The sequence below is a fragment of the Lissotriton helveticus genome, chromosome 7 (genome assembly GCF_964261635.1).
Source record: "Lissotriton helveticus chromosome 7, aLisHel1.1, whole genome shotgun sequence".
Lineage (NCBI taxonomy): Eukaryota > Metazoa > Chordata > Amphibia > Caudata > Salamandridae > Lissotriton > Lissotriton helveticus.
Genome location: NC_136068.1, coordinates 1,134,125,237 through 1,134,269,415, shown reverse-complemented (window position 1 = coordinate 1,134,269,415; position 144,179 = coordinate 1,134,125,237). Strand labels below are relative to the sequence as shown.

At 41.4% G+C, this 144,179-nt stretch overlaps 1 long non-coding RNA gene across 1 annotated transcript; it reads right to left on the bottom strand.

The window, feature by feature from the left end:
* Nucleotides 1–30,313: 30,313 nt before the first annotated feature.
* On the bottom strand, nucleotides 30,314–138,373 carry LOC144767275 (uncharacterized). The gene is made up of 3 exons (XR_013598130.1): nucleotides 138,284–138,373; nucleotides 124,104–124,258; nucleotides 30,314–30,516 (listed from the first exon to the last, which is right to left on the bottom strand). It is a non-coding gene; the product is annotated as an uncharacterized LOC144767275 (long non-coding RNA).
* Between the last annotated feature and the right edge of the window lie 5,806 nt (nucleotides 138,374–144,179).

The window sequence follows — 144,179 nt, the reverse complement described above, 5'->3', positions numbered from 1 at the left end:
TAGCAGGGTTGGTTACAGATACGTCGTTGTGGAGCTCTTTAATAGACCTTCAAGATTTGTTAACTATGACATCCTATTGTAATGCTCAAGCATAAGGCAGTAAATCAATAAATAATAACTTTATTTTGCATACAAAATGCATCAAAGTACCTAAAATTCATTACGAACTATTAATACATTACTAAAACAGTTTTATACAGATATCCACATTATATCAGATCAAACATCATTTTGATAAGTTCCAAGATGAAGACACCAGAGGAGAACTAGCACAAATACATAATAGTATTATTGTCTCTTTAGAACAAGATTTGTTTAAAACCACAGGGAAAAGGAACGCCCACAAGCCGAAAACCTCCTGGTATAATGCCACGTGTAGGGAGGCTAAGGCCCACTTGTTAGCTGCTATCAAGGGACACCTTAGCAAGGAAGAAATCCGCGCTAGGAGGAAAAGGTACAAATCCCTTCTAGTGAACGCGAGGGCGGAATGGGACTCCGATTACTGGGAGAATCTCATGAAAGCATTAGCATTTAGAGACTCCCGAAAATTTTGGTGCATAGTGGCGAATGGCACGGAGGACCTATCGTCTGCAATTGAGCCCAATATTGCCCCCTCTGTATGGCAGGCCCACTTTGAAGCACTGTACGCGGAGGGCAGTTGGGAATTAAACAGTGTCAGAGCTGCAACCATGTCATGCCCCCCGGATATTCCCATTACTGAGAAGGAGAAGGAGGTGAGGGATGCCATTAAAGGGCTAGCTCCAGGAAAAGCACCGGGCCTGGACGGGGTCCCAGGGGACCTGTTTAAACAGGAACCAGGGATATGGGCTCCGTACCTGACCTTAATATTCAATGCCATTTGGGGGGGGATGATGGTGCCTGATACTTGGAGGGGAGCAGAGGTGGTCCCAATTTATAAAAAGGGATCCCCCCTGCTCCCTTCCAACTATCGGCCCATCAGCCTGATTGACACATTACAGAAACTCTTTGGCAGACTGATCCTGAATCGTCTGCAGGCGTGGACTGAAGAGATGAACATCCTATCTCAGTATCAGGCAGGATTCAGGGAGGGAGTATCTACCATAGACCAAATCTTTAGGCTGCACCTTCTCTATTGGAGAACAGCGGTAATCGAGGGCGGAAGTTTATATACCATCTTTGTAGACTTACGTGCCGCCTTCGATTTAGTTCCCAGAGCAAGGTTGTGGAAAGTCTTGGAAGAACTGAAGGTCCCTGCGGATATATTGGCAATCCTGATCAGACTTCATTCCAACAATTATGCCCGCGTAAGATGTGGCAAAGGTGGCCAACTAACCGAAAGGTTCCCCGTTCGCAGGGGTGTGAGACAGGGGTGCGTGCTCGCACCTACCCTGTTTTGCATCTTTGTGAACGGGGTTGTTGCCCACCTTAATGGGATTGCCAATTCCGATGCTCCAAAGTTGACCGGCAACAGGGTGCCTGCTATTATGTTTGCAGACGACACCCTGTTGCTGTCTAAATCCCCGATGGGGATCCAACGCATCTTGGATGGTTTCCTGGATTTTTGCTCTGACCGGGGATTGGAAATAAACCCACAAAAAACAAAGTTTATGATTTTAAATCCCAAATCCCGAAAACGAACACCACCTATGCTAGGCACTGCCCAATTAGAAAGAGTGCATAATATTGAATACTTGGGGATCACTATAAATGAACATCTAACTTGGACGCCGCATCAGGCCCGAGTGACCATCAAACTGGCACAGTTGGCGGGTGGCACTCTGCGCCTGGCAAACAAATCATGTTATCGTCCATTTACCCCAATTATTCATATATACAAAACACAAGCACGAGCGGGGGTTACATATGGGGGTGAGCTGTGGGGTCATATCCGATATCCAAAGCTACAGACAACTGAAAATAAATTTCTGAGACAGGTAGCTGCCCTCCCCCAGAGCACTCCTTTGCTGCCCCTTAGATTAGATCTGGGAATAAAACCTATTACAGAGGAGCTAGGACTCAAACCCCTAATTTTTTGGAGGCGATTGTGGAGCAGCCCAGATCTCGTTCACTATAGGGAGGAATTACAGGATTTCCTCGAACTACGGAATACAAGGAAGATTCCGTGGTTAATGTATGTGAAAGGGAGGCTCGATGAATTGGGCTACCCGGAATTGTGGACAGACCCCTTAAACTCATGTACCAGGATTCCAAAAAAGGTCATTGCGAGTGCTTATTATGCTTTGATGTTGACTAGAACAATTAATGACACTCGAGAAGGGTCCTTGACAAACTTATTTTTGAAAGTGAAAGACTCATATTCCCTCGAAAAAACTTTAGACGAGATAGCTCCTCCATTAACGAGGAAACTGTTCCTACAGTGGCGTTATGGATGCCTCCCACTAGCTTCATTTACAGCATCCTGGAAATCATGCTCCACTGTAGTATCCTGCCCAATGTGTGCACATCCAAAGGAGGATGATATGCATGCTGTTTTCTTCTGTAAGGGTTACGAGCGGAGCAGGAAATACTGGCTAGTACCATTGCTCAGGAACATGGGATTTAGATCACACCAAACCGCCTATAGAGTTTTTAAAACAGATCTTTCTGCTGCTGTGGTTTTTGCAATTTCAAAATTTTTAACATCACTCTGGTTTATCCGCAGCCGAGCTATGAAAAGACTGGTATAATGCTCCCTATCACTTGATTTGTATCTACTGTCTCATATGTATTTTAATTCAATCATTTTTAACTGTTGGATCACTCTGGTTTAATAAGTTTTTAACTGTATATATTGATATGTATCTTTTATGATCAGTGATCGAAATAAAGATTTTTGAAATGAAATGAAATGATAAGTTATTTGAAAATATTACACATGGCTTTATAAAATATAAAATACTATAAAATAGTGAGATTATGTAATAATAGTGTGCACGTGTGTAAAATAAAACCCCTTACTCGAGTGCTATTTAGCTTGTATTCTACACAGTTTATTCATTTAATATTTCATAGGAGCAGGGTATAGATTAACTTATCTCACCTTTTTGGACACGCACAATTAAGTGCATCTTTATCTAATGTCGATTAAATCAGGGTAACATTATGTTAGCAGTCTTCTTAATTTTTAAGGCAGCTTATAAAAAAGACGCCATTATAAAGCATACAAATGGTTGTGAGGGGGCAGGGTCGGTGACCACAGGGGATGGCGATTCAGAAACACTAGGACCAGTATCAAATGAGGCAGAGTCAGGAAATAGTGCACGAAGCGAAGGCTTTATTTTTAGATAGGCTTTTCCCCTCTTAGTAGTCACTCTCAGTCTTGCGAATTCAGAGGTCTCCGTTCTGACTCCTCTTGTGAAACCGGGGCTAGCCAGAGTGAAGCAGGGCTGTAGACCAGTCGATCCGCTCGCTCCGGTCGTAAGGTGAGTGGAAGTTGGTCTGCTGACTGTCTCGTGACTCCGTCCGGAGGAATCCCCAAAAGCAAAGGAAAGAAAGGAAACAGTCACTGGGGTGTCCGACTTGGACTTGCAGGGGCCCGGGGAGTGAGGGAAACCAAGTGCACAATTACAAACAGCCGTCCGTGGTGCTCGTGAGGGTAAGGGAACTCGGCTATACAATATTTACACTGGGTCTCGAGGTTTCAACGGCTCACTCCGTCCCACCCAGCCCGCAACTGCACCCCGTACCTTGTCCAGCCACGCTCCTCCCGTGGGACCGTGGCAGGGCGAAGCGCCAAACCGGTGGCCTCCTGGCTTGTCGACCGCTGGGCTCTCTCCGTAATCTTCTCCTCCGCTCTCCGACTGCACCGCTCTCCGTCTCCACTCCAGTACACCATCCGCCTCCAGGGAAACGCCGTCCGCCTTCTCCTTCGCTCTTCCGGCTTTTGGCTCTTCCACGCTGTTGGTGGGCGTGGCCTCGCCGACCCGTAGTCCTGGGTTAAAGGGACCGTGCTCTATATTCGTAGGAAAGTCCCACACACCGGTTTCCTCCGTCGCACACCAGTCCCCTAGTCCTGTGGCATCAGTGTGTACAGGGACGACAGAAAGGGGGGTCAGCGGCATTGCGGACCACCAGTCCGAGGGCATAACAGCATCGTCATCCCCAGAGCCCGCCACCCCGTCACAATGGTGTTTCTAACTGTAACAGAACTAAAGTAGCTGAGGAATAATTACACAGAGTAAATTTACGCAAAAGCGGGACAATAACACTTTTCCTCTCCATCACATATAAGGCAAAGAAAAACAAATGGTGGGAAGTAGTTTGTTTAGATAAAGCATAGCAAGGACATACTGATAAATGGCTTAGTGAATATGTGTTTTCCGGGAAGCCCAACATCAGAGGGACACGATTTAATCGTAATCTTATCAACAAATAACGGTGCTGGGGATTCACAACAAAAGAAAGATAAGAAGAGTGTCCTCATAGCACTGGGGGTATAGCCAATTAAGTAATTACTGTGCTTTTTGATTCGTTCCTCCCCCATCTTATTTGTTCACTTTTCGCCATGAAGAGCTCTTTCAGTCTTGATTTGGGGTAATACTCACTACTAGGATTTTTATACAGCTCCTCCAGGCCCATAGAGATAAGGGTCAGTCTGACATAAGTTACCAGGGGATAGTTGCAGCGCGATTAAGTTTCATGATATCACTTATGATGTGCTGGTTAAGATGGACCGTATCTCTTTTCCAGATTGATAGCCACAGCAGTTGCGGGCCATTTTGATCGTACCGCTAATATAAGGCAGTCCCAGTTCCTTATGATATATAGTTGCTGCAAGTACCTGGGATTGACAGTATCCTTTTTGCGAACTTATCCTCGATGACTTGTAGTTCTTCCATATGCGCGGTTCCCCATATTGCAGCCCCATATGTGGCTTCAGTAATTGTTTTTGCTGAGCACACCTTGATCAATTCTTCAATTGGTTTACTACCCACATTTTTAGCAAATTTAAATAAGGCACCTACGCTTTTTGTCATGACAGTTGCCCTATTTGACATCAACTCAGTCCACTTTAATTTTGAATCAAATCGAATTCCAAAATAAGCAAATTTACCACTCGTTCTATGCCTTTGCCCTCCATATAACGCTTTCTCAATTATCTTGTGTCCCTGCCAACTGTCAGAACCAAGGTCTTTGTTTGTTTACTACTACATCCAATTCTGCCATAAAAGTTAAATATGTTGTGATGCTATTTTGTAGGGCCATCAATGTTCTAGCAATCAATACCGCCTCATCTGCATATAGCAAAATTGGAAGCATTGTATAGGTGTATCGGGTACGTCTTTACTTTTCTCAACCATCACCTCATTTAATATATTTGTATACAGCGAGAAGAGAAATGGGTCTAAGACACACCCCTGCCTTACTCCTTGCTGAATTTTAAAAGGATGGGTGCACTCCTGTGGTTTCCAAAGCATACCATTGCTACTGCCTGAGCATATAATTGTCTAATGAATACAATTATCCCTGGGTCAACTCCCATGGCCTCCATAATGGACCATAGTTTGTCATGGGCAACACAGTCAAAAGCCGCTGAGAGATCCATTTAAGGACATGTGGAGCTGGCCATTTTTTCCTATTGCATATTTTGAAGCCATTAGAATTAGGTTTAGGCACTGATCAAGTGTCCCCTGCCCTTTCGGAAGCCATATTGAACCTCAGCTAAGATAGTCTGATCCTCCGACCACTCCTATAATTGATTTAACAAGAGACTTCCTAATAATTTTGCTGTGCTATCTATTAGGGAGATAGGGCTGTAAATAGCTGGGTTTGACCCATAGCCCTTCTTGTATATTAGAATGATTACTGATTGCTTCCATGAGGGTAGGGGGCCTGTTTTACGAATAGCATTAAATACAATTGTTGGCAGTGGGGCCCAAAAAGTTCTATTTTCAAGAATGAGATCTAGCGGGACTCCAACCAGTCCAGCCGCCTTTAAGAGAAAGAGAGAGGGACAATTCTATTTCTTTGATTCCAAGAGAGGACTTGGGTATTTCCCCTTGATCTGGATATATTACTCTCTCACTCGGCTTTCCCCTCTTTTGGAAGATTGACTGAAAGTAGGTTACACAGGAATCTTCATCTTTATGTGTGTCTAGTAATGGCCCTCCATCTTCCTGCAGGAAGGGAGAGTTAACTACCTTCCAAAAAGCTTTACTATCCCCGGTAATTGATGCTTGGATTTGATTTTTCCAGACTTCTTCCTTAAGTACAGTGAGTCTTTTTTTCCTGGCTAGCTTATATACCATCCAGCAACCACTAATTAAGTTTCTATTTCTTGGTATGGTTCCTAATGCATTTATATGATTTTCTGCAGCAAGGAAGCAATTATTGTTAAACCACCTATATGCAGTACGGAACTTTTTTGGGGGGTAGACCGTTAAATAGTATTGCGAGCATTCCAAACTCTTTCCGAATGCCTCAGTCACCTGTTGTTCATTTGCTTCAGGATCTAAACATAACAGAACCTCATTATTATTTTTCATTACAATCTCCTTTAGCAAGGTGTTTACCTCCACTTTATCCCATCCTAGGGTGAACACATTTTTACTTTATAGAACTGGTTTTGGAGTGCATTTTACCTTCTTTTTCTTCTGTGGGCCCCATAAGAAACTAAAGCTCAGTAAAGCATGGTCACTGAGACCAGACATCTTAACCTTAGGTTTTTGAGAGGTATGACTAAAAGTGTCAGAGGTGATCATGTAGTCAATAGCGGAATATGATCCGTCCCCATAAAAAGTAGGGTCCAGCTCACCTGTACATACATTAAAATCATTTCTGATTTTAAGCTGCCAAGAGATCAGTACATTTTTTAGGGCATTACTAGAGCCAACATGATTGAAATGGCTGATTGCTCCACCAATGTGGTTTGTTACCCCACATATCTGTGGCTCATCTATAGGGCAACTACCGGCATTGAAATCAACTACCCAAAGAATTAATAAGGGTTTGGGTTGATTATATATCAAATGATCCATAGTTCTACCAAGTTCCTCTACCACAGGAACTGGATTCATGAAGTTATGAATATAGAACATTATTAGCAATAGGTCTCTTTTGTTATGTCACTATGCGATTACTATGTGGAAATAATCGGGGTTATTCCAGAAAGACAATAATTTAAATTCTAAAATATTAGAAATCAAAGTTAAAATGCCTCCCTTTGCTCTACCCCTTGTTGATGGAAATTCTGGTGTATGGAAGGAGTGATAACCATTTAGATGTATAATATCCTCCTCCCATGTTACCTGCAAGCATATTATATGTGAGTTTGTCAGTTCCTCATGCCATTTAATATTTTCCTTTTATTTTTATGTCCAGGTATATTCCACATGAGCAGTGTGAGCTCATTTACATCAATTCTTATCCTCTATTTTATTGGGGTATAAGTCTCTCAGATATAGGGCGGGTCTCATTACTACAGGCTCTGTGTCATTTTGTCTTATGTAGTATGTACTGGAGTGTCTTCTTTTATCATCACCCTGGTTTACCTGATTTGTGTAGGACAAAGCCTGGCCAGGACATACGAGTCGATCACAACTAGTCATACTCTCTAGTATGGAGAATGTTTTCCTAATAGGCACACAAAGTCTATCATTCACTAGCGGCCTAGAGGAATTACCTACAATCCTTCCAGCTGGCCTATACGTTCTCAGCAAATCTGGGTGAGGTGGTTTATGGAAATAACCTAATGGGACAACATATATCTGAGACTTTAAGGAGGGTGCTGATGGGAGTTGGTTTAACAGTTTGCCCACCAAATGAGGGTTATCAAAATTCAGAATCATGCAATCGCTCTCAATTATTTTTAACAATAGCCCTACTAAAGGGATTTTCATGCCCATAATCAGGTGGTCCTGTAGTGTAGTTCCTATCATCCCAATAGGCTCTGCGCATTTGTAATAATATCTTCAATAGTATAGACGTAGGACAGAGGTTAACTAGGTCTTCTACTGTCGATATTAGACTTAAAGTTATGTGTGTGTCAGCTAGCTCAGAGTTCACTAGAAACTTTCTCGAATAGACAAGGAGGAGTTTAACCTCCCTGGATAGACAAGAAGGGATTTAGTTTCTGACAACCATAGAACATGACAACTTTGCTCTCCCCTAATCAAGAGTGTATCTCTAGAGTCGTGTGAAAACAAAAGACAACTTATTTTACTCAGTCAGTTCAGTGCATTCTTAGTTTCACCAGATTGTAGAGAAAAGGAAGAGACGGGCTTGTTCAATAAAAAGATGTTATTTATTGATCAGTCTCTGTTCTCATACAAGAGAAATGAATCGCTATTATTGCAATACTTAGAGTTAAGTAAAGTGCATACAGTAATAACAGAATTATAAAATTATACTGTAAAAGGATTGATATGGTTTCTTAGCCATATGATACTTAAAATGGATAAAATAGATACATACATATATGCATTGACTAATCGTACTCAACTGGTGCTTCTAACTACGCCTACCCCAATGTACCTGACCTAAGCCTAATACGTGGCGGGAGTAGATAAGTAGCAGTTTAAGTTAAGTTTGCTTTGCCAAGAGTCTGCTTCAAGAATTCTCTACAAAGGATGATTCAGTTCAGTACCTGGGAGTTTAGAAGGCTGGAGGGCTGGTATCTCTATCTCAGGTCTTGATATTCCAGCTGCCTGCAAGGGCTGCTTGGAAGCGCCGGAGCTGGATTTCTCAGCAGGAGAAAAGACAGCGTCTCTCTCTCTCAGCGCGTCAAAAAGGAGGGGCAGCGTCTGTGGGCTTCGCTGTCAGCTGGGCTCCTCGGCAAGTCTCGCTGCTCCAATCTTGTCACCACCTCGTGTGTTTGCTTAAGGCAATGTCGGTATTATTTATACCTGAAAGGTGCCGGGATTGACGTAAGGATGGACATAAATACGTCAATAAGGATGTCATACGAACTTGATCGTTCGCACATTCTTTACTGAAGTTCTCGGCCAAATCAAAACAATGGCTGTGGGGATTTCCCAGGTCGTGGCAGGTTTGATTTGTTTTGAGAACACCGTATGCCTATTAGGGGGCTGGAGGAATAGTGCTTGCCTAATGAGATGGCATGCGCTATGACCTAATCAGATAACAGGCTTCTGTGCCGTTGTGTGGCTAATCAGATAACGGGTTTCTGTGCAGTTGAATGGCTGCTAGTTAATTATTAACCAGACAAGGGTCAGAAATAGGGGGATCGATACAGTACCCATAGTAAATACACCACACCCACTCCACGTAGTCTATGTCCATATTTACAAGTCGAGGCATAGTAAACATACTAGTAGTGCATGTGTATACCGAACCACCCCAAAATACAATCAAATGCATTTTGAAATTCGCAAAATGGGAAATACACGAAAAGATGAGTATAGTTACTATATGCACTTCAAGCAGTATAATAAAAGCTAAATCTAAACGCATATTTTGAAATCAGCATAAATGAAATGCGGAAATTACACATGAAATGGCTCTTAATACAGAAGAAAAATTCGAGACCATCTCATCACAAAAATCATAAATACTTGTGAACATGCTAGAGGGTAGCTAATGTCTCTAGAGTAGCTAAATATAGAAATGTTGTTCTCTAAGAATAGTCTTACTTTAAGCAGAAGATAAGTGTCCCAAAAAATTCGTAAATATTGTGGAATGGAAGGGGAAAAAATGTCTCGCTCTCTGTAAAAACTGGTGAGAAAATTTCTTTTTGCTTTATTGTCAAAGTTGAAGGCCAAATACAGGGTGTAGGGAACGCCGTGTGCTAGTTTGTTCAAAGTCATTCTTTCTGCTCTGGTGAAAACATCATATTATTGAGACTGTCGAAAAAACTATCAACTGCTTCTTGCGAAAGTTCCACTAACTCGGAAAAAGTTGTTACCATGCATTCATGAGCATGATTGCCTTCATTGATGTTTCGATCAGCATAGCTGACAGAAGGTTGTACCTGATCGATGCTGCTTTCATCTTGTACTTCACAACTCTTCAATCGTAGTGGTGAAGTCTCCACGAATGCCGTCATCAGGATTGGTAGCCGCTGGGGACAGTACAATGCATGAGCCGTTACCGGACCCAACAAAGTCTCTGCGTCCATTGGCACATCCGATTGTAGTGTCAGACAGGTGTCCAACACGCATTCTTCGCCGCATAGCATGCACCTTAATACAGGCATAACACAACTTTGCCACATCGGTCTGAATGAAAGAAACCAAGTCATGTTCAAATCTCGTAGCCGTGCTAGTCCAAGGACTTTAGTTATGCGGTCCCGGTAGCCAATAGCTCGGATTGTTTCTTCCATTATCGCTGGTGTCTTGTCTGTGACGTGGTTTGCCATAGCGAAGTAACAGGATCAAAAATAGGATGCCTGCCACTAGTCCCAAAAGGAGTGGAAGTCCGCCAAAGATGGAACGGACAAAATCAGGAAAAATACCCAGGATGGCTTTGAAGGGGGTTAAAGCTCCCGAAAACACTGTCTTAAATACACTCGCGATTCCGCTTGTATCAGAAATATTTAAGATTTCGCTCAGTATTTCTGCGAAATGTATGGGGGAATTGGTTGATAACAGTGAATGAATCTCAGCCGTTGTCCTTGCAACTTGGAGATCATATGTTTCTTTTGATGACGATAACATGGTTGGCGTCTGTAGGAGCACTGTCTTCATTCTGCTTAAAGTATCAATTCGAATAGAAGAAATTTTCAAACTGGGCCACAACCTTGCCTCCCTGTTTTGGGCATCGTTCGGGTACAATACTCGTTCACAGCACATGACCTTCGTAGTCACAGTTATGAGATAAGGTTTTCCGGGCAGCAGACTGCAACATCTGCGATCTACAATGAGAATGTAACTCCCGTTCGAGAGTCTCTTAAAGAATGGTTCTATTTGTGTTGCAGGTGTGCCTAGCTGGTGACATGAAAGGTTATTTGAGTTCCCTTCACAAGCTCCATGCAAACTAATACCCTGACACAGAAGTGTACCGCTTAGTGACCTTTCACAATTATTGCCACTAAGGAACACACTTTGTCCTTTATTACTAACACATGCGTGTGTATAGGGCAAGTTCCATGTTGACTTAATGTATCCTTTACCCAACCTTTCATACTGGCCTGCCTGTATATATTTTTGGCAGTATTGAAACTGGAAAGTTGTTATCGGAATATTTATTATCCCATGTATTATCCATTCAATGACAGGTCGTTATGACATTGTCAATGGCAATCTCTCAAGTTTTTCAATGCTCAGAATTGTATAGTCAGCGCCCTTCTGTGCCAAACTGATTTGTTTATCAGTAAGGTTAAAGATATTAAATAGTGACGTTGTGTTGATTAAACGCCAAGGCACATAGCCTGAACGCAGATTTTGTAACGTCCAGCCAAGTTGTACAATAGAGCGCAATTGGGACTGACCGTGTTGTAACATCAGTAAGTCTTGCGATATTATATCGATTGCTGAAGATACAATACTGTCCAGTGAATATATTCTGGAGGACAGAGTCATTAACCCATTGTCCACAACAGAAAGTGATTTTTCCAAATTAATACGGTCAATTTCCCGTATTTTTTCTGCTGTCTCAATTTGAGTTACTTTCCAAACTTCATTGTAAGCTGCATATATAGAGGCCGCTATGAAACGTTTTTGACGCTGTTTGCGTGGTCCCATAATGAAATCCCGCAAGTCAGCACCCTCTTGAAGTAAAGTTAGGTGTTGCTTAATTTCTGCCAGTGTGGATGTTTGTAGCCATTGAAGGCAGAGTTTGCCCACACTGTAAGTAGTTACTATCCCTGGATGTTGTCTTTGGGAATATCTAGGGTCTGGTCTGGTCAATTTTAACCCCTGTATTTTGTTCAGGAATCTGTCTTGACAGTTATTTATGTCTGTGGGCCAGATCAACCATTGTTTCCAATCAGGATGTGTTCTGTTTTTGTTTAAAATATGGTTTACGTCTATCTCAACATCTGTAGAGTTATTACTGTTCGTTGTTGGCTTTGGAATAGACGGTTTGTTTAAGTCTTTGATTTTGGCTAAGCCAAGACAGGTAGTTTGTTGAATAGTGTCATTCAAAAATATAATTTGTTCTGGGATCATGCAGGCTCTGAACAATGATTCTATACCTTGTACTTGCCAATCTTTTGTACCCCAAACAGTTTTTGTTTCAATGTTATTGTTCCAGAAATCAAAACCAAATGTATTCATTTGCTCAAAAAATGAATCTGAATATATCAATTTTGTGTTTGTAAGCATGGTCTTCATACCTGTCTTATTTGACAATTTGAAATAAAATGTTTCTGCATTACTTGTGTTAAACCCTGAAAAGTATGAATATTTATCAAAAAATGTTTTGGAACTACTTTTTGGAGGAGTAGCACAATGTTCCCATTGGTTATAATTTAAAACATTTCTAGGTTGTGCAGATTTATGGAGATAATGGTTACCATAGTGGTTATAGCAGAACATTTGATCATAATTAGATAAACCCTGCAAATAATCATGTTCTGTAAATTTAGCAGACATTACTAGGTCAGACATCATATCATTAATACTTTCAAAGTCCCAATCATCAGCAAATGTGCTTGGTTTTACAAAGTCACTTAACGAGATCTTAAATTGGTGTGGATACTTCAGGATTTCAACCGGGCCATAGATTTCATAATCAGTATTGTCCCATGCTACAGCGCCTGGTATAGGGTTGGCTGTGAAGTTCACTGAAGAAAGTTCTCTTTTCTTGACGTGTGAAGATGTGTGTGGTTTAAGGACCAAGTTGATTTTCGGGCTTGCTGTGTCCATTTTAGCATATTTTCCCTCAATGAAATGTCCCAAGCATAGTACCATGATGAGCCAAAGTATGAGGATGAATGTACCTAATGTCACCCATATTTCAATCCATGGAGAAGTCAGATAGGTTCTCTTTAGTTGATGAAAAAGTTCATTTGCTTTGTCTTTAAAAGTTTTTGTTGATGGCTGTACTTCTGGTTCGCTTTGTCCTTCTGAAGAATCATCAAAGTTGATGAAGTAGCCGGATGCTGTTCTGTCAATTGTTCCAATTGCTTCTGGATTACTTTTTGCTTTTGGCTTTTGCTTTGTTTCATTAGAAAACTCTGTAGTTACATCATCGTAGGTTGTTGTTTCTTGATGAAAAGCTTTGATTTGGGTTTTAAGAGGTTCAAGTTCCATCGCTTTGTTGCATAGCCCTTGTTATTTCACTGTAGATTTTCCAAATGTGATCAGTCTTTCAGATTGAACCTCTGTGGATGTAGCAAACTTTGGTGTTCTGCTACTTCTTGGGAGTCCACTTGGCCTACTATTTGTCATCGGCCACATGATTGTGGTTTAACCAGGTCGATGGATATGACTCGGTTCTCCTTTTTACCAGCAAGGGGCGGTAGTACTACTGATCTTGTCCCGTTGATAGACAAGACAGCAACTGCTTTTCTGTAAGAAGGCCCAAATTCCTTCTTTACCGCGATCTTCTCTCTGACCAGATCCCCGACTCTTGGAATCCAGACAGGCCTTGCTGGGACAGGTGGTTTTTCTTCAGTGGTTGCTGGCTGCTGTTTCAACTTTATGTTGCTCAGGTCTTTTCTTGTTTCATTTAAGTCCTGTAAAATAGCCAAGCGATCTTTGATATCAAAGCATTTTTCTTTAACCACTGAAGTCTGACTATCTAAGTCCTGGATTAACATTCTAGTCCCAAACAATAGTTCGTACGGACTGAGTCCTTTCAGAGAATTTCTTGGCAGGTTATTTAGACTACGTTGGACACTTATTAAATGTTTGACCCACCCAGCTCCCGAACCTAATACCTTTGCTGTTATAGATTGCTTTATGCCTTGTTTTTTTCTTTACACCATCCCGTTTCCCTCAGGAAGGAAGTGAGAAGAGTCCCGCAATGCAATGTTCATTCTGGCCAGGCACCCCCCATAAGCTGTTTTAGAGCTAGAGTGAAGATTTTGGTCAGAACGTAACATGCTTCTAGCGTATATGCCATTATAGACTCGCAAATCTTTGTATAACAGTTCCGACGTCAGCCGAAAGTTGGGGCCTACATTATAAGTAAAAAATAGTCTTTATATGTTAATGTGACGCATTATTCATACCGGTTTTTATTTTGTCGATTTGATACATTCTGGAGTGAAACGCCATTGTATTAAACCGTTTCTCTCGCCACTGCGATCTCTACTGCAGTCTGGGCAGTTTTTTACAAACATGTGATGATGCAGGCTCATGCCTGGCCACCAGTACACTGATTGTAATTCTTCCAGAGAATCTTTTAGCTTAAGGTGTCTGAGACCCTCACCCATATGTGCGTCCGCTATTAACAAGCCTCTCCTGTCCATGTTTGGAATTACTCTATCCCCCACTCCAGGGATTCGAGCAAAAGGGACTGAGTTTGCATCGATTATGTATGTATAATTGAGTGGGTAATTGATCGGTAGCGCTGAGCAGTCGCCTTTTGATGACGTTTTCACTGCCAGCACAGTTTCTCCGTCAATGTATTTTACTGCACGCTTTTTTGTAGCTACGGAAGCCGATTTAGTTGCTACCGCTGTGGCTGTCTCAGCCAATGAATTCCCTGCAACGTGAACGCCATCACGCTGATGACTCAGTGAATGTATCACGTGAGTTTTTGGTAGTTCTTTCTGTAAAAGAACTACTTGTTCCCAAAGTACTTTTTGCATTATTGTTGCACCTGTGTCATCTTTGTAACCGTTTTGAATCCATTTCTGTAAATCGTTATTGTATGATTTGACGCAGTAATACGAATCGCACACAATAAGTGTCGGGAATTCGCGATCGTCATTATTTAGCGCCATTTTTAACGCTATTATTTCAGTCTGTTGTTCTGAATTATTTTCCACTGAGTGTGTTTTTGTAAGTAGAGGTCTTAATTTACCTCCGCGCCACACTTCTTTCACAATTTCGCATGTGGCGTTGTAATCCAGCTCTCCCCAAACTGAGGGTTGAGCATGACCGTCTGTATATATTACACAGGCGTACTGTCGTAAAGGCAGAATGTCGATTGGCAGAGGGTATTCTCTCTCATATTCTAGATATTTTAATTCTTTCATTTCCGGGTCAAAATAGTATTTTACTTTGTCTGTAGCAACAGAATGTACCCATTGTATCCATTCTGGATTCAGTGCCGTTGTCGGTAAATTACATGGTGTTGTTAATGCCTCAAAAGCTGATTCTGCTGTTCTGACTGTAACCTGTCTACCGTCGGCTTGGTATTTTTCCTTTGCTATAGCTGTTTGAACCGCATGAACAATGTTTTCCTTAATGCTGAACCTTTTTTCATTTTCTGTGTACAAATGTGATTTGTATGCTATAGGTACCTTCTTTCCTTCATTAGAGGTCAGGTATGTGAATCCGCATCTTCCTGGGATGACTCGAATCACAAGGTTGCATGTGTTGTCACGTGTTTGTAATTTTGTTTTGACTAACATATCTGTTTGTAAAGATCTCAAAATTTCTGTGTGTTTTTGAGTCCAATTGATTCTTTTAAAATCTGGTTTTATAAGGTCATGGAGAGGTTTAACTCTCTCTGCATAATTTATAATGTAAGTTCTTCCGAAATTTAGGAAACCTAGAATTGATTTTAAGTTTTTTAGTGTTCTAGGTGCTTGGATTACAGCACATTTCTCTAGGAAATTGTCAGCCAGGCTTTTGCCTTCACTTGATAGTTCATATCCTAAAAACAGGACAGTTAGATGGGCAATTCTTGACTTTTTAAAGTTGAATTTGTAACCCTCTGCTGCGAACCCAAGTATTATGGTGTTCACTCTCTTCAAGTGAGTATCCAAGTCATCATCTGTTAGATAGATGTCATCGACATAAGATAATGCCTCATCATCATATATTTGTAGTAACTCTGTTACTCTTGCTGAGAATAATCCTGGGCTGTTCTTGAACCCCTGGGGCAAACGACAGAATTTTTTTTGCGCGCCATTTATTGAGAACGCGGTCAAATATCTGCTCTCTGGTGCTATATTTTGACAGAAGAATCCATTAGAGATGTCTAATGTTGTTTTGTATTTTTTGCGCACTATGTTATTCATTAGTGCAGCACTATGCAAATTTTGTACTGCAAAGGTTTTGCAACACGAGTTAAGGTGTCTGTAGTCCAAAACAAGACGATATGAATTGTCTGGTTTGGAGACAGGAAACAAAGGATTATTCATTTGTGAGGTGCAAGTTTCAATCACCCCCTGGTATTCAAATTGATCTAGGATCTCTTTAACCCGTTTTTTAGCTTCTTGCTTAATTGGATACTGCCTCTGAGCAGTAGGTTGTGATTTTAACTGGATTTTGTGAGGAGGAGAGTCCTCATCCCATCCCGCATGGTTTTTATATAATGCAGGAGCTTGGGCTACTGCCCACTTTCTTGCAAGTGTATATTTTTTATGTATTGGAATATGATTTGAGAAGGCAGGCATAATTATTTCTTCGCCATGAGGGCACTCCCTGACAAACTCTGGTGGCCAGTCTCTTTCAGCTAGAAGGATATCATAGCCCTTGGAGAGATTATCCCAAAAGAGACCCCTTATTTTCCTAGTCTTATCCCCCTCTATACGCAATGTTATTTCATATATTTTATGAGGTTTGCTAACTCTGGTATCTGCAGTTTCCACCTGAATGTATTCATTTGTGTCCACTGTCTCCAGATGATTCATAAGGATCTTGCGAGCTATGCTCACTTCTGCTGCGCTGTCTAGCATTGTCTGAGCCCATTCTCCATTTTTCAGCTGTGTCCTCAGTATTCTCGGCATGGTTGATTACTTTAATACTGGCTACCTTCTTTTTTGGAAACTGTAATTTTTTATTTTGATGAGCAGGTTCCTTGTCTTTGGACTTGACGTGCTCTTCCCTGTGTTCTGACCGTCCTCTCCTTTCCGATTTCTGCGAGGAAGTCTGAAAAGATGAGAGGGATGTGTATCAATATCTTGATATCTATCAGGTTTCTTCAGATTATCCCTATTTCTAAGGTTGTATTTTTTCTCAGAGGGCTCCCTCTGGGGAGACTTGTGTCCTTGGTCCAGAGATCTTTCTCTCCGCCGAGGAGACCTTCCTCTGGACTGGAATCTTTTTTCTTTAGGAGTGGATTGTTTATTTCCATCCCAGCTCTTTTTGTGAGTGTTTAGATTATTTTTAATAAATATTTTTTCAGGTTTTTCAATTAGTTGGGGTTTCACCGGTTTTCCACCCAAACTATCTCTTCCTAATTCTTCATAGGATTTTTCTATGATTCTGGCAATTTCAAATGGTTGGTCTGCTATATCTGTCTCTTTCAACCTCTGGCGGATCGCCACATTTGCTGCTTCTCCCTTTATATTTGCTAATAATATTGCCGAGACCTGCTTGAAGTCTTTTAGTAATTTCATACCAAGAGTTAAAGCAGGTTCTGGACCGTATTCATCTTGAATTTGTTTTAGCACATCTGGTATTACTGACATGGATGGAACACCATGTGTTTTTGTGTAAATGGAAGCAAAGACTGTACCCCAAGTGTCACAGTCCTCCACATGTGGTGCGATTCCCATTGGAAGACAGATAGTCAGAATCCTGTGTTTCTCAACCGGGGTGGTATCTGGAAATACCGCCTCTATTTGAGTGATTTTTTGTGCTAACCAGAATGGAATTTGTTCCCGTTTTGCGGGTACTTTACCTAGACAGGACTGTATGTTCTGTGGTGTACTTTTATTTGTGTTGCCCTGGTGAGGGATCAGCCGTGGAATTTTAATAGCTGGTAGGACTGTTGAAGTCCGCATTACATATTGGACTAATTGTCTGTGTATTTTAATTAGTTGTTTTAGCTGTGCTAAAAGATCTGGTGCAGACAGGATGTGGTGTGTATCCGGATAGGACCGGCCACGTTGCTCCTGGTCTACCTAGTGGACCGAGCCTGGTGATGTGATTGTTATGTTTTAGGGCGCCATTAAACCAGAGCAGGTGCTCTTGGTATTTGAGTGGTATTTCCACCTCCTCGAAAGGAGCGTACTCATTAGGAGGTTCCTCTATTTTGTAATAGTGGAAGTCCTTTGTTACAGCGTTTGCTGCTGGAAAGTTTATCCATGAATAGAATACCTCTGTCTGCCGATATTCGTGTGCCTCAATTACGAATATGACTGTACCACCTCTCGGTGTCAGCCCATTTTCTATAAGTTTTAAAGTTATAGATTTCCTTATGTTGACCGGGATGTGTATTGCATCCGGGTCTTGCTGTAGCAGAGTATGGTCAGCTGCTAGGAGTTCAGCTGCTATTCTAGCTGTCTCCCTTTCTTCTTCAGTTTCTGACATTCTAATGTCAAGAAGGTTATTTTATTTATTTGCAGATCCAGTTTTTATGGAAACAAAGATTAGATGCACAATATTTTGGAACAGTGTATCCTTCAACGTTGAATAAACCAAGAACCATACATAGGAGTCTCCTCCTACTAAGTTTGGCGGATTTAACCTTTCACCCACTCCAGACGTCTTTGGAGTATTATGGGGAAAAGGGGTCTGTGTGAAAAAGCACGACTGAGTTACTCTAATGTCTTACGTTAGATTTATCGCCCATCCAAACACGTTGGGCGCCATGTAGTGTAGTTCCTATCATCCCAATAGGCTCTGCGCATTGGAATAATATCTTCAATAGTATAGACGTAGGACAGAGGTTAACTAGGTCTTCTACTGTCGATATTAGACTTAAAGTTATGTGTGTGTCAGCTAGCTCAGAGTTCACTAGAAACTTTCTCGAATAGACAAGGAGGAGTTTAACCTCCCTGGATAGACAAGAAGGGATTTAGTTTCTGACAACCATAGAACATGACAACTTTGCTCTCCCCTAATCAAGAGTGTATCTCTAGAGTCGTGTGAAAACAAAAGACAACTTATTTTACTCAGTCAGTTCAGTGCATTCTTAGTTTCACCAGATTGTAGAGAAAAGGAAGAGACGGGCGTGTTCAATAAAAAGATGTTATTTATTGATCAGTCTCTGTTCTCATACAAGAGAAATGAATCGCTATTATTGCAATACTTAGAGTTAAGTAAAGTGCATACAGTAATAACAGAATTATAAAATAATACTGTAAAAGCATTGATATGGTTTCTTAGTCATATGATACTTAAAATGGATAAAATAGATACATACATATATACATTGACTAATCGTACTCAACTGGTGCTTCTAACTACGCCTACCCCAATGTACCTGACCTAAGCCTAATACGTGGCGGGAGTAGATAAGTAGCAGTTTAAGTTAAGTTTGCTTTGCCAAGAGTCTGCTTCAAGAATTCTCTACAAAGGATGATTCAGTTCAGTACCTGGGAGTTTAGAAGGCTGGAGGGCTGGTATCTCTATCTCAGGTCTTGATATTCCAGCTGCCTGCAAGGGCTGCTTGGAAGCGCCGGAGCTGGATTTCTCGGCAGGAGAAAAGACAGCGTCTCTCTCTCAGCGCGTCAGAAAGGAGGGGCAGCGTCTGTGGGCTTCGCTGTCAGCTGGGCTCCTCCGCAAGTCTCGCTGCTCCAATCTTGTCACCACCTCGTGTGTTTGCTTAAGGCAATGTCGGTATTATTTATACCTGAAAGGTGCCGGGATTGACGTAAGGATGGACATAAATACGTCACTAAGGATGTCATACTAACTTGATCGTTCGCACATTCTTTACTGAAGTTCTCGGCCAAATCAAAACAATGGCTGTGGGGATTTCCCAGGTCGTGGTAGGTTTGATTTGTTTTGAGAACACCGTATGCCTATTAGGGGGCTGGAGGAATAGTGCTTGCCTAATGAGATGGCATGCGCTATGACCTAATCAGATAACGGGCTTCTGTGCCGTTGTGTGGCTAATCAGATAACGGGTTTCTGTGAAGTTGAATGGCTACTAGTTAATTATTAACCAGACAAGGGTCAGAAATAGGGGGATCGATACAGTACCCATAGTAAATACACCACAGTCCTGTATAAGAGGGCCAGCTCTGGTGAACTTCGTTATCCAGTGTCAAGCTTTATCTATGAGTTGACCTGTGTATTCTTGTTGATTTTCTCTTAGGACCGGGACATTTAGCATTATTGAGAAGTATGGGCATGCAGCAGAGGGCTAATTGATGTGATTAGTTTTACTTTCTCTCCCCATATTATCCATGTGCTGGATCCGCCTCCCATGTCCCTGTAAATTACTTCCAAGAAGGCCATCTCTATTTTCCATACATATATTGGAGCCATGTGGCGCTGCCATGATTAAATCATCAGTTACACTCCCCGTGTCGGTACCTATATTTTGAGTATTAAAAGATCTATGACATGTGTTAATGGTACCGGTGGGAACTAGTGGGTCTGATTCCCTCTGGACCCGGTGGGGTATTATTTGTGCACCAATAACCTGATGGTTTACAGTGGAATTTACAATTGGAAATATATTGGAATGTGTCATAGCACCTTCTCCCTCCATCCTAACTGATTTGTTGTATTCTAGGTCCTGCAACATGCGCTCTACGGAAGCCAAACATAGTATTGATGGTTGCAGTAGCAAGGACAGTTTATTACACAGTTTGTCGCAAACATTGTCCCACTTTTCACCCTCATTCTCAAGCTACATTGCTACATTATTTGGGGGATTTCGAGGATTGACGTTAGGCTTCATTGATAGGCACTGCTGTGGCTTCTTTGCACTATTACAGGGATGTCCTTTTGTAAGGTCTCTTTTCCTTTTCACAGTGTCTTTGGCAATGGGGGTTCCATGGGTTTCCATACTGGGAATGGAATGAGAATTAATGCAGGTTGTTGACTCAGGGAGTGAAGGTTTTGGGGTCGCTACACGAGATATCAGTGGTTGGATGATACAGAAGGAAGGCCCCGCACCCATTGAGAGTCTCTGTTCCATCATAGCAATCTTAGTTGCAATGGCTGTTGTTGCTTTTGCTAGAAAAGAGTCTAAGGTATTAATGGTTACCTATTCTGATGTTGATGGGTTAACCTTCTTCTTTCCCATTTTTACTTATTCCTCCAAAGTCTCCCATCCGAAACCCAGACTACACCGGGCTTTGAGGCACCCCAGCACAACACGGTGGCTCTGGATGTGCCGAGCAATCAGCAGAAAGCAGAAGAATGTCATTCTGATTAGCAGGAAACAGAACACGCCTTTGAAGGTGCAAAGCGGCTCCTCCCACCTCCCTCAGTTCAGTAATGAGCAGTGTACGCTGGGAGAATGAGTCCCACCCCAGAACAAAACGGCGGCTCTGGATGCACTGAGCAAAAAGCAGACAGCAGAACAAAGGCATCTCGTTCTGCGGGAAACAGAGAGCACCTTTGAAGGTGCAAGGCGGCTCCTTCCACCTCTCTCATGTGAGTGATAAGGCAGTCATGCATGACGTCCCTGGAGATTTCAGCCCCTGGTCTGTTCCAAATGTTATGCCAATAAGTAAGCATATTCATGCAGTTTATGTTATGTCTTCAAGGTAGAGCATGTCTAGTTCTCTATGAGTAACATAGGATGCTACAGATCTGGGCACAGCCAGGAGCCTACATGGAAATTGCTTTTCCAGAGTTTGTAAGACTCCAGTCTTGGTCCGGCCCCATATTGCAGCTCCATGTATGTCAGATGGAACACATTTACTCCTGTGGAGCTGAGTTAATTTCCTGATAGAAATGCTGCCAGTTTTGCTAGAGACCCTAAGTAAAGTTTGAATTGATCTGGCAATTTTAAGTTTTGAGGTATTTAAATGAGGGCCCCACGAACCAAGATTAGAGAAAAGCACCCATAAGTAGGAAAACTTTGTAACCTTCTCTAGCTTGTTTACCATCATACAGTGCCCTTTTTTACTAGATTGTACCTCACGCCAAACCATAGGGAAAATTTTCACTAAATTAAGTTCCACGTCTTTTTGCTCCATATATTCTGCAGATTCTTTGATTAATAATTCTAAACAGTTTGCGAGTGGGTCAGGAGCAACTAGCTTCTGTAACACTTCATCCACCCCGTTAATGTATAGCAAAAATAGGAAGGAGGCAAGGACACAGCCTCTTCTAATGCTTCTTGAAACCCTAAAACCTGAGGTGTATTCACTACCCATCCCATATCTAATTTATGCTGTCAATCAGGCATAAATCTGTGATAAGTGTGAGGTTGTGTCGACCGGGGCACCCAACTCAACCATTGATTTCCATAGCATGTAAAAAGTGGTAGTTAGGTAATCAAAACAGTGGCAAATATGTACCCGTCTAGCTTACGTGTATTTGCCTATAATGAAGTTCAGATAAATACACTGCTCAGTGGTGCAGATGTCCGTTCTAAACCCATACTGGATATCTGTTAGCATCTGATAATCCTGTGCCCATACCTCCTGTCTGTCTTTTCAGTATTATTCTGTCCATATTTTTGCTAGCGAGTCCAGGAGGGATATAGGTCGTTAACACTTTACCTCCCACTGTTCCCCTTTTTAAAAATGGACATAATTATGCTCTCTGTCTAGGAGGCCACAATCACTGCTTGTGCAGCTGTGTTAAAGAACTGGGTTAGTATGGGGGTCCACAGATCTATATTGGACTTATAGACATCTACCGGGACCCCGTCATGACCAGGAGGTTTACTATTGGCTGATTTTTAGATTGCACTTGTGACTTCCTCTATATTGACCAATCCTAGGGGCATCACTGGTTGGAGCATTTGATCCACCTGTAAGGTATCTCCTTTTTGGTTATCTGGATTAAAGATGCTCCAGATATGACAAAGCCAATCTGATTGGGAAAAGATAGAATCAACTACCAGGTCATTATCATATGGTAACTGAATATCTGTACCACTACTTTACGTGGGGCCCACTGGATGGAGTCATACAGGTCAGCATCCGAAGCAGTGTTTGCACCAGCCGTTGCTCCATGTATAGAACATACTCAGGTTCTCGGTCTTTTCAGGCAGACCCACCACTCTGATATTATTTTGACGTGATCAGCCTTCCACATCATCTGACTTGCATGGAAGTAGGTGTACCTCTCTCTGCAATGCCTCAATCTGTGCTTGCGTTGTCGACACCGTGGGTTGTATTTCGGCTATGGCTGTCTTATGTGTGGCCACCTTCACTTTCAGTTTATTATGTTCCTCTCGCATGTGACCCATGTCGATGATCAGCATCTCTTTCCAACTCCAGGAGTGCCTTCAAGTTTCGTGCAGCAAAAAGGAGCTCTGTGAATTTAGCATTAGTCTCTTGCAGCATTTCCTCCACTATGAGAGGGACACCAGCCTGGGCATATTCCAAATTAGTCAAGAGGGGGGCTGGTGTTTCTCCCCTGCTTTGGAGCCCTTTTGTTTCGCCATCACAGCGTCCCCATGGTTGTTCAGGTTGTACCCAGGACTCCTCGCCAAATCACTCATTATCTCCTCAGCAAATGAGTATTCCATAGAACTTTCGCCACTCTCTAAACAATGCAAGGGCCCCTCAAGATGTCTAGTATGTAGGAGGTGGAGCAGAGATTATTCTCTCCACTGGGAATTGGCCACAGTCCTCACTTGCGATCCTTACAGTGGGGTCCTCTAACATTCAATGCTCCTCAGGGGCAAGCATCAATGTCCTCCCGGTACTCTGTAGTCTGTCCAGTGATAGTGGCTCCCCTGCATGGAGTGTCAGTGGCTTAGGAGATCTTTTTTGCAGCACCCCCTATGTGAGGCTGGTACCCCCACCCACTATCAGCAGGTGGTCAAGATGGTTTGCAAGCCATAATCTTTCTCCGTCGCACTAATCTGCAAGGGTCAGGATTCGCTGGTAATCTGTTGGCCCTCCTTATATTCTCCAGTTGCCTGGTGCTAATAGGGGGTAAGAGGAGTTTGGGTGCCCCGAGTGCCCTGGTCCTGCCACGACTTTGCCCAGTCAGTGTAGGGGGCCCTATACAGTCACCATTTGTGCCCCCTCTTTCATTGCCTGCTTGCTCTGATGTGCCATACCTCTAGTCCTCCATGGTGAAGAGTTCCTGATCTGACTGCAAATCTGCAGGTGTTTTCCCCCAGGGCCGGCAGGCTTCTCCTAATGCAGGTGATCTCTAACCAGCCTCTTTATGTGATCAAACCTCGTGGTGCAGACAGCGGGGGACGTGCCAACTCACCACTCCCTGAAGGGGTCGCAGCAGCTCCCCCCACAGCACATTTCAGGCTTTTCAATAGCTCCCAGATCGGTACAGCAGCCCTCTTCACTGATTTGCACTTGATTTGTTCCAAACTGGACTGCCTTGGTGAGCAAAAAAAACATGGATTTAACCCAGATATGTGACTGGGGGTGAATGCCTGATTTGGTCAGCATTCTGCCATCATCTGTACTTTGTGAATTTGTTGCCCTGAGTGGGAAGGGTATGCCCAGACGTGGGACCCGTGCTTGCTATGCCACCGGATTCAAGCTAGCCTGGTTGAGGGGTGATACCCCAAAACCGGTCCCAAGATGCTTGTTTTCTGGTCCAGGGAGGACCAGGCCTGGTAATTTAGGCTGGACTTTTCCCATGGGGTGCAGAGTCAAGACTGATTTGCATGTTGCTGCGTTCAAATTCAAATGATGTGGCAAGCAAAAAAACAATGGATTTAATGCAGATCTTTGACGGGGTGAATGTTTGATTTGTTCAGCATTCCGTCCATCATCTTTTCTTTTTGCGTTTGTTGCCCTAAGTAGGAAGGACATGCCTAGAGATGGGTCCCGTGCTTGCTATGCCACCAGATTCCAGCTAGCCTGGCTGATGAGGGATGATACCCCAAAACCGGTCCCAGGATGCTTATTTCCCGGTCCAGGGAGAACCCGGCCTGGCAGTTGGGGCTGGACTGTTCCCATGGGCAGAAGGGTCAAGGCTGATTTGCATATGGCTGGGTCCAAACTGGAATGGCGTGGCAAGCAAAACAATAATGGATTTAACCCTGATTTGTGAGTGGCGGGAAATGTTTGATTTGTTCAGCAATCCGTCCACCATCTGTTCTTTTTGTGCTCTCAATTCACTGGGCTGCAGCTCGCTACACTCCGGCCTCCGACTTAGCCCAGTCACACCGAGGGCAACCAGCAGTGTTATCCGCATTTGGCCTGGTGTGTCAAGGGTGAGTGCACTTGTAGCCCCAGACCCCCCTGAAAACTTGGAAGGCAGGTGGTTCTGTGCTCCGATGTCCGCAGCCAGATGGGACAAAAAATAACTATTACCCCAGGATTACTGGGGCACCAGGATTGAGCTTTTTCTCATGTGACTGCTCCTGCTGCCTCCCCAAGTGTGACCCAACACTTAATAAATTGCCCCAAAGTGTTGCCAAACTTTGGGCACTTCTATCTATCATGCACAGGTACACATGTAGCTGACCATTTTCTGATTTACGAGTGTTTGTGGTGTTACAAATACTGTTCTTAAAATGTGAGGATTTGTGTTATATTTCTCAATCCCCACACATGTATCACTTTGAAAGGCCTTTATGACACAGGTGCTGAAGGTATTGCCAAATTTCTTTTTTGATCTTTCACTACCCTTGAACACTCATATATGGTTGTATTTGGTGTAAACTTCTTTCTCACTGTAAGTTTGCCATCATCCGCCATCACCTCGTGTGGGACAAGAGGACCTCACAACATTCACTAAGACCAGGCTTTCTATGTTGAGGGCTCATTGATAAGCCCCTTGACTGGCGTGCAGTTTCCAGGTGTTACTGGTAATTGAACATACTACATTGTGAGACATTGACATATCTCAATGAATGCTTAAACCCAGCACTGTGCCATGAGACAATAGAGATGTATGTGAACTTTGATGAGCTACATAATTGGATTGAGTCTGTGAAGAATTGTATTATTGACTTAGATAGGTTCATCTACTAAACATCATACTCCTTTGCACTCACCCATAATTCTGGCCGGTTTTTGTGAATTTTGGTCACACTGGTGATGATGTACCTATAAGATGGTATTTCTAAGTTCTAATAACTTGACTTGCTGCCAGACCTAATCTTAAGATGGGTTTGGTTTGTTGTCTGAGTTACCAAGCTTTCTTATCACTCAAAGTATATGTCATACCAGTGTTTGTGTCTAAACAATTTAATTGTAGTGTGAATACCAGTATGCATTAGGAATTGATTGTGAGTTAGTTTGCATGCACAAAAGGATGTAATACTTTGAACTCATACATTTTTGTCTTCACTGATTATTACTCTATTTGAAGGTTACAGCTGATTTTGTCTGTAAAGATGATAAGTGTGCCACCTGTTGTGTTAACATTGCAATTGTTATCATACATTACTGTGGGATCCATTACATTCATGAATGTGTAAGGATAGATCCAAAATCATAAACGTTGGGTGATGAGCCTTCACATCGAGCATCTCTTTGAGAATTGCTGCAGTACACAGCTAAGCATATCACAATCTGAACGAGACATTATATTCTATGAGTGACATATGTTTGATGGAGACTTGATATAGAGGTATGTTACCTTTTGACAAAATTTACATCAATGCACAGTCATTTTGCAGTGTGAAGTTGAATGATAGAAAAAGTCATTGTATGGTCAAGAGTACACAGCTCAACAGTCATTGTGATGTGAAGGAATTCTACTTTTTATCCAATAAGTCGTTGTAAAATGTTATTAATTGAGGATCATATATTTACGTTGCCACCTAAATATGGCTGTTTCATTCAGTATTTGTTGAAAGTGGATTAGATGTCACACATACCTTAAACTGAAGCTACAAATATAGAGCCTGATTCACAATGGTAAAATTAGACTAAGTTTGGACCAAATGTCTAACTTTACTCCTTTCTATTATTCATAAAGGGACTTACGAGTAGTTCTTTATGACTGCTGAGGTTCCACACTCGGAGCAGAGGTTCTACACTCAGGGAGGAGGTTCAGCAGTCAGGGCAGAATCTCCATCCAAGTGCAGAACCTCCACAGTTGGGGCAGAATCTATGCACTCGAGCTGAAAAAGTATAATATAACACACCTGCAAACAATTTATGCAATCTGCAACCCATGCACTACAAACCACATAACAGCAGGCCACATCCAAGGCTCTGTTTTTCCACTCTCACATGTCACCAGCATTCTCTGCGCCTTGCTTGCCTGCTGCAAAGCCTCAGCATGCTAAATGCTAGGAGGAAGAAGAACCTCACCGAGGAGGAGACCGAGATAATAGTTACATTTGTAGTTTAGAGCTACAGAAATGACATGGTCTGCCTCCATACCTCAGCAGGGCAACACAGAAAGCATCCCTATGGCAACAGTTGGCTAAGGCAGTCAGTGGATTGGGGCACTATGTCCGTAACATACCTAACAATAAACAGAAGTAGTGGGATGAGAGGAGGTGGGTGAAGGAAAAGTTCCCCAGGATAGAGGTAACCAGATCACTCCCTGGTGGATAAACTAGACCTTGTTCACACCACTTGAGAAGGATGTCCTTGGCACCATGCACTCCCACCTGTTCTTTGGGCTGCCTGCAAATGTCAACCATAATGTGGTGACAGGTAATGTGTGTGTGTTTGCATGTAGCTAACCATTTCCTGATTTACAAGTGTTTGTGGTGTTACAAATGCTATTCTTGCAAAAGTGTGGGTGTTTGATATATTTCTCAGTCCCCACACAGTTATCACTTTGCAAGGGCTTTGTGACACAGGTACTAAAGGTATTGCCAAATTTGAATTTATTTGATAAATGTGTGCTGTAAACTGTAAAGGTGACTGACTATGGAAGTCACTTCAAGTTTGTGAAAATATTCATGGTGATTTAGGATCTCATGTGTCTCATTTTGTCTATAGTACCTCAATCCCGGAATCTTATTTACTGGAAATGTTAGCTTCCAATTAATATTCACAAACGGTGGCCCATCTCTTCTGGTGATTTCAATTTCCTATGGTATATGGCACATTAAAATGTTTATCAATTAGTAAACATCACAAATGTTTCTTGTAAATTCAATTGAGTGAATATGTGAAAAGTTGTACATATTCATCATGTGTTGGTATTGTCTGTTGTTGCCTACATTTAATTTAATCAAACAGCCAGAGTAGATCCACCCACTGGAGTAGAGGGTCGTGAACTTGAGGGAAGGCAAGGTCATAGGCAGACCAACCAATGCCACCGGCACAAACTAGTGCGTAAATATGGCAGAAGTGGGTCCCATGTACTAAATTGTGATCAGACAACCCACAGATATTTCACATAGAATCCATCAATAGTCTCACACATAGGATATGTTGTTTAAAACGTGTCAACTAGAACGTAGATTAAATTAAGCTCACATAATTGTAGGCCCTGTGCCGCTAGCCAGGAAAACACCTATTGCAACGATCTCTGCTCCATGTCTGCATCTGACATATGGTCAGACAGCACACACTGGGCTGATGGCAGACCCTGGTGAGCACAGTTACAAATTACTATATTTAAGGCTCATGGTCTTTAATATTGGATGATATGTTATCAGTTTGGGGTGTATGTCAAATACCTTTGTTGTCACCCATCTCCATATGCTCAGAAATTTGTCATCGGTGTATACTACTCCGTAACATGTTGGTTAACAGAAGGATGACTCTACATTTAAATTAAAACAATACAGCATGTATCAAATTGCTTATATTGTCTCATCTAAAGAGGAGTAGCCCCGACAGTGTGCAAAGTGTATACATATACAAATGTGCAAAGACATATACATGTAAAATTATTCACATAATCTTTTGTATTGAAAATACAGATATGAATGGTATATTACAGCTGCTGTCAGGAGTTTGCAGAGATTTGCCTCCCAAAAGCAAAAATCCCGGTCGCACAGGAGCAGATTCTGCGAATCTGCCCCTTTGCGACTGGTATTTGGAATGATGCATGTGCCCCCAAAATCCTTATAAAAAAGAAAACACACTTATAGAGATCCACACCACCACAATTACGAAGTTGCAGTATACATCCCCTATGATCACTGTAAAATGTAAATGGTAAAAATAATTGAAAATAAAATTGTTTTTTTAACAATTCAATATTTCAATACTTAGTTGGATAATCGTTGATGATGGTCAAATGGTTACTCTGGTTGTAGGCCATATGGGCAACCATAAATGTGTATAAGACATATACATTTGCAGGATCATCTCTGGAACAAGGTCTCATGTTTGAAGCATAGCTAAACACCAACTGATGTAGACTTCCATATTGTGAATTCAGCATGCATAATGAAAACACAACACGGAGAGATGGCGTAGAAGAAAAATGTATATATTGTTGACATCTTACAAGAAAATAAATTTAAATAAAGTATTTTTTCTTTGGAAATGGAGAAAGGAAATGAAATAAAATCTTCAGGCAAAATGGGCAAGGGAACTTGAAGGGGCTGTGTAAAATAAATAAAACACGTCAGAAGAACCAGCCTATTTACAAGGGTTAAAAGAAATGTCAAAGGTCAAAACATTGTTCAGTCATTGGCCATGCTCACTGTCTTCCTTCACCAAAATGTGCAGATCTTCCTTGGAGTCACTCTGGTTCTCTGATGCAGAAGCTCACACCCCATGGGGGCGGCAAACATGAGGGGTACAAGCGGTGGCAGGGGACACAGAGAGAGAAGACGCACGTGTCACATCAGCGGTGGTTTGGGCGGGTCGTTGGGACAGTATGGCTGCACCCAAGAAAGTGATGGAGGCAGTAAGGTTGTTAAAATGTCTGTTCTGTGACTTTTGAAACATTCCAATCTCATCCAGCAGCTCCTAAATGCCCGAGAGACAAAAGTCCTGATACCTTCAACTGCCACCATCACTTCCTGGGATGCAGCCACGGGAGTTACATCACATGGAGTGGTTTGGGTCAAACATGAGTAGTGTGGGGAGCCTGGGCAGGTGTCTCCCTCAGCTCTACTGAGCAGGCACTTGGAGAGAGAGTAGTAGTGGGGTGCAGCTGGAGGCCCGATTGAATGGGGGCCTCAAGGGTTAGGAAGGGATTGGTGGCAGGCCCACATGGTGTTGGACCTTCCCTGGGGAGACTATTTCCATTTGTTGTGGGACAGGGGGAGACACATTCATCTTCCCTCCGGCTGGTGAGTAATTCTTTATTGTTTAGTTAATTAAAACCATTACAATATAAAAATACCACAGTATTTATTAACAGGATATTGACACTACTGTATAAAAGCTAAAGTCTATAAAATCAGATGTCAATCTAGCTTAACGATATGCTTGTTGAGGGCCATGGCTCTGCCACAATGAAAGGAGTTCTTGTTTCAAGATCGGGATATTTCCCAAGGGCCTCGTTTTTTCTCGAAATGGGTGATGAATTTGACTGTTCTACATGTCAATTGTGGATTCATTGAACATACGATTTGAACAATCGCTGACCGACAGGTGCGTACTCCGTGTTCATTGAACTTAGGCTGGTGTTCTCCCCCTCCATGTCCCTCCTTCACTCTCCTCAGCCTCCACCCAGGCTGCTGATGTAGCTAGTGTTTGGTCGGTCCGGGTGGGCACACTACCCCTGTATGTTGTTTGGTCTCCCTCCTCCTCCGCTTCACTGGCGCAATTCAGAGGACGTGCCTGTTGACAAGCCAAGCATGTCCTGCTCTGCCCCTGGTCCTGTCTCAATATTCCTTGGCTAGCCTGGTCCACTGAAAATGAAGACAAACAATGATGTAGTTGGTGTACAATTTATGATAATGGTCGAGACAACATTAAGCAAGTGCTGACTTTGTACTTCTTCGATCTCACTAACCAATAATATATTGCTTGGAGCCAGAGGTAGATGCACTGCCACTGTAATGTCCATAAATTATTTACACAATAACATCTTTCTCAATTTTGGTCAGTATACTCTTCAGTATTTACTTACTCTCACCTTCAGCATTAGTGCAATGTGAGGTATCTGACATTTAAAAATACTTACAATCCAATGTAATTTTTGTTGCAAAAATGTAAATAGATATATCCTGAGAAGGAAGAGCAGAATCCGTCGGTAAAGTAAGTAGAGCTTTATTTTACATGTGAACTCCAGGAGCGTACAACATTGAATACCGGTAAACCATCAGTCTTCCCCCTAAATACAAACCGCTTCCACTCAAACAACAACATACACACGAGACACCAGATCTACATACACACAGCACGCGAACCACAACACGCGACACTCACACATTCAAATAACAATCAAGCACGCATATTGTTTGTGGATGACGCGCGTGCATACACACGCGTCATTCCAAACAATAACATGATACTACAATTTTATAGGTGAATATTGTACACAGTCTGGATGGATATCTCAACACTTAAAATCTGGATCCAGATTGATCCTGTTATATGCACTCTCAACAGTTGGACACTTACTATCAAGTTTCAGCTGCTGTGTAGTGAAGTGAAATACAACATACAGGCTTAATCTGGTAAATATATGCAAACAAGGTCTTTGATATCAGCTATGTTAAGTTGTGATTCCAATTTCTGGCACTATCCTTGACCACATCAGACACTCTACATGGCAAGGGCCACATTTTGCATGTGTTGTGTGTGCTGTATAATGGCATTCACATGTGCTTACTTTGTAACAATTTGAAAAACAACAATTGATGGACAGAATGCAGAACAATGTCATACATTCACCCAAGTACATAGATCTGGGCCTAAATCCATAGTTTTTTTCCTCACCATGCCATTCCTGTTTGAACCTAATGAGGTTACGTAGTTTTTGACTCTGCTTCGTATCTAGCTGCCATTTTGTGTCTAGCCGCCATTTTGTGTTGCCTCACTCAGGCAGCACGGCGGACACGGTGTTTTTGTATTTTAAGCTGTCCTCGTGTTCTTCGTGTCAAGTAAACCCTCTGCCCTTGTTTACGAAATTGATGTCAGGGTCTGGCCGAGTCCACTAATCCATTTCTAGGCTGATTGATCCCTGTCTCGACTGACTGTTTGGCTCTCAGTATTCTTCCTGACTTTGACTGGCCTTCACTATTCTCTTCGGGTATTCTCTCGTTACATAAACTATCCTTTGAAGCATTCAAACATGTTCTACCACCTGCAAATTGAATTACGGGCACTAGTGTTGATTAACTTGAGGGGAGGGTGTGTTTTGGATATTTGATAGCTTGTTTTCGAACTTTTCCTATTCGTCAGTTTTGTATGTTTGGGAGTGGGCATTGTAAATCTGTGTACTATAATAGATTGTGCGCCACGGAATTAAGTGGCAGTCTCCTGAGAATCTACTTTTTGTAACTTCTAGGACCACTGTGCTTAGCTGCAGCTAATACATCTGGTTTTCTACGCCCAACAGAGTGTCTCGTGTCTCTGTTTGACAAGACAGGTGAACCCGGAGATTTTAGGCGTGCCCTGTGCCGCTTGGCTACAAGGCCCGGTTCTCCAATTGGCGCCCAACGTGTGGGCGACTTCAGTGGTGGTGGTTCAGCCCGAGGGTCGTGAGGAGCTTCGCAAGAAAATTCTGGAGGATTCGCGAACCACGTGAGCGACCCCTGTATGTCGAAGTGGACCGAAAGTATTTTGAAGCGCGGCTACTCCTTTCTGACGGCTGCTGACAACTGCTGCCCTGACTGTCGCCCTGCCTTGGCCCTCTGGTGATGATTGGTATCGCGAGACGTTAGACGGACATCTGTTGGCATGACAAAACATCTAGTTAAGTATTCGTGGGTGGCGCCCACTCTTTGTTTTGGTTTTTGTTATTCGATCAGTTTACTAATCGAAGCCGAGGGGTAAGTACGTTTGTGCTGTGACTATATTGTCTTAAAACCTCTTGATGTTTGAAAAATCCAGTTTGTTACGAAATGCCTGGATTTAGTAAGTTTAGGAAATTCTGTTGCTTTGGTTGTTCTAGAGATTCCCGGCTAGAGGATTCTTGTCCGATTCCTCCGGTTAGAACTCCCACTTATGCTCTATTCGAAACATGGTCTCGGTCCTATTATTTTTAATGAAACATGGATCCGATACACAAAGAAAGATGGTGTCTTACAGTGGCCACAAAATGGTACCTTTGAGCCTGATATATTAAATAATTTGGAAGCGATTTTGTTTAAGAGAAAAGCCCGGCCGGCAATGTTTGACTCTTTCCGCCTTTGGCGTAAGGAAGCCAAACAGAAAGAAATTAAGCAAATGAAGAAAGATAAGAAGGAGCAGAATATGACAATTTAACACGCTGCCCAACAGTTTAAAAATGACAAGACTGATCAGATGATCGAAGTTTCAGAAAGACAGCATCGTATGGCAATCGATAGATGTTCTCCCGTGTTGCCTACTTCCTCAAAGAGTAAGGGTCCTGAAGAAGATCCTTTCATGTCCCATTTACTTACACTACCTCCGCCTTATGTATTAGGTGCTAATGCACCCCCATTACCACCTGCTGCTAATCCAGTTATTCAGGTTCCCGCACATTTGCCTCTTCCAGTGATTCCACTTCCGCCTCCTTTGCCACCGACTTCTGTACCTCAATCATCTGTGCTTCAGTCTCCTTCATCTTCAGTTGCTTTTGCTACTAGTTCTTCTCCTGTTTTACAGAATACGTTGTCCCCTGTTTTAGTGTCAGATTCCCCTACAGCCCGACAACGATTAGTTAACACTGTTTCTGGTCTCTTGTCACCTTTTCTTGGGCCTCTTTCTTTTTCTCCTGCTTCATCTCGAAGGCAATCTCGTAGTCAGATTCCAGGTTCGGAAGAGCGGATTAAGTTAGATTCTCTCGCTCGTAATTGGATCATGAGTGATCTACAGTATAGTGTGCGTGATATTTTAGACACTTTTCTTCAACGGAATGCGCCTACGCACAGGTATGTCTTTGATGTTATGTGTAATACTCTTATCAAAGCATGGGGAGATATGGATTTGGATTTACCTCCTCAGGGTTTGTTTGAGATACAGGATCAATTTGATAAGGGACGAACCCCCACATGCATCAATCTAGGATTTTGCATTTCTTAAATAGCGAAAATTAAGGAATCGCTATTTAGGAAATGCAAAATCCTATGCATCAAGAAATCCTAAAAGTTTTTAGGATTTCTTAATTTTCGGAAATTGCGATTCCTTAATTGCGAATCGCAATTAAGGAATGGCATTACATTGATTCCTATGGGCCTAGAGGCCCATAGGAATCAATGCCGTTTTGCATTTTTTTTTTTTGCACTCGCAGTTTGTTGATGCATTGCAAGGGTGCAGAGGGGGGTCCAAAGGACCCCCCCCCCTGCACCCCTGAAATGTATTTTCAAGTGCATGTTTCACACACACTTGTCCTAAGGACATGTGTGTCTGTAACATGCAAGTTTAAAAAATGCATTTTTTTGCTTTTTTTAAAATTTTCGCAAATTAACACGAGGGTCAACCTCGTGTTAATTTGCACTTCCAATTTCAAAATTCGCAATTTAAAAAAAAATGATGTATTGCATTTAAGGAATCGCACAAATGCGATTCCTTAATTGCATTTGCATTTTTAAGAAATGCAAAAAATAGCGAATTTTTACACTCTGTTTGATGCATCCCAAAAACGTACTTAGGAAGTGCAAACGGCCGAATTTACCGATTCGAACCGTTTGCACTTCCTAAATAGGTTGATGCATGTGGGGGTTATTGTGGGTCCTGATGTAGAGCATGCTGTTCAAAAGCTTGTTACTTTTAAGTCTTCCTTTTTCTCTCAAGTTCCTCTTGAACATTGTCCTACTCAGAACTCCTGGCAGGTTCTTTCATCATCTAGTCGGTCCTCTTAATGATGGACAATATCTCAGCTGTCTGATATATCAATCATTTAGGGGGCATGAGATCCAAAGCCCTCTCAGACTTGGCTGCCACCTTTTGGCAGTACTGCTAGGACCATCAGGTGTCTGTCATGGCAGAGTATTTTCCCGATCAAGAGAACCTGGTAGCAGACTTCCAATCCCACAACTTCAGAGATTCCAGTCTCTGGAAGCTCGATCAGAGGTATTTCAGACCTTGAATGACCATTGGGGTCTTTTTTCAATGGACATTATTGCTTCAAGATTAGACAATCAACATAAATGGCTGTTTCTGTGCCTTATTGGGGTCTAAAGCCCATCTGCGTAATATGCAGATGATTGATATTTTTCAAAAAAGCAGAAAAAATTTAATTGATGTGTTTTTTTGCTTGTTTACTTACTCCTGGCAACAAGGAAATTGGAAGATAGTTTCCCCAATTGTCTGGATCAAGGTTTGGTTTTTTTAGAAGCGATTTGACTCTAGCATGTTTCCATTGCAGAGGCACAATCCCAGTTTGAATTGATGTATTTATACAGTCAAGCATGACTGGTGACACTACTTCCGAAATTTTATGGAGGACTGTGGGGGGGTCAGCATCTAATGGAGAACCCAATTTGAGTTCTTTAAGCAATCTTTGCAGCGTCTTGTGACCAAGAGTATGGAATTCCTCCAGCAAGATGGTAGTAGAAGGATTAATTCCATCACTTGGTGCGAACATTTGTGAGAGAGGAATAGGAGGGAAAGAATTATAAATGATTTGTATCTTTTCTGCAAAGAAATCGGCGATTTCATTGCAGCGCGATTGCACATGATCGGTGCCACTAAGGGAGGTAGGAGGTGTGAGAAGAGTGTTGGCAATTTTAAATATCTTGAGGAATTTGCCGATAGAATCTTTCCTTGATAATAAAGAGCTTGAGTATTTTTAATTTCATTTTTAGAGATTTTAATAGCTGCTCGGTACTTAACTCTACTAGCAACTGAAAGTCCTACCTCCAGATTCTCTCGTGCTTTTTACATGTCTGTTTAAGCTGACGTAGTTTGGGGGAATACCAAGGTTGTTTTTTTGCCCCCACCTTTTCAGAAATTTCTTTTTTGGGGAGAACAGAATTAAGTGCAAGATCGATCCAATTATTAAAATTATCATTGGCAGCAATAGGGTTTGAATAAGATGGGGAACTGTAGCCTTCAGATTGCTGAGAAAGGTGTCTAGTGGGAGTTTCGACCATTTACAAGCAATTTTAGTAGCTCTAACAGTTCGTATGTTAGCGTCAGGTTGCTACCAGTTAAAAGGAACCAGAAAGTGGTCTGACCATGCAATAGTTACAGCGTCCTCTACCAAGAGATGGTTTATATTGGAAAAAATGGGGTCCAACAGATGGCCTTTGGTATGAGTAGTACTGTTCACTTTTAATATGAATTGGAACATTGCCAATTCATCGACCAATTCTTCTGTAGAGACTGAAGAATCGTCATCAAAATGCAGGTTAAAGTTGCCCAGAATTGTAAAGTTAGAGGAGGCGCTGAGTAAATTTGCTGCCATCTCAGGTAAGTCCTTCTTAAAAAGCCCAAGGGGGCCTGTAGGGCGATATACGAAAATACCTGAGAAGGTATAATAGGGAGCTAAATCAATCACAAAAGAAAGACTTTCACAATCAGGGACAGGATTTGCATTCATTCTGCAAACAAAGTTATCCTTATGGATTATGGCCAGGCTGCCCCCGCGCCCTGTATTGCAGTCAAGCCTTTGCATAGCATAGTTTGGGGGGGGTATTGAACAACCTGAAAATCAGTGTCATTACTTAACCACGTTTCAGTTAAAAATAAAGCGTCAGGATTCCTCTCTTCGAGGAGTAGATAGATTTCAGTAGAATGTTTAGGAAGCGAGCGGCAGTTAAGTAGCAGCCATTGTACTGTTTATTACATTTGAAGCGTCCGATAAAGTGAGGGTGGAATTTTGAAAGCGGACTTTACAGTTAGTACATTGTGAGCTAATATCTGGCAGCATAACATTGGCATACTTACTAGCTACCTCTTTCCTCAGGGCATAAAGTTGTGCAGCGTTCAAGGTGATTTTACCCCTCTCAAACCGGCATAGGTTCCTTCCCCTGGCCCCATCTGGGCGCAGATGGGCGCAGACGGGCTTGCCTTAGGCGCGCTTATGGCGCGAGATGCGTGTGTCCGCTGCGCGGTCGCATCATGGATCAATTTATCGAGGCTGGAATGACGTGAGATAGCATCAAAGACTAGACTGCTAACTTGTGCCCCAAAGTCTTTCCCCGAAGCTTCAACACAGCTCTATTAGTGCAAAAAATCAGCAGATTTAAAAACACAATGTTTCCAAATTACACACTCACAATTGTTAAAAAACGAGCGAACAACAAAACAAGGCTGAGTGAGGAAAATTAATCACTCGTAGGAGTTACAAGCAAGCGCCCTGAAACACTGAATATGCTCTTTTCTGACGGGCTAGCAGCTCTGCACAAGCACCAGTTAGATATCACCAGATCCATGACAAGTTGAATATTGTCCACCATAAGCTCTCTCAGGCTACAGGCAATATTACAAATTTCATAGAAAGACGAGGATGTACACACAACCTTCATGTTAAAAAGAGATAAGGGGAAGCTGAGCTTCAGTGGATACACTGCACACAGACCTCCTGCAGGTAGCGAACACTGTGAGATGACAGTCCTTTGCGAGGCACCCTTCCCATTCAGAGGGTTGAACTAGTAGGATAATAACAGACAGGTCGGCATCTGCTACAGGCAGGACTGAAGCAGAGCGGTGGGTGCTGGTAAATTCCACTATGTAGTGGTAGGCAGAGTTTTTGCTGAACTCCACACTCCAATCGGAACGCAGAGTGGCAAAACTCTGTCAATTTTGCCAGCGGAGCGGAGTTTACTACCCACCCCTACTTTAAAACACATTTCCAACTTTTTAAATGCACTGCGCCCTGTCCTGTGTTCTTTATAGGATCTACACTATGGGCGATTTACAAGTATTAAATGGAAAGACTAGTCCTGGTGAAAGGTTTATTTTGCCAGTTCAACATAGCAGTTTAACCGCATGCGCACTAGCGGTTTTCCCCATGCGTGCTGCGTTTTTTAAAATACCGTGCGAGCGGCACAACTCATGATGAGCGCGGAAGGGGTTAAAAAAGCACCAACCTTCAGGACTTAGTGGCAGGTCTGACATATTTGTTACAGTGCTACTTCAGTGGGCTGCAAAATAAAGTGCTGCTGTCCACCATTACCATTAGCATTTAACTTATAGGTCTTGGGTAATTATAGTACCATTTACTAGGGACTTACAAATATATTAAATGTGACAAATAAGTAGGGGTGGGAGGAACTCGCAAAGTTTCACTCCTCAGAATTCTACGGAGTTACATAAAAACTCAGTGAGATTCGGCGCAGTTCCGCAAGTGGTGAAATTGGGCAGCACGTTGCACTGCTCACGCTTATATTTGCCACCAGGAGCTTGTCCTGCACAGTATAATCAGAGCAAATGGCACTGTATGGCATGCCAGAGGTTGCTGCTTCTTTCTGTTGCTCAAGTGTTTTTTCTACTCGAACCGCAGTTGTTTTAACTCAAATTATGGCAACCTGCTGCGACCACCTGGGTAGAGAAATCTCACTCGGTGGCATTCTAGTGCTCGATTTTCTCACTTGCCATCTTAACATTGACAAGCCACACACAAGTAAAAAATCCAGTTTGCGGATGGCAGAGTTTTTACAGAATTCCGTGCTCCATGCTAGAAGGGTGCAGAGGGTGAGAGAAAGAAAGAGAGAGAAGGAAGAGAAAGTCAATTTAAATTGTAACCTAGAGCCCAGATTTATTAAGCTTTTTTGCTAGTGCAGTGTTCCCAAATGAGACGCAAACCAGTACCAAGGGTTAAAAAGGGGGTTACTTTCAAAAAGTTTATGCTTCCTCAAGGCAGGTGTAATATTGGAGAAAAAGTTTATTTTATTTAAACATTTCCATCTAAGCATTTGGGCTGTACTGATACACTGATCAAAAAGGGGAGGGGAGGAACCTTTGCAAATAGTTTGACTGATAATTTCAGCCCGCAATTTTTCATCCACTGTGTCACTCTAGACAGAAGTCCACCGTATACAAATCCTTAACATTTGATTGAAAAAAATTATATGGGATTAAAATAAAACCTCGTAGAAAAAATGTTAAATTAAATGAAATTAAATTATTTAAAAAAGTTAAAATATATATAAATATAATTTAATGTTTAACAATACTACATATTTAATATTTCATTTGAAAATCTATTAATTCATTTCGAATATAAACATTAATGTAAAAATGATTTAGATTAAAATATAACTACATTGTTTTTAAATATTGTTATACATCAGTTTCAATAGTTATTAATGCATAATATTTTTTTCTTTCGATGAAAAGATCTAGTTTAGTTCATACTTCATAATAATAATTGTAGTTTCATTTAATATATTTTAATTTATGAAATGCTTATTTCAAAATTAAGTTAATTGTGCTGTGGCATATATTTTTTTGATTTTGTTCTACATTTAAATAAATATATTAAATTAATTTACATCAATATTTAATATAAAATATTTGTAACAGTTATTTTTTTAGTTAAATGCATTTATTCGAATTGTCCATATTATTTATTTTAGGGATGATCCGTCGGAGCAGAGATCTCTGCATGGTAAAGTATAGGGAATTTTTTTTAAAAACTATCTAACTCAAAAATATTTATTAAAAACATGGTTATGTTTAATATTAATGTAAAATCCTTTCCCCGTCAACTGAGGCTTGCGAACGCATTAGCACCTTCTTCATGGACAAAATTAATAAAATTTACTCCTCCTTCACCCCCCCACACTCCTCAAATTCGCACGATAACCCTGACGAGAGCTCATTAGCATCAGACAATAGCAATCTCCAACAAAACACAGGAAATTTTCCATGTCTAACAAGTTTTCAACCGGTCTCCGAAACCGAGGTACTATCTGTACTACAAACAATTAAATCAGGTTCTCCTGCGGACCCATGCCCCCACTTTGTGTTTTCCACAATCGCACCAACGCTCTGCCCCTTCATTACCAAACTTTTTAACCAATCACTCACCACTGCGTCTTTTCCTGAAACTTGGAAACACGCATCCGTGACTCCCCTTCTGAAAAAAGCTGGATCCGATATCACCAATCCAGAGAATTACAGGCCCATCTCCCAGCTCCCCTACCTCTCCAAGGCTTTGGAGAAACTGGTTAACACACAATTGTCCCGATATCTGGAGGACAACTCACTCCTGGACCCCACCCAGACCGGCTTTAGAGCCAACAATAGCACCGAGGCAACGCTGCTGGCAGTATCGGACAGTGTGAGATGCATCACAGATCAAGGAGGATCTGTGGCTCTGATACTGCTCGACCTGTCAGCGGCGTTTGACACGGTGTCACACGACCGCCTTTTAAACATCCTCCTAAGCAAAGGAGTGCAAGCTACAGCTCTAGGCTGGATTAAATCATTTCTCAGCAATCGCAGCCAAGCAGTTCACATGGGCCAATTCCATTCAAAACCCTACCCCATCAGCTGTGGAGTCCCACAAGGGGCCTCGCTGAGCCCCACTCTCTTCAATGTCTACGTTTCATCTCTGGCGGACATTGGGAGAAAGTGGGGCATCGGCATATGTTCCTATGCCGACGACACACAGCTGATGGTGAAAATGAATGAGGGCTCAGAGACAGCAAAAGAAAAGCTACACGGCTGTCTCTCCGAAATGGCAGACTGGATGCGCAACCATTGCTTAAAGCTAAATGCCGGCAAATCAGAGATACTTCTGTTCGGAGGAGCTAAACTCACATGGAACGCCACATGGTGGCCACCCTCACTGGGATCAGCTCCCACCCCAAAACAGCATGCCAGGAATCTTGGCATCATTATGGACGATGTCGTGTCCATGAAGGACCACATCCGTTCACTTTGGGGCAAAGGATTCGCAATACTTAAACTCCTGGCAAAAAAAAATTCCTGGATACCCTTGGACTGCCGACGTACTGTCACTCAAGCCCTCTTAGTCAGCCGCCTGGATTATGGCAATGCCCTGTTCGAAGGGATGAACGAACAACTGTTCTCCCGCCTACAGGTCCTCCAGAACCAGGCAGCCAAATTGGTATGTAACAAAGGTAGGCGAGACTCGGCATCCGCATGCCTCAAAAGACTTCACTGGCTACCAATGCGTCAGAGGGCCACCTTCAAACTACTCTGTCATGCACACAGAGCTCTTCATAAAACGGGCCCCATCATTCTCCAAGAGAAAATTGAGTTCTACATCCCCAACAGAAACCTAAGATCAAACCACCTGGCGCTGGCTAAATCTAAGCGTATCTACAAGGCACGGACTGGCGGTCGCGCCTTCTCATACCTGGCTGCCAAAAGATGGAATGAGTTACCCGTAGACCTCAGACACACCACAAATTACCTTCAATTCCGCCAAAAATTAAAAACTCACCTTTTCCCCAAGAACTAACTCCCCAATTCAGTCCTCAGCAGTTTCCTTTTGATTTACAGCGCCGTGATGTCCCATGGGACGAGTGTCGCGCTTTACAAAAACCATAAATAAAATAAATTAAATTAAATGAATTGACATATTTATATTTATTTCAAATAAAAATGCTACACATTTTGTGTAAGCAAAAGCAGTAAACTTACTCCAAAGTGTAAATTACATTTGTGAATCAGGCCCTCAGATTGTAGGGAACAGGGGCCCTTGGGCCATTTTTCATGCAAAACTCAGAGATTTTACATCCACTTGCCATTCAGGTCAACTTACTGGGGTTTTGGGGTATTTGCCCAGTCACAGGTGGATCTTTGTAATTACAGTTAATGTTCAGTGGTAGACAGCAGGGTGCAATTATCTATGGTGAGGGCTTGACAGTGATGCTTGAGCTATGGCTGACTGATGCTTGACCTGTGACTGACCGACTACCATATGACAGCCATAGCTGTCTGGTGTGTTACCAGGGCAGTGGCAATCCTGTCCCTATGAACTAAGACATCACCAAACCACATTTCGCAGACCTTCCTCCGTGTTGTAAACTCTGGAAGACCAGTGCTCAGGTAAGATTCAATTTAATTTGACCTCAATACATTTACTATTTGTGGCACTTAGCTTAACGTATGTCACCTGGATTCATTTTCTATAGTTCATCCAGTGGGAAACATATTAAAGGCAAGTAAGTAATCTACAACGGGAACAGTCATGAAACCCAAGTGAGAGATTGAAGAGGTTCAGAAGTAAAGAAAATGAAAACAAACACGGACTTAAGGGTCCAGGCATGCAAACCATTTTTACACATACACAGCAGGATGTTTAACAACATGACTACACTTTGTTACTGAAGTACATTTCTGTTAAATAACAAATCAAAATCAGGTAAATGGTTCGCTTGAGGACAGAGTGTGAAGGAGTTTGGCATCAGTTTTTCTTTAAAAAATGGCAGTCTTTCTGCAGTGGGCAAGATGATCCTCCAAAACGGGTTCTCAACCATGGGGTAAGACAGGCTAACTTCTATATATACTCAATAAGTCCTACTGGCTGCACTATTCGCCAGTATATTGTGCAAGTTTTACATGTGGTTGTGCTCAGGCAATTTATGCTAATCATATAATCCCATATACCTTGGGCTTTGGGCACCAACCTTTCCCAAAAGGCAAAGGGAACCCGAGGCCAAGTACCGAAACGGCTTCATTAGCACGCCGACATGAATGTTTCTAGGGGAGTGCAGTTCACGTACAGCTTACTTAATATGGAGGACAGCAGAGTACATGCACTCAGGGACGATCCTTTTCAAAGGAAGCATTAGAAGGAAAGTGCTCAGACCGCGCGCTAATGATACCAACAGGTTCGGGTTCCAAGAAAAGCCATTAGTATTTTAAATAGAATACTGTGGACAGTTATTTATAAATGGAAACCGATTTCAGGAGCGTGATTTAACCACTGTTCTTAGTGCGTTTCAAGTTTTTCACTGTTAATTCTGCACAGATACTGACATGCGTAGTCTAGCATTGAGGGCACAGGGCTTGCTTTAGAGTTTGCGTACAGGGTAGAGCAGGGCAAGGATAATGCGCTACCCTTTCATGGAAAATCGTGGTTGCACTTCCGGAAGAGGATTACTTTATTGCTTTTGTCTCCCGTAGACTAAAGCAGGAGGAGGGATTTACGAACTCCGAAGTTTTCTATGAAAGATAGTTGAGAGTTCCAGGATGGAGTGCCTCAAATGCAATATAAACGAGTATGAATATACTCCTTGCCTCTCTGACAAGCCAGTCTGGCAGATGAGAATTGGTGTGATGTGATCAGGTCTTGGCAAACCTGTAGATAGCCTGGAAGCAATATGATGAGGCCCAAAGCAGAAAGTGATGACGTGCCCCTGAGTCAGTTCAGTTCAGTAAATCTTTATTTCGACAGTAAAAAACCATCATAAAAGTACAATTTATACAATTAAAAAATTCATTAAAAAATTCATTAAATTACATTTCTGAACTTTTTGACATTAAAAAAGAAAGACCAAAACAAGTAAAGGATACATTTCATATGGGGAGGTAATATTCCTGTTCAAATGTTTGCTAATCCCTTGTATTCCTCAACCTTACTGCCACTTTTAAAAAACTAGTAATACAACATAGAGTATGCATATCGCTAGCTTTCTGTAAAAAGAGTAATGCAGCTTTTGCCTGACGGAATTTCTGTCATATCTCATAGATATTCATTAGATTTGTGCTGAATTTGAGCCCCTCCCTCCGCCGAATGGCTCGGGATCCCTAAAGAGTTGGGGGCACACCTGCAATGGAGGAACTGCAGTGGCCTGTGTTCTGCCGCTGGCAGACATGCACTTCGTGTGTCTCATAGGTACCAATGCCAATCTCCAAAAATATTCCCCCTACATCCTCCCTAAACAGATTTCTTCCAGCTTTCTCCATCTTCCACATGTTATGGTAAAGCCACAATCTGTCAACATCAGTGACATACCTAGATGATATTGGTATGGTTTAATGCTCTTCCCGGTAGAAATTAATAGGACAACACATTTCATGCCCCAAACAATTGATGGACATAATGCAGAAAAATGTCATACTTCATCCCAGTACAAATATCTGGGCCTGCTGATGAAGGGTAATACCCAGAAACCGGACCCAGGATGCTTGTTTCCAGTCCAGGGAGGACCTGGCTTGGCAGTTCGGTCTGGACTGTTTCCATGAGGCACAGGGTCAAGACTGATTTGCATATGGCTGGATCTAAACTGGGGTGGCATGGTGAGCAAAAGAACGGCGGATTTAACCCAGATCTCTTGACTGGGGGTAAATGTATGATTTATACAGCATTATCCTGCTTTTACTACGGATTTTATAGGTAAGCGTCCACTGGAATGGGTACTGTCCCGCCCTATTTAAAAACGTGTGCATTACGGTTATTTTATATCTGCCTCATTTATTCAACAAGAATACATGCCTTACGGCCTCCCCCTCTCTTTTTTATTCCATATTTTTAGTTTAACTATCTGGAGGAGGTTATCTAAAGGATCGGTGCATGATTAATATAAAGCATCGCGTTACATTAGCAAGCTATCGTACAGAGGACTCGGCTTCACCCTTAAAGGTATTCCCTCTTATGTCAAGGCATTTCCGGTTTTAACAAAGGTTTCTATCAGACTCATTTGGTCCTGAACTATTTGTATATTTAATATCCCTGCAGGAATACCAATAAAATATCTATCTGTGGATACTATCACCTCCATGATTTGCCTTTGAGAAGCATTGCCGTTCCTCTGCTTTTATTTTATATCAGGTATGTGGGTGTTTATCGTTATACCAGTCGTTTCCGGGTTACTTATATGGTAGTACAGGTCCATAATACCGACTACGAAATCAGGATGGATTTGATTTTGGCCGTGTTACTAGACAGTTTTTCGAGTATTGAACTATATATAATGCAGGTTAGGTTCAATAACCTTGCGAACTTTTCAGATAAATACCTCATCCATATGGTTGACTTGCATCCTTCTACATGCACTATAATTGTGTACTTATGCGGCACTTATTGTTTAGGTAATCCATACTGTCTCAATATCTGAAAGGTTGCACTGATAGGACTGCAGACTGAATATGGGAATTTTGTATATTGTAGGATTTTATCTGCTGCGGTCATTGTGTGTTTGAAATTATAGGATATCACCACCTGTTTCCTGTTTACAAGTCCTGTAACACGTCACAAACAGTGAGTCTAATCTAATGAATATGATTAAAATGATCAAATGCCTATATAGAAATAAAATGCTCTAATGAAATGACATGATTATCAAAGAATTCTCTAATATATCCCTATACTGTAACAAATGATGTTTCTGTGACAAGTATCATGATGTCCTTGTTTGCTTATTTGTTATCTGGTTTGGTTCTGAGTACTGCACAATCACTTTTCGATTATAGCTACATCAGTTATGCCATGGTAACAAGATAAAAAATGAAATAAATTGACAGCGAAAATGTTTCTCTTTTTTAAATAAAATGGATGTACTTTTTCTATAAAAAATCGTTTTTTTTATAATTTCGATTTATGTTCTGTTTTATTATGTAAGAATAAATTGTAATAGGAAATTTCTTTGATATATATATATTTCAGATATCACTGTGTGTCTCCTGAAGAAGGCGTTGTCCACGCCGAAACGCGCGTCGAGTCTCACTCACCATAGTGTTGTTTTCCTCTTTGATACCAATGATATTGTTTCATAGAAATGTTATTTACATGATTAAGTTATAAATGTATGAATTGTACGCCTTTTTTTCTTATTTTAGCATCATGTGGTAGTGGTTAGCCAGTTACCTGTATGATTTTTAACTGTGTTCATTAAAATCATGATTACTTACATTTTAATTTTCCATGTATAATTTTTCGTTGTCAATTTATATTACTTGTTTGCCCATTTTGGTTGATTGCCTAGGGTTTTGTTCACACAGTATTATCCCTGCCCTAGGAGTTCATTGACACCAGTGTTCAGGGGGTCCTTGCTTTTCTCAATCCTCCTTATTCAGCGTTCTGTCCATCATTTGTATGCCGAGCATAGCCAAGAAGGGCACACCACATTCAGCAGCCTTGTGCAATGTATTAAATTCACTGAAGAGATCTGAGATTGCCCTATTCAGCCTCTCCGAAGCTATGACATTCCACAAGTTTGGGTGACACTAGGGCAAAGAGGGCAGGGCTCTGCTTTACCAGTTAAACCCCTATTTTACCTTAGTTTCCCCAGCCAATTCCATACTAATAGTAATTGATGCTTTAGGATCAGAGAGCATATGCCCAACAGAACAGGCCTCACACCACTAACCCATTGTAGTCTTCATGGCTGCTAGGATTGCTTCCCAGTAGGGCCTCGTATGAACAATTACACCTTTTATGTCTGAAATCACCAATTTAACCACAAGGCCTCCAGCAGAAAGCTGATATCTCCATATAAATGCGATATAGATTAGCTGGGCATCTCTACTACCCATAAGTTGCCTTGTAGTGCAACTTTCTGCTTTATATGCACATATTCCCCATCACTAGGTCCTGCCAGAGTCACCCCAGGTCCGATCATCTATCTTCAAAAGAGCTAATCGGCCTCTCACCCGAAAATGTTGCATATCACAATACAGCCTCCTTCCTTCAAGGAGTCAGCCAGGACTACTGATTGTGCTGGGGCGAAGGCTCAATTGAAGTGAGTGGGGATAAACAGAGATAATTTTGGATTTCGTACCAATAGTAAATTAGCTTTTGGTTGAAAACCATAAAAAGCATACAACCAACAATCATGCTATACAGCATAATACAATGACTAGCGTCAAAATACATTTCTAATTTATCATATATACATTTAAGACATTATAAAAATAAAACTTGTAATAAAATTGATCATGTATCTATCAAAATTTCAAACTCTTTCCCTTACCTACTAGGTTTACAGCAAAAAGATATCTACTAAGACTAAAAACTATAGGCTGAGACATATCTATTTCTAAGATTCTTAATGCTTCCAGATATTTTCTAGTCTCCATATTAGGACGGATAGGTTTCATCCATTGTTTCCTCGAGGTAGCATAAGCTGGAGAGAGAAAAATAGCATATGAGAAACATTTCCTGCAGCATTTTACATCCATGGTGTGCAATGAACTTCCCCTGCATCAGTAGTACCACATACCCATTTAGACGTATTTAACTTAATCTGAAGAACGTTGAAACAGAACTTCATGTACAATGATTTTGCTAGTTGTGGTTGCACTTCGTCCAGGTATGATTCAAGAGCAGGGAGTGGTTTGACACATAAAAGCTGTGCTGTCAGCCTTCCTACTTTAGGGCAATAATGAACCTTTTTATTAGGTACTCCCAGTATGAGTATTTCAGGACCTTCTTTGAATGGATTGTTAACAAATTGGGAGCATCCCAGAAACAGCTTAAACCTAATTTATAAAACCCGGTATGCACATGTCAATTCCAAGGCATGGTCGAGGCTCAGTATTACAATTAAACCCTCTTTATAACATATAAGTTCTTGTGCGACCCATAAGTGTGCCCAGAATAACAAAGGTCTTAATAAGGCATGATGTTCTAGTCTCCTAATATTAATGTCTTAGTATATTGGAATCATAGATGTGCGTACTGGTAGGCGAAGTATCATACTTGGTGACACAGAAACAGCCAACGCGCGTTTCGTCACAACCGTGACTTCCTCAATACACTTCATATTTCCTAATTATGTCGTGAATTAGGAAAGAGAAAAGAGAAAAAGGGAAAGGAAACAGTGCAAGTAAACTAAAATCTTACACCAGAAAAACTGTTTTTTCTGTGGTCTTTTTTGAGTTTTTCTGGTGTAAGATTTTAGTTTACTTGCACTGTTTCCTTTCCCTTTTTCTGTTTTCTCTTTCCTAATTCACGTCATAATTAGGAAATATGAAGTGTATTTGAATTTGTGTACCAACTGCTGTATTTCATGTTTTACTTCTTACAGCCTTGAGGAAGTCACGATTGTGACGAAACGCGCGTTGGCTGTTTCTGTGTCACCAAGTCAAAGAACTGACACCTCAACTATACCAGAAGGAATTGTAAAACTTGTGGCAAATACTAAGACTGTCTAAAATATTCTTTTTGTGCTTTTTGATGTAATAATTTATGACAATCATTCAATTCTATCTGATTTACGTAAATCCTTACTTGGAAAGTCTCTTCTCATTGTCAAAAGGTGCTTTTCTTGCTAGAGTAATTGTATTTATCGATTGTACCGATATTATTCAAGAGTGCCGGGGTTTAGCATTTTTTGTATTTAATTTACCTATCAGTCCTTGTAAAGTGGTAACCAATATACCCAGGGACATAAAATTAAATGCTGCTGGGGGGCTTGCAGTGCTGCTTGCGCTACCCACCAAAGTAGCCTTTCAAAACTGTCTCAGGCCTCTGTCATGGCAGGGCCTAAACGCACAGTTTACTGCTGCTGTGACGTGGCATATAAAGAGGTTGACACATCTGTTACTCCCCTTGCCCTACCTAGCCCTAAGGGCGCTGTAGGTAAAAGATAGGACATGTGCCTTAACTGTGTGGCATGTCCTGGTAGTGACAAACAGCCTATTTGGTTTCTCACTGCTGTGAGGCTGCCCTCTCATAGGAATGCATTGGGGAATCCGTGATACATATTCCAGTGGTAATTCCTGATATGAGAGGGGTGGCGTGATCAAGTTTGGTATGCTTGGAATAGTGGCTGTAAGTGCTGAGTAATGGTGTTTGCAGATTTATTATCAGTATTTTAGAAATGCCACTTTTAGAAGTGGGCATTTCTGTGTGCTCTGTGTCTTTGTGCCTGCCAGTTGTGTATTGCATATTCTGACTCTGGATGACAGGGGCTGGGGAGCCCGTAATCATTACAGGAGGGGGACTGCATGTCCCAGCTGACACTGCGGCTGCTGCTGCCATCATCCTACACCTGGAGGTGCTTAAAAACACCGGCCGGACCCCACAGCGCGGGAGCTCATAATCATTCCAGGAGGAGGATTGCAAGTCCCGGCTGACACTGCGCCCGCTGAGGTGCTTAAAATCACCGGCCGGGCCCCACAATGCGGTAGCCTGTAATCATTCCAGGAGGGGCACTGCAATTACTGGCTGACACTGCGGCAGGTGCCGCCATGATCCCGTGCCTGGAGGCCCTGAAAATCACTTGCTGGGCCCCACAGCATGGGAGCCCTTAATCATTCCAGGAGGGGACTGCAAGTCGCGGCTGACACTGCAGGTCCTGCCATCATCATCCTGCGCCTGGAGGCTCTTAAATTCACCGGCGGGTCTCTGCAGCACGGGAGCTTGTAATCATTCTCGGAGGAGGACTGCAAGTCTCGGCTGACACTGCAGCCACTGCCACCATCATCCCATGCCTAGTGGCACTTAAAATCACCGGCCGGGCCCCAAAGCGCAGGAGCCCGTAATCATTCCAGGAGGGGAACTGACACTGTAGCGCGGCCACCATTATCCCACGCCTGGAGGCACTTAATATAACCAGCCGGGCCCCACAGCGCGGGAGTCCCACAGCCATTCCAGGAGTGGGACTGTAAGCCCCGGCTGACACTTTGGCATTGCCGATATCATGCGAGCAGCACAGTTCCGAATGACCTGGAGCTTATGGATGGTGGCTTGTGGGGCTCCCAAGTAGAGGCAATCCCCATAGTCCAGGTGAGAGAGGATCAGGGCCCGAACCATGATCCTTCTCGCCTGAAAAGGGAGAAGGGGAAGGATCTTGCGAAGCATCCTCAGGAGGCCGTAGCATGTGGCTGAGATTTTGACTGCCTGCTGACTAAAGCTGAGCGAGAGATCAAGCCACACACCAAGGCTCTTGATCTGGGATTTCGGTTCTGGTGCAGGACCGAGGCAGTTAGGTCAAAGCAAAGCTGGATCGAATGAGGGTGAGTTGCCCAGGAGCATATACTCGGTCTTATCCCCGTTCAACTTAAGGCGCAAGAGTTCCATCCACTTGGCAACTTCCTCTAGGCACGGGCGTAGGGTGCTAGATCCCCTCTCGGGGTGGTTGAATGCCACCACGAGCTGCGTGTCATCAGCATATGTGATGATTTTAATGCCAAATGGTTCGACAATCTCTGCAAGGTTCTCATATAGATGTCAAACAGCGTGGGGCTCAGGGAGTAGCCCTGGGGAACCCACAGCTTAGTCCCTCTGTTTAACTTTTGCTATTCTCAGGGGAAGATATTGCCATCGTGGTCTGGTAGTATTTTAGTCCCGTTACATGAAAAGGGCCTTAGATCTTATCTAGGCAAATATAGGCAAATAGCTTTACTAGATGCAGTGGGAAACATATATGCACAAAGTATTCTGGATCATCTCAAGAAATGAGTCACGGAGAATAAGGTCCTCCCTATAGAACAAGCAGGTTTTAGAAAAAATCATTCGACATTGGATAATATCACCATGTTGAAATGAATAGAGGAGATATATACGCTATCTCGCAGATAAAATGTTTACATGGCCTTCATAGATTTTTCTACGGCCTTTGATAAGGTAGATCGGCCGCTACTTTGGAGGAAACTACAAAATATGGGATTGCCTGCTCCCCTGTTGTCCTTAATCATTGCATTACATTCTCAAACCTGGTGTCTGGTTTTAATGGGAGGAAACCAAGGATTAACATCTGTAATTCCAATAGAAAATGGCTTGAAACAAGGTTGTTTATTAGCCCCCCTATTATTTTTATTATATTTAGCAGATCTACCCGACTGTCTCTCTCAGCGAGAGGGCAATGCTCCAAAGATAAGTAATTGGCCTTTCACATTATGCATACGATATAGTTGTGATGGATCTTACTCCTATAGGGCTAAATAAAAAGTTATCATCATTGCAGGATTATACGGCACTTCATTTTTTAAAGATCAATGTTTCCAAAAGTAAAATTCTAATCTTGAAAAGTGACAGAAGCAGAAAATTATGTAAATTTAATTGGCACATTGGTCTTGAAAAATTGGAGGTGGTTGATTCATATGTATATTTAGGGAAAATAATTGCGAGCAATACGAAGAATAAATCCCATATCGAACACAGCACCAGTAAAGCTATGTCTCACGCTAATGGTCTGCGCATGTTTTATAGCACAATGGGAAGAAGGCATTTTTACATCTACTGATGGCGCTGAAATCAAAAATTCCATCAACCTTATTATATGCTATTGAATCAATCCCTGTAAAGGAGTGGAGTTTTTTAGAGAAGATAGAAGGCCAGATTTTACGTAAATTGTGTAATTTTAATACGCTAGTTCCTTCAGCTGCTATTAGATTGGAATTTGGACTAATAAGCACCTATATTCAAGGTATTTTTACGTTGGGGATACCAGTTAAAAAATAGTGAATTCTATTCCCTAAGAGGTTTCATGTGTAATGAAATTTTCGGTGGTATGGGGGGGGGGGTAATACTCTTTAGGTCGAGATTTCTCTTTGGCTTTAAACATTTTCTGTTTTCAGGAAGAATCTGTGATTTCCCTCCCACTATCAGAATTTAAATCCTTCGTAAAAAATTCAAGTGGGAGAGATATTGTGCTATTTAATACCAAGGAGAGATTAAAGATAATAGCAAGGACTACTTCCCCGAAACTGCCTCAGAAATATTTAACCTGGAATCTAGATCATGGAACAAGATGCTGGTTTTCCCTATTTAGATTTAATCTCCTACCTCAAAATGATCTAACAGCATATTGGTCCCAGAATTCAAAAAATGGAAAAAATTGCAATTTTTGTTGACTGAGTATCCACAACTTGAATCATGTTTTGTTTGTTTGTCTGGCACTGGCCTTTCATCGTCGTCATTGGCTTAGGCTGATGTTTTTACAAAATGGTGTTAGGGCGTAGCCTCAGCTCGCAACTTTCTTTTTAATCCCAAAAATAAAGCTGTGTGTGCAAAATTATTTAATTTCTTTAAGGAATTTATGTACATATTTTAACTGTATATTTTCCAGGTGGGATTTAATTTCTGAACAGCTGATCTTCTTTCTAGTCATTTTATCCTCTCTTGATTACGAATGTATTTTGCACTATTTGGTCCTTATTTTATAGGCTGTTGCTTATTAAATTTTTTATCCCAAATTGTAAACTTGCACATGATTAGGCTGTTTTTATTTGTTATGTGCACAGTTCAGGAAATGCTCTGTTCTCTCACTGTTTGTTGCTGATTCCAAACTTTGCTTCTTGAAAGTGCTTTACGTTGTCTCGGTTGCTTTCTAATTGTTATTTGCACAACTCTGGATATGCCCTGTTTCCTCATTGCTGGCTGCTAAATCCCAAATTTTTATCCCTTGAAACTGTTACATGTTGACATTTTGTATAGTCTTGTTTCCGCTGTTTTACCACATGGTTTTATTGCACTTTATGCATTAATTGGTGTGTAATTTCTAAGTGGACCTCATTGGAATTCCAAAACTTTAATGCATTTATTTGAATTGACTGTGGACACCATTTCCTCCATCTCGTCCAGGTCCTCCAGTGGAGCAGGACTCCCACCTCCCGTCTGCAATGCTGCCTTCCGGTTGTTGGTAAGTTTCAGCTTGGTTTTGTGCTTTACCTTATTCCAGCACCTCTTGACCTCTTCCATTGTCCTCTTCAACACCCTGACTGCATTCACCTTGTCCACAAGGGACTGCTGTAGTCCGTTTTTTGTTGCCAGTAACACAGTGGAGGTGACGAACAGTTGTTGATGGTGTTCTACCACCTCCGTTATCAGGATTCTGTTTTCCTGCGGACTGAACCGCTTCTTCCTACTCTCCTTCTCCTTGCCCTTCCCTGACCCCAAGGTCCCTGGCTGGTCCTCAGGGGGGCTTGTGGGGTTCTGGTTGTCCTCCGTACTTACTCCTGCAACATCTATTGTGATTCTCTGTTGTTTGGCATTTGTTTCTCTGCTGTTTTTCTTCTTTTAAGGTGATTTTTCCCACCTGACGTATGTAAATTGAAGGCCTGTTGCTGGTTTTCGCAGATTTTTGCATCGCGATTGGGCAATCGCAACTTTTTTTGCGTTTGTGTTTTGCATTTTTGCGGCATCGCGTTGACTTCATCGTGGACATTTGACTCCTTATCGTGCGCCTTTCGCAAGGTACCGCCGTGTTTTGAATACTTAGTTAACACAGTGTTATTTTCCTGCGATAGACTGCGATATGAAGAGTTGCGTTAAACTCAATTTGCGGTAATTATCACACATTCTTGAGAATATCCCCCATAATCTCTGCGGAATAATAGGAGGGAACCATCTTGCTAATCCTAGATCAACATCATATCCTTCACAAAAAAACTTGGAGGTAGTTGATTGACAGTCAAAGTTATCCGCCACATTTGATCGAAGGGTGGGGCCTCTAAATCTAAATCCGCTTAAAGACATCTCTATTTCAATTGACCTCACCATCAAACAACATGCCAACCATGCAGACAGAAGAGATATAGGGTAGATACTGTTACATGTAGCTACCATATCTGGAATGATGAAACACAGCTATTAGAAAAGCGCCTAATATCATGGAATATAGCTGGGCTGAAATGTAAACTAATAGACTGCAAATAGCAGGAGTACTTGAACCAAAGTGACTTCTGCCTGCTGCAAGAAACCTGGGCATTGGAACCTCTGTACAAGCTTGGCTATAAAACATTTAGTGATAGCGCCGTTCCCTCAATGTTGGGTAGACTGTCAGATGGGCTGGTATTATGGGTAAAAATCACCCTAAATGTCAGAACATCTCAGCTGGATTTTCCATCAAAGGATATATTGGGGATAAAGGTGAAATCACCAAATAAAGATTAAATCTACTTAGTAAACATTTATAATAGACCATGCCCAGCTAGTAAAGAATCTCCAGTGACAAAGCTCCAGGGCATTAGTAATTGTAGGCGGAGATTTTAATTGCAAATTCGAACAGGTAGTGGTGTTGGATACCATCTTTTAAGAGGAAGATATGGCAATTAACGTCCCTTCCCTGGAGGCCGGCCCATCTGTGCTCTGTACAGTTGCAGTGGCACAACTTATCAACTAGTTTCAGGGCAGGGACTTAGGGCTTGCAATGGTAGGTTGCCCTCAGATAGACCAAGTACATATACCTTTAATAGGGGATCTACTAAGAGTAGAATTGATTATATCATGGCGTCTACTAATTCCTGGTCTAATATATTTGATTTAAAAGTTGAAATTAAAGATGACAGCAATCACAACCCACTGTGCCTAACAATAGCAGGATCCCCCTTTGAAATCAGGAATGAGAGAAATAATGTTAGCATTATAACTCCAATTAAACTAATGATCAGTAATAACTGTAGAGCTCTGAAATGGCCATCGATTGTAGGTAATGGTAAAGCTATGACAAGGATCTAGAATGCTTTCTCTGATGTTATATCCCCTTATATCAAATTACCCCCCTCTAGAGATCCATATAGTGCAGATTCATCACAATATGATAGACAAACTGAAATTGATCCTGAGAAAACTCCCCAAAGAAAATGAGGCAGAGGGTGCAGCTATCTACCACTCAGTTAATCACTGGTACAATAGCGTGTGTCACAAATCAAAGAGTGAGTTGCTAGTGGCAGTGAAATCCAACGATATTGAGGTATTAAGTGATAAAAAGGCTAAGGACAAAAAATTACTAACATAAATAAAAAAAAGAAACAAGGATGATTACGCCTGGGCGGACCTGATCATCACAGCCAAGACTAAGGACCACCCTGGTTTCCGGAGACTATTAGTGAAGGGCAAAACAACAGGAAGAACCAGCATGGATCTCTTATTGGACCCAGGTACATGGTATAGCCGTTTCTCAAAACTGTACTCAGAGGGCACAATGGAACCTATAAGCAATCAATCAAGAAACACAACAAACTCCGTAGCAATCGTTCAAAGTAGATAAATTCATGTCCCGAATTTTATTATGGAAGAAACCTTGGCAGCTATCAATTCAGTTAAGCCTGGGAAAGCCCTGGGCCCCGATACAATACCTGGCAACCTGCTGAGACACAATAAAGCAGTATGGGGACCTTATATAAAACTTCTCTGTAATGCCGTGGTGGCAGGAGCACCATTAATAGAGTCATGGAAAGGGGCTGAACTAATCCCAATTTTAAAAAAAGGAAATTGACGATATCCGGCCAACTACAGGCAAATAAGCCTAATCGACACCCTTCAAAAGATCTTATTAAACAGATTTGATTAAAACTTAATGATTGGATAGAGGGCAATAACATTTTATTGTGGTATCAGGCTGGGTTCACAGCAAGAACTAGCACAATTGATCAGGTGTTCAGACTTCTCTGCAAATAATGGAAATATACTACTCTAAAGAAAGGCACTTGTATATAGCTTTTATGGATTTGAAGGCCGCCTTTGATCTTATTCCCAGATATCTGTTTTAGAGTTCCCGCAAAAATCAAGGTGTGCTCGAGGATCTTCTTATACAGATAGTCAGATTGCATGAAGAGAACTATGCTAAAGATATATGGGGATCCATGGGAGAACTTACTGAGGCAATCCCTATAAGGAGGAGAGTAAGGGAGGGCTGTGTGCTAGCACCCACCCTCTTCGCATTATACGTAAATGACACTGCAAATCATCTTTTAGGGTGCACATATTCACTGAAGTTAGGAGGGGTGTTAGTACCGGCTCTTATTTTTGCTGATGATACTATTTTATCATCACAATCCCCGAAAGGTCTTCAACACCTATTAGATTCATTTAGCGAATATTGCGAGTTAAAGGGTCTTGAAATCAACTCTAGTAAAACAAAACACATTGCATTAAAACTACATAAATCTTTTAAGAAAAATATCACAGTCCAAAAACAGAAGTTAGAATATGTCCCCAACTTTAATTACCTAGGTATCACACTAGATACTAAACTGATCTGTTACCTACATTTGCCAAAAAGTTAAGCTACTCTGCTTCAAATCTTCTTGCCAGTACTTAAAAAACATCAGAATAGCGTAACCAAGGCTGTGTCCCCAGCACTTGATGTTTATAAATATAGGGCACAATCTGCAACCCTTTATGGTGCAGAACTGTGGGGGAATGCTAGCAGGAATACGTTTGTGGGGGATCAAAATACGTTTTCTACAATGTTTTTACATCTTCCTGTACGCACACCAACGAACCCTATTACCCTAGATCTGAACATAAGGTGCATAGACCATCAGGCTATACTGAGACCGTTGCTATTCTGGGTCCGTTTGTGGACCACCGAAGAACTAAAAAATTACAAAGAAAGGTTAAAAAGAGATCCTAAGGCTTGATCAGAGTGTTAGCCTCCAGTGGGTCAAACATGTGTGCACATGGTTCTGCAAACTAGGGTTAAATCATTACTGGGATGCGCCCATCTCACTGACATTGTCCTAAAATAAGACCCTGAAAGCTACATTCTGGGCATTCATGCAACACAGTATCTCCCAAAGTCCAAACATTGGCAGATTGACATCGCAGTTCCTGTTAGTAAAACCATTCCCATTTTTCGAGCAATATCTGGATGAAGTCCAACCACAATTGGAAAAATCTCTGTATATGAAGTTCCGCTATGGCATTTTGCAAGTTAATTTAAACACAGCAAAATGGGCACGAGGGAATGGTGATGATCGTGATCTCTTCTGCCCCTTATGCCACCCAAACGCAGTAGAACATGATCCCCATCTACAATTTTTTTGTCCAGTATACGCTATTGCAAGGCAAAAAGGGATCAAACCTATTAGTTGGAGCTTGGGTATCAGGTCTCATTTAGAAGTGACTAGGATTTTAAAGACAGATACCTCACAGAAAATAGTTTTTAGTGTTAGTAGATATTTATTTGCCACCAATTTATGGCGAAAGGAAAAAGGCGTGAAATGTAAAATTTTAAATGTCGTACTTCTTATGTGCTGTTTCAAGAATCTATATGCACTTTCTAGCACTTGCACTTTATCAATTCTCGCCTAGAATTCATATTTCTTTTTATGACAGTAAATTAAACAATAATTTTAGAGTGTCGAATAGTAGGCTCAGCTTTAGAATGTTATTGTTTTAGCATATTGATTAGTCAGCCTGGCCTTTGTATTTTATTTAATAAATTGAGAAATTGGTTATTTGAACTACAAAGATAACATTCTACTCACTATGACTGCTAAGGGATGAATTTTGGAATAATTACTGGTAACAGTGCTTACCTAAAATTTTATGAACTGTTTTATTATGTATCTTTTACGTTTTTTTTTAACCGAATAAAGATTAATACATTAATGAATGAATGAACAGGGGCTGGGGAGGTGAAGTGGCTCCAGAGGGCCTGGGTGAGTTAGCGCTAGGATGAATAGGTCTGATCTGCATTTGGAGTAGCGGGAGGAGTAGCATCTGGACCTGAATAGGACTGTGCCTGCCTTCCACAATGCTGGCTCTGCCCCCCCTGTGGTGTGTCTGGGGCCAGAGCCTACACTAACAATGGGGACTGTTGTGCACTTGATAAGTGCCCCTGAGAACTGGTTTGGACTAGGTCCAAGGCCCTGTTCCAGGGCAGAACGAAGACTTGAGGGATATAAATATTGGGGCTGTGATCCCATGTTTTCTTTGTGCTTACTGAACTGGTGCTTGCTGGAGGACTGCCAGGCGCCAGGAGGAACTGCCACGAAGGACTTCCCCTCTGCTGGAGGGCCCTGTGAGCTGGCCTGCCTGGGACCAGCTCTGCCCTTTGCCAGTTTCATGAGAGGGGCTCTTTCTGCACCTGGTTGTGTATCAATGTGGGAGACACAGAGCATGAAGAGCCTCCCCTGCTGACACGGCAAGCGCAGGGTGAGCGCTCTACTTTTTCTTGTGCGTGGTGCCCGGAGCAGCATGTGGCCGTGCAGCGAGTGTTGGGCTGCATTGCCAGGGCAGAGAAGTTGCAGAGACATTGCTCCGTATTCTGTGAGGAAGCCGGCGGAAGCCAGGCTGAGCCTGTTAGCCTGACACAGCCGGCCAGAGCTACTGAGCTGGGATCTCGAGAAGCAGCCCGCGAACCGGTAGCCAGGCGGAAGGAGCCTGACCTTGGGCGGGGCTGGCAGGAGAAAGCACAGCCAGAGAGGAAGCCAGACAGGAGCTGTTCCTAGTTGTCTCCGGAGTACTACAAAGGAGATCGCGTCGGGGGCCTCTTGAATGCTACGTGCTTGGGGGAAGAAGCACTCCCCCTCTCCTGGCCCATGAGAGAAGGATTCCGCAGGTGCCAGCGTGCCCCGAGGAGAACGGAGGGGCCCGATGAGTAGGGCCTGTGAGGCACATGTTTTTTTTTGCCTAAGTATTGTCACATCTGCGCCACAGGGTTGCAGGAAGCTCCAATGTCGGGGGCATTCTCCAAAGAGGAGACAAGGGTGAGTTGCACACTCATACCCCATTGCATTATGGACCTGTTTGGGACATTGTTTTGGCTGTATCTGCAGGTAGGGGGCTAGTTGAAAGCCTTGTCTCCACGGAAGGGACACGTAGTGTGGAGAGCCCTTGCTGTTAAAAGGGACATTGCAGGGAAGATCAGGACGAGGCCCCAAGAATGAGACTGACTAATGTTTGCCCCTAGGTTTTGGTAGGACATAATGCAATTAGGTGATGTGTGCACCTATTAAGTGATTACCGTACTCTGCTGATGAGGTATAGGCCTAAGGTGGGCTTGATGTGATTATTATGTTTTGAATAAAATGCTGTCCCAGGTGATGCTATGATGTTCATGCCTAAGGTGTTTATGCTAAGTGCAATGTTACCAGTAGTTACTGGTTGTATTCACTAAAGGTGATGTTATGACAGCAGCCCGAATGGCCCTGTACTGTATATAATCCCTGTAAAGTCATACCTATTGCCAGGTGGCACACTGTATTTATGTGATGTGTTCTAATGTGTTTCTATGCTAATACAAAGGCTGTTTTTATATAACCTTGTGTGGAGTCTCTTTTGTGGTGTGACTAGTGTGTCGCAGCTGTGTGAGAGTGTTGCACTAATTCATTACTCATTGCCTCTGGGATAATCCTGACTGTTCTGCCAAACTACCAAGGGAGTGAGCAGGGGTTATCTTCGGTGTGTAACTTCCGTGGCCTGACTAGAGTTGTGGTACCTGCCTAGCTGAGGCGCATGCCTTAGCCAACCAGAAATTCCATTTCTAACACATCCATATCCTTTTAGGTTTGGGCTAAGATTTTCATATGATCTGCCCATCTATCGGTTACTAATTCTATATTATCAATCTTCAAAGCTGCTAGCAATTGCCTCTTTGTCACACGGCAGTCCTTGTTTTACCAAGGATTGTAAAACGGGCAATGTGTTGAGTCAAAAGCAGTTTCAGTTTCTCAGTCACAGAACAATGTGTTTGAAATAAAAGGGATCTCACATGGGATATAATCCGTATAAGGAAATAGGGAATCAGAGAAAGTATTATAAATTGTTGTCATAGTTTCAGGTCTATATACGCTAAGTGGCCACTTACGTACCCTAAAATTGTTACTGACTATCAGTTGAATTTGATTTTTTGTATAATCCACAGCCCAAGGGTTCCTGCCAGTACTAGATAGAGTGTGAAATGGACACTATCTTCTTTTGTATCTACTTTTAGATCAATTAAATTGGCTCACAGGTTAACACTAGCTATTATGCAATACATTTTAGTGCCTCTTTTAAATGTGTGTGCACTCGGACTATCGGACGGCAGCCTTCCCTTGCAGGCCCTCAGCTCTTGTCTTGAAAGAAAACTATTTGCACAGCTGCTTCTTCAGGGGCAGGAGGCCTCTTGCCATATCCTCTTCCCCTAGTATGTCTTCCAGCCTTGCAATTGGTTCAAATTTGCAATTGAAGGGGAGAGGATGAGGCCTTACGGCTAGAGCGGTTGACCTTGAAGCTGGCGAACCGGGTTCGAGTCTCGGCAACGACACTCAACATCCTGTGATTCTGGGCAAATCACTTAATCTCCTTGTGCCTAACAATGAATGTGTCCTTGTATAACGAAACTGGTGCTCATGCAAAGTGCTCTCATACCCGATATCTTCAAGTCTAGTTTGCGCTATATAAAACTCTACAAATAATAAGCACCTATAATGACTAATGCCCCAAAGTCTATGGAGCTTAGGAATTTATCTAATATTTCTACCACTGGAAATTCTTAGGTAACTGGTCTAAGTCTAATATAAACATTGAGCAGATATATGTCCGCTCGATTTTGTATTTTTATTTTTATCCCAGTGATATCTTTTGATGGTATTCCTAATTGATCTATATTCATATTTAGATACATTTTGGACCACATTGCCAGACCTCCTGATGGTCTACCTCTTATTGAGGGTACTGCATTGGCACTGAATGTCCTCAAGCCTAGCTTATGTGGTGTCTCCAATGCCCAAGTCTCCTGAAAAAGACAAAAATCAAATTGATTCATGTATTCTTGCAATTCTGGATTTAATTTTCGTTTCAGCCCTGCTATATTCCTTGATACTAGGGGGGGCAATGACAGTGTTGGTTGGAAAGGCTCAGAATGGCATTTGGTTAGTCCGAATCCGATTCGGAACCCATCATTCCGATCGATTTGGAAATCCTTTCTACCAATCAATTACAATAGTTGTAAACCGTTTGAACTTTCCAACTCGGTTCCGAATGGCATTCAGAGGAACTGAGTTATTCGAAGGCAACTCGTAAAGGTCTATGGACCTCGTTTCTGACCGGCGTATTAAGATGTCGGATTTGGACAGCCTTTCTGAATCGGTTGTTCAGGCACCTATAGCAGGCCCCTTTTCACCCAGCGCCTTCCGACTTGGGCCCGTGTGCGTACCCAGGGGACCCATCTTCAATACCATGCTCAGTGTGGCAGGCACCATGGTGTGTCCCCCACAGGGTGTACAATTTTCCCCACCCAACCCTTTCTTCCTGAGTATTCGGTCGGAACACATGCTCCCAATGAAGTCAATGGGAGTCCGACCGAATGGTGTTTGAAAACATTGTAATCGTTTGGTCGGACTCCCCGAATCTAATTTGGTTGGAAACATTTCCGAGTTTTTATCAGAATGTTTTCCGACCAACATCATAGTGAGGCTCTAGATGTTTTGTAACTGGAGGTGGCTCTTTTAGGATATTAGGTGGTGATCTAAGTTGTGTGACATCTACTTCTACAGCTTCATCCCATACTCTGATATTTCCCTGGTGCACTTGCTTAGAAATTTCTGAAGTTGATTTCTCTTGAACATTTTTCATAAAAGGTGGGGAATTGCATGGAGACATGTCACGTGAAGTAAGTGGGGCATTCAATCACCTTATTCAGCTCATTCTGTACATGTTTAGAGTTGTCAGGTTTAGCTATAACTACTTGTTTACTTCCTGCTTCTCTGCTGGGTTTACTCAGCTTAAATCTAATCAAGGAATTGGAGGGTGGACTTGTTCTCAAATTTAATGCTATTAAACCATCAGCTAAACTTTTAGTTTTAAGGAGAAGAAATGTAGTATCAAAGGTTCCATCTTCCCTCTGCAAACATTCAGCTTTGATGATATCTGAACATATTATTGATGAGCACTGTCGCTTGTGTCTTATCCAGTCTATTACCTTATTTTTGAATGACTTTTCATCTTACCCAAAAGTTGAATTTAGTTTAGGATTGTGGATCTTAAATACTTCCAGTTCCACAAACTTAATTTAGTAATTACTTTTATTACCAAATGAATTTTGTTTATGTTCTAGTTAGCTGCAGTTTGAATGTAGCTGTAGCTGTAAATGTACGATTTGTGGGTCCCGCTCCCAAGTTCTGTCATTTGGTTTTCCTTTTGCTGTGTTATAACGGTCCCCGTGATTATAGTTACATTTTGTTGTACTATTGTTGCTGTATCCCATCCCAACTGCTCTGCTTTTCTGAGTTACAATATCACTTGCAGGCCCTGTTCCTGTTCTAGTAATATTTCTCCCCTCCTTGCTACCCACATCTTGCTGTACTTGCAGGCTAATGGTAGTACCTGCTGTTGGTCTGCATGTAGAAGAATGGTAGTACATGCTTTGTTTGGCAGTAACTATTAGCTGAGGATCATCCTTTGACTTTATGATGATTTCTTGGGTTTTCCCTTCATCAATGGCCCTTTCAGTACTACCTTGGGGTACAAGAATTCTTATTAGTATTTTCAAATTGGTAACCTCCTTAGTAATATCATCCAACCTCTGTAGAAGCTCTGTTGCCAATTGATTGTTAATTCAATTATTTTCAATTCAATTCAGTTGTTTGCTAAGGTTATATTGTACTGTGTGTGCCGATTTCACAGGCTCGCACGGAGGACAGGGATTTGGTGACATTTTATCTTGCTGATTTCTGCTCTGTGGGATGTATTAGGATTAGGATAATATTCTGGGGGTTTAGCAACACTATCTTCTGGCATTGCAAGAGAAGATAGCAATGAATGCCTGTTTGAACACAGGATTGTCGGTGAATCCTCCTCATCCCTCGTGTCATTGTTTGTACCCTCTAATACAGACTGGGCCACTGTCTGGGTCTCCTCTATGACACTTGAAGTGGGAGGACAAAGTGCTAGATGTGGGGTCACTACCTCTAGAGGCAGAGACTCTGGGATAATCTCTGGTATACTAGGTTTTACAGTATTTCCTGATTGGGTGGGTATTTCTCGTTTTTTACAGAAGACAGTCATTTTCGAATTTGTGTACTGGCAATTTTACATTTACCACTTAGCATCAATGCCACTTCTTCTATTACGCCATCGATCTCATCTAAAGTACAGTTCTCTGTTGAACTTTTCCTTATCTTAGAAGTTTTCCCCTTTCCTGGTCCATAATCTGTAGCCTTCCCCATATTAGTATAGTAGCTATTTAAAATGTCCACCTAACAAGCCCCCCACTCACTCATTTGATGCAATCACAGGGATTTTATTTCAAAAGTTATTGAGTTTGTAGATATCTTCACCTGAAATTACTGTATGGCAATAGCATAGGAATACATAAAAACTAGAACAAAAACTAAAGAAATGTTGATAAAATGCGTCTTTGAACAATGGAACAATTTCCCTTTAAACCAGTCTCTTCTGATGCACTAATTTACAGTCTCAGCAGCCCAGGTACAGGCATTTGCATTCCTCACAGTGCTACGGCATACAGCACACTTGGTTAAAATAACCCTACTCACCACCAGTACACATAAAGGAAGACCTGACTATTCCAAAGTACACTCTCAGCCAAGGGTGTGAGAAGTTGGCCTGACATATGCTGTCCACTAGTTATAGTCGGCACCTTGCACCAGTCCAAACAACCCTTATTGATGATAGGTTTAAAGACAACCTTTATTGAAAGCTATCCTAGTGGTAGCTATGGAGAGCAGCCTTCAGGCTAAGTCTCGAAGGAGTGTAAAACAGCTTGGTTTACCAGATTATAACCTCTTGAATCACTAAATGAGAGGAGAACCACACAAGGTATATATAAAATATATGTATTTATTTCTAAACACTCACTACTAATCTCTTTATTAGATTAGAGTCCAAGATACACAATAATATAGTTCTAAAACGACAGCAAATAGCACAATATACAATGGGCCGCAGGGGCAAACCAAACCATATATTAAGAAAGTGCAAGAACCACGACTTGAATGGAAAAGCCTGTAGAATCACCAGGAGCCCACGGAACCGCCCAAGGTAGTGACACAGGGGACCCACGGGGGACCTGTGCAGTGTGAGAGCACAGCTGCGAGCTCCATTAGCTTCTATGAGGAAAGTCGCGTTTGGAATTTTAAAGTTAAAGGAAACTTATGAGAAGACGTTGACCAAACCCCTTTAGACTTTGGAGGTTCTAGGGCCAACACCCACAGGAGCTCTGTAGTACTCAATTTACCTCATTCAGGGAAGCCGGGTGCATAGGTGTCAAATGGTGTCGGGAATTGTCGTTGATTTCAATGGTGATCTGCTGCAGAGTGCTGCTACCGTGGAGAAGAAAAGTGTCTGGGGTGATCCAAGTCTAGATCGAAGATGTGAAGAACCTGAAAGCAGAGGGGACAGAGTGTGGGTCACTTGCCAGTGACCAGGGGCACAATAGATGAATGCCCACCGGTGTCGGGTGTTTCAGGATGAATAGGTGAAGCTTGACTCTGCAGCCACGAGGACCAGGAGGCTCGATGACAACCAGGAGCTCAATTCGAGCTATCCCATGGATGTCGAGTGCTGGGGGGTCGGTCCTCAGATTGAACACAACAAGCCTTGACAACAGCAACCCACACAGGATGAGAAAAGATGCTTTGGTGCGGACCAACAAGGTCCGGGGGACTCCTCAAGCAATGGAGAGTCAGGGCACGTCTGGAGCACCCAGGTAAGCCCAATCAGAGTTAAAGTGGCAAAGGGACCTCAAGAGAAAACACATAAGGCCTGCTCACGGAACACTCGTGGAGTGTAGGCGGGCAATCTTCAGTACAAATGCTGCTCGGGGTCAGAGCTACAAGTAACCCAAAGCTCAGCTTCAGAGGTACCCTCAAAGCTGATGCTTCTTCAAATGGTTGCAGTGTCCAGGGGTTTGGGTTGCACGGTCTTCCACGAGGTATACAGGCCTCAGAATTGCTGAGTGCACAGATCAACCTCAGAGACCACGGAAACCCAACTCCAGTGCTGCAAAATTCTTCGGAGTCTGGCAGGAGCTTTGGAGATGCAAACCAGTCAGATGCGTCTTAGGTGCCTGCCTTGCAGGGAAGTTACTCCTTTACTTCAAGGGAGATTCTTCAGTCATCTAGTGCGTTGCAGATTGTCGAAGCTCCAGGATTCTGTATCAGAGTTTCATCCAGGTAAAGCTAAAGTCCTGTAGCCAGGGGTTCCTATCTTATAACCAAGGAAGGGGTGGGACAAACTCTAGGGACCCACCTATGGGAGGGTCAGGAAAGAGGGATGGCTACACCCATTTCCCTGAGTTTTGCACCAGAGCAGGGGCTGGTAGCTCCTGCAATAGGTTTTAACTGGACTATGGACAGGGACACCAAATATGCCCCCAGTGCAGACTTTAAAGCATTTGTGGAGTGCACCCACCCAGTCCCAATACACTAAAGCCTGTCTTTGAGGTGGTTACACCTCCCTGTTACAGGAAACCTATTGTCCAGGCTTCCCCTGCCGAAGTTTTGTCCAGGCACAGGAGGCATCACAAACAATCCCGGAATTAAGGTTCTGAAAGCTGCAGAGGGGCTCTGCTCATGCATGGGCACCCTCTCACATGAAACCCAGCACCCTGCCTTCACGATTGTTAATGTTTTAGTATTTCAATGATATTTTTTGTATATTTCGTCCCTGCTCAGGATACAAAAATAGAGGTACTTATACCAATACAGACAAACACACTGACCACAAAGTAAAAAATGAAAGTAACTTTTTACTCATACACTTTCATATTTTGAATTTGAAACACAAATTACTCCAATAGCTGTACCTAAAACACACTTAAAACAAACATGACACATAGATTATGTGCAAAATCATTAGTACACAATTAAAACAACAAGTAAAATTGTTAATTCATATACTTATTGGCAGTGACAACTATATATACAATAATCTAGTAGGTACATCAATTTAATCTTGGTTCCTAAAAGATTTTGAATAGTTGGTTCGTGTCAGAAGGGATTGCGTCGACGTTTCGACCCTGGGGAGCGATGCGGTGATTTAGCGCATCAAGGGCGGGTCTTCATCAGGACTGTATATATGTAGGACAGCCTCTTGCTGACCTTGCTCCACTTGGAGTCCTGGTCTCTTTCTGACTCAGACAGTATAGATGTTCCTTGAACCTCTGTAATGATTAGTTATAAGGTAGGATGAGGCGTTGTTCCTTTAATTTTTGTTCATGTAATCCGTGTCCTTAACCATCCGATTGTCATGGGGGAAATCCCCCATGACAATCGGATGGTTAAGGACACGGATCCTTTAATTTTTGTTCATGTAATCCGTGTCCTTAACCATCCGATTGTCATGGGGGAAATCCCCCATGACAATCGGATGGTTAAGGACACGGATTACATGAACAAAAATTAAAGGAACAACGCCTCATCCTACCTTCTGTATAATGGAGCAAGGTCAGCAAGAGGCTGTCCTACATATATACAGTCCACAAGTAAAAGATGAAACTATGGGGCTTACCAGAAGGGCAGTTAGTAATGCGAAAATTCAAATCTAAGGGGAGTGTCCCTGCCCTGTCTCTTCCTGTCGCTGATGGGCACAGGAAGGGTACGCCCCTGGCCCAAGCTGTGTCCGTGCACTGCCTACCCACGTACCGCAGAGCAGGACTGCAGCATGCCTTAAGATGCGCTGATGATCTGTTTCAGCTGTGTGTCACAGTAGGGATTAAGGGACATTGAGTCCCTAGCAGCAGCGGTCTCTCCCGCAGCGGCTCTCCCCATGCAGGCAAGCAATAGAAAACTATTTTGCACACCCTGAAGGATAGGAAATACATTGTCCTTCTCTCATGGACGAAAGGCAGCCAACGGTAACTCGCCCTGAATTCTCCTGGAAACAAGAGAGAGCAGGCTAAGTCCTTTGAGGCTCTTCTCAGCTCTTCTCAGGTCAAAAGTTTATTTTTTGATAATCAGACACCTGATCCTTCTCCTTACACTAGCTGGTATACTTTAAAGCTGCCGCTAAAGATTTCATCATTTCTTTTATAGCCCACATGAAGTCCTGCTTCAAGAAGGTAGTTCAAACTATGAATTATATTAAACAATTAGAACACACTTACTACCTTTCTAAATCTAAAAACTCTCTGGATTTAAACTAAATTTACCTTTAATAAGATTTCCATGGAAAATTCTACATCATATCTCCTTAACTCCAGCACTAAGTCTTACAGAGGACAAAATAAAGCCAGGAAACCTCTTGCTAACAATCTCAAAATTAAAAAAGACCAGACTAAAGTAGACCCTGCCTTGTCCAATACTAACCACACTGTTCATAAAAATGAAGATATACTGAATTTACTAGCTTCTTCTGGAATTTATACACTCCAGAATCCCATCTAATCAAGAAGGTATACTTCGTTTTTTATCCTTTATCAAGCCATCTCCTAATACTGATATTGATTTTTCTTCTCTACATGATGACCTTCTTACTGATGGCATTCTCACTGCTATGCGTTCCATCAAAAAGGGAAAAACCCCAGGACCTGATGGATTCACTATAGAATTTTAACTGCATTTCTCCAAACTTCTCACTCCTAATTTACATCAGCTTTTTACTCACTTTATATCCTCTAACCTTGCTGGGGGTTCCTTTCACGATATTTCAATATGTCTTATTCCCAAGAAAACAATTGATCCAACGCTCTGTACAAATTACAGATCCACCTCTCTTGTTAATCTGGATTTTTGCTAAAATTCCTGCCCTTTGTCTTAACCCTTCACTGTCTAATTTAATATGAAGGGAACAGTCTGTCTTTATTTAAGCGTTACATATTCCTGCTAATACTACATAATTTGTTAATGTTTTAAGTAAGTTCAAATCCTATACACCTTCTTTAGAAGCTATTTTTTCTGGATTCCGATGAGGTGTTTGATCGAGTTAGTGGTGTTAGAGAGCTGACACCATTAGGATCGTCTTCCCCCAATCATTTTGCTTTTTGCCTTCATGTTTTTTTTAATCTTTCTGTAGGCCTTAGGACTCTGAGCACTTTACCACTGCTAATCAGTGCTAAAGTGCAAGTGCTTCTTCCCTAAACACGTGTGTAATTGGTGTATACCCATAATTTACTTGTAAGCCCCTTGTAAGGTGGTATACTGTTTACCCAGGGCCTGTAAATTAAATGCTTATAGCAGGCTGCAGCACTGACTGCCACCCACATAGCTTTTCAAACCTGCCATAGTCCTTCCACTGCAGTGCTTGTGTGTGTAGTTTACTGCAAGTTTGACTTGGCATTTAAAACTACTTGCCAAACCTTAATCTCCCCTTTTATTGCATATAAGTCATCCCTAAGGTAGGTCCTAGGTAGCCCTAAGGTCAGGGTGCTATATAAATAAAAGGTAGGACATGTACGTTTATGTTTTACATGTCCTGGTAGTGACAAACAGCCTATTTTGTTTCTTACTGCTGGATGCCTACTCCTCTCATAGGTTAGCAGTGAGAATTCCGTAATGCACTTTTAAAGTGTAATTCCTGATCAGAGAGGAGTAGCTTTTTCATGTTTCATATGTTTGAAATGATAATGATTAAATCCTCCTTACTGGTAAAGCTGGATTTAACATTACTGTTTTAAAAATGACACTTTTAGAAAGTGTTACAGCAACAAAATGATGGACAGAATGCTAACAATGCAAACATTCTCCCCCAGTCAAAAGATTTCGGTTAAATCCATCATTCTTATGTCAACTACGCCACCCCAGTTTGGACCCAACCATATGCAAATCAGTCTTGACCCTGTGCCCCATGGGAACAGTCCAGACCGAACTGCCATGCCAGATCCTCCCTGGACTGGAAAGAAGCATCCTGGGACTGTCTCCGGGTATTGTTGTATGGCGATTTAGATACCGTATATAGATTTCCCGATTTATGTCCCTATATAGACATAATTTGCATTGCCTATATTTAGGCATAGAAATCCTACCCTTATTTACAGGCATGGCCACCTACATCAGTCCATCCACGTCACAACAAGTTCTTTGAAAACCAGACTCTTAAGCCTTTAGGACTTCCCCTTGCTTGGATTATTGATTTCTCCTAGAACTCATTTATTATGCATGAACATCTATTCATTAGGGGTCCATTCATGACGCTCATCTGCCCGACTTTTACGTCAATGCTGGTATTCCTAAACACCTTCAAAGTATGAATATACATTTACTTGCCATGGCAAACCACGGTTCCGCCGCATACTTGCATGACACGGCTCGCAACGACAAGTTCGGAAGGAAGTCGAGTCCCCGCCTGAAGCACTGACCAGACGCTGTCTTCCTCCTCGCTAAGATTCCAGCTCCAGTGTTTCTGACTCCCCTTGCGGGGTGTTAGAGATCGAGACCCAGAAAGAGATTCCAACTTCTCTCTTTCTAAGGTATGGAGCGGACTAGAACCTAGAGGGATTTTTGGCACCAGATGAGTATTCACATTTTAGCCTGTGTTATTTATGTATGTATTTTTATGAATATTTGTCATAGCTACAAACCTTGCTATTGCAGTATTATTTTATCTTACTGTTACCGCTGTACGTATTTTACTTCACATTCTGTATTATGATTGTAGCAGTTCATATCTCATGCACAAGAAATAAGACTGTTCAATAACCCTGTCAGCCTTCCGTCCATCATTTGTTTGCTGTAACACTATTCGCCCTGATGGATGGGTATTCCCAGACGTGGGTCTCTTGCTCACTGTGCCACTGGATTCAAGCTAGCCTGGCTGAAGAACGGTGACATACCCTGAAACCGGTCCCAGGATGCTTGTTTCTGGTCCAGGGAGGACCTGGCCTGGCAGTCTGGGCTGGACTGTTCCCATCGGGCACAGGGTCAAGACTGATTTACATATGGCTGGGTCCAAACAAGAATGGCATGGTGAGCAAAAAAACGATGGATTTAGGCCCAGATCTCAGTACTTGGGTGAATGGATGACATTGTTCTGCATACTGTCCATCAATTGTTGTTTTTGCATTTGTCACCCCGAGTTGGATGGGTATGCCCAGATATGGGTCCCGTGCTCTCCATGCCACTGGAGTCAAGCTATCCTGGCTGAAGAGGGGTGAAACCCCAAAACCGGTCCTAGGATGCTTGTTTGCCGTCCAGGGAGTACCTGGCCTGGCAGTCTGGGCTGGACTGTTTCCATCGGGCACAGGGTCAAGACTGATTTACATATGGCTGGGTCCAAACAAGAATGGCATGGTGAGCAAAAAAACGATGGATTTAGGCCCAGATCTCAGTACTTGGGTGAATGGATGACATTGTTCTGCATTCTGTCCATTAATTGTTGTTTTTGCATTTGTCACCCAGAGTTGGACGGGTATGCTCAGACGTGGATCCCGTGCTCTCCATGCCACGAAAGTCAAGCTATCCTGGCTGACGAGGGGTGAAACCCCAAAACTGGTCCTAGGATGCTTGTTTCCAGTCCAGGGAGGACCTGGCCTGGCAGTTCCGGCTGGAATGTTCCCATCGGGCACAGGGTGAAGACTGATTTGCATATGGCTAGGTTCAAACTGGAATGGCATAGTGAACAAATAAACGATGGATGTAGGCCGAGATCTCTGTACTGGGGTGAATGTATGACATTGTTCTGCATTCTGTCCATCAATTGTCGTTTTTGCACTTTTAGAAAGTGGACACTTCTCTGCACTTCCTGCTCTGGGTACTTAGACAAAATATTGAAGCAAAAATATTGTCATACTAAAATATTGTGTCTAAAATATCATGATATAGAAGTATCGTCTGCAAGAATATCGTTGTCAAGAATATCCATTTTCAAGGTAGTTAATATTGATTATGGAAATATTGAAATCATTAATATTATTTACAAAATATAGTTGTTTATATCTGTTTTAAATATTGTTATGTATTTTAGTATATGTTTTAAATGTATATGTTAGAATGTTTTGTACAATTATTTTTTATGTTTTTTTAAATTAGCAGTTAATTTTTAGTAGTTATTACATTTAGTTTAATACATTTATGTGATTTATAGTACTGTAGTGGGTTTTGTAGGCATATAGGGTAGGAATTAAATTATTTAGATAACCATTACATTACATTACATTACATAACCATTAATTTTGAATTCATATTAATCATTTAATTGATCAAATTTCCCCTAGCGCCATAGTGGGACACTATTGTATTGAAGCTCTGGGAAATGGTCACTAACGCAGGGGGCCCACACATACTATCTGAGGCTGATATCCGTAGCTCACCCTCCACCCATCCGGGCACTGAATAGCACTGATTTCCAAGACGCCCTGACCCTTTGGTTATAGAACCTCATTATCGCTGGGTCCTGATGAATCCAGGCTCCCCCCTCGGATGCACTAGACACAGAGGCAGGTCTCAAGCAACTCTCCTACCCTTTCTTGTTTTATGTTTTCCCCTTTTTGTTGTACCCTCTGTCCACAGTTGATGCAGTTCGTACCATGTCGGACTTATCTACACACCGAGCAGTGGTACGACTTTTTGACTCTGATGCGCCTCCTGATAGGCGCGGTCTTTGGACTCCTTGTAGTCAATGTTATGTAATTTATTTGCTACATCCTCTCCTGTAAAGATCTTGACTCTGTGCTACTGAAAAACATTTATTCACAATGAACGGGCATTGCTCGGATTGTCTACCTAAAAATGTGGAAAATGAGAATACAAATATTTAATCAAAAATTAATTATTTAATTGATAAATATTTATGCTAATTGTGTAGTGAATTTTTTTAAGTTAAGTTTCAGCCGCAGTTCGTGGATTTTGTAGGGGTATAGGGTGGGAGGTAAATTGAGTTTAATATATTAATATTTATTTTTAAGTTAATATTAATTATGTACTTGATAATTATTTATGCTAACTGTGTAATTAATTTGTTTAAACTTTAAGTTTTAGGTACGAGTTATGTATTTACTAGAGGTATAGGGTGTGAAGTATAATAATTAATATGAATGGATAAATATTGATGTATTCATATTAATATGTTTATTGGTAATTAAATATGAAAATGGTGTCATTTGTTTTTGTTTCTTTAAGGAGTGAGTTGTTGTTTATGTATGGCTAAAGGGTAAGTAGGAAATTACATACATTAGCCAAAAATATAATTGTAATCTTTAATATTTATATGAAAAATATTAATGTTAAATGTGTTATTAAGATTTTTCTTAAGATATATATTAAGAGGCGCATTACGATGTCGGACAGTTGGACTCTCCTCAACTGCGTCAGAGCTCTTCCGACCGACTCGGTCAGTTACATTCCAACCACTCGATTACGATGTAAACCGCACGGTCATTCTGAATCGGTTCTGAGTGACTTGCGGAATATTTGTATTGGTCGGAACCATATCGTACACCCCTATGGACAGTGTTTCTGCCCTTGGATTACGATGTCAATTCCCAACAGCCTTTCAGTGTCGGGCTGTCTCACACAGAAAATCTGTCAGAAAGTGACTTTGTGGCCCCCAAACAGGCCCCCTTGGCCCCACGGCCTACAGTTGATGGCCGAGGGGGTTCCTAAGAGAGCCCTTGTTACAGCCGGTTGTGGGATGGAGCACAAACTCACATAGGGAACAATGGGGCACATTGTAATCCGGTGGACGGAAGCACTGACAGAAAGTTGGTTGGTCCTGATTCCAAGTCGGTCTCATGCAGAAGCTTTCCGACACACATCGTAATGTACCCCTATGTGGGAGTTGTTGCATTTGTAGGGGTACAGTGTGGGAAGTTAATTAAATATAATTATTTTATCATTAGTTAATTATTATAATAAATGTTTTAATTGATAACAAAACATGTAAAATATGCAATTCATATTTTTTAATTTTTTTATTAGGTGTGGTTTGTTTGTTTTGTACAGATAAAGGTTGAAAAGGTAAATAAATATTATTATTTTTTATTAGTTACATATTAATAATATTTGTCCAAAGATACAGGTATATTGGAGCACAGTTGGGAACAAAACGGCAGAAGTAGTGGGAATGGAATTCCCAATAGATCCCAAATGGTTACTCCTACTGATCTCAACTGAGAGGGCCTGGCCCAAACACATGACAAAGTGGCTCAGGATAACAGTGGTGGTTGCCAAATGCAACATAGCTAAACACTGGGGAACTATCGCCCCTCCAGGGGGAAACAGACTGGGCCAAAGACTTGGATTGGTGGCAACAGGCGGAACAACAATTTCTCTGAGTAGAGGGTGTCCGAGGAGATGGGAGAAAATATGGTTGAACTGGATGGCGTACAGAGGCATGTAGAGGGCAGATGATAGGGGTTAGGGGGTCATGGGGTAATATATATTGTAGACTACTGAATGAAATGGTATATGCTGGAACATGAAGCCTGTAACTTTGACAACCATGTGATTGTAAGCATGAATTCTGAGCATATAAGAGTTTACAAAAGAAATATTAATATCGTAATAGATGTTTAATTATGTGAAATGTGTAAATATTAATAATTTGTATCTAAGTTTTTAATCTGCATTGTGTAGTTTGTAGAGGAAAAGGTTGGAAAAGTATTTAAGTATTAAAAAAATTGAAAATAGTGAAAAAATCATTTTTTTAAATATGTCAATTTATTATTGTATATATGTGTTAAAGGTAAAAATATTTCATTTGTTTAAATATATATATATAGATAGATTTGTAATATTTATATAGTATATAGTTATATTTTTAGGTAATAATTATAGTTTTGAATGCATTTTATTTTGTTGCAGTGAATATCTTTGTTTATAATGTTGCACAGAGTGCAGTTGGAGTACCAACTTTTATACCTTTCCCATCTAATATTTTCCTTACTCTTGTACTGAATGGAGAGGGAATAGTAAATGTTATCCCTCCCTAATCAAACTCGTTCCCTACTGGTTTACTGACTGGAGTGGGAATAGTAAATGTTACCCCTCTGCAATCCAAAACTTTTTCTACTGTTGCATACACTGAAGTGGGAATAATACTTTTTACCCCTCTGCAATCCAACACTTTCCCTACTGTTACACTGACTGGAGGGGGAATAGTACAATTTACCCCTGCACAATCCAACTCATTCCCTTTTGTTGCACTGAGAGGAGTGGCAATAGTAAATTGTACCTCTCCGCAATCCAACACTCTCCCTACTGTACACTGGATTGGGAAGTTTTACATTTTACTCCTCCAGAATCCAACACTTTCCCTACTGTTGCATGGACAGAAGTGGGAATAATACATGTTACCCCTTCATAATTCTTCACATTCCCTACTGTTTCACTGCATGGAGTGCAAATAGTAAAATTTACCCGTCATAAGTTCAACGATTTCCCTACTCCTGCATTAACTGAAGTGGGAATAGAACATTTTACTTTTCTGGAAATCTACACTTTCCCTACTGTTGCACTGACTGGAGTGGGAATACTAAATTTGACCGTTCTGTGATCCAACACTTTCCCTACTTTTGCACTGATTCTAATGGGAATAAAAGATGTTATCCCTCCACGATTAAACATTTTCCATACTGTTGCAGTATGTGGAGTGGGAGTAGCAAATTTTACCCCTCTTTATTTCAACATTTTTCCTACTGTTGTATGCATTGAAGTGGGAATAGTATATGGATTAGTTGTGGAATGATATAGTCTAGTTTACTTTATTTAAAATTAAATTATTATGTTTTTATGTATTTTTTTAATTATGACTAATATTTGTAATATGTAATATATTTTTAATAAATTGATAGTTTGTTATGTTGTTTACTTTTGTAGTTGTAATTACATTGGTGTGTTATCTAATTGTGTTATGGTTTTATATATATATATATATATTCACTGAAAAAACCATAGGTTTCACACCAGTTATAGTTAGGAATTAGCATTTAAAAAACCTATTAAATTCACTGAAAAAAACATAGGTTTCACACCAGTTATAGTTAGCTGGAAATTTTACTCGCATAAAACCATTGAAATTCCCATGTTATAGTTAGTTGGACTCACTATAACTTGCCCGTGCAATGCACTGCTGATGACGTCACATATTACATCACTCATGACATGGTCAGTGACATCACTCATGACATCACTGATGACACCATCCAGTGAATGTGTGTCTTTCTGAAAAATAAATATGTGTTATATATGTATATGTAAAAGTTGATGGAAGAATAAATGTTTAAATAAGTGTTTACATGGATGTTTTTTAAAAAAAAATTTGATTGGTTAACTGGTTTATTAAGTGTATCTTAGTGAATACATATATTAGAGAGTAATGTTTAAATATTTAAATATATGTATTAGTGTTTCACTTTGTGTATAAGTGGCTGCATGGGTTGGTGAGTAGCTACATGTGTATGTATATGGGTTATTAGATGTTTTTTCTTAGTATCAGTATGAGGGTTTGTATGGTTTGGTGGGGGTATTACTTAGCACATAGATGCATGAATGACTGACTCTCTCTTTGTATGTGTTTTGAAGACAGCATATGTGCAGGACTCTATGGGTGGATGAGTGTGTATATGTGTGTGTTAGTGAGTGAATGACTGTCTCACTAGTGTCTTTATCAGTAACTACATATGTTTTAATCTAGTATATGTGAATATTGATGTATATAAGTGAGTATATGTGAGAGTGAGGGATTGTAAGAGTTCCTGTTTAAATTAGTATGTGTTTCTATAAGTGATTGTTTAAGAGAGTAAGTATGTGTAAGTTTCCTTAGAAGTAAAGTGGTAGTGTGTGTATAGCTGTATATGCAAATAAATGGATGTTTAATAGTTTATTTGCATGTGTGAGTATGTGTGAGAGTATCTTTTGGATGACTGTCGGTGTGTAACAGGATGTATAGGTGTATCACTACATATGATGAGTGAGTATATGTATGAGTGACTATATAGAACTGTTGGTGAATGAGTGGATGTGTATATAGATGGTGGAATTATTGAATTGGTTGTTGTAACTGGTATGGGTATCTCCATTTTTTTAAAAATATTAGTTTCTATTTTTGAATATGTGTTTCAAGGGTTACATTACAGTGAAAGGAGGTCTGTCACTCTGTCACAAGGATGGTGTCATCAGTGATGTCATCAGTGATGTCGCTGACCATGTCCTGAGTGATGTAATATGTGACGTCATCAGCAGTGCATTGCACGTGCAAGTTATAGTGAGTCCAACTAACTATAACGTGGGAATTTCAATGGTTTTATGCGAGTAAAATTTCCAGCTAACTATAACTGGTGTGAAACTTATGGTTTTTTCAGTGAATTTAATAGGTTTTTTAAATGCTAATTCCTAACTATAACTGGTGTGAAACCTATGGTTTTTTCAGTGAATTTCATAGGTTTTTTAAATGCTAATTCCTAACTATATATAGGGCCTCAAACCTATGTTTTTTTCAGTGAATTTCATAGGTTTTTTAATAGCTAATTTCTATAGCTATGAAATATAATATTTTTTATAATAAATCCTATATTGTATATTTATGTAATACTATTTTTTTATGTACATTTTTCTCTTTTATTTATTTTTGCCTTGGTGCGCTCCCGGTGCGTGTACCGGTGAACGCACGGGTAAGCGCAGTGTTATGACGCGCCCCGGTGTGCGTACCAGTGAGCGTCCAGTTAGCGCCATTGCCGCGAACGAAAACAACATCGTGACGTATCGCGTAGCCGCTTGATGCGTCTTATGACTCACGGCGTAAGCGCACCCGGAAGCGCCGAGCGCATATGATCGCGCAACGTAAGCGCCGCCGGGCGCGCCCCGGGGCGCGTAGCGTAAGCGCGTCGGGTCATGTGACCTAAAAATAACACTTTTCATTGGTTCAGATCAGTTTTGGTTTCCAAATGATGAACGCCTGGATCATGTGACTTGAAAATAACACTTTTCATTGGTTCAGAACAGTTTTGTTTTCCAAATGATGAAAGCCCCCACCTTTTTTCCTCATTCTCACGTTCTTCTTTGAGTGAGGAAGACCTGCTTTTTTCTTAGAGATATGACTACAGTACTATCAGCAGCTGGAGCATCTGCCCCACCACCACCACCACCACCACCACCACCACCACAAGGACCACCAGAACATCACATTGGTGGTCAAGAAGAAGAGGAGGAGGAGGAAGAGGAGGAAGAGAGAAGGCAGTTCCTGCCAGAAGACAATCCCCCATACAAACCTAGGGAGCACTTTATATGGGAGTTTTATAAAATCCCAAGGGGTTCCAAAAAAGTAAGCGCTTCAAAGGTGACCTGTCTCATCTGTGGCGCTGTACTATCCAGGGGGAACCCTGCCAAAAGATATTCATTTGGCAATCACACAATGATTCGCCACATGCAACGATTTCATCCCAACAACTATTCTGCAGCAGTGGTGAGAGAACTGTGCAGAAACCTTCCCCCATCGTATTCCCGAACCTCAACAACCAAAGAACCCACTCCATCGGGCCCAGAGGCAAGGGAGATGGTGCCAAACATATAAGCCAAGTTTGGTGGGTACAAAATCGTTTGCATTGTTTGTGGCAAAACAATTACCTATGGTGAGCAAAGTATAAATCTCATCAACCTTGCTGGTGACAACCGCCGGTGCCGAAAGAAGCCTTACATTTTTCCTGTTTTTTTTTTGCTCCAGTTGAGCCATTTACAATTCCCTGTTTTTTGTTTGTCCCCATAAAAAATACAAAAAAAATATAAAATTCTTCATAAAAGCCAAAAAAACTAAAACATGTTCAGAAAAAATATATAAAACAACAAAAAGAATTAAAAAAACAGTTCTTTTTAGAACTACCTCTAATTTATAAAAAAATGCTACATTTTTTGAAAACTCTGTCATTCTTTTTTCTCCAGGGTACGCGTACCGGTACGCTCCCCGTTGAACTTACCGGGGCGCATGAGGGAAGGACACAGAGAGAGTGATGTTAAGAGAAAGAGAGCTAGAGGGAGCAACACAGAGGGACTGTGTATTAGATAGTAAGACAGAGAGAAGGTGTAATAGGGTGTAAGTGAGAAAAGGAAAATGAATAAGGGAGCAAAACAAGGGAAGAGAGAGGAAGAAAACTAAAGCAGAGGTACTGGGAGAATGTGAGTGGGTATTGAAAGTAAAGGGAAGGACAGTAAAGGATGGGGAATGAGGGGTAGTGACGGAACCGGAGTAAAAGAACAACGGTGAGGGAGGGTTAGAAAAGAGCAGTGACTGTAAGTAAAGAGGGGAGAAAGAGAGTGGATAAAAGTGAATAAGGGTAAGACATGGGTAGTGACAGAGAGAAAGGAGAGAGAGAGTAAAGGAAGGAGTGACTGAAAGGGAGTGAGTGAAGCAGCAAAGAAAGGTAAGTGAGGGAGTGTGGGTGAGTTGTAGGGAGTGAGCGTGACGAAAGAGTGAGGGGACAGAGACAGCGACGGTAAGAGAGACAGAGTGAGGGAACGGAAGTGAGGAACTGTGAGGACAGACGGACTGAGAGAAGGAGTGAGAGGAGTGAAGTAAATGAGTAAGGGAAAGGGAATGAGTGAGGGAGCAAAGGGAGGGAACAGAGGGTAAGGGAAGTAAAGCAGGAGGACTGAAATAAGTTGAATGTGGGAGGGGAGTAGGGAAAGGGGAGTAAACATGGAGGATAAGAATAAGTGAGGGAAGCAGAGTAAAGAAACAGGAGTGAGGTAGGTTGAGAAAATAGTGGTGAGGTTAAAGCAAAGGGTGATGACAAACTACATTTTTTTAGTCACACTTACCATATAATTAATGTAACTTTAATTACATTGTTTTACTACACTTTGTATCTGTGAAAGAGAGAAGAAAAAATAAGTTATAATTAGTAAAATATATATTTTAAAATAAAAGATCCAAATGAAGAGGTTAAAAATCATAACAGTGTATTAAGAAATAAAGTACAGAAAGGGAAATAAAGTAATGTAGAAGGACACAAAGAGGGTAAAAGAAATAGAAGGAGAGCAAATTACTAAGAGTAAGGCATATAGATTCACAGACAGAGAGGAAGAGAAGAAGAGAGAAATGAACTGAAGGTAAGAAAGATACTAAAAGAATGTGAGTTAGCAAAACTAAATCAGGAAACAGGAGTAAGAAAAAGAGAATGACTGAGAGGGAAAGGAGTCTGTTTGAGGATGCATTTAGAAGAATGAGGAATGGAAGATAACTGAGAGTAAGTGAAGGAGAGTCATAGAGTGAAGGGATGAAGGGAGAGAGGATAATATAGAAGGATTGAGGGAAAAAGAGTGAGTAAGTTAGTAGACAGAGAGACTAAGGGAAGAACTGAGTGAAGTGGAGTACAATGAGTGAGGAAAGGAAAATGAGTAAGGGAACTAAAGAAGAAAAGAGAGGAGAAGAGGACTAAAGCAGTGGTACTTAGAGAAAGTGATTTGGTGATGAAAGTAAAGAGAAGGACATTGAAAGATAGGAAATGAGGGGTAGTACTGGAACCGGAATAAAAGAAATGGGGTGAAGAACGATGAGAGAGGAGCAGTGAAGTTGTTGTAAGAGAAATGATAGAAGGTAGATAAACACAAGTGAACATAACACAATGAGAGTGAGGGACTGAGGACATAGAGGTAGTGAACGAAAAATAGAGAGAAGAGGTCAAAAGAAAGGAGCCAACAAAGATAAGCGAGGGAGAGTGGGTGAGTTATAGTGACAGAGTGCGACAATACTGGTGAGTGAGTAAAGAGGAATTACTAAAAGAGCAAAGGAGGAAAAGACGGAAAAGGGAAGTAAAGCAGAGAGACTGAAAGCTGAAAAGTGGTGCAAGAGAGAGAGGGGATGCAGACAGTTGAAATGGAAATGAGGAGTTGTGAAAGAAGTGCAGTAAACGAATGGATGTGAAACAGAGTGAGAGAAAGGCAGTGTGAGTGAGTAAAGAGAGCTGAAAGAGAGAGGAAAAAGGAAAGTGAGTGTGAGACAATGGGAATACAATATAAATTACACAATACAAACTATAGAATAATTTGTACAACATGTTAGATAGTTTATTTTTGCTGTTCTCAGAACATATTGAATTTCACTAAAAACAGTGAGTTCAAACTATTCATCATATGACAGCGGGAAAAAAAAACACAATCAAAAAGATTGTGTTTAAAAGAAACCCATATAAACTTACAAATCGCATATGTACACTAATCTTTGATTCACTTACTTTTCCTTTAGGCCAAATAGTACATCATGAAGGTCCTTTTCGTTGGAAGGTACTCTGCTGTTCTCTAAAAATTCCATTTCATCGACTTTCTAGAAGAAAAGCTCCAAGAACATCTGAAATATGTTTCAATGTTTTCATATACTCCTTTTGTTCAGTCATGACTCTTTCCTCATTCCTCACCTTTCCTTACGGCCAAATAGTGTCAGATGTATCATTATATTTTCAAATTACTTAAAACAAACTCTTAAATTACCGTTTTCCCAACGTTCTGAAAGAAAGGCTCAAACAACATTTTCACAATATTTAAATATTCATAAATCCATCTCTGGCTATCTCATGTTGAACATTTCCTATAATACTGATATCACTTACTATGCGATCCACTTACCGTACCTTTATGAGAACTATCATTTTTATATTATCTTCATCACTTTTACTCACAATATAATTTTAAACAGCAGACTAACTTTTATAAACTGCTCCCGTCTTCATAGGCCAATTATCTTTACTTAAATTTTGGTTGTAAAAACACTAGGTATGAATTTTTTAAGTCAAAAGGCAAACGTTGTTTGAAAGTCAAATGAGTATCATTACAGTTAGTCCAACCTTTTCGACATTTTAAATAGCATGTTTAATGCCCTGATGTTGTTGAAGGACCATCATGATAAATAATAGCTACAGTTGCAAAAGTTCTTCCTGAAATTGATAACTGAGAAGCCACGAAATTTTTAATAGAAGTTGTCAATTTAGTTCCATCAGGTCTACTTCGTTGGAACATTAAAATGACATACTGACCATAATTTTGTATAAATAATGTGGACAGCATTGCAGACTTACATTGGGTACACACCATATTGTGATCAGCTGCTTTAACTAGATTATTAAAAGGCACTGATTTGCAGTCAGGTAAAGTCAAATATATAAATCTTTTGGTGTCTATTGTAGTACTACTTGATAAACTACAGTTGTCGCGGTCATGCTGCCATTGATAAGAAAGGCTAAAAAGATTTTTTATATCTACACCTTCATCTTCCAATACATCAAACATATACATTAAACATTCCTGACAATCCTGCTGAATATTCTGTGAAAATTGATTTTGACCAGAACATATATCTAAAAGATTTCGAATTTCTGAAACACTTTCTATTTTTGCTCTATCACTGCTACATTTCTCAAACACAGAATTCAATAAACAGCAGAATGTTTGATCCCGATTTTGAACAATCTGTTCTTGTAAATTTTGAAGAAATAAACAACATTAACCACTACATTAGCATAGCAGTTGACACCAGAACTGTTTTCAAACTGGAATCCAACAACATCTTCAACAGAATCCTTTTTCTTTCTGCTTACAAGTACAGTTTCATCTACTTTTTGTCTTTTTGCTACTACCTCACTGCAATTATTCTCATTTCTTCTTTTTCGGCCTACCACACGTTTTTCAAACAGAGGATATTGAGGCAAATATGGAGCAAACTCTCTTCTTAACCTATTGTATTCTTTAACACAATCTAGATCTGCACAAATCTTTGTTTCATCACACTCAATCAAGTACAATCCTGATAAAGTTCTGACTCGTGATAATGCTACATATGCCATACCCTCTTTAAACACAGAACTTCCAATGTTCACCAAAGCACTATCTACACTTAAACCTTGAGATTTATGAATTGTCACCGCATATGCCAAACAAACAGGAAACTGTTTTCGGCGAACATATAAGTCTTTCACAAGCAAAAATCTGGCTGAACAACGACAAATTTGTTCTATTTCGTCAATGCCATCAAATTAAATTTTTAAAATTTCAATTCCATCTCTATTTTTGTAATTCACAAATTCAACAACATGACCCATTGCTCCATTTACCAGACCTCTTTCAACATATAAATTCCTTCTCAAAATGATACGACAATTTAAACACACATTCAGAGTCTTTTCAAAACCAGCAGTTTTAGATATACTCTTCTCTAATGGCTGGCCCACCGAGCTGGGAAATCTTCCGATTCCAGCAACCCAGGTAAGAAACTTGGGAGTCATCATTGATGATGCCCTGTCAATGAAACAGCAGGCAAATAAAGTTGTAGGCCTATGCTTCACCATAATAAAGTGGCTGAAAATGTTTTTATGGTTGCTGCCCCCTGACACACAAAAGACCGTAGTCAACTCATTAATTACATCACGTCTTGACTACAGCAACATCCTCTACCTGAGTTCAAACCAAGCAGTCATCAAACGACTTCAGCTGATCCAAAATTCAGCCGCAAGACTTCTGTGTAATATACCAAAAACTGCAAGGGTGTCAAAACATCTGAATGATCTTCTTTGGCTCAGGGTTGAAAACCGTATCAGCTTCAAAACCCTGACCTACATGTTTAAGATTAAATCTAAAACGGCACCAACCTATCTGCAAGCATTAGCCACTCCCTACCTACCAGCAAGAAACCTACGCTCTCAAACTGCAGCAAATTTTGCTGGTCCCAGGTTTAGATTGCATAGAATTGGTGGAAGATCCTTCTCGGTCAGAGGGCCCATCCTGTGGAACACACTTCCCCTACATATCAGAAAAGAAGAAAACTACGCAAGTTTCCGAAAGAATGTAAAAACTTGGCTCTTCCAGAAACAACTGTGCTAAAACCATGCTCATCATATACCTTTTGTCCATCCTTATGTCAAAGGCACCGGGAAAGCCTTTTTGGGTAGCTGTGCGCCATACAAATAAAAAAATTAAAAAAATAAAATAAATAATGAATCCAATTTTGATTTGAAATTTTCTGACAAAATAATTGTTGCTCCCATATGCTCTATTTTATCTATAACTTCCAGTTTCACAATCTCTTCATTTTCTAACTTTAACATTTTGTTGTTGAAGATAGAACATTCTTGCAGAGTTGGCATCAAACATATCCCAGATTTGTTCTCAGTAATTTTCTTAAAAATATTCTCTGGAAGAATGTTTTCATTTGGATACAAATTTGAAATTAATTGTGCATGTAATGCTTCTCTCCCATGCTCACTTACTTTTCCGATTCTTACATCTTGTAGAATATTTTTATAATCTTCATCCTTTGCCTGTCGCATATTTTGAAGCAGTTCTGCATATTTGAAATTTAACCATATATTAACGTTTCCAATGCTTCCAAGGCACTTCCTGGTATCTTCATGTGTAAGCATTTTAAACACTGGTTGTCCTTTCACTGGAGTCAACTGCAGTAGATCTCCAAAAACAATAATGTGTTTTCCTCCGAATAAGACATCATAGTCTGTTCTAAGAATTTCTTGCATTCTCAAATGCACAAAAGCAGGCATTAGATTTGAGACCATGCTTACTTCATCAATGATAAGAAGGTTCATTATCTTCAGGACTCTGGAAACTTCAGAACAAGCATCTCCAGATAGCTTGTGGTATTGTAATTTGTTATCATGCTCCACTGGTAGCATCAGTAAATGATGTAAAGTAATCTCTTTAATGTTATGTGCTGCCAGCCCAGTTGGAGCGGTAAAAACACAAGACAGCGGTGATTCAGTCCTTTTCTGCAGATAAGTTGCAATTGCTTTAATCAGAAAACTTTTTCCAGTTCCGGCTTCTCCACTCACGTACAGTCGGACAGGCTTAAATGATGTACATGAGCACTCTTTTTTCTCATGACTGAATTCATGTTCAACCTGTTCTGTGACTTCATCATATATCTGTTTCTGCTCAAGGTTTAGTTGTTTCACCAAATCTTCTAAGTTAACTACATCATCTTGAGCTTGTTCCATAGCTCTTTCCACCTCATGCATGGCAGTGGCAGCTTCATTTTGGATAATTGGTCCTCCTAGTGGATCCTGACTCAATGAAGCAGAACTCTGACTGTCTTGAGAACTGTCTCTAGCAATCTCTACAGCAATTGTGGCTTCTTGCTCTATTTCTTCGTTCAACATTTGCAGATAATTTGGAAAATCAGGACATTCTATGGTATCCTTGGTTGCATTAAAAGAATCTTCGTAACAGAGAAAATCTCCAAGTAGTTCCTCTTCTGTACGCCATGGCTTAAAGAGTTGCAAAAGAGCTAAATAGTAAAATTCCCTTTTCTCTGGATTTTGGCAACTCAATTTTCGATGATTAATCAAATGGCCTTTTCTCTGCTTCACTAGACATCCTTCACACCCAATGATAGCATATATTCCATTATTGATATCTTCTATGATGGTCCTCTTATAAATATAGTTTTGCAGAACTTCATACAAACAACTGTTCTCAAGATGACTACTTCTATTTGGATAGTATGTATCCAACATGTTTGTCTTCAAAATATCTGTACTGTTTGGTTCTTTCTCCGCCAAATACTCAATTTCTTGTACAGATTTCAAAACTCGGTTTCGTGTTGCAGCAAGACCTAGACTCACCCAAATAATTGTTCTAGACTTGGCGTAGAGACTTGCTGATGATAACCGATCAGAACATTCATATGCTCCAATTTCTTGATGCGACAACATTTTCAAACTGAAACTGTATAATTTTTTACTTATACTCTTTTCATGTGAAATGTCCTCCCACATTTCCTTCAGTTCTGTCTTTTCTTTTTTTGTGATGTAAGACGTCACATATCGAGCCACAGCAATAGAGTTGTCAGCAACAAACTGAATATCTATGTTAGCATTCCACATGGACAAAATCACTGGGTTGTAGTCGTTGATGTACTTAGACTCTTCGTTTCTTTTTAAATTGTATGTATTTTTTGGTGATTTCCTCGTCACAGTATGTCGCAGAGAAGACATCAAATTATTTACTCTTCCTTTAGAAATCACTGGTCGTGAAATCCGAAACGACATTTTGTGTAGAACTTGTCCTTGTTTCTGAATTTTCGACGACAGTACTTTCCACAACGATGGGATTGAAAGCGTAAAACTTGTTGCCTTAAACTGGTTTCTTCGGTAGTTTTCGGAACAGCACATGTTGAATACTCTTCAATGAAACTCATCACTGTGTCATCCGAATCTGTTCCAAATTTGGGTGCATCTTTAATCCATAACAACATATGTATGTGAGGAGCACCTCTCGCTTGATACTCCTTTCTCCAAAAGAAATCCAAAACCTCTCCAAGGGGAGGATTTTTTTGTTGGTAATGAAAGACATCATAGCTTCAAATCTATGATTGAAATATCTGCATACATTCACTGGATCCAAAGAACACAGTTCTCCAGGTGTTTTGAATTCTATATTTTGTATGTTTGCATTTGCCTCTCGTAGAAATTGAAGTAAGTCGTCCCATGCATACTCAGCACAGCTAAGAGTGAGGAACCATGTATGAGTTCCTAAATTTCTTAGCATACATTTCAATTCCCCATGACGACGGTACCAATACTCATTTGTACCACGCTGACATGCCATGAGATTGATTAGATGAGATTCCAAAATATTGTCTTGCAGATTGACTTTCTCTATAAAGTCCCTCGCCAAAACATTTTGCAGATGTGCTCCACTTTTCAGTATATGGTTTACTGCATAAGAAAGCCCAGACAAGTCACTTTCATACAGTAAATGAAACAAATATGGGATGCATTGACGAAACCTTGGATCTTCAGCATATAATCTTAAAGTCCGGTATTCAGATGCTGGAATTTGAAGTGGTCGATCGTCATATCGTCCACCTCGACCTGTTGGAAATAGCTGTGGAAAACAACGAGCTTCCAAACTTTCTTCCCATACACTAATGGGACTTCCTTTTGCTGCTTTCATTTGAAACAAGTCAATTGCATTCCCCATTACTTCTTTGGAATGCAAAGGATGAACAGTATAATGTTCATATATTTCTTCACTTCTAGACACATCAACTTTTTCAATTTGGCCGGCTGAACAATCACTGTCTTCTTCTGCAGCTGTTTCCTCTGCTCCAACACATACATCTTTGTAGTACTCATTGTTTTTGACCAAATACAACGTTGCCTTTTTGACTTTCCTAACATCCACTAAATCTTGCCAGATTTTCTTACTCTTTGTCGGAACCCCATTAACTAGAATAACCAGAGGTTCCTCTTCCACTTTCTCTACACCAATTGTTTCAATATTTTTCTTGAAATCTAGAGGCAAATAAACAACTCTTCCCTTTAATCCTCTCTGTAAATCCGAAGGAGGCAATTTCCCTATCTTAGGCTCCATGCGAACAATAGCCTGAAAAGGATGGACACATTGAATCAAAATAGATTCATATGTATTTAAATCCATCAATTCAGGAGGAATGTCTACCAACTCAAGATTATTATGAACAGCTCTAGCAGGCATTCTGTTTTCATTTAATTTATTATAACAATATTTACAAATACGCTGATCAGAACTCAAATCAAAAGAATTCTCCACCAACAAAAAAGTTGCAAAATTCTTCCATTCAGTATTATTTTCCATTTCACTTTCTGCATATAAATCAACTAACCTAGTCTGAATCTTATAATGAGTCCGTCGACAACACACACAAGTAAAATTAGGCCTTTCACTTGATTTCACCTTAATCTTGGTAATTTCCAGGTCAAACTTTTCTGTACTTAAAATCTGTACATTGTCTTCCACATTACCTTCTATTACTGTGTCAATTTCTACACTGTCCTCTTTCTCACCAAAGTAACAAATCTCAATATCTTCACAAATCTTCTTCACATCTAATTCAGTTCCATGTAAAAGAGCACTGTTTAACTGTTTAAGCTTAAGTGCTGGACTTTTTGCATAATACAACATTCTCACTAATTTCCTCATTTTGTTATGATGCACTGCTAACATCCTAAAATGATGAAAAACACTCTGACATGCCCTTGCAAACCTGTGTTTTCTCTCACTCTGCAAGGATCTAAGTCTTGCAACATCTTCATTTTCTGCTTTAGACTTTTCTTACTATATGTACGTAAGAAATTACGAAGCAAATCGATTGAATCCTGTCGCACACTACAAATACTACTACACTTCCAAGTGTACACTGGACCCTTAGTACGTCTCCCTAAAACTTCATCAGTTAACACCTCTTCTGCATTTCTAGACACAAGTTTCTCTTTTTCAATCGGACAACCGTCTTTCACCTCATATGCTCGACCACTGGTGTCAACTGCATGCACCAAATCATTCTCCTGGAAGTAACTCTCCTCATTAAAAAATGGCTCACAACTTGAACTATGCATCCATTCTCCAGAAAAAGCGTTACAAAAATTAGTCCGATTAATTACTCTTTTGCATCTACTCTTTGATTTGAAAACATCAATTGTCTTATTAAGTGTCCTAATTCTATTGATTACTAAAATAAATAATGTTTTCTTAAGTTCAAAAGCCTGATCAACAATCTTCTCTACACTTTTCTTTTTCTTATAAAAAGCAGCTCTCTGTTTACCTTTTTTAATATTTTTTAACAAATTTAAAACCACCCTATTGCGAAACATTCGTTTACGAATGTCCCTAAATTGGTTTTGCCTTCTATTCCTATACATGTTATTCTCTCCTGCTGCAGTAGTAACATTTTTGGGGGGCCTCTCCTTCCTCTTCAAATTTGCTCTCTCCTTCTGTTTATTCACATTCTCATCAACATTTTGTTTTTGATCTACATATGTTCCGAAAGAAAGACTTAGTTGTCTTACCAGGAGCTTTTCTCCTGTCTTTTGAAGTATTTGTTGTAGAGGAGTGCTTTAATTCCGTTGCTGTTTTTGATTTTTTCCGCTTGGCATCTTTTCTTCTCCTCTGCCTTGAGGGCATATTTCCTTACTATTCAAATCTTGATTTCAATCTATGTTAAAGAAAAAAGATAACACATTTTAGGCCATTATTACCAAACAACAAAGCAATGACAATAAGCAAACGATATAAACACTACTTTACAACATATCTAAGTTTATATCACAGCAACTATGTAACTAGGAGTAAGACAGAGAAAAAAGAGCTAGAGAAACTAACACAAAAAGACAGAGAGAGTCAGACAAAGAAACAGTTAGAGGGAGTAAAACATAGAGAAGGAGTAAGACAGAAAGAGTGTATAATATGTTGTAAGACAGAAAAAGGATGTAATAAGGAGAGGGAGTCAGTCAAAGAAAGGGACAAAGGGAATAAGTCAGAAAAGGGATATAACAGGGTGTAAGACAGAGAGAGGGTGTAAGAGGATGTAAGACAGAGAGAGGGTGTTAGAAGGGGAGAGGATGTAAAAGAGACTAAAACAGAGAGAGGCTGTAAAAGGTAGAGAGAGAGACTAAGTTTGAGAGAGAGTGTAAGAGGAACTAAATCAGAGAGAGGATGTAACAAGGAGTAATGAGAGAGAGGGAATAAATCAAACACAGGGTGTAAGAGAAAATAAGTCAAAGAGAGAGTGTAAGAGAGTGTAACACAGAGTCAGGATGTAAAAAGGAATAAGTCAGAAAGAGGGTGTTAGAAGGGGACAGGTGGAAATATACAGTAAGTCACGAAGAGAATATAAGAGAGACTTATACAATCTTGATAATACTTAGTAAAGAAATGTTGGTGCATAAAGGAATTGTATTTTGTAAATGAGCATGGTTTCAGTACTGTAATGAAATGCTTATACATATGACCTTTTCTCTGTTTTTTAAATGTTATTCTAAAAAAAGATTTCGGGCACATGAAATAGTTTTACATTATTTACAATTATTAGATAGTATCTACATTATTTAAAAAATATATTAGCACATTTCACAATCATATCACCTGTGTTTTCTCAGATTAGTAAGTACATTGTGCACATGAGGTGAGGCATGTCCAGGGGTGCAGAGGAGGTGAGGCCTGTGTCCAAGAGTGCAATGGACAGGACTCACCTCCTCTGAACCTTGGACAAGCCTCACCTCCTCCCTGGACAGGCCTCAATGTATTGGATATCATTGATGGTAACAGGATGCACATAAGGTGAGGCCTAACCAGGATTGCAGGTGAGGCCTGTGTCCAAGAGTGCAGTGGACAGGACTTCATAAAGCCTCTCCCCCACTGCACTCTTACACACAGGCCTCATCTCCTCAGCAAATTTCACAATCATGAAAGCCATTTCGACTTTCCTCACCTCCTCTGCACCTTTTGCAATCATGTCAGGTGTGTTTCCTCATATTAGGAATCACATTGTGTTTTTTTATTGTTGCTTTCTGTTATTTTTTTCTTAATGCTTCGTTAAAATGTTCTGCTGCATACAGGAATTGTATTTTTGAAAAACTGAAGTTTCAGTAGTGAAATGGAATGCTTGTACATATAACCTGTACTCAGTTTTCTTAATGTTAATATAAAAACGATTAAAGGGCAAATGAATGGCTTTTACATTTTTTAGAAGGAATAAATAGTGTCTGCATGATTAAATACATATTTTTGAACCTTTCACAATGATGTCACCTTTAGGCCTCTTTAAAAAACGATTTAGGGTTGCAGATGAGTTAAGGATTGTCCAGAGGTACAGAGGAGGTGACACCTGTGTTCAAGACTGTAGTGGGAGAGAGGCCTCTCCTGGGGAGCATAGGTGGTGAGGCCTGTGTCTAAGAGTGCACTGGACTGGACTTCATGAAGCCTATCCCCCACTGCACCCTTAGACACAACCCTCACCTCCTTTGCACCCCTGGACAGACCTCTCTTGCACTACACTCTTCAACACAGGTATCACCTCCTCTGCACCCCTGGACAATCCTCACCTCATCTGCAACCCTGAATAGACCTCAACTCATCTCCACCCCTAGACAGGCCTCGGCTCATCTACACCCCTGGACACGCATCATCTCATCTGCACCCTGTTACCATCAATTATACCCAATATATTGAGGCCTGTCTAAGGGGCACAGATGAGGTAAGGCTTGTCCAAGGGTCAGAGGAGGTGAGTCCTCTCCACTGCACTCATGGACACAGGCCTCAAATCCTTTGCACCCCTGGACATGCCTCATCTTATCTGCACAATCTACTTCCTAATCTAAGGAAACACAGGTGACATAATTGTAAAAGGTTCAAATGTATTTATTTAATCTTGTGGACACTATTTATTCCTTCTCAAAAATATAGAAGCCATTCATTAGCTGCAAAATCGTTTTTTAAATAACATTTACTAAACAGAGCGCAGGTCCTATGTACAAGCATTCCATTTCACTACTGAAACCTCACTATTTATACAATTCTTCTATCTAGGAAATGTTGATACCAAACATTATCATTAAACTTAACAAAATGCAGCAAGAAAAAAGCTCAATCTACTCCCTAATCTAGAGTAACACAATTGACATGATTGTGAAATCTGCAAATATATTTATTTAATCATGCACACACTATTTATTCCTCGTCAAAAATGTAAAAGCTATTCATTTGCATAAAAATCGTTTTTCAAATAAGATTTTAGAAACAGAGCGCATGTCCTATGTACAAGCATTCCATTTCACTACTGAAACCTCACTATTTTACAAAATACATTTCCTCTCTCTTGCAAACATTCCTACCAAGCATTATCAAAAAACATGACACAAAACAACAGCAAAGAAGCTCAATGTGCTTCCTAATCTGAGGTAACACAAGTGACATCATTGTGAAAGGTTCAAATATATTTATTTACTCACCCAGACACTATGTATTCCTTCTAAAAAATGTAAAAGCCATTGATTTGCCCAAAAATAGTTTTTCCAATAACATTTTAGAAACAGAGCGCAGGTCCTATGTACAAGCATTCAATTTCACTACTGAAACCTCAGTATTTCACAAAATACAAATCCTCTATCTTGCAAATGTTGATACCAAGCATTATCAAAAAACATGACACAAACCAACAGCAAAAAAAGCTCAATGTGCTTCCTAATCTGATGTAACACAGGTGACATCATTGTGAAATGGTCAAATATATTTATTTAATCATGCAGAGACTATTTATTCCTTCTCAAAAATGTAAAAGCCATTCATTTGCCCCAAAATCGTTTTTTAAATAACATTTTAGAAACAAAGTGCAGGTCATATGCACAAGCGTTCCAGGTCACTACTGAAACTTCACATTTTTACAAATGCAATTCCTCTTTCCAGCAACAACTTTTTATCAAGCATGTTCAAAAAACATGAAAAAAGTCACATTAAAAAAACACATTTTGCTTCCAAATCTTCTCCATAGAGTATACAAGTCTCTATCTATATTAAATGAATCATTACTCACCTTTACAAATGCTTTGGGAGATTGAGAACAGTGTCAGACACACACACCAATATTTCTTTAGCAGAGCAAAAGGTATGTACTCCAGGCACTGCAACCATGAATGGCACAGAAAATCTCTAATTCTACACACATATGCCTCATGTTAACCAATCAAAACTCTTCCCTCTCTATTTTCAAACCAACCCCCTTCCCCCCTCTGCCCTTTCTACCTGTTACCATAGCAACTCCCTCCTCACTGATCTCTCAGGTTTAAAAGTTTATTCTACAATGTTGCAAATGAACTCAGCAAGGATGTTTGACCTCTCAATACACCAGCTTATCCGGTGCAATGTTTCTTTAAATGACTTTTTCTTAACCATTCAAATTACTTCTTTCACAGAACAGAACCACGCACCCTAACTTTCAGTTTTCAACTATCCGAATCCACCAATCATTGCTTGTGATTCAAGAGCACTGAAACTCCACAGTTTTTTTGCAAACTCCTACTGTTCCAACTGCCATTTCATTCCCACACTTCATCTGACTGCACCAGAACCTCCTCTCGCCATGTATTCTGTCTGGATTATTGGACATAGCTACATCCACTGGGCTCAAAGGTATGCAGCTATCAGAAATGTTCACAACTTTGATTTACCAAATGTAGACATCAAGTGGATTGGTCAAAGTGGATTGAGATGTCATCAATTGATACCATTGGTGAAAACCTTTTACCATCTGCCACACCCTGACCTCATAATTTTGCACTGTGGTGGAAATGACCTAGGCACTTTGACCGGGGTAGGTCTGGAAATGGTTTTAAAGGACACCTTTGGCCAATTGATGACACTTTTTCCACAAACTGCCTTGGTATATTCCAATATATGCCAAAGTCAGAAATGGAAGTGGTCCAACCAATTTTGTCCACAATTTGAGAAAGCATGGAAACATGTGAATAAATCTGTTTCTGCCTACATGAGAGACTATGGAATGGGTTCAATATGCAACAATAACTTGCGTTACAACATGCAAGATATCTACAGAGGAGATGGTGTGCACTTCTCAGATGAGGAGAATAGAATATTCCTCCTCAATTTAAGACTGTGCATTGGAACCCACTTGTAGGTACCTAAATCATTGCCTATATGGGCCTCCTCAGCCCCCCTCAGAAAACCTAGGGGGTCAAGGGGTGTCTACCGTGCCCCCTTTTACCCATTCCCAAAGTTGTTTGTCCTCCATCTTGTGTCTCAAATCTACCGAAACACAAGATGGAGGACTCCCGTAGTGCTGCCGGTACACGTACCGGGGGGCGCGCACCGGTAAGCGCTCCCAAAAAATTTTGAAAGTTAATTCACATAAAAACCACTGGATAGACTTTCACCAAATATAGAATAGGCCCTCCTACATACCAGTCCCTACCATTTTCCCAAATTTGGTGGAATTCCATTGAGCCATTTGGGCTGTAGCCCTGTCTAAATATCCTGAGGTAAATTACATGACAAAAACACATATAAAGTGTTAGAATTTACAACCAATTAAAATGTTACTTTCATTTTCTATTTTTATTTCCTGACATTGGATTGGTTATGTACATGAATATAAATGAAAAATGAGAGGGAAACACGGCCATTTTGACTACAACTACCTGAGGTACATCTTTAAAGGATATTCTCATAAAACTTCAACAGCTTTCTGTAAGTTAAGTTGTTAATTTGTAAGGGGCACTTTAAGTTAATTTGTAAAAACGTTTTCTGATAGTTATTTACTGTCCCTCTGTTATAGTTATAGATTAAGATAGGCTTCTCTGTTATAGTTATAGATTGAGTCAGGCTTCTCTGGTATAATTATGAATTTACTTATGCTTCTTCACATACACTTTTTTATATTTCTACTTCCTGCCTGATACCATACACTGCCCAAAGATAACTTCACTGTTAAAAACTCAGAAGTACCTGTCTGAACTTAAACCCAACAGTGCCCTAACTCTACTGATATAGTTATTTTTTATGCAATTTACAGCAGAAAATGGAAGATACACCACAGACCATCAATATTTCTTTCGAAATTACTAATGAGGAGATTCTTTTAGAAATTACCGATGAGGAAATTCTTCAAGAAGATTTTCTTGACTTCCTGGATGAGTCTCTTGACCAACAATTCATTGACTGTTTAGATAATATGGAATCATGCAATACAAATTTGGAGGAGATTCTGGATAATGAAATGTTGCAAGTGTTATGAAATTATGAAAATTCAGAACAATACATTTATATTTAATAATTAAATATTATATGTAATTCATGAAGTAGTACCAAAATGATTATAATATAAAGTGAGACTTACAGTATACTGTGCAACTTTTTTGTGTTACATAGTAAGTTTGCTCATAGTTACTTCCTTTCTCCCACTATATTATCTCGAATGTGTATTTGACATCTCTTTTTGATCTCCAGCCTCCTTTCTCTCACTGTATGTCTCTAATGCACAATATCACCACCAATTTTGAGTAGATTCAGAAGAGAGTAAAATTTAATACTTCAAAACATCATAAAGGACCAGGGTAGACTACCCATGATCCCATAGGCTTTCTCAAGGAGTGCTTAAAGGATCTGTTTCTGCTTTCCTGACAGACTATGGTATGGATTTCATATACCACAATAACTTCTGTAACAACATGCAAGATATCTACAGAGGAGACGGTGTACATTGAATTTAAAACTCTGCATTTATACCTACATGTTGGTACTTAAATCACCCACACAACACAACAACTCTATTCACAGCTACCCTACCTCTAAGCACTTTAAATTATTATTATACTGGTCACTGGGTTTTCCCCATGGTACGCTCCCCGGTACGCTCCCCGGTGCGCGTACCGGGCGCTCCCCCGCGAAAATCGATTTTTTTTTTTTGCCCCGCGGGGCCCTTTATGGCCCCCTCATCAAACATAGGGGATCAGGGGGGTCTACCCTATCCCCTTTTAGTCATTTCCCCCTTTGTTTTTGCCACCTCTTGTGTCTCGATCCTACCGAGACACAAGATGGCGGCCGCTACGGACTGTTTGGAATGTTGACAGACACCCGAGAGCCAATCAGCTTTCCGCTCGCGAACTCGCGTTACGCGCCGGGTGTGCTCCCCGGTGCGCGTACCGGGGCGCGCTTATAGATATATATATTTTTTTTAACCTAAAGTACTCAAAATCCACTGGAGCACATATCTTGAGACATAGCAAAGGCACATCGGGCTACCAGTCCCTACAATTTTGCCAGGTTTGGTGGAAATCCATTCAGCTGTGCGGGCTAAAAGTGAGGCCAACCGCCCTATGGAAATGAACATGGGGAAAACACGTTTTGGGACCCCCCAAATATCTCGGCCCCCGCTTGACGAATCTCCCCCAAACTTTCAGCGGGCCATCTTCTTTGAGAAATTCGCGAACATTCGTCCACCGCCGCCAAAGTTATACCCAATAGAATGTTGCGGATTTCCTATGGAAAATAATCCTAACTATAACTACCTACTGGCGACCGCCAGTAGGTAATATATATATATATATATATATATATATATATATATATATATATATATAAAACCTACTGGCGGTCGCCAGTAGGTATATATAGTTAGGATTTTTTCTCTATGGGATTTTTGAAAATTCTATGTCTAATAACTTTGGCGTTTGTGGACGGAATTGGCTGAAATTTTCTGGAAAATGGAACATTTTGTTTCTGAGCAGCCCCTGGAAATTTGGGGGGGGGGTCTTCAAGGGGGGGCCGAGAAAAAAGGGGGGTCCCAAAACGCGTTTTTCCAATGTTAATTTCCATAGGGCGGTTGGCCTCACTTTTAGCCCGAGCGGCTGAATGGATTTGCACGAAACTTGGCAAAATTGTAGGGACTGGTAGCCCGATGTGCCTTTGCTAGGTCTTAATATATGTGCTCCAGTGGATTTTGAGAAATTATCGTTCAAAAAAAGATATATATCTGTAACAGCGGACCGGGCAGCGCTCCGGTTCGCGTACTTTTCACGTTACGGAGCTTTGTGAAGCGAAGCTGATTGGTTCTCCGGCGTCTGTAAACATTCCAAACAGTCCGTAGCGGCCGCCATCTTGTCTCTCGGTAGGATCGAGAGACAAGAGGAGGCCAAAGCGAAGGGGCAAATGACCATAAGGGGGCATAGTAGATCCTCCCTGACCCCCTAGGTTTGATGTGGAGGTTTTAAAAGGGCCCCGCGGGGCAAAAAAAAAAAAATAATAATCGAACGGCTGAATGGATTTGCACGAAACTTGGCAAAATTGTAGGTACTGGTAGCCCGATGTGCCTTTGCTATGTCTCAATATATGTGCTCCAGTGGATTTTGAGAAATCAACGTTCAAAAAAAGATATATATCTGTGACAGCGGACCGGGCAGCGCTCCGCTTCGCGTACTTTTCGCGTTACGGAGCTTTGTGAAGCGAAGCTGATTGGTTCTCCGGCATCTGTAAACATTCCAAACAGTCCGTAGCGGCCGCCATCTTGTCTCTCGGTAGGATCGAGAGACAAGAGGAGGCCAAAGCGAAGGGGCAAATGACCATAAGGGGGCATAGTAGACCCTCCCTGACCCCCTAGGTTTGATGAGGAGGTTTTAAAAGGGCCCCGCGGGCCTGGGGAGCGTACTACAAGGAAACAAGAATGATTGACTTTTAACTTATTGTATGTTTATAGACTTTTTTTTTCTTTTTTTTCTGCTGAGTGACGTCTCGGCCTATCTCCACGGGATGCAGTCCCTACCATCTCGGCGTTTAAGCCCAGGGGGACCGGTAGTGTGGTAGAGATAACGTCTGTTAACGTTCGATTCGAAGGAAATCAGGAAGTGTTGATAAACATTGTCTGCGCCATCTTGCCTTTTTTCAAATGCCACACTTTTGTCGTGCACGGCAGCCATTTTAGATGCCTTGACCAGACCCACTCTCTGCACGCTGTCGATCCTTAGCATGGCTCCCCACCCTCGCAAGCATCTCCCCCAGGCACTGGTCACCCTCGCTCTCTGTCTTACGCATGGGCAATAAACCTCCCCCCATCTGCGCTGCTCTTCCCTGAGAATCACACCCTGTGCCTGTCCGACACCTCCCTTTCGCCCTATTCACTACCGCACCCTCTGACACTCCTCTTCCTCTGTGTCCGATTGTCCAGGCCGGTCCCAGGCTATCAGCTAGCCCTGCAGATGTAGTTTATGGCCCCAGCTGTAAAGAATCACCCCTCTTCAAAGGAGTTATAGTAGATCAAGGCCCACACCCGATGAGATCCGTCACACCACACGCGTTCCTACTATCTGAAAACCATTCTGTATTGTGATTGGGGATGGGACCGAGCCTGAAGCGGAAGATTCCAGGGATGCCTCTTTGTACATCAAAGTTTTTACAATTATGTGTCACATTAAAAATATATAGCACTCCAACAAAGTAGTAGGATTATAAAACTTTAATAACTTATAAATATATACAACAAAACAAAAACAGTAAAAACATTTAAACATTTTTAGGGAAAAAGAAGGAAGTAGCGGTCGGTTGTGCGAATAGTCCCAACGCAGCACAACGTCCAGATTTCTGGACGGCCCCCAGGTGATGTTGCTGGGGTGCCGCACTGATTTCGGTATCCGGCGTGGGGCGTCGCGGGGGGTGGGTCATCAGTAGCGGTCTGTTGTGCGAATAGTTCCAAGGCAGCAGAACGATGGCACCAAGGTGATGTCCAGTAAGTTGCCGCCCTCCGAATAACGGCGTGGGGCGCCCCGGGGGGGGGGGGTGAGGCGGCGTGAACGGGCCTCCCCAGGTGGAGGCTCGTCTGCTGTAGTGGGGCGCCCCTTTACCGTTTCAGTTGCCATTCCGTCCGCTTTTGGTCCACTGTGACAAAATCCGCCATTCAGCTGAGTTGCGCCCACTCTTGCGGTGCAGCGATAGGCGGCTGCCACAGGACTCTCAAAATGGCGGCAGGCTCTTTCCTTTTTGGGCCTGGTCCACTGAAATGGCCCTGGGACACCTTGGAAATCGGACGCTAGTCTGCTAGGTCTTGGACCCCATTCTCGAAAGCGTTCCCTCAGCCTTGAGGATTGTACAAAAGTCTTGGGGGCCCCCGACTCCTGCAGGCTTCCGGTGGGGAGCGGCTGCCATGATTGCTCGCGGAATGACCACGACGGAGCCACAAGATGGTGGTGCTTTCATGCTGACGCCAGCTTCAGTCTGAAACATCCAGAAACAAGGTGGGGCTTTCATCGTTTGCGAAAAAAAAAAGTTTTCATCCAATGAAAAGTGTTATTTTTAGGTCATATGATCAAGCCCTCCATCATTAGGAAACCAAAAGTAAAATGAACCAATGAAAAGTTTTATAAACAAGTCACATGACCTGTTATGCGGCATAGGGTATAAAAATCGTAGAAAATCCGTTGGCACGTGAGGCAGCGTCAGTAGCGGACCGATGTGCGAATAGGCCGAAGGCAGCACAACGCGCCAAGATCCGGATGGCACCGAGGTGGTGTCTAGCAAGTTGCCGCACTGGTGTGGCCATCGTACAATGCTGAAAGTGGGCGTGGGGTGCCCCGTTGGCCTGTGAGGTGGCGTCAGTAGCGGACCGATGTGCGAATGGGGCCAAAGGCAGCGCAACGCGCCAAGATACGGATGGCACCGAGGTGGTGTCATAGTTGAGAGTTCTGAGCAGCGGTTGTAACACTGTCTGAAGCTTATTTGCAGCTGCTGCAGCTTCACTACGCGCCAAGATCCGGATGGCACCGAGGTGGTGTCTAGCAAGTTGCCGCACTGGTGTGGCCATCCTATAATGCTGAAAGTCGGCGTGGGGCGCCTCGTTGGCCGGTGAGTTCCCGTCAGTAGCGGACTGATGTGCGAATAGGCCGAAGGCAGCACAACGCGCCAAGATCCGGATGGCACCGAGGTGGTGTCTAGCAAGTTGCCGCACTGGTGTGGCCATCCTACAATGCTGAAAGTGGGCGTGGGGCGCCCCGTTGGCCTGTGAGGTGGCGTCAGCAGCGGACCGATGTGCGAATGGGGCCAAAGGCAGCGCAACGCGCCAAGATCCGGATGGCACCGAGGTGGTGTCTAGCAAGCTATGCAGCTGAGTTGCGTGCGCACTTGCGGCGAATAGGTCGAAGGCAGCACAACAATGTTTTCTGAATAGAAGACACCACAAGGCGCTGAGATTCGGTTGGCACCGAGGTGGTGTCTAGCAAGTTGCCGCACTGGTGTGGCCATCCTACAATCCTGCTCCGAATAACGGCGTGGGGTGCCCGAAGGGGGGGGGGGAGGCGGCGTGAACGGGCCTTCCCAGGTGGAGGCTCGTCTGCTGTAGTGGGGCGCCCCTTTACCATTTCAGTTGCCATTCAGCTGAGTTTCGGCCGCTCTTGATGCTACAGCGACAGGCGGCTGCAACAGGACTCTCAAAATGGCGGCCTGTCCTTTGGATTTGGGCCTGGTCCACTAAAATGGCCCTGGGACACCTTAGAACTCGGACGCTCGAATTTTTTTTCCTTTCCTCTACATGCAAAAAAGGTAAATTCCCGGTACGTTACACGCTTCATCTGCCACGATGTACTCTCCAGAGGAACCGAAAAAAAATATAGTTATGGTAACTATACCATGCATCGTCATATGGAGAGGTGGCACCGATTAATTATAGTGCTGCATAAAAGAGAGATTTGGAGGAGAACCCCCGACCTGCCAGTACATTCATCAAAGAACTGGCACTGACAGCATCAGAGGCAAGGGAAACGGTCCCAAATATTTAGAAGAACTTTGGAAAGATTAAAATGACATGTTTAGATTGTGGCAAATTAATTTCATGTGGACAGATGAGTGTTACTCTAATAAATACAGCATATGAACATCATCATAGTCGATGGTTGGTAGAGACATTTTGACTATATCCTGGACCTGCCCGTCCTCGCCCAAAATGGCGCCAGAATAAATGGGAGTCGTAACTCCTTGTTGTGTACTGGTTGCAGAACATTGAAATCACGAGATACGTATGCAGTTTTGAAGCACATGGCGGGCAGGGACGAGAATTGATTGAATATTTCGACATCCCTATTGATATTAAGTTCTGATGTGTTATTGATTACTGTACTATTGAAAGTTCGAATTAACGTCACCCATGGTACTTGCCCGCAAATGTATATCTAGATAATTTTATTGTAACTGGCCCTGTCGTATTTTAATTATAAAATGTATGTCCACCGATTCCGCAACTGTTAGACACCTTAGTTCTTGCAACCTAATGGCCCGCCCGTTACGTTCCTCTACAGTGTAAATGTCTACTCATCATATACGATTACAGTTTGCTCCGTGGCCGGCCCACGTGGTTATAGGCCCGTATTTGTATACTGACATTTTCACAATAAAGGTTTTTAAAAGAAAACATGGTAGTAGTATTTACATTGGTAAAGTTTTTAATAATAGTCACTGTTTTAGAATCAGTAAAAGGCAAGTGAAATAAAGCATTCGAATTACATGATGGGTAAAAGGTATAATACGCAGGAACGCAGTAAAGATAAATGGTCAAGGGTTGTTGTGTTTTCTACTCCTGCAACATAAAGTGATCGATAAGAATCTGATATTCTGGCGTATCGGCGACTAAGACAGCAGACTGACCCTCTTTTGCTCAACGGCTCCGTCATGGGACGAAGAAACGCCCTTTTTCTGGAAAAAGGAATATATTTTACTTGCAGGACAGTTGTAAATTTTCCGGGAAAGTACATTAGCCTGGAACATTATAACATATGTTTAAGAAAAAATAATGTTCGAAAGTAATAAAAAGCGTAATTTTTAGGTCATATGACCAAGCCTTTCATCATTAGAATAAGAAAAGTAAAATGAACCAATGAAAAGTTTTATTAACAAGTTACATGATCTGTTATGCTTACGTTACGCGCTGCGCGCCGCGCCCCGGATCACTTCCGGATGCGCTAACGCGGCGCGTCATATGACGCATTACGCGACAACGCAGGTCCAGAATATAGTCAAAATGTCTCCACCAACCAGCGGTCGGAACACAACCCCTTTCAGCAGGCTAAATAGTTCTGTTAAATGACAACAGAAGGGACAGGCAACAAGAACCATCAGTCAAAGAGGGGAGGGCAAGTTCTTCTCTACCGGGTCACGTTGGGGCGCTACCGGAACTGATCGAATTGGTAGTCTACAGAGTTTCTGGATGTTTCAGACTGAAGCTGGCGTTAGCATGAGAGTACCACCATTTCGTAGCTCCGTCGTGGCCATTCCACGAGCAATCATGCTAGCCGCTCCCCACTAGAAGCCTGCGGGAGTCGGGGGCCCCCAAGACTTTTGTAGAATCTTCAAGGCTGAGGGGACGCTTTCGAGAATGGAGCCCAAGCTCTAGCAGACAAGCGTCCGAGTTCCAAGGTGTCGCAGGGCCATTTTAGTGGACCACGCCCAAATCTGAAGAGCCGGCCGCCATTTTGAGAGTCCTGTGGCAGCCGCCTATCGCTGCACCGCAAGAGCGGGAGCAACTCAACTACATGGTGAGCGAGACGTTGTAGTCGAAAGAGCGGGCGGTAAACAGCTGAATAGCGGAAGAGGCACAGTGTAGCAAAAGCGGGCGGAATGGCAACTGAAATGGTAAAGGGGCGCCCCACTACAGCGTGTCTTTAGGTGAAACGGATTGTGGGACAAGGTCAAGAATGGAAGAGTTACCAAAAGGCAAAAAGTTCAGCTTGATCCCGGGAGCCGGCCACCTATGTCGGGGGCGATCTCAGGCCACACCAGGAGAACACGACTTGGGGAGGGGGCCGGAGCCAAGTGCCCCCTCCGAGTCCGCGCCATCACACCGTCCCTCGGGGGCCTCCGTTAAGCGGTTCAGGGTGGCACCGCATCACATTGTTTACAAATGCAGTAACGTACTCAAACAGCCCCCACTTACTTTTAGAATAGTGAAGATGAAGCAAGTGCAAATAGGCTTCAGACAGTGTTACAAGCACTCTTCAAAACTTTGAATCATCAGAGTGCATGAGTTTCATGCTCGATCGATTGAGCTAGCCGGATCGGGCAACAAAAAGTTTAAAATAGTTATGTAAATAGTTGTTTAATAAAATGTTTTACCCTGTTACTTTGCTGGTGTGTTGTATATATTTGCATAGAGTTTATCGTTATTTTGGGCGGGGTGGGTGGCGGAGCCGAGCTGTCTTGCAGCCATCATGGTGTGGAGTTCAGTTCATCTCACTAGTTTCGTATTTGTCATGAGGGGTTGTTCCTAATGTTTCTATTTTAGCGAGGTCAAAAAGCGATCCCATTAGTGGCCTACTGATTTTGCTCGATTCCTTTTGTTTTTTTACACGATTTTACGCTATCTGCAAAGACTAAACAGAGTATTGCGACTCTGTGCTTGTTTGTAAATAGAGAATGAACCAAAGAGAACCAATTCTAAAACAGTAAATGCTTGGATAACAATCAATCAAATGGAGAGAGAAGCAGGCACGACGGATTACAACGGGGGCAAAGGCCTGCGTTAACTACCCTTCACTATCTGCAAAGAGAGAGTACTCCTAATAGAAATGAGGGGGGGGGGGCAGCATTCAAAGCAGATCAGTGTGCATAAACACGAAAATGTTTTTTCTTACCACGTACTTGACATTCGACAGCTTATGATATTTGCTATTAAAAAACCATTGAAATTCACTGAAAAAACCATAGGTTATAGACCATATATAGTTAGGAATTAGCATTTACAAAACCTTGAAAATTCACTGAAAAAACCATAGGTTATAGACCATATATAGTTAGGAATTAGCATTTAAAAAACCTTTTTTTACTCACACAAAACCATTGAAATTCCATATATAGTTAGTAGTACTAACTATATATCGCGCACCCGCAATCCACTGCTGATCATGTCACATATTACATCATTCATGACATGGTCAGTGACATCACTGATGACATCACTGATGACATCTCAAATGACATCACTGATGACATCACTGATGACATCTCAAATGACATCACTGGTGACATCACTGATGACATCTCAAATGACATCACTGATGACATCACTGATGACATCTCATTTGACATTACTGATCACATCACTGATGACATCATTCATGTGATAATACGATGAACCTCTTCAGACTCTAATATAACCTTAGATACACTCAGTGTAAACAGACACTCACAGACTGTCACTCATCCATGGAGTTACTTACACACCTAGTCAGTCATGCAAAGAATCAATCACACCTCCATTTCCTCAACTATGCAGTTATACACACCTTACTTATTCAAACATATACTAACACATATTTACTCTCTTTTACAATCCCTGATACAAGTTCACAATCATCCATACAGCCACTCACACATTCACTGGCTCTTATGCACAGTTATTTATATATGCCAACTCTCACATGTACTGTGTTTTACATATGTACTTACTTTGACATGTAGCACTGAGATATCCATTCACTCACCAATGCACAGAGTCATACACCTCCCAGCCACCCACACACACACTCAGTCTCCCATACAAATACTTGAGCAACCAATCAATAACCCATATACTTACTCATATAGCTACTGATCAACACATGCAGCAGTTTACAGAACAACAAACATAATGATGCACAAATTAACACAGTTCAGTCACTAACCCATGCACTCAGTGAGACACATTTAACCACTCACTCATACAGTCAGTCATGCACCTACTAAATCCTTCATCCAGACACTTCTACATCCACTCATTCTTCAATATGTAAGACATATTTTAACTTTACAGAAATACACAGTCACTGGATGTTGTCATCAGTGATGTCATTTGAGATGCCATCAGTGATGTCATCAGTGATGTCATTTGAGATGTCATCAGTGATGTCATCAGTGATGTCACTGACCATGTCATGAATGATGTAATATGTGACATGATCAGCAGTGGATTGCGGGTGCGCGATATATAGTTAGTACTACTAACTATATATGGAATTTCAATGGTTTTGTGTGAGTAAAAAAAGGTTTTTTAAATGCTAATTCCTAACTATATATGGTCTATAACCTATGGTTTTTTCAGTGAATATATATATATATATATATATATATATTGCGAACACCGGAATCCCCCAATCCTCGGGATTAACCACAATTGAGAGCACTCAGAGCCAGTATATCGTGGGTTAGCCAAGTGATTTATTAAAGTTAATTCTCTGCAAATAAGGTTAGCTTACAAACGCGTTTCGGCGTTACCGCCTTCGTCAGTGTGAGCGGGCGTTGGCTTTTCAACATTATTTTAACTACTAAAAAAAAAAAAATATATATATATATATATATATGTATTTATATATATATGTATTTATATATATATTTATATATATTTACCAACACCACTCCCACCTCAAACTCCGAACACGGGGCGGGTGCTGTCGCCATACGGTGAGGGTGGGACCTCACTCTTGCTGCACAGTAACTTGAACACAATTTGGAGCACTCGCAGGGTCATTTAGGATTTATTTGTTAACAGCAGACGCGTTTTGGCGTTCATCACCTTCTCAATGCTGTGAAGCTTCTCCATGGTACACAGTGTATGATCGGACAGTTATACTGTGTCCACTTCTGCCATTGGATGATACCGGGCTAATTGGGTGGCTCTGGTGTTCCGTAAAACCCATGTCCGATTCTTTGTATCGCCACTCCAAAGGCCGTATGTCCCTCGCAATAGCCGCTAGATTTCATATGATGTTTTCCCAGTAGGTGTCAGATAATTAACTGGCTACCACAAGTTTGAATAACTTGCAACTCTTTTGTTGGCCGGAAAGACTCATCGGCGGCAGTTCGGAAGTTCGAATCATATTCACCAACACCACTCCTACCTCAAACTCCGAACACAGGGCGGGTGCTGTCTCCATACAGTGAGAGTGGGACCTCACTCTTGCTGCACAGCAACTTGAACACAATTTAGAGCACTCACAGGGTCATTTAGGCTTTATTTGTTAACAGAAGACGCGTTTCCGCATTCATTGCCTTCTCAATGCTGTGAAGCTTGTCCATGGTACAAAGTGTATGATTGGACAGTTATACTGTGTCCACTTCTGCCATTGGATGATACCGGGCCAATTGGGTGGCTCTGATGTTCCGTCAAACCCATGTCCGATTCTTTGTATCGCCACTCCAAAGGCCGTATGTCCATCGCAACAGCCACCGGATTTCGTATGATGTTTTCCCAGTAGGTGTCAGATAATTAACTGGCTACCACAAGTTTGAATAACTTGCGACTCTTTTGTCGGCCGGAAAGACTCATCGGCGGCGGTTCCGGAGTTCGAATCATATTCACCAACACAACTCCCACCTCAAACTCCGAACATGGGGCGGGTGCTGTCTCCATACGGTGAGGGTGGGACCTCACTCTTGCTGCACAGCAACTTGAACACAATTTGGAGCACTCGCAGGGTCATTTAGGCTTTATTTGTTAACAGCAGATGCGTGTCGGCGTTCATCGCCTTTACAATGCTGTGAAGCTTGTCCATGGTACACAGTGTAGGATTGGACAGTTATGCTGTGTCTACTTTTGCCATTGAATGATACCGGGCCAATTGGGTGGCTCTGATGTTCCGTCAAACCCATGTCCAATTCTTTGTATCGCCACTCCAAAGGACGTATGTCCCTCGCAACAGCCGCCGGATTTCATATGATGTTTTCCCAGTAGGTGTCTGATAATTAACTGGCTACCACAAGTTTTTGCCGGCTGGAAAGACTCATCGGCGGCGGTTCGGGAGTTCGACTCATATTCACCAACACCACTCCCACCTCATACTCTGAACACGGGGCGGGTGCTGTCTCCATATGGTGAGGGTGGGACCTCACTCTAGCTGCACAGCAATTTGAACAAAATACATATATATACATCTTCTGTGTGTGGCCCGCTGTTCCGGTCTTTTGGACGCTCTCTGGCGGTGCATTTCAAATACGGCAGAGCCTCGCTGTTAATATTCTTATCCACTTGTTTCCAAATGGGAGTCTTCTCGCAATCGCAGTTATCCGACAATAATTTCACTCCACTCTATTGTGCTTTTTCATCCTGTGTTTTATTCAAGCATGCCAGCAAACCCTACAAGTTTCAGTCTCCGCCGAGACCATGCTCACGGGGATAGAAACAACACAAAGCGCGGCATTTTCCACCTCTTATTTAAACAGAATGACATCATTTCCTGCAATGTATCGCTTTGCATTGTGGTATCTGTGGTTTTTCTTAAAAAATTCCATCAACTATTCAGTAGAACTTCACATACCTTTCACATTTAAGAACTTCTTCTCACTGAATTACCAACATAACATAGGATTAAGAACATTTTACATGTGTGATCATAATGTTTCCTCATGAGCTTGTAATTATGGTCAAGATCAATTACGATCTTCTAACAGTATAGTCATACCGTATAATGGCACATAAATCATTATAAACAGCTACCAACAATTGAGGTCCAGCCCTCCAGTGGGCACAAATTCTCTAAAATTGCATATAGATTACCTCCATTTTGTCATCCATTGTATAAATTATTTCATATATAGACCTTAAGTCAAACCTCCAGTGGATGTACTTACTCCTATCAATGTTAAGCTACTCATTATATTTATACTTTTACCATCAATTTACATTTTATCACTTTGACCTTGCAGTTCATGTCTCCATATTATCACCATTTAATTTATCAATCATAAAATTATATACGGTTCTGTGAAGATCAATTTGGTAGTGAAGCAATAAAATCACTCAGAGCGGAAACTAACATGAATAACACATTAGAGAGCTCAGGTCTTCAGTCTTTATAAATGTGAATGTAACTCTTCATCCTGATGTAATCCCATCGAGGTCAGTGTTCGGAAATCTAAAATATGTTTGGACCCCTTCTGTCTCAAAATCTTTTCTCGGTCACCGCCCCTTTCATTCATTTCCACTTGCTCAACTGCATATAATTTCAGATCCTTCCAATTGCTACCCGGTTCTATTTCCATATGCTTAGCAATGGTGTTGCTTCTGTCTACGTTAGTCGTTGCTCTGACATGTTCTAGGATATGTTTTTTTAACTCACAGATGGTACTGCCCACATATTTTAATTAGCAGGGGCATTCCACTATGTAAATTATGAACTGACTCTTACATATATCAATTGGTTTATTTTCCATATTTTCTTGTTAGCCATCTCAATTTCTGTCGTGTTTTTTGCAATTATGCAAACTTTGCAATTCGTGCATTTAACAAAGCCAGTTGTTTTCAGCCAAGTTTTTGGTTGTGTATTTACAAAGTGTCTGTGGACTAGTTGGTCCTTTAAGTTGTTTGCTCTTCTGTATGTCAGCTTGGGAGAATCTCCCACTATCCTTTCCACTGTCCGATCTAACTGTAATATGTTCCAATTTGTCTGTAGTATCATGTTGATTTGTTTGTTTTCGGTGGAGAATGTCATTATGAGACGAATTTCCTGCTTTTCATTCCTCTTGTACTTTTGCGATGTAGTGTTGAGTGGACTTGGTTTTCATGAATATAGATCTCTGTATCGAGAAAGATGGTTCGCTCTTCACTTATATTGTAAGTAAATTTTAATTTGGAATCAGTGTTGTTCAGAATCTCGAAAGATTCTGCAAATTCCTCCCTACTTCCAGCCCATATGATGAACAAATCATCGATGTAGCATAGCCACATGATGATTTTGCTGACAAAATGATCATTTTTTAGTGCTCCATGCACGATTACAATCCCACCATCACATGGTGAGGCATGCATAACTGGGACTGAATGAAAATCCCATCGCAGTACCATTCACCTGACTATAGATTTCATCACCAAACATAAATATGTTTTCTGTTAGGCAAATTCGGATCATCTCCATTAATATTTTATTATGGTTGAAAAATTGGATATTAAATTCTTTAAAAAAAATTTGCAAGCAGTCAGGCCAATTTCATTGTTGATGTTCGTGTAAAGTAATATTACATCCATTGATAACAACTTATATGATGCTGCCCATGCAATTTCCTGTATATGACGTAACAGGTCACCAGTATCTTGTAGAGATGATCAGTCTGCCAGGCGGTTTGGTGGGGTGTTTATGAATTTTTGGGAGAAAGTTTATGGTCGCTGTTTTGAGGGGTTCTATCATGAGGTATTTCATCTCATTCTCATCCAAGAGGTTGTTGCTTTTCCACATAATTAATTTCTGATCCAGTTCCAATGTAAGTTTTTTTGTTGGATTTTCTTTTAGTCTCTCATAGAAACCTCTGTTCCTTAATTGCGCGTGCGCTTCTTGTATATATTATTCTTTTTCCATTATGATATGATTTCCAACCTGATCTGCCAACTTGATTTCAATACTGTCATCTGTTTTGAGCTTTTTCAGTGCCATTCGCTCCTATTTAGTAAGGTGGTCTGTATATTTCCTGTGTTTCATTCAGTATAAGTCTTTGATTATCGCCTCATGAAAGAGGTCATTCTTATTGCCATGTGGTAGCTGGGGATAAAATTTTGATTTGGCCTTCTGACCACTTGTTCCGGCTCCCAATTGTATTCAATGTGTCTCTAAATCCGAGTCTTTTGAATTTGGATCCTTAGCCAATTCCATTAGTGCTATGAAGCCTTCTGAATCTTTAGCTGCCAAATTCAATTCCGGTAGAGTAATCTTTTTCTTGTACTTTACCATTTTAGGGTTTTCAGAGAAGTTTTTGGCCAATTACATTTTTCTAATATATTTGTAGAGATCTACCCTTTCTTGAACTAAGTCCATGTTGTTAGTCGGGCAAAAATGTAGACCTTGTTTCAATAAGTCAATTTCTGCTTCAGATAGTGTTTTTTTCGAGTGGTTCACTACTTGCAAGTCTTCTGAGGGTGCAGCCATTGTGGAGTCTAATTCCATTTCTTTTTCATACTCCTTGTTCTTGCTCCAACTCTGTCACTCTCGCTTGAGGCGCTTGCCTCTTCTCTTTGGTTTGCACAGGCGTGGCTGCGTCCCCTACCCCTTCCACGATTTCCCAGGGAATGTGTTCCTATATTTTTCTCCCAGTTCTTTTGTTGTAATGCTAGTCTCATTTCTTCAACAAAATTGCACCTGGGACGTTTCTCGGTATTTTCAGTTCCCCCCTCACTTGCTTCAGTAGATGTTAAGGATGACAAACTGTCTGTCATATTTGTCGCTCTATCCAGTTTGTCCTGTTAGTTCAATCTGTTGTACTTTATGGCTTATGTACAAATGCGCCCCTCCATGTAATCATCTCTGTCCCGCTGGAATTTATTTAGCTTTCTTGTACTAACGGTTTCTTTATGTCTGTCTATATACCCTTCTAGTTCTGTTTGTTCTGGGCTTAGTAGGATTGTGGCTAATTCATTTTCCATATCCTTCAGTTGGGTCTTTATTTTCTCCAAAGCTACTTCAATGTGTTTAATGAGGATTTCCATTAATCCAATTGATGATTTTAATATATACTCTCCCCATTCTTGTAATAAATCACTACTTGTCTCCTGACGTTTCGGCATGATGTTGATGCGTAGACCACGCGGTACACGTTTGACCTCTAAATATTTCTTGAGGGATGTGATTTCCCGCCATTTCCTTTGCTCAAGCCTATTGGGCTTTCTTGCTCCATAAACGTACTTAGTAATTCTGTTCTCTTAGCTTCCCTTTTATCCATCGTGCTGGCTTCAGTTTTGCTTCTTCGGTATTAATCATCTCCAGTCACTTTTTCCTTCAACTATGACGTTTGCGGTTCAAAGACTTTCCATGGTGGAGATTCAGGCATGAAAAGGCATGCGATGTTTACTGTGGGGGCTCATTGCGGGCCCCCGGGGGGCTGGTGGGCTGCACTTGGGGGTACCCATGGTCCCCCCCAACATTGGCATACACATGGTGACAGGCACCGTGCGGTGCCTGTCACGTTGTGCATGCCAATACACAACATGCATATATCACATTGTGGTGGGTGCTGCTTAAAGCACCTCCCACCAAAATGCAATATATGCGGGATGCCACCGACACCATGATGGTGGTATCCTGATTGCCATGGTGGGACCGCCGCACCTCTGGCGGTCGGTCCCAAGTACCATTATAGTGGCAGGCAGGCAAAGTCCGCCCGCCATCGTAATTGACCCCTATGTTCATAAACCTGTGTGGAGTTTTTTGTGGTATATTCATTGTGTTACTGTATGTGTGTGTGTTACACATATACTTTACACATTGTCTCTTTAGATAAGTCTGACTGCTCTGTGCCAAGCAACAGGAGGGTGAGCACAGGTTATCTTTTTATGAGTCCGGTGGTCCATGGTCCTATTATGAATTGGGCAGGCGGACTGCCAAAGCCCCGCCACAGCTGCCAGGGAACCACAATTCCCTGGTGGTGTTGCGGCAGTCAGGAGGCGCAATATGCTTGGCAGGATACACAAGAATTGTTTTGGCATCTTGGTTCCCTTACATTCAGGTATGTCCCAAGTTTTATATGTAAATATCAAGTAGATTTGGCAAGCAGGATTTGACATTCAAGAAGGATTTGACACTGTAATACTTAAAAGGACACTCTTATCCCTCACCCTACGTATTCAAGGAGGTGCAGAGGATTCAACTCTGCCCATTCAGCTAACCCTGTGCTTTGCTCCTGGGAAGCATTTCACACCTATTCACATGCTAATTACTGGTTAGCAGAAGTGGGACAGCAAATGCAAATTTAGCCTCTAGGCACTTTAGGCAGAGTAAAGGTAACTTTCTGAAAGTTACTGTTCTTCAATATTTTTTAAATGAATACCTGACTTCACAATTGAATCAGAATTGTAATATCTAATATAAATAGTTGTTAAATTATTTTTCTAGTTAGTTTCATCCTAAAAATGTAGTATGAGGATTTTTATTCTGCACTCTGATTGTCTACTTAGGACTGCTAGATCTCTCCACAAAAAAAATAGCTTTTGGGTGCAAGTCACTGCAAGGCAGGGTTAACATTCAATTCCTACATGTCGTACTTTTAAATACCATGCACTCTGCCTTGTGGACAACAAGGCCTATATAGGGGTGACTTAGGGCCTGATTTCGAACTCGGCGGACAGGCTAATCCATCACAACGGTGACAGAGATTCCATCTGCTGAAATATAAATCCCATGGGAAGTAATGGAAATTATATTTTCACGGACAGGATATCTGCCACCATTGTGATGGAGTAACCCATCTGTTACTTAATAATCAGGCCATTATTAATATTTAGGAGGGAGGTTTTGACCTTCAAAAATGATTACTTTTGACAGGTCAAATTGCACTTTTGACAATGCTACACTCCCAGTACCATGGTAGGCCTAAAGCCATGTTTGCTGAAGCCATGCTAGGCCTACCCCGGGTGCCCTAAAGACATGTGGCAAAGCCACTGGATAGCATGGTTAAAGTGTTGAGTGTTCTAAAGCCAGCAAAAATATTGTGTTCAGTAAACGGCTAAAAAATACTAAGTGACCATGCAGAAAAGACAGGTTTCTGACAATGTTTCACAATGTTTCACAATGTTAACATACTTCTACAGCTAGCCTGACCTATTTGTGTCTCCAATACTTAACTGTATCGGCTTAATTAGCAAATAACAATGATTTAATTGTGAATAATTGGAGTTGAACATGTTTCACTTCCATAATCCCCATACCACTTTCTTCTGCAGGTATTCACTGTTAGCCACTTAAATATTTTTTAAATCCTATATCTGTACACCTCACACATCATCCCCTTGATTTTCACCACTGTCTTTTTATTCTGTCTTTCTGCATGTGCTTCCGTGTGTTAGTCCCTTCAATATGCTCTCTCCTCAACACCCACTCAAACAAACTGAGCAGAAATTCACACAAATTCAGCATTTAATTTTCCTAATTTGATGCTGTCAATATATTGACAGCTGTGTACCTCCTTCACACACTTTCTCATAAAATGGTAATTACAATTGGCATATGTGTGACCATCAGTCTGTGTGCTCTTCAGAAAAGCAAGGGATCGAGTGAGCATGTAATCAAAACAATGTTATGACTCACCAACAGGCCCTGTGAGAAACTCTCACTGACTTCATCCTCAACTCCCGAGCTGTGAATCGTACCCTGTCAGGCACACTCACCAATAGCCTGGACTCACCCAGGTCCCCAGAGGTGACTCTTTTCAGTTCATGCATCTGATGAAAACAAATATTCTTAGGGAATGCAAGAGAAAGAAAAATGGGAAATGTAAACAGGACTACATTGCTCCCCTCACTTAACCCTCAGCAGTCTGGCAAATCAGGGTAGCAGGAGGCCAGACAAATTATATGTCGAATGTAATAAATGCATTAAGAAAAGCCTTTACATTTTAGGGGGGATTGCACAAATATAGCTTGCCCAACCATGGTGGGTCCATCGTTGCTACAGCCCTGCACTAAAGAGAGCGCATGACTCCAGTTCAGCAATCACTCTACTGACTTCCTGCCTCTATACTAGCAATGTTCAAACCACTCTCCATCCTCCACATGATCTCAGAAGGAAATGGACCACTTTAACTACAAGTTAAATTCAAACAATGCAAACAAATTAGGACATAGAACTCAAGACATGGATCATCATATCACCTTATTATAAGAAATCCATAGGAGGTATCACATTCTCAGTACAAGCTGCCAAACTTTGGAACGTACTACCAGCCAAGGTTCCAAACAGTCAGGTGAGAAATAAAAAGATGGCTATTGCCAAAGTAATGACGTAATCCTGGAAACCTGAGATTGGACCAGAAAAAATATTCGCTCCTTTAAGTACAATATACAGTCTACTGTCCACAGATCTGAAATATCCCAACGAGCTCACACATTTCTATGTCCAGTAAGTTATGAAGGGCTGGCCTGCAGGGGTGGCTCTTCTGTAATTGTGGAGGAGCGTTGCCCCTCAGTCCACACCAGCAATGATAAACAAAATGATCATAACATAATGTTATTATAATTGTATTTATGCTGTCTGTCTGAGCCCCAAAAGGTATAAGGCGGGTTGGAATTGGGCATGTCAGGGAGGAGGAGTGGTGTGCACTTATAATGATGGTCAGCCAAACACACATGTACACTTATGTTTCTCTAACCCTGCTGTGTTACACAACCAGGTTGGAGAAAAGCAACAGGCTCTAATTCATTGTCTGAGCGTCAAACAAGGCTGCTCAGAACAATCCTGGTGCTGCTCTCATGCTATGAGAGCAGGTTCTGGATTGGGTGTGGAGCCGGTTCCCTGAGGGCTTTTATACTTTTATATTATATGATTTCTTCCACTCTTAACCCTCTGCCCTCCCCTTGAGGCCTCCCTACCACTTTAGATAAGTGGCGGCTGCCACTGTTGGCCTGTCTCGATTCTGGATGTTATATAGTAATGCCAGTTCATATATGACCCTCTTGACACTATCTAACACTCAGTGGGCAAGAAGCCAACTATAGTTCATACAAACTGCATAAAAAGTCCCTCATACTGCTTGACCCTCATACACTCATGTGACAGATTCCCGATGGGTCTTGTCTGTCACACAGTAATCTACCAAATTGCTTTGTTTTGGATGGCCAAGTGTAGTATCCCACAAGGGTTTAAAGGAGGTAAATGCCTTTAATACTTATGGCAGAAAATGAGGTGTAGGGTGAATGTAGTGTACTGGCGATATTGTTGTCATTATTGACATTTTATATTCAAAGACCTTCTATAGTTCTTCTCTCTGAGCCTGATTCGCAAATGGAAACTTACATTTTTGCCTATCTTTTTATGAGTGTAGTCTGAGCCACAAGTACAGAGACTCAGCAGTCGTAAAGATATTACTTGTAAAATTCCTTTATATATTGCAAAAAATTGTAAACTTACACAAAAGTCACTTTACAGACAAAGGTTATGCATGTCATGGTTAAGGTCAACAAACTCCTTTGATTTGTTGAGTGCCTTTTTAATATATTTTCTGAGGTGCGCCTGTTCCGCTCTTCTTTTTGTCAAGTGACAATCTCTACTGCATATCTTTCTGTGGCCTTGGTCATCTCCAGTCTTTGACTTGGACCAAATTTGTTGCAGCTGGGGCATCTAACTTTGTCCATGTCTTTGTTGAACCATTTGATGAGTGCTTTGATGACTTGCAGAGGACACTGTTCAACAGGGAAAAAGAGTCAGTTGAGTCAAGTGGCCCTGTTTGATTTCTTTGTATATTGACTTCAGCAGAGATTGTTTAGGTATCAGTCTAGGGAGTTGCTGATTGACTGGCAATGATTGGTCTATTTTGTTGCGAGGTTGGGTTAGGATAATGGAGTTGAAGGAATGGTCTGACCACCTTTGCACTGCCAGGTGTGAAGCTTCAAAGTTACATGTGAATGGGGTTGGAATTGGGAACCAAAAGCAGCCCTGGCAAAAATGCTCAAACTTGACCTGTTGCCTTCGTCTCCTTGCACAATCTCTTTGTTTCTATCCACCCATTCTCTCTCTCTGTTCTCACCCTCTAATTCCTTTTTCTCTTCAAGCCCCCTCCATCCCTCCCTCACTTTATGTCTCTTTTGTAGCCTCCCAGTGACTGCTGCAATTATGAACTAGAGAGAGTAAGAGAAGCACCAGGAGTGGGGAAGGGCTTCATAAAACCAGCCCCTAAGAGCTCCAGCTCACCAGAGGAATGCCTGTTGGAATAAAAGGCCTGTTCGACCATGCATGTGAAGATGGGATTGAGTATATGCCCAGGATTGTGTTAGGCCACTAATTGTTGTCTGAATCCCATATTCACATTACAATTTGTCGTGGGGTTAGAATCAGGCAAGTGGACCTGTAATTTTAAGGTGCTCATGCTGTCATTTTATTGGTCTTGGTCTGGAGGCGGAGTGTCAGATGTTAGAATTCCTCCAAGAAATAGGGGGAATAACCTAGGGGTAGATGACAAGCAAATTACAGCTGCAATAAGAGAGCAATTGGCGTTGGTGGAGAGGTAGGCTGCTGTGTATTGCAGAGGTGAATACACTGTGCCTGGAAAGCCGGTGGAGATGAAATCCGTGCCTAGAGTTGTGGCAACCAAGTCCCTGTCTTAATTAAAAGTATATGAAACCTAAAGAGAGTTGTCAGCACTACTCCATTAAAAGTATGCAATTCTTCATAGAATTACTGATACAGCCCTACTAAGGTCATGGCAGTTCTGCAGAGAAATGCTGGTACTGTTCCACCTATAGCACAGCAGACCTGTTATTATGTGCTCACACCTCGCCACTAAAAACATGGCAGTCCTGCTTAGGAGTGCTGTGACTGTCATCAAAAGCATACCAGCCTACTCACAGATGCTGATATTGTACGTTAAAAGTTTAGCATCTCTTCCTAAAAGTGTTCATACTGCTCATTAATGTCCTGGAGACATGTATGTACCAGTATGGCAGCTAAACGGAGGAGTGCTGCCGATGTCCTACTAAAAACGTAACAACCATGCCGACCAGTGATGCTAATTTTCCACTACAAAAGTATACAAGGGCTGCTAGTATGTGAAGGAACTGTTTATGACCACAGAACCATATTTGCTCAGACGGTTTGGAGATTTAACATTAAAAGTATTTCAACTGTGTTGGAATGTGGCTTTACTGACGTTGAGTCACATGATGTGCTCCTGAAATACATTTATCATCGGCAGCCTAAAAATCTGTCCTCTAGCCTCACCTTCCCCCGCCTTTATTAACCACATAGGGGCTCATTAGGATGGAGGATTTTCCGCATCCTCCGGGCCGGCGGAAGCCACTGCTGGGCCAGAGGATGCGGAAAATCCTCTGCGGACCCACCAAAGACCCACCGTCACATTAGGATGGCTGGTGGGTCCTGGTTTCAGTCTGCCGCTTTTACGCCGCGGTTGACTTACAACTGCGGCGGAAAAGCTGTAACATGGCTGGCGGTGTCTATCAGACACCGCCAGCCATATTAGGATAGTGTAAAAGAGATGCTTTTCCACGGCGGCTTTTCCGCCATGGAAAAGCATACAGACTTTGACTTCGGAGGCCCGTTGCGGGCCCCCTGGGTGAAGGGGGGCTGGGGGGATGCACATGGGGGTACCCAGGGTACCCCCCTGCATTTGTAGGCAGAAATCGGCAGGCACCGCGCGGTGCCTGCCGCTTTCTGCATACAAATGCAATGTATGCATTTTTAACATTGCGGCGGGTGCAGCTTGACGCTGCACCCGCCGCAATGTTAAAGATAGAGGATGTGACCGACACCCTGGCGGTCACTTCCTAATCTTCACGGAGGGAACGCCGCTGCCCATGCGGACGTTCCCTCCTACTCTGGGGTCGCGGACGGACTCAAGTCTGTCTGCGATCCTAATGAGCCCATTAATTCGCAATTCACTCAACAATGTTTGTTCTTGCTCCAACACTTACAAAAGTAGCAACTACACAATGAGATGGTTTAATCCACAAATAAAGTGTGTTGTACATTCCCACCCACTCGCTTAGCTGTACAATTCGGCAACTATACCTTACATGTATTATCGCATTGTGTGTGTATGTCCCATTGATAGAAGATAAAAAACTGCTAAATGTAGGGACGCGAAAATGGTGCCAAGTCTGAGCAGAAAGTAATTTTAATGGTCATTGATATATTTACAAATGAAGATCATGAAGGCGAGTTTGCAAATAGTACACAAACACTACCTAATTGTCATTTAACAGATGATATTAGAACCAAGATTAATTATAAGACGGGGGAGGGGGCAATACAAAAACGTGTATTAGGTTTCCAATTAGAATGTTGGCAGCAATAGCCAATTATAAGAGAATAAAATACCCTCACTGCTGCAAAGTTAGTGTGGAGTAGATAGAACTTTCGAGGAGTCACACACGTAGTTATACATACACAACAAGAGAGGTCTCGGTTTTTTTCATGTGCATGTATTTGCATGGCTCTAATTAGAGATACTTCCTGAAGCTTTCCACATGCCTATTAGCCACTGTTAAGTTGACCGCATAGGGTACATACATGCATACCAGTGACCCAGTTGCTGTTGGCAATCAACCTAACCTTTAACATTTTTTGGGAAACCCTTCAGACTTTCTTAAGTAATGGAGGATGACCATTATTAACAAAGGTTTTCCGTGGCATGAGACCGTCTAAAGATTGTCCCCTAACTTGAGAAAACGTCAAGATTCTCTTAAGCAGGGGAAAGTCTTTTAAGTCAAACTCAATTGGTGGTGGTGGACACTAAAGAACCGAAAGCTCTGTACCAATATGTATATTTGAGTTGTATAAAATACCTCATACATCTTCAAATCCTGCTTTTCTCAAGGGCATTTTAACTTGTTATTCCATGTCATATCATCACATGTAAACAATCTAAAACAAACATCCTGACACTGATATGTGCTCTTTGCAATCGTTCCCCAGGCTTTGGCATGCATCATGTATCAGGCTGTGCTGTGAACAGTCCTTATCGTTCGGTTTCCAAGAAAGCAGCACTGATAAGCGCTCTACGCGTGGGCGTAATATAGAGCAGTATGACACCAGCATTTTTCATACATGGGTTTATACAATTGTTTCCTTAAAAAGTGTCTAACTACAGAAGCTACTGTGACTGCCACAATGGCTTAGCAACTTACGAATCAGTCCAGGAAAAACCTCTGCAAATCAGACCTTTAACATGTAATGATCAAATGCTAAGGGTCCCTCATTCTGGGAGGGAGAGTAGTATTTATGATAGGATTCTGATAAGTTGGAGACAGAAACTTCTGTAGACACTCCAGTGCTTAGTTTTCTCATTACAACACATTCTCACATCTGAGAAAACGCTTGTAAAAAATACACAACTCTGTATTAGTTATTAGACTCACTAATGAGCTTAACATGCCATCTGATGTAATCCTCAGTCACAGTTCTATTGGAGGGAACACTTCACTCCCTCTTTATGACCACAACTGTAAAAGAGGGAGTCATGTTACTTCTTTCAGTTGCAGGAAACAGGAAATGTATTCCCAGGGGCCATCGCCTATTTGGTCGGCAGTGTAGACCTCGCCTAACATGCAGGGTAGTGCTTACTTGTAAATAGAGATCTACATTAAACTAGATAAGAGTAAAGAAGAATAGTACAAACATTGCAACAACAAACGTGGGGGAGTAAAAACTAATTAAGATGAATAAAGCTGTGGGAGGTGTGTCTTATAGAAAGGCTACACGTAGAGGAATAGATGTCAATACTATTTGCTGCAATCATTGGCAGTACTAAATGCCTACATCTCCCATAGGCATTTGTGTTTCTAAGAGTGCTTCATTTGGCATTATAAGTCATAGGTATGTCCTATATTACTTGATTGTGTAAACTGAATTTGTTGGAAGTGATTTTGGCTACTGTTGGCAATAGAAGTATTTTATTGTCATTTGGTGTGTGTATGGAAAGCTGTGGTTGTATTCACTTTTTGTGCAATGGGTCCTGATTTGGTTGGCACTTTACTGTATGGTGTGTGCTAGGCTAGCATTATGTTAGATCAACTTGTAGTGATGCTGAGGTGGTGTTTATATATGACAACAAGCTTTGGCTAAAGACCCTCCTATCTGGCTGTCGAGATATCGAGGGACAGATTTACTAACAAGTTATGCACTGCAGCAAGACAACTTTCTGCACTGTGTTGATTGACAAGGAGAAGTCAGGAATACACCGTATCAATGAGGATATGGCACATTTATGCACTCTCCCTGTGATGGCACTCCGAGCGCAGCCTAATGCCAAAGCAGGCCCCATTGCGCCACAGAGCAAGGGTGCCTGTTTTACAGCCAGAATGGTATTTGTGCAGGAAGGAGCACCTTCTTGCACAAAAAATAATGCTCTGCGGCTTTTCCCTCTTGCTATATGTGCAGCATTATGTAGCACAAGTAGAAAGAGGAAATAAATAGGAGAAATAAACATATTGTTCCTCGTTACGGCTCATCTGGGAAAGCATAGCATTCTAACGCATTCCCAAGATTACTAATATTGGTACATTTGGTAATGAACAAAAAATCTATGGGTGGGTGTGTGGGAACACCCATACTCCACCTATAGAACGTCTTCCAGGCAAAGTAATGCAAGGAAGCCACTTGAGCTGCCTTGAGTTATGCCAGATTTACAATTCCATGCAGAGCCACACAAGGTGGCTTTGCATGGCTTAGTAAATCTCACTGAAACCCTTGTGCTGCCTTGCTTGACGCAAAGGCAGCACAAGGTCTTTGTAAATCTCAGCCTGAATTTATAGTTGTGATCGCTAGTTTCTTTACTTAGGATGGAGGTGCGCCCAAGGCACAGTCATGAAAAGAAACTATGAGGCATCACTTCCAGATTCTAATCAGCACCCTTACTAAGCTCTGATCCATCAACCAATCGAGGATTTCCTAGCAGCTGCTACAGACTTATTCTGCTGGCCATGCAATACTTATCATACTTCACTCCGTGGTCAAATAATTGGATACTACTGTGAAATCCATAGGTTTTCACATGTGATTATTCCATCAGCCTTGTTATTATATAAATGTATTCACTTTTTATTAATTCATAATTATGTTTATTTCTGCTTAGGGTAATCCTGTCAGCCCTGAATGTGGCTGCAATTTATTGATGAACTCTCACACTTGATTTAGTAATCTTCTTATCAAGCAAGCATGTATTTTATCCATTTAATACAGGCCTATTGATTGTAAGCAATGGATTATCTAGAACCTATTCTTAACATTTTCAGATACGGGATGCTCTAGCTCCTATAGTGATTATGACCTCATATTCATAGATGTTAAATCCCTGTAGACCCCAGACTTATATAGAATTATTTGACAGTGTAATACTTGTATAGATTGGAGTTATATGTCTTTTTAGTAGTGATGCATGTGGTTCTGTGTCGTGTAGCACCTTGCACTGCACCTCTTTCCTTATTCACAGCATGAGCATCAGATCTTTTTCTGATATGAAATACATGTTTTACATGATGCAATAAATACATCTAATTGCACAAAAGTTAGACGATTTTGTTGAATAATTTATTTACCAGTGAATTGTTGTTTCTATTAAAGACTGTAGATCCCCAGGTTCTCTAAAGTAATGGGGTCACCCTTGTTTGAAAATAAATCACCAAAGTCATAGAGCTGACGATTACAGTGGCTGAGATGTGTGAATATCTTACTTTACCAGATGCCGTTTTGCAATCCAGAAATTAATATTGTTATGGGCATTACAGTCAACATCAATGGTAGAAGATAATATGACACCATCCACTGGAAAGACTGAGTTGGAATTATTGTGATCTTTACTATGATGTGTGGGGGTGGTGGCAGATTCATCCCATTTGCCACTATTGCTTTCCTTCCAAGGCAGATTTGTTCCCTGGTGGACTTGTTTGATTTTCAACTTCTTGGTATATGATTGCAGGTATTTTAACAATTCTGTTACCTCTACTTGTCCATGTTTGTTTTGGGAAACATAATTTACCACAAAGTCTTACAGCAACCAGCCTTTACAACAAGGTTGGTACCCCGCATGAGAAGTTACCATTCGTTACTTTAGCATGCAAGTTGTTACAATAACTTGCTGTAGGGGGTGCATTGTTGCTAATTTTAAGTCCAACACCTTCTCTACTGTTGAATAGACTGGAGCAGGAATAGTAATTTACACTTTTCCAAAGTCCAGCACCCCCTAAAGCAAGTTGTTGAAATGACTTGCATGCTAATGTAAAGCATGGTAACATCACCTGCTGGGTACTGACATCCGTTTGTTTTTTTATGTTGAAAGTGTTGTACTAAGGATAATTACACCATTTTTTGGGGGCAGCTATCTGATTGTCCACACAGGACGCTAAATTTCACACAAGCTGCGATTGAGGCCTGCGCTGTTTTTCCTAGTGCTCTGATATTGTTTCAGCACCTTTGCTGTTCGTTACAGTGGAGGTGAGATTGATTAACCTTGGTCGGATTCTAACTGTGCTAATGTGGCATGTTAAGGGAACTTTTGTAATTTTTGTCTGATTGAATATGCTCATGTGGGTGCACTATTTTGTGTGGATCGACAAATTATTCTGGAATGATGTTGGCATTAGTGAGTGTTTTATTTTTGCGTATAAGGACTCTTTACATATACTTTGAACACTATTTATTATTCTGAGTTTTGCTTGTTTCTGCAATCTAGATTATGGACTCTCTATTTGATGAAAATCATCTTTGTTATCACCTATGCTCTCAATTTGACGTTTTTTAAAATCTAGGTCAAGAGGGCTTTACGATTTATCAAGCGACAGGCATTTGTCATCATTCAGAGATACAGAAGTACATCTTACGCTAGGGTTTTGGAGACATATAATGTTAAATCTTACACAGAGAATTGTAACACTATCTAGTTGGTTACACTCCATAGCACAAATGTATGAGTTTATCAGGTGAGACCTGCTTTTATATTTTTAACATCTTCTTTCAAATGATACTGTATTGCTTTCAGGGCTGCTATCAGGCTTAGGCCGAGCTGTGGTTAATTTTTTTAGTGGGACCTAGTTTTTATCTTGCAATTGGAACACATGGGTTGTACTGTATTGCTATTGTACATACGTGAAGTTTTATTGATGTTTGTCTTACTTTTGTGGTTTTAACTGAAAAAACAAATACAGTTTGATGATGATGTATGAGTTTATCAGTCATATTAGAGAGCACTATTTAAGTGAACATGGGAAGGATGGGTATAAAAACAATTGGAAGACTATAGAGTCATTCAGTGGTTAATTTGAGCCAGTGATTCATTCACCCAGAACAAGAGTGAGGAAAACACTAAGGGGCAGATATACAAGAAACTAACGCAGTGCGGTGCCGCAAGTCATTTTACTGTGCCAGCTGCGTTAGTTTCGAAGCACAGGGTTGCAATATATTTACAACAATATGTCGCATCTCTGTGCTTCACCTTGTGCTGGCACACACACTGCTGCCATGCCCAGGCACCCTTGCACCATGGTGCAAGGATGCCTGCGTTATGGGAAGATTGTTTTTGTGCAGAAAGGGGCACCTTCCTGCCTAAAAACAATCACTTGAGGTGATTTCCTCTTTCTATGTGTGTTGCACAATGCAGCACGGATTTAAAAAGGAAAACAATTGGGAGATGTTAGAAAGTGGGCTATTTGTAGAAGCAAATGTAGGTCTGCCACTGGCAATAAGGCCACTAATACATTGTAGGACTCAGCATAGGTCTTAGAAAGTTATTCCTATGCTCAACCCTTGGTAACGTGTCTGCAAGCAGACAGACTTAACTTCAAAGACGGGTATGTAAAGCATTTAAAAACACAATTTCAGTAAATAATTAAGACACAACACATAATAAAAATCCAACACTAATTTATGAAAATAGGAAATATTTCTATCTTTAACATGACACCAAAATGACAAATATCCAACGAAGGGAACCGGATATATGAATTTTCAAAGATTTAATAAAATATAGCACTTAGAAGATTATAGAACCATATTGTGATACATGCTCGTGATAGACCGGGCCAAAGTCATAGTTTCAGACTGGGCGTGATGGATCCCTGAGTGGCTACAGCTCACGATAGGTCCCGGCCTCAGTTTCTACCTTCACACTTAGAAACTTTTCTGTATCTTTTCTCCTTGAGGCCCCTCGAAGCTCCCAGCCAGTCCGGGGTCAGTGAGGGTTTGCCGGCTTGACTTGTGACGAGGTCCCAGTCAACTTCCCTGGAGCGAACTTGGAACATTTTTCAAGATCGCTTCAGCGGGGCAACCCAGGAATCCAGGCAGCACGCGATGGAAGGCAGGCGGCTTGGCCTTTAACGGTTGCTCCTGGTCACCTTTTCTACGAACGGACTTAGAAACTTTTCTGGAGCTTTTTCTCGCGGGGTATCTCGATGCTCCTCATGTAGCCAGATCCAGTGAGGGTTCACCGGCTTCAGATTTTTTTCTAGTGCCAGTCAATCTCTGGAAGTTGGAACAATGGAGCTTTTAGCGGGCGAACCTGGTTGGCTTGGCCGGCTCGCGGTTGAAGGCCGGCGGCCTGGCTGGCCAGGTTGAGTCGGTCCCTCTATGGAGTTTTTTCAAAGTTGGTCCAAAGTTCATCAAACTTCTTGAACTTCTTCCTGAAGTTCCTCAATGGGTCCAAACCTGTCTCAAACTCACTCCAAGGGTCTGGAAGATCCAAGACGGTCCTTGAAAGTTGAGGACTTCAGTTCCCACAATCCACTGGTACAAAACCCTTACAAATCCACCAATGGTTCTCCAAGGTTTAGATTTAGTTGGTGATGTTCCAGATGAGCTATTTTAACCTGTAGCTTTTTGGGAGTCCACTCTTTAGTTCTTTTTCAGCAAGATAACATGCAGGGCTGCAGTTTCAGAAGGTGCAGTCTTCAGAGGTCAGGCCTTAGAAATCTTTGCACAGCAAAACTTCTCAACAGGGCACTTCTTGCTTCAGTAAGTTTCAAGCAGCAACTCTGGAGTGCTCTGCCCCTCTCAAATACTTATTCCTAGTTCTCTGAGTCAAGCAGGAGGGCACTTCTGACCTTTGGGAGCTGGGTAACTCCTCCAATATATGACCACATCCTGTAGAGTGTGGCATTATTTTGTTCCAGAGTGCATCAAATCTTCCAAATCCATAATGACTGATTTTCCAACAAGGAGGTGAGAGCTGGCTAAACACACCCCTAGGGTGGCTAATTTACATAGACTCTCCCCCCTGCATCTGCTCACACCTTCCTCAATCCTGCCATCTGCCTAAGGTGGGAAGCTCAAAGCTGTAAATGACTCTGGTCACTACTCTCCTCTTTGAAGAACATAGTTCACGACTTCTCCCCAGGGCCTGTAATTCCTATGGAACAGCACACTTCCAAGCCAGCAGAGCTGATTAAACCCTGGGGCTCTTTATCACCTCTTTAAAGCAGCCTGGCTAATGCACTTAACTCTGACCAATCAGGGTAGACCACTGGAAGGCTGAATTTGGACTTACAAAAAGAAAGTCTTATAACTTCTTGTATGTACACTTTAGGAGAAATTCAACAATATGATATTGTTGGATTTCTTAATACCATTCTAGGAAGTCTTTGAATGACATTTCTATCCCTCTCCTATCCAGAGTTATTAATCAATAACTTCCTACCATGTTAACCTATGTAACAGGAGATTTGCAATGAGAAAAATGACTTGGGCCATTTTTCCAGCACCAGGACTTACAAAAACATCAATTTATGAGTACTTTGCCTTATATCTACAGGAACCCCACCCCATGTGCAACTAGGGGAGACTTTAGGGGTTCTTAATCTGTAGAAATATTACAGATTCTCCCTCCACAGCGCTCCAAGCATCAAAGTCGAATTTGAGCAGCACTATACCACAATGGGGGAGTTAAATGTGAAATTTCACTTTACTCAGGCATATAAAAACTCATTTTGTAAGGGTGTACCTTATACATTTCTAAACCCCCACCCAAGGGATACCTTGGGGAGACCCCGGGGGTCCCTATTATGCCAAAACATTGTAGGTTATCCATTTTTAAGTGTCCCAAACACCAAAGTCGAGTTTGGGCACAATTTACTTTTTAAAATCAGTCCTGGCACCCATGTCTTCTTGAAACTATTTGTTCAAGAATGTCAGTCCTTTTCGGGGAACGTGCAAAAAATGCTGTTATACCACCAATCTCTGAAAAGAAAATTTGAACTCTAGATTTTTTGGAGGAAGCCTGTTCCATAATTAGGTTAAGTTGGTGGGCATAGCAATGAATATAATGTGCATTTGAGTAAACATCCCTGATTTTCTTTTCCACCCCACCTAGCTAGTGCACCACGCATGACGCTGGCATCATCGTCGATTTGACCAATTACTTTTCCTTTAGCACATTGCTCAGGGAAAACAATGTTTTATTCATTAAGAATGGCTGAGGCAATTGTTTTTGCAGATGAGTCTTTTAGATGTGTGAAACAATAAAATCTTTCAGCTACCTTGCAATTTCCATCAATGTATCAGAAGACCAGAACTGACTGTGTCTTAGTAGAGACATCGGTTGTATCATCAGCTTGGATAGCTACATAATCAGTGGTTCTCAACTGCTGTATAATATAGTCTCTCATTACTTCCAGCATACAGTCCAGCAATTCATTTTGAATAGTTTTAGAAGTGCCTTTAAACACTTTGGCTGTTTTTAAATGTGCTTCCATAGCACTGTCAATTGCTGGAGACAAGATCAACAAGGCCCCTGAACACGCCAGGATTTAGAGACTCTTCAGTTTCATCATGGCCTCGTAATGCCAATTCAAAGGCACCACAAAATCGAATACAGTCAATCAATTTTGATAAAATATATCGGTTTTTCTCCACCTCCTGCATTATGTTTCGTTCAATTGCTGTACAATATCCGATCTTCCAAACAAAGAATTTATTATATTTATCAAATGGGATTTACAGGAATCATTTTTTTTTATCTTTTCAGCTAGATGCTTTAGGTCAGTAACTCCTGTTTTTGTCCAGGTAAGGGATTATCAGGCCACAGTTAAATAAATGAAAGTGTATATAAAAATAAATATTTCAAAATCAAAATTTTGGGAATTTTCATAGTTCCTAATGAAAAACGTAAAATGATTCCCTTGAACTTTTAACTTGCCACAAGCTCATACTCTCTGAACTGTTCTGCTAGGATAAACCAACAGGCCTCCACACCTAAAGACCACAAAGTTGGCACCCATATACAGTTGAATGTGGACCTTTGCCGTAAATAGAGAACCATGTCCTACCTTGTGACCTGAGATTAAGGTCCACGAAACTGAGTTTCGATCAAAGTCCTGTTGCAGCAGAGTCAGAACTACCTCGTGTCCTCTTTAGATATCTCTCAGTACTGATCTTGAATGTGATTATATCACAACCAGTTTTAACTCCAATTTTTCATGTGCTAAAAGAATTAAAATAAGAATTATTACCAGCAATTACATTGCATTCATGTAATGTCTCAAGCATATGTGCTTCCTGTACAATACTGTTTTACACAAAACTAATCAAAATAATAAATTCTGGTGTTTTTTAATGGAATGTGCATGAGTGCAAGTGAGCTCCTGGGTCTCTGCAAGCATGGTGATGTGTGCAATTTTTAGAGTTGCATGTTTCTGCAAAGAAGTGCATGCCCATGCTTAAACATGAATCTATGTGAACGAATGTGTGTGTATGTTTGAGTATGTGTGCATTGCAGTGAGCACCTGTGCCGCTGGCCCGGACTCTAGAATCCTGTTGAAGTAGTAAGCAGAGGTATGGGAACACCTCATGTGACTAGAGGAGGGATGGTGAGTTAAGGTTTTACACCGGCTACATTCAGGGGGCTAGAGAGTCAGGGAACAGATAAGCCAGTGATCATTTCCAGCAACTGGACCCCAAGGTTGAAAACTTTCAGCACCAAGGCCACTTCCCCCTCTAAGCAGCCTATAGTCCATCGCCTTTCTGGAAAACAACAGTTGGCATAGGTCGACCCCTTGATTCTACGTGGAGCTCTGTCTTCCAGCCGGGACTGGATTTAATTTTGTTTATGACTTGCACTAAGTGAAGAACGTGTTTTACACTGTGGGAAAACAGCCAGTTTGGCAAGAGATTGGTGATTATTGTTTTCCAGGCAGTGCCAAAATTTGATTGTGCCAAGAAAATAAGTGGGACAGACTGCATGCTTTCCACGACCACAATGCACTTACTGCCAGCGTGCTTGCTGCTTGAATGCAGCAACTCAGAAAGCATACAAGGTGGTTAGGGCCCAGGTGTGCTATAGCTTGAATGAATAATGCATTCTAGTGTGGTTATGCGGACACCAGCACTAGTCTGACCACTAATGAGTGGTACTTGACAGGACTACAAATGTGAAAAGTGAACGCTCTTCAAAATTAAAAAAAAGTGTATCTTTTTAACATTTGAAAGCTTTGACATTATCAAGTCAAATTATAGCACTGCACTAAGACTTCATTAAACATAATAGGAGGGAGGGCTGACACCTCCACCTGAATAGGGCTATGCCAATTCCAACACAAATAGCTGCATAACCGCCTATAGTGTGCCTGGAGCTAGAGAAGAAAGGGCAAGGGTCTTTTGAGGATCTAAGACAGCCGTCTTTTGTTGCCTTACCCACTTCAAAGACACATTTTGGTATTAGTACTGCACCTGTGACATCCCCAAATTAGTTCACTTTGGGATCTGGAGGAGACTCTGCAACTATGAGGTACTACGCTGCTAGGAAGGACTGCCCCTTTGTCACTTGCTTTACTGTACTGCTTATGCACTCTGCTCAACTGTGTTGGCCTGGTCCCTGCTACCTCTGCAATGAGTGACAACTGGGCCTCTATATCCTACAAGTTCCCAAGAACTTGTTGGCTTTCCTCCTGTTATGGAAGAATCAGGGCTATTTGTAAGTTATTGCGCCACCAGACACACTCACAAAGTCTAGCGCCTGCTGTGTTGGCACTCGGTCACCTTTTGCTACTAGTCGTACTCGAGATTGCTGTTTCTGAAGATACCGCAGCGGTGTAGACCTTTACCTTCAGTCAGCGCCGGGAGCACCGAGTGGCATGAGTGCATTCTGGTTGCCTAGTAACACAACGATCTGAGCTCGCTCTCTCCAGGCTCTTTGGGCCGAAGATTCACAGGACTGCCTCTACTGTGGCTGAACACCAGTCCTGCCTGCCTCTGTACCTCTTACTAACACGAGCTCCATGTTTGAGGCCCACCAACACAGCAGTATGGGGCCATTGACCTGCCTGTGCTCCAGCGGCCATGCTGGAGCCCAACTCCTCTTCCTACCATGTGGACCCTGTGTGCGAGACCGCCGACAACCAGAGCAGTGACTCCAAGCCCCAGGTACTGTCCCGAAGGCCTGTGTAGGCTGACTTCAACTCCCTCAAAGGTTCCTGAGCACTGTGATACCCCGGGCTAATGAGCATTAACGGTACTACTGGCATAACTCTTGATAGACTATTAGATTGTTATCTTTTAGGCCTGGTTTTATTTACATAAAAATTGCCTATTTTTCTACAACTAGTGCAGAGTTTTTTACGTTGTCTTTCACTGTCTTACTATACTATGCGTTGCACAAAAACTTTACACATTGCCTCTTTGATAAGCCTCCTCTGCGCCAAGCTACCAGGCGAGGAGCACGTGTAATCTTGCATGTGTTTCTGAATTAACCTGACTGGTGGTGGGTACTGCAGTTGTAACAGACACATTCAGCAGCGCCTGCTGCTGCACGTTGCCTGCTTTCATTCTGAGCTGCATTGTGCAAGTGGAGGGGGCAGTAGCTTATCAGATTTCACCTGGGCCCATAAAAAAGGCCGAAGTTAAAGGGCCATCAGGCCTCCTTCTGTTCAAGGGAGATATCTGGAGCCTCAAACCTAAAAGAAAATGCCCCGACCAATGGGAAACAGCTTCCCTCTTCCTCCTGGACCTCTCAGCTGCCTTCAACACCGTTTCCCACCACACCCTCTGCACAAGATTCCACGATGCCAGCATCCGGAACAAAGCCCTAGATGGATCTGCTCCTTCCTCACCGGCCGAACACAGAGAGTAAGACTTCCACCATTCAACTCAAATCCCACAGAGATCAGCTACAAAGGGTCTCAACGCTCCTCCCTGAGCCCCAAGCTCTTCAGGCCCCATTTGCAGCCATCGTCAAGAACCAAAGACTCAACATTGTCTCCTACGCCGATAACACCCAGCTGATTCTCTCCCTCACAGAAGAACCCACAGCTGCCAAGAGCACCTTCCACAACAGGATAAATGCAGTCGCCACCAGGATGACGGACAGCTGCCTCAAGCTTAAGTAACTCAAACAAGAACAAGTCCGCAACCTGGGATCCACCCCCAAGTGCTGCCACCCCCTCTGCCTTGGATGACTCTTGGTAGCCCAGGAAGAGGGGGCCTGCAGCACTTGGACCCCCCCACACACCCACTGACCACGTGCAAAACCTTGGCATCTTCCTGGACTTCTTTCTCTCAAAAAACCACCAAATCAACGTTGTTTCATCCTCCTGTTTCCACATGCTCCATCTATTTCATAAGATCGTCCAGTGTGTCCCGAGTGGATACAGGAAAACTGTCAACCATGAGCTTGTCAGCACTCTAGCCAGCACCACCCAGAAACTCCAAAAGAAACTGCCGAACATCAAGAACACCTCAAACTCATCCTGAACATCCAATGCCACAGCCACATCATCGGCCACCTGAGAGCGGAAATAGCCATTACAACGAATCCAATACAATGCATGCCATTACAACGCATGCCAATACAATGCAAGTACCATTACATCGCAATGCTATTACAATGCATAGCATTACAATGCATATACCTTTACCACAAATGCCTTTACATTGAATTTCGTTGTATACTCATGAATGATAAAAGCATATGTGTTTTACATGTAAGTATATGGTAAGTATAGGGTTTAGGGTGGGTTTGGGTTTTTGGGGTGTAGCGGTATAGGTTTGGGTTGCCAAGATTAATTTGAGGGTTCAGGATGGGTATATGTTTTGGGGTGCCAAGGTTAATTTTAGGATTCAGGGTGGGTTTGGGTTTTGGGGTGTAGGAGTATAAGTTTGGGGTGCCACGATAAATTTTCGGGTTCAGGATGGGTATATGTTTTGGAGTGCCAAGGCTAATTTTAGGATTCAGGGTGGGTTTGGGTTTTAGGGTGCCCAGGGTAATTTTAGGGCTCATGACAGATATGGGTTTTGTGGTGCCAAGGGTAATTTTAAGTTTTAGGGTTTGGGGTTGTAAGGGTAATTTCAGGGTTCAGGGTTGGTTTGGGGTGGTAAGGGTAATTTTAGAATTTTAAGGGGGTATGGTTATTGGCACTGGTACAAAGGGTAATTTTGGGGTTGCCTGGGGATTGACAAAGCCTGCTGTGCAGGTGAAACGCGTCTCTCGTGTCTCCGGGTTGAGGGTGACCTGATCCATTAAAGAAGCCATATTCTTACAGCCTCGTGTCCGTGCCTAATTCGTTGGTTGGTTCTGAGGAAGCAGGATTGGTTGTATATATATATATATATATATATATATATGCATATATATATATATATATATATATATGTATATATATTACCTACTGGCGGTCGCCAGTAGGTATATATAGTTAGGATTTTTTCTCTATGGGTTTTTTGAAAATTCTATGTCTAATAACTTTGGCGTTTGTGGACGGAATTGGCTGAAATTTTCAGGAAAATGGCACATTTTGTTTCTGGGCAGCCCCTGAAAATTTTGGGGGGGTTCGTCAAGGGGGGGCCGAGAAAAAAGGGGGGTCCCAAAACGCGTTTTTCCCATGTTAATTTCCATAGGGCGGTTGGCCTCACTTTTAGCCCGAACGGCTGAATGGATTTGCACGAAACTTGGCAAAATTGTAGGGACTGGTAGCCCGATGTGCCTTTTGTAGGTCTCAATATATGTGCTGCAGTGGATTTTGAGAAATTAACGTTTAAAAAAAGATATATATCTGTAACAGCGGACTGGGCAGCGGCCCAGGACGCGGACTTTTCGCGCAACGGAGCTTTGTGAAGCGAAGCTGATTGGTTCTCCGGCGTCTGTCAACATTCCAAATAGTCCGTAGCGGCCGCCATCTTGTCTCTCGGTAGGATCGAGAGACAAGAGGAGGCGAAAGCGAAGGGGCAAATGACCATAAGGGGGAATAGTAGATCCTCGCTGACCCCCTAGGTTTGATGTGGAGGTTTTAAAAGGGCCCCGCGGGGCAAAAAAAAAAATAATAATAATAATCGAACGGCTGAATGGATTTGCACGAAACTTGGTAAAATATTAGGGACTGGTAGCCCGATGTGCCTTTGCTAGGTCTCAATATATGTGCTCCAGTGGATTTTGAGAAATTAACGTTCAAAAAAAGATATATATCTGTAACAGCGCTCCGCTTCGCGTACTTTTCGCGTTACGGAGCTTTGCGAAGCTGATTGGTTCTCCGGTGTCTGTCAACATTCCAAACAGTCCGTAGCGGCCGCCATCTTGTCTCTCGGTAGGATTGAGAGACAAGAGGAGGCCAAAGCGAAGGGGGAAATGACCATAAGGGGGCATAGTAGATCCTTCCTGACCTCTTAGGTTTGATGTACCATTTTGCCAAGTTTGGTGTAATTCCGTTCAGCCATTCAGGCTGTAGACGTATGTAAATGTCCTATGGAAAATTGCATGGGGAAAACACATTTGAAAGTGTTGAAATTTAGAACCAATTAAAATGTTACTTTGGTTTTGTATTTGTGTGTGATGAAAGTTAATTGGTTATGTATATATGTCAAATGAGAGGAAACCACAGCCATTTTGTGATACTACTGTCTGAGGTACATTTGTGAGGAATTTTTGGTGGTGAATTTCTGGTGTTTGATTTACACAGTACTAACACTTTTCCTACTTTTGAAAAGGTGAGTTGTTAATTTGTAAGGGGAACTATGTTGTACACTTGAAGATAATTTGAAAAATGTTTTCTGTTATTTATTTGCAGTCCTTCTGTTATACTAAATACTTGATAAAGTTAGTTTTATATTATGTATTACAAAAAACGATAAATGAAAGTGAATATTTTTTTCTGCAATTTACAGCAAGCAATTTCAAAATAAAATGGCTCACAATGAAGAGACCGTGGCAATTTCTTTTGAATTGTCCACTACATTGATTGAAATTGAGAGCACCAATAATGAAACATTGTCACAAGGAGGACATGACTTGTATGATTCCATTAGATTGATTGAAATGGACAGCACCAAGAATGAAATATTGTCACAAGGAGATGACTTGAATGATTCCACTACGTTGATTGAAATTGAGAGCAGCAATAATGAAATATTGTCACAAGGAGGAGATGACTTGTATGATTCCATTAGATTGATTGAAATGGACAGCACCAATAATGAAATATTGTCACAAGGAGGAGATGACTTGAATGATTCCACTACATTGATTGAAATTGAGAGCACCAATAATGAAATATTGTCACGAGGAGATGACTTGAATGATTCCACTACATTGATTGAAATTGACAGCACCAATAATGAAATATTGTCAGAAGGAGGAGATGACTTGAATGATTTTTTTGATCAATCTCTTGATGGCGAATTTATCGAGTGTTTGGAGACGATAGAGTTACAAGAATCATTATTGCAGACTTTTCATGAGGACATTGCTGATGAGGACATGTTACTAGTTCTTTCAAATTTAGAAAATTCTGAAGAATAAATTTATATTTAGAAATCAAAAATTGTTTGAGACATTATTCATTTTTATTTTTAATTTATGAGGTTGTAGCGAAGTGATTGTAGTATAAAATGAGACTTATAGTATAGAGTGCAACATTTTTATGTTACATGGTAAGTTTACTCATATTTACTTCCCTTTTGCCACTATATTATCTCCAATGTGTATTTGACATCTCTTCTTCATCTCCGGCCTCCTTTCTCTCACTGTGTGTCTCCGATGCATCTTATCGGTGCTATTTTGTGTAATTACAGAAGAGAGTAAAATAAAATAGTTCGGAACGTGAAAAGGGGCAAAGTAGAGTACTCCTCACCCCCTAGGCCTTTTTAGGCGGTCCCAAAAGGATCAGTTTCTGCTTTCCTGAGAGATTATGGTATGAGTTCCATATACCACAATAACTTGCATTACAACATGCAAGATATCTATCTCCTATTACCAACTTTTGGAGATATTCGCGCTAAGCGCGAATATCTCCAAAAAGTAACACCTGCCCTGAGCAGTTCTTAGCCATGTTATCCAATGGGAGGTGGATAACATGGCTAAGAGCATTAGCTCGGTAATGTATGAATATCGCTGAGTTTTTAGCGATATTCATGCATTGCGGCCGTTTATTATCGCATTTGTGATAAACCTTGATAATAGCAAGGTTTATCTTTGATAATTTCTGACGATGCTTAGCGGTAAAAAATTCGTTGGTAAGCATCGTTAGCGATAAATATCGCTTAACTTTGGTAATATGCCCCAACGTCTGTTAACGTTCGATTCGAAGGAAATGAGGAAGTGTTGAAAAACATTGTCTGCGCCATCTTGCCTTTTTTGAAATGCCACACTTTTGTCGTGCACGGCAGCCATTTTAGATGTCTTGACCAGACCCACTCTCTGCACGCTGTCGATTCGTAGCATGGCTCCTCACCCTCGCAAGCATCTTCCCCAGGCACTGGTCACCCCCGCTCTCTGTCTTATGCATGGGCAATAAACCTCCCCCCATCTGCGCTGCTCTTCCCTGAGAATCACACTCTGTGCCCGCCCGACACCTCCCTTTCGCCCTATTCACTACCGCACCCTCTGACACTCCTCTTCCTCTGTGTCCGATTGTCCAGGCTATCAGCTAGCCCTGCAGATGTAGTTTATGGCCTCAGCTGTAAAGAATCACCCCTCTTCAAAGGAGTTATAGTAGATCAAGGCCCACACCCGATGAGATCCGTCACACCACACGTGTTCCTACTATCTGAAAACTATCCTGTATTGTGATTGGGGAGGGGATCGAGCCTGAAGCGGAAGATTCCAGGAATGACTCTTTGTACATCAAAGTTTTTACAATTATGTCTCACATTAAAAATATATAGCACTCCAACAAAGTAGTAGGAATATAAAACTTTAATAACATATAAATATATACAACAAAACAAAAACAGTAAAAACATTTAAACAACGAAGAGACCGTGGCAATTTCTTTTGAATTATCCAATAGATTTATTGAAATTGACAGCACCAATAATGAAATATTCTTGTCAGTAGCGGTCTGTTGTGCGAATAGTTCCAAGGCAGCAGAACGCGCTGAAATCTAGATGGCACTAAAGTGATGTCTAGCAAGTTGCCGCCCAGCACATAACGGCGTGGGGCGCCGCGGGGGTGAGTGAGTCCAGTAGGCACCACAGCTATTCTTACCGGCATTGCAGAATTACTGCTGGGGACAATGCCTGTGCTGTAGCAGGGTCACAGCAGAAACAAAAAGGATTCTGTTGAAGATGTTGTTGGTTTTCAATTTGAAAACAGTTCTGGTGTCAACTGCTATGCTAATGTAGTGGTTAATGTTTTGTTTTCTCTAGAAAATGTAAAAGAGGGGGAGGCAGTCCAAAGTTCCGTTAAAAGGGCAAAGGAAAGGATCGGTGGTTTGAACTATCAGTCAAAAAGGGGAGGGGGTGCAACAATTTTTCCTACCGGGTCACACTGTGCTTTTACCGGAAGTGAGGTCTGCAGGATTCTAGTAATTCAAAGTGAGGCTGGCGCCGACGTCCCGCGAATACAGTTTCGTCACTCCACGGGTGATCATGGCAGTCATTCCCCATCGGGGGTCGGAGACTCCCGCGGCTCCTCTAGAATCTTCAAGGTCGTGGAGGACTACGGTGGTGGAGTCAACCAGTGACCGGGCCATTTCTTTATGCTGGGCCCGCTCTTGCCAGGTCGACCGCCATTTTGAGAGTTCGGTAGCTACTGGCGATCGCGGGGTCAAATGAGCGGACGGGCTCCACCCTGCCGGGCGAGACGTTGCAGCATGGCCACAGTGGAAGAACTCTTTTCCGGGCGCCTGGAGCGCTGAGGGTGCAGCTGGGAAGCCTCCACTGGGGAGGCGGGAGAGGCCTGTTCGCACCGTCTCTCCCTCTCAGTGCACCCCACGGCGTCTCGCTTGATATTTGTTATGGCCGGACCAGGCGATGAGGACGAGGGGGGGGGGGTCGGAGGCATGTGCAAGACATCCCCCCCCAGGGTTGTTGCAGCAATTATACAAGAAAGAAGAAGTGTCCCGTCCGTCTTCGGGCCGGGCTTCCGGTAGATGTCGGCCGGACGCCCCTGGCTCTGGCCCCATGAACGGGTTTCTTGGTTTATCGGCTGCAGCCGGATCCCGTCGGCCTCGGCCCCCCGACCGTTGGTGGCCGGACCGGAAGAGCATGTGGCGGGACTACCTGCAACTCTCAAGGGCCACCGCGGCCGGACTGGGAGAGAGAGGGGAGGGTCGAGGAGACATTCCCCCCCCCTGCAACTGTTCAGCGTTGTAAAGGCAATCCCCTGGCCGGGTCCCGCTGGTCTCGGCCTCTCCTCCGGCTACACCCTACGTTAGGATCTCCTGGCCGAGGCGTGGCAGCAGGACCTGCCTTATATGGGCTGCTCCCGGCTGGGCGTAGCCGGAACCCTGCTCCACCTTGGAAGTTTCCAGAGTGGGGGCGGATGTTCTACTGACTTGCATTTTCCCTAGTCTATCGATTTTTTTGGCGTGGCAGGCGGTGGGACAGCGAGGGGTGATTTGGTTTCTCTTACTGTTTTTCTGGTCTCTCACCAATGGCATATTTTAACGTTTTCTTGTTTCTAGGACATTAACAGGTTTTATCATTACGTTATGTTATCGTTTCTTTGTTCGTTGTTTAATAAAAGTTCATGTTCATCAGTGGCCTACTGATTTTCGTTTTCCTATTCTTTTCTTTCCAGGTTGTTTCATGCTAAAGTTTCTGTTAACAGGATACAGTGATCACTTCGTTATTATTGCATATGTCCTTTTCACTAGGGGTGCTCTCTGGTCGGGCCAGATGACGTATGTCTAGTAAATGGTCCGGGTGAAACAGGTGCATCAATCAGTGGGGAGTAGATAGGCATGACAGATTACAACGGGGGAGAAAGGTCCGCATTACGTACCCTTTCACTACTTGCAAAGATTTTCCTACGTTTATTTGCAAACAGGGAATACCTCCAAAAAGAACTAATTCCCAAACAGTCAATGTTCGGACAATCAATCAATCAATGAGGAATGAAATAGGTACGACGTGTTAAAGGCTTGCGTTACCTACCCTTCACTATCTGCAAAGGGAGAGAGAATATTCCTATTCTTCCTCGTTTGCAGGCAGAGAAGATCCTTAAGAGAACCAACTTCGAACAATTCAATGCTCGATTCAAACAATCAACAAGGGGTACTGTGAACACAAATGAACGCCGCTTATGTACATACGCATTGCTATTTTCAACAGGTTGTTCCTAATGTTTCTATTTTAGCGAGGTCAAAAAGAGATCCCATTAGTGGCCTACTGATTTTGCTCGATTCCTTTTGTTTTTTTACACGGTTTTTCGCTATCTGCAAAGACTAAACAGAGTATTGCGACTCTGTGCTTGTTTGTAAATAGAGAATGAACCAAAGAGAACAATCAATCAAATGGAGAGAGAAGCAGGCACGACGGATTACAAAGGGGGCAAAGGGCTGCGTTAACTACCCTTCACTATCTGCAAAGAGAGAGTACTCCTAATAGAAATGAGGGGTGGGGGGCAGCATTCAAAGCAGATCAGTGTGCATAAACACGAAAATGTTTTTACTTACCACGTACTTGACATTCGACAGCTTATGATATTTGCTATTAAAAAACCATTGAAATGCACTGAAAAAACCATAGGTTATAGACCATATATAGTTAGGAATTAGCATTTACAAAACCTTGAAAATTCACTGAAAAAACCATAGGTTATAGACCATATATAGTTAGGAATTAGCATTTAAAAAACCTTATTTTACTCACACAAAACCATTGAAATTCCATATATAGTTAGTTGCACTAACTATATATCGCGCACCCGCAATCCACTGCTGATCATGTCACATATTACATCATTCTTGACATGGTCAGTGACATCACTGATGACATCACTGATGACATCTCAAATGACATCACTGATGACATCACTGATGACATCTCATTTGACATCATTCTTGTGCTAATACGATAAACCTCTTCAGACTCTAATATAACCTTAGATACACTCAGTGTATACAGACACTCACACACTGCCACTCATCCATGGAGTTACTCACACACCCAGTCAGTCATGCAAAGAAACAATCTCACCTCCATTTCTTCAACTATACAGTTAAACACACCTTACTTATTGAAACATATACTAACACATATTTACTCTCTTATACAATCCCTGATACAAGTTCACAATGATCGATACAACCACTCACTCATTCAGTGGCTCTCATGCACAGTTATTTATATATGCCAACTCTCACATGTACTGTGTTTAACATATGTACTTACTATGACATGTAGCATTGAGATATCCATTCACTCATCAATACACTCATGCACACAGTCAACTGCCCATGTAGCTGTTTCCACATGCAGTCTTGAACTCATACACCTAGTGAATAAACTGCTCACACATCTATGCATAGAGTCACACACCTTCCAGCCACCCCCACACAAACTCAATCTGCCATAGAAATACTTGGGCAACCAATTAATAACACATATAGCCTCTCGTATAGCTAATGATCAACACATGCAGCAGTTTACAGAACAACAGACATAAAGATGCACAAATTAAGACAGTTTAGTCACTAACCCATGCACTCAGTGAGACACATTTAATCACTCACTCATACATTCAGTCATGCACCTACTAAATCCTTCGTCCAGACACTTATACATCTACTCATTCTTCAATATGTAAAACATATTTAAACTTTACAGAAACACACAGTCACTGGATGACGTCATCAGTGATCTCATCAGTGATGTCATTTGAGATGTCATCAGTGATGTCATCAGTGATGTCACTGACCATGTCATGAATGATGTAATATGTGACATGATCAGCAGTGGATTGCGGGTGCGCGATATATAGTTAGTGCAACTAACTATATATGGAATTTCAATGGTTTTGTGTGAGTAAAATAAGGTTTTTTAAATGCTAATTCCTAACTATATATGGTCTATAACCTATGGTTTTTTCAGTGAATTTTCAAGGTTTTGTAAATGCTAATTCCTAACTATATATGGTCTATAACCTATGGTTTTTTCAGTGAATATATATATATATATATATATATATATATATATATATATATATATATTGCAGAACACACAATTCCGGTATTCGGCCAGTACCTGCTCGCGAGTGGGTCGTCGTTGGGGTCCCGGCGGCCCAATTATATCTGAAAGAGTTCTCCCATGCAAAGGAAACGTACGACGACACTCAAGGAGTTGCTGTGCTTCAAAAAGTATTTTATTTGGCAGCAAAACAAACAACGCGTTTCACCTAACGGCTTGCTCACGTTTGTTGTGGATTCAGAATCGTAGTTCTTTTACATCCCAAAAAATATAGACATAAACAAAGGACTACCTCAAACACACCCCCAAGTGTAAATACATGGCAGACATTTTAGAATGGTTAAATGATTAGATCTAAACCAGCATGATGTCATATGGTGCATTGGTGCAAGTTGAAACATACAATTCGTTATTACTCATAATCATAATAAACCAAATTCTGAGGTGAAATCAAGAAATTAATACACAGTGTAAATTAAAATTAAAAGTGATGGTACGATTGCTGAATGTAGCTCACTAAAGTGCCCAAGTGGGCATACTCTCTAGATGCAGTTGTATCGAATTGTATGTTTCAACTTGCACCAATGCACCATATGACATCATGCTGGTTTAGATCTAATCATTTAACCATTCTAAAATGTCTGCCATGTATTTACACTTGGGGGGGTGTTTGAGGTAGTCCTTTGTTTATGTCTATATTTTTTGGGATGTAAAAGAACTATGATTCTGAATCCACAACAAACGTGAGCAAGCCGTTAGGTGAAACGCGTTGTTTGTTTTGCTGCCAAATAAAATACTTTTTGAAGCACAGCAACTCCTTGAGTCTCGTCGTACGTTTCCTTTGCATGGGAGAACTCTTTCAGATATATATATATATATATATATATATATATATATATATATATATATATATATATATATATATATATATATATATATACAAACAGACACACACAATTACTTACCTTAACCACTTGTACCAAGTATATGCCTTTACCACGCATGCCTTTGCCTTGTAATGGCATGCATGGTAAAGGCATATGCATTGTAAAAGTGTGCGTTGTAATGGTAACACGCTGTAACAGCGATTGTGTTGTTACAACCGCGTTGTAATGGCATGCTTTGTGCTGGCATGCGATATACCGTCATATATTCACTTGCTATCTATCAACAAAAGAATTACCTTAGCTCAAGCACCTCACGCACGCCTACAAATCCCTTCACATCGCCAGACCTATATAGCTCAACCACCACTTCTCCTTCTACACTCTTCCCTGACATCTCCACTCCGCCTAACTGGCCCAGGCCACCATCACACATATCTGTAGGCCAGTGCTGGAGAAAGATCCTTGTCTTAACTTCTGGAACTCCCTGCCTCTGCACCTCAAGCAATCACCATCACATCCGCAATTAAGGAAGGACTTCAAGACCTGGCTCTTCAAATCAATCGGAGATCCCCTCCCCTCAACCCCCCACACACAGCGCCTTGAGACCCTTACGGGTGAGTAGTCTTGCTTTAAATACTAATTGATTGGAAGCAATGGAGCAGAAAGAAAGGCTTAAAGCTTATCACATCATAAGACGCTTGCTTTTGAATTTGTATTTGTGCAAATAAAAATTTAAATACCACTATTTTGTTTCTATTTCTTTTTATAGTGCTACTCATCCACATGTAGGTTGTCAAAGCGCTTTAGATCACATGTACACCTATGTTGACAATAAATGAAGAGTGTAAATCAATATACAGGTTGTGTTACAAAAGTAAGTGAGGGTTACAAGGTTGAATAGTTGCATACTATTCATAGCTCACTGTGCTATATTGGAAGGATTAAAATGTATAAACTGTACATAACAAAATGAGCTCTGTATTAAAAGCAGTAACCCACTTATCAAGTTTCATAAAACAAAAATCTGTCATCTGCATGTTACATTGCATTTTACATGATGTGCTTTGCATTTGACACATTAACCCTTGCAAGTTTATTTCAATGCACTCATGAGTCATGATACTAGACTGTGCAATAGGTTAAAATAATTACAAAGCAGCATATTTAAATAATGCAAATATTGCAAAAATAATGTAATACTACAATAAGTAATACTTCACACTTACCCCAGTTATCAGGCAGCTTCTGTCTTGGTCAGTCAGCCGGTTGATGGTGTCAATGCTAGTTGTTGGCTGGCTGTGCTTCTCCTGTTGTTGTCCAGCAGCTACTGGTTCAGAGAGAGCTGAAACAGTAGAGCTTTCACTTTCAGGCTGAAAGTGAAAGCTCTACTCTGTGCAGCATGTGACTCCACGCCACAGGGTCATGAGTTAAGTTTCATGACTCTGTGACATAATGAAAATGCTTACATCGTTTGTTTTTTATTAAAATAAAGTTAAACATTAATATATACAATAATCATTCAGTGTAATGATTATTTAATTTAAAAAATAACCTTTTCCCTACTGAGTCGTCTTTGAGAGATGGGTGGGGTCAGTTATGCATGACCCCACCCCATCCAGTGACGACTGATCAAAGAATGGGGTGAGGGTGTACTCATCATGCCCCAGCCTTCCTTTAGAGAATTGAATGCAGCCTCGGACTTACACTGTACCCAAAAGGGTCTATTGTTTTATTGCCGGGCTGGCACCTATGCGCTCGGTGTTTGCATTTGTTAACCTTAAAGCGCATGTGTCACAAATAACCCCACACGGTGCATACATTTCCTGCCTGGCCTGCCTGATGCTGCAGTGACGCTTGCTCCAGTGAGTAGTAAACTGCCCAGGCAGGCAGGCAGGCAGGCAGCAGGACTCAGCGGCAGACGGGGCTCTGCTCGGCAGTGCGGCTTGGGATTTAAAATGTAACATTGCTGTTACTTAGCATTTTAAATCCCTCGCCCAATGTGGATGTTGGCCGCGTCCATAGGGAGGGCGGAGCCCCGCCACCCTTGAAAGAAAACCGTCGCTGCTTAGAACATGGTAACATTGACTTGTTCCAAATTGACATATTTACTTTACATCTAAGCCACTAGTAAAATGGAACTGCATGTACCCAGGGATTGTAAGTTAAATGTTTCTAGTGGATTTGCAGCACCTCGCATGCGCGGCCGCCCACGCATGCGCATTTGGATGGGAGAGGGAGCCCCGGGACGCCGTGGACCAGGTAAGTGCCTTTAATTTACTTTTAATGTTGTTCTTACCTGAAATTAGGTATGTAGAAGAGGGCGGGAGGGAGGCGGGTGGCGGGCAACTTCGCTCCGTCCACAGAGCGTGCGTAGTGTTGCCTACTACGCCTACTTTGCAAAATGCAAAGTAGGCAACACTACGTACACTCCGTGGGCGGAGCGTAGTCTTGCGCCCAGGGTTAATTTTGACTTGGCAATACAAATCTTTTGCCAGGACTAAGCCTGCCTTTTTAATGCATATAAGTCACCCCTGGGGGAGACCCTAAACAGCCCACCGGGCAGGGTGCAATGTATTTTAAAAGTAGGACATGTAATTTTAGGTTTTATATGTTCTGGTAGGGAAAAACTCTCACATTCGTTTTTCACTGCTGCAGGGCCATCAGATTGACTCCAAAGGCTAGTAGCGTGTAACCCGCACCTGAATTCTGCAACTACCCTTCCAAGTAGTGCCAGGCTAATTTGGGGTTTGGTTTGTGATTACACCCTGACAGTGGTTGTGTTTGCTGCTTTAGTAGGGCTTCAACCCCCTCAACCATGAATTCAATGTCTTACAATATGCAATCCTAGGAAAATTGCAAAAATTGCAGTGGCATGCAATTTTGAAGAGTTATGATTATGGAGATAAAAGGAAGGTGTTTGTGGACTGCAGGTTAGAAACTGGTTTTTTTCGATTTTGTTGAAAAGGGAGTGAGCGATACATATAAATAGTTGTTCTGAGGCACTCTGTAAAAAACATGTCTGAGTTTGCTGTGAGGTTCCACTTAGACTAACAAACATACTATTACACGGTTATAATGAGCAGAGATGCAAATGTAATGTGTGTTTCCATGGCACTGGCAGAAGGAAACAGTCAGTCATCAGCTGGATATAAGAGCAAGCTCTCTGGACAATCTTTTCTGGTACTCTTCTATTATTGGTTGTTGATTTTAGGATACTGTAACTAGGCCAGCTCTTTATCACATTAGAGCCGCAGAGGGCGCTGAGTCATGACAGCTAAATTTACCTTCAGATGTGCAATTGTCTTTCGACTGCACACGGCTTCCTAACTTAGATCGAGCTTTTTGATGTCTTTAAATACTTGACTTCTATTTGAACCACAATGAGCAAAATCACATAAGCTAAACACCCAGACATGCTGTAGCAATAGTCTTAAATAGCCTCAGAGTTTATCCACCCGTGACCGGTAATGTTTTGTGCAAACTAAGTGGATGGACAAATGTCCGACTCCGATCACTGACTCATACGGCAATGTTAGAGTTGAATCTAAAACGATCCGGTTCTAAATATCATGTTTTACTGTATACGGATCGGTTTACAGACAAAATATCGAAATTAAAATATCGATATACAATAATATCGATGTTTTAATTTCGATAGTATAGAATATCGATGTCCAAAATATCGACAGACAGAATATCGTTTTTTTAAGGTATGTATGTTACTAATATCGAATTTTACTAATATCGAAATTTTGTTTAGTGTTATGTATTTTAATGTGTTGTTTATATGTTTGTTAAACATGTTTTGTAATGTATGTTTGAAAATTTGTAAATTTGTTTACATTTTGCGTTTTAGTATCAGAGCGGGTTGTGGGTTTATAGGGGAATAGGGTGGGAAGTAATTTAATAATAATTAATTAATTAATATATGTTTGTAAATATTTTTAATTAATACTTAATTGTTAATTAATTAATATTAATTAGTTAATTAATTAATATAATTTTGTACATATTTTTAATTAATAATTAATTGGTAATTAATTAATATTAATTAGTTAATGACATTAATTAGAGTAATTGTTTTATATATATAATTTTTTTTTTATTGTTAATTAATTAATTGGGAAACAATAATATTAATTAGTAAATTTAATTATTTACAGCTAATGTGCTAATATATTTACTTTATTGTTATTGTTAATTAATAATTAATTGATAATTAAATAATATTATTTATGTAATTAAATTATTTAGAGTTAATGTGCTAATATATTTAATGTGTTGTTATTGTTAATTAATAATTAATTGGTAATTAAATAATATTAATTATGTAATTACATTATTTAGAGTTAATGTGCTAATATATTTAATTTTTTGTTATTGTTAAATAATAATTAATTGGTAATTAATAATTATTAAGTGAATAAATGATATGATTTATTTCTGTGTAGTGGGTTGTGTGTTTATAGGGGGATAGGGTGTGATATAATTAAATGTAATTAATTAAAGAGATTGTAATTTTCTTTGGTATTTATTGTTAATTAATTAGTAATTAATATGTGTTATTTAGTTCATTTATAATTACATCAATTTAGTAATATTAATTGTTATTAATTGATTAATTGAAATTTATATTAATTGTCTTTTTTATATGTGTAGTGTGTTGTGTGTTAAAGTGGGAGTAGTGTGGGAATTCATTTTTACCCCCATGCTATCCAACGCTTTCCCTACTGTTGCACCCTCTGGAGTGTGAATAGTAATTTTTACCCCTACGCTATCCACCGTGGAAACAACCTTTACAACGCAACTTTTACAACGCACTACCATTACAACGAAATTTTTACAACGCAAAAACCATTACAACGCATGTGTTTACAACGCATGTTTTTACAACGCAGGTACCTTTACAACGCATACCATTACAACGTAAGTATAGGTAAGTATATAATAATATTTTATATGTTTTAGTTTTTTTAAGGGGTATTTTTAGGGTTCAGGGTCAGTTTTCAGTTTTTGGGTAAAGGGGTATTTTTAGGGTTCAGGGTCAGTTTTCAGTTTTTGGGTAAAGGAGTATTTTTAGGGTTCAGGGTCAGTTTTCAGTTCTTGGGTAAAGGGGTATTTTTTGGGTTCAGGGTCAGTTTTCAGTTTTTGGGTAAAGGGGTATTTTTAGGGTTCAGGGTCAGTTTTCAGTTTTTGGGTAAAGGGGTATTTTTTGGGTTCAGGGTCAGTTTTCAGTTTTTGGGTAAAGGGGTATTTTTAGGGTTCAGGGTCAGTTTTCAGTTTTTGGGTAAAGGGGTATTTTTAGGGTTCAGGGTCAGTTTTCAGTTTTTGGGTAAAGGGGTATTTTTAGGGTTCAGGGTCAGTTTTTAGTTCTTGGGTAAAGGGGTATTTTTTGGGTTCAGGGTCAGTTTTCAGTTTTTGGGTAAAGGGGTATTTTTAGGGTTCAGGGTCAGTTTTGGGTTTTTGGGTAAAGGGGTATTTTTAGGGTTCAGGGTCAGTTTTGGGTTTTTGGGTAAAAGGGTATTTTTAGGGTTCAGGGTCAGTTTTGGGTTTTTGGGTAAAGGGGTATTTTTAGGGTTCAGGGTCAGTTTTGGGTTTTTGGGTAAAAGGGTATTTTTAGGGTTCAGGGTCAGTTTTGGGTTTTTGGGTAAAGGGGTATTTTTAGGGTTCAGGGTCAGTTTTGGGTTTTTGGGGTACAGGCGTACAGGGTAAAAATGAAATAAATGTATATTTAAATTAAATCAATTAAATGAAATGTAAAAAAATAAAATTACATTAAATTATTACGTTTTTAATTTATTTTAAATGTATATGTATTAGTTTTAATTTTTTAATTATGTTTAATGTTTTTATTTAATATTTGTAAAATTATATGTATTTTAAAATTATTTTTACATTATTATTTATACATTTAAAAAAACGATATTTTTAATTTCGATATTTTTGTACTACGATATTAATTTTTCGATATTTTTGTACTTACCTTTATGAAGATATGACTCCGATATTTTTGATTTCGATATTTTTGTGTCGATATTTTTGTATGTACATATTCTGTCTGTCGATATTATGTCAGACATTCATTCGGATCCTACCAGGTTCTCTATTCCATTTCCATCATTTGATATTGCTGCTGCTTGATGAATTGTATCTGTCATACCACATGAAACAAGATGACAGATTTGTTTCCGCATCTTGCAAATAACGTCATTGTATGCAAGAATACCTGTTTTGAATATCATTACAAAAATCAGAAAATTCGGGCGTTCCAACTTGAACATTAAGTAAATATTTACCCTTAAAATACCATTAAAAACAATGAAAACATTGAAAACTCAACATAGCTAATGGACTGCTAGAATGGAGCATGCACACTTGTGCGGTTGGGTGAAAATGAGCGCAGAGCAAGCAAAGTTACTAACATACACCTCAGTGGGACATTTATGTGGTTCAGGGGCTAGATGGGAATCAAGCTCTAGCTCGGCATTCATTCAACATCCTGAGATTCTGGGCAAAACCCAAAGTCTTCATTTACCGTTTAAAAAACATGAAACTGACCTTGTGTCAGTGGCGAAAACCCAAATAATTGCGGCCTTTGCAAGGGATGTAAGGAGCCTTCAAGGCCCCCTCCAGTTCTTCAGGGGGGTCTTTCAGCCTAACTTTAATGAATATCTGTGAGATATGGGAGACTCAGCGCCGCTCATGACGTTTTGCACGGAGTGGGTCATCATTTTGTGTTACACCACTGCCTCTTGTAGTGTAATATGTTGCTCGTGTATAGCATGAATATAAAACTGCATACAAATGAATGGAACCGTTTCCATTTTTTTTTGTAAGTCCATGTGTAGTGACCGCTGACGTGACCGCTGACGTAGGGCACTAGGACCCTGTGGGTCACAGGGCAGTGACCAGGTCACTGGACATGACTTCCTGTGCACGGACTGGAAGGGGCAGAGAAGACCACGAAGAGGACGAGGACAGACGTGCCGAGACGCGCTGAGCGCGCATGATAATAAAGAAGAGTACTAACCTCCAGTCGGTGTCCTGTGCATTTCTTACGACGTACACACCACTACACGACACCATGCACGAAAACAAAAAATTATATTCGCCTTTAGTAAA